The following is a 141926-nucleotide window of genomic DNA, read 5'->3' on the forward strand; positions in this document are numbered from 1 at the left end:
TATTGTAAAATATTTCCAAATATTCCTAGAAGTTATATATTATTTTTGTCCATTTTCCTAAGAGTAGAGGTGGGAAAAAAGAATGTTGTGCCAAACAATTCTGTATTACAAGGAGATAAATAAACAAGGAGAATTTTTTTTTTAGATTATTTTCCAGAGAACTACCTCTTAAAAACTAATGTTCTAATTTCTTTGAATCCATTACAAGTGTTCTTGGAAACTAAAGAAAAAGCACTGCAGCATATAACATTAAGCCTGTTTGTGATTTATAACACTGCATTAAACAATCCTGAGTGCTGTGTTGTTTTTTAAGAGAGAGATGTGTACAATGCCCCACAGTGGTTGAACGTAAATATTGTTTTCAAATGAAATAATTTGTACTATTAACAAAAGAAAAAATATTGTTCCACTGAGCACAACCCCCCATAACGTTACCTTAAAAAAACCAACTTCTAATAAAAGCAGTTTTTGCACAAGAAAGTGGTCTGCAAAAGAATGATTGCTATCACTTTGTTCTATAGTGAATAGGATGCATAGAAAAGGCAAACTAATTCCCAGTTGAATCAAGATATATTATCAGATCTGCAGGCAACTCGGAGGGAAAGTGATCAAGCATGCTGTACTCATCCTTCTAAAGTCGAACACTGTAGCTGAAAATGCAAGTTCAACATAACTTTCAGATATAAAATATCCAAAAATTATTCACATTTACATGTTTTTGGTGCAGTCACCCACATATCAAAGCCTCTTTGTGTACACAGATCATTCTTCTGAATACAGCCTTGCTCCTGCAAAAGGATGCCACGTGGGGGGGGCGGCAGGTGGGGTGGGGGAACTGTTTATCTAGCACTCAGGAGTGGATACAAATGTGTCCTTGCACGGCAAATACAGTGTGCAACAGAAGCTCAGAGGTGACTGGCACACAAACCCCTGACAGGAACTCTATACCGTCAAAGCTAGCAATGCCAATTGACTATCTGTATGGATCTCAATATGTAAAATAGTTTTAAGTCCATTCATTTTCTTAGAGTTACAGAATGTTACTTTGCACAAAACTCACACTTTGCTCTGTGTTGCTATCCTATGTCATCTGAAGTTTCACTCTATAATTGCGTGGATATTTCCAAACCTATAATTGACATTGCAGGACATTTTTTTTAAGGAAACAAGAAATCCTATGAGGCCCCTATTACTTCTCACTCTTGTCAAGAATCACTTGAAGGGTTTCCTCCTTTCCCAAGCAAGTCCTCCTGTTAGAAATGATTCGCTGTGGCAGTAACAAGGTGACTCTAATTGAACACAGCAAACCCCCGTCAATCTGTCTGCACTGGCTCAGATATTAATTTTTCTTTTTAGGCATAAACATCTTTTGATATGTATTGTGTAGAGCAAAAGAAATCCATCACATTTTGCAGATACTCTGTCACGCGGTAAAGTCTAGTGCCTCCTCCCTCACTCAGGGGTCATTTATTTTCTCCTGGAAAAATCCACAGCTCTTCTTCCATCTCTTGAAGTGTGTGGCTTCCAAACCAAACAAGATCTGAGTGCACAACTGGCATCTCTTGACCTCCATAATGATAGCAAAGGCTAAGACCACCATTCAGCTCCCACACTGGCCACCTCGAATGGGCTTCCTCCTGTGGCTGTTGGTAGTAGAAATCAATTTGTGCTTTGCAGCCTCAGTTCTTTGGCTTGAGATCCCAACTCAGGTTAAAAAGTCAGAGGGAATCTCTTCTTCTGAGTGAGCTGAAGCGTGCTGTAGGTGGACGTACTGATCCCAAACACGCCCAGTAGCAAGGCTGCACGTTGGATCAAGGTGTCTGTTGTGTTGATGACTATTTTCCCAGCAGCTTGGGTCTGCAAGAAACCACGGCAAAGTACAGGTTAAATCTTCTCAGTGCAACGTGAGAATTTAAAACTTGGCATGTACTGCAGTGTATCCACTCTCCTAACTGCTGTGCTGCTGTTCAGAGATCCACCAAGTACAAGCAGGGCGTTTCACCCTCACACACGTGTGTGCACGCGTGCCTGCGCACGCACACACACGCACACACACACACACACTGTTTTCCATTTACGCATTGGACTGCTTTTGGAAGGGGTTGTCCCCCCAAGGTTTCTCCAAGCATACTGATACCTCCCTCTTATTTCCCAGTGGCCCTGTTTAGGTCCATTACATCATCTAACAAAAACATTAAGGGCATGATCCTATGTGTGTTTAAACAGAAAAAAGTCCTACAGCTCCTAGCATTCCCCAGCCAGCCAGGGAATCCTGGGAGTTGTGGGCATTTTTTCTGTCTAAGCATCCCTAGGATCACACCCTAAACTTTATATGTTCAGCCTGCTATATGCAATAGATATTTGAATGTAATTTTTATATCTATCTATACACACACACATACACACATAGAGTGCTTGGGGTGGCTACCCTTTACTTCAGGGGTGGCCAACTTGTGGCCCTCCAATTGTGGTCTACAACTCCCATCATCCCTCACCATTGGCTATGCTGGCTAGGGCTGACAGGAGTTGTAGGCCAAAAACATCTGAAGGGTCACAGGTTGCCCAGCCCTGCTTTACTTTATATATTTTTTACGTTATGCTTTTCAGTGGAGCGGCACAAATAAATAGGCACTAGGGAGCTGTTTTCTTAACATTTATTTTCCAAAATGAAGCATGGTTGCTCTCTGGAACAGACATGTAGTATAGGACCCACCAAGCTGAAAGAAGCCTAGCAGCCAGATGTGGTGGCCTATTGGGAGCTCAGTAAACTTCCTGCTTTCGTTGTCTGACTGGAAATGTACAAACAGAGGGGGGATATCAAGCACTGGGCAAGCCACAAAACTTTGGGGTGGTGGTGGTGGGGAGGCTGCATTCTACTTGGTGGAAGGTCACAAATTGTGGAGATTTGTGCTAGTAGCACTACAGAAAATTATGTGTTGCTATTTCTCCTCCCACACAAATAAGCTGCCTGTTATTATTTATTTATTACATTCTGTAGGAGCAGAATGGACTGCTAGTGGCAACAGTCTGTCTCAGAGTTAGGTGCATTTAAGTATTTTGAAAAAAGAGTGCACTGTCAGAAGTTATGGCCAGTAGCCATTGTTCCTTTTGCAGGGCCATCAAGGGTAGGCATGGTTGGGTATCTGCTGAGGGCCCAGACCCCAGCAGGGGTCCAGTTACAAGAGTCCCATGGAGTTGCTCCTCCTCTTGACCATTGTAATCTCCTTGTTCACCTGCCTCTCGCTCTGGCCCAGACAATGGTGGAGGTGGTGTGAAGGAGAAGCAGTAGATAACATGGTCTATTTGTTCACTGGCAATCTGCCTGTCAAGCAACCAAGTGGTAGCAATAATGAGAAAAAGGATTGCAAGCATTAGCATCTGGTGACAACGATGCTGAGAAGGTAGAGACTCACTAAAGAAGGGGTCCCATTGAGGATGCCTTGCCAAAGGGCCCCCCAGAACCTGAAGCTGACACTGCCTTTGGCTATTGCTAGAAATAGGAGAAATTATGGGATGTTGGCTTTGCCCAGATTTTCCAAGTGGAAGCATTGCGTGAATTGCCATCTTCACCCAGATAATATGATTGTGTTGCTGGGCTCTTAAGCATTTATTCCTAAGAAGCTTCCATCACATATTAGCACCAGGTAGGGCTTTAAAAAAACTTTTTTTTTTTCTGAATGGCCATCATAGCTCCAGTTCATCATTATTCTATGTAAGAGTGAAGAATGAGAGTTTTATGGCTTTAGCCTTGGTGAATGCCACTAATGCTTTAATGCATTATAAACAGAGATTCATAAGGACATGTAGAACACAAGCTACAGTAGGAGAGTTCTAGTTAATAAGAGACAGAGGTGTACAAGGTGACAAGAAAGTCAATCTATATTGAATTGCCATAGAAACCATAACTCTGCCATTTTGCCTGTGTGATAAACTGTTCTGCCAACTTCAGCTTCACAACTTCAAATCTTTGAAGATCATGCCTGAATTAGAAAAAAAAACATCACGGAGAAGCCCTGATTCTGCAAAGATAACGCCTTAATTTTAAAAAAACATCCAGAGCAGGGGATAGGAGGGGGTAAAACTTAGTCTCATTTGAAGGGATAGAACAACCCCCTGCTCAGTGCAGGAAGCCTGATTTCCAGGTGGTCGCCCATCCAACTACTGACTGACGTTGACCCCGCTTAGGTTCCGAGATCAAACAAGCACGTGCACATCCAGCCCTTTGCTTGTTCCTGTGAAAACGGGGGCTGCTGAGGAAGCTATGCTATCCGTAGGTGGAAGAAGATGTGGGGCTGTCGAGAGCTGTGATTGGACTGGAGGGAAATACAAACACCGCCGTATATGGCAGGTGGGGGAGGGGACTACGACCGGATACAGTAGTGAAGGCGGAAAATCAGAGCACATTAAGGGGAAATACCGGGATATTAGGGTATTGAAAGCGGGAGCACGGAAGTGGGAAATTCTGGTTCCAATTTGAGGCGGCTACTGCGTAGTGTGAAAGGCGGGTGGTGAAACCTCATTGGAAGCAAAAAAAGGCTGTAAGTGTAGATCCAGCCTAAGACTGAAATATTTAACAGCTTGTGTGTTTAGTGGATTTGGGACCTTGGCATACTAATGTTATTCAAATTTTTCTTCATATATTAAATATATGTTTTTGAGAACTGCCACCTAAAGATATATTTTTGCAACTTAAAGCCTACAGTAAAATATAGGGCAATATCCAATGCCATACAAGTGGACTTCTGCTTGCGCAATGGGACTTCCCCTTTCTTTCCTCCCCAGCCCTTAAAGCCCCTGCATCCCTCCAAATCTGCTCCAGTGGACCCCCACAACCCTCCAGAGCATATCTGAAGAGCATGTAGGGATCTGCAAGGGGGAAAGGGAATCTGTTCCACCAGCAGTTTCTGTTCCACTAGCAGACTCACACCATTGGTTTCAACCCCATACTTATTGTTTAGATTCAGATAAAGTATAACGTGCCTGTCCTTGCATTGTGTGCCTAGAATGGTACCAATTATCAAGAATTTTAACAAATGCACTTCCCAGCAAAGGTTTCATTAGTCATCCATGAACGGCTGGGAATGTAGCTCTGCCAAATCTGATATTTTCCTTGGTGGGGGCAAATACTGTAAGCTCTCTAAGCAAAACAGAAGCATTTCAGAAGCATAAGTAAAATGCAGGGGTGGGGAGATGGAACAAACATCTTACCTGCAATAACCTTATATATCCTGGTGTGATCCTCCGCAGATGGATAACCATTTTATCCGAGTCTTTCGTGGACTTTCAATTTCTAAGAACTTAGAATTCCAGCTTCTTATAGTATTAGCTAGTAGATGATACCTTAACGAAATCAAGAATCTCACGTAGGTATATAACACAGATATATATTATTATGCCTCTGGAAACACTTTGACCAGCACTATCAGAGAGATCTACCGAACAGCTGGAGAAACATGCTTTTTTTTTTTCCAGACCTGGGTGCAGTTCTTCCCATTAAGCCTTTTACAGGTCAGTGTCCCACTAGTATATAAAGCCCAAACCAATTACATAAGCTGTCACATGTGATCCATCTGCAAAGCTTAAGTATTGGCAGAAGGCTTTAATTCTTCTGCCTGGAGCAAGGTATGTCCACAATATTGGAAAACTCTTGTTTGTATGTCCCAAGCTCATTAGGAAAGCAAATCAAGAGTTAGCCAGCTTTACAACAAAGGGGTTTAAGCCTTTGCCTTCTCTTCCTGAAGAACTGTGACAATACAAATTGGATTCTATTATATGTTAAGAAGTATGCTTTAATTTTATGTATTTATTACATTTCTATACCACCCAGTAGCCGAAGCTCTTTGGGCAGTTCACAAAAATTGAAAAATCCTTTATATGGATGTGCATATCACATACATGTAAACCAAATACATACATGAGGGATCTTTTGGCGTTGAACTCCGGCCACTTAGGAGAACCTGATACCCCCAAAACCTGAGAGCCAGAGACCACAGCAAGGCCTTTGAAAGCAATTCTTTATTTTATTAAATAATAATTTTAAATTAGTTAAAATCATACATCAGGGGAATTAGAACCATACATATATCAGGGGAGTTAGAACCATACATCAACACTGAAAAGTTAAAGATAACAAGCATTTAAAGTTAGTAGTGAAGCTGGGTGCACTTGGAAGCAGAGAAAATTGTGTGCATGCATGTGTGTTCCAAAGATAATAGTTTTCTAGCAAGGTGTGTGTGTTAAAAAAAGAGGGGGGAGATGGAAGTGGGCCCCCTCAAAAAGCACAGTTTTAACTCCTAGCGAAGTGTGAGTGTGAGTGGTTGATCATGGAGAAGGGGAAAAAGGGGCAGGGAGAAAGACGTTTCCACCTGGGATAATTTGAATGGTGGAGAAACAGACTGGGGGGATTGTCAGAGAGGTTTGGAGGAGGGGGTTACAGCAAATGTAGGGGTTTTGGGGAAAAACAGTGGATGGAGAGGCATAAAAAACCAAAAGGGAGCTCCAAAGCCAAGGGGGTTTGGAGTTTGGAATGGGGTGAACTATTAGGAAAAAGGGAAGAAAAGAGAATTGGAGTATGGACCACTTAGAAGAAAAATAGAAGATAATGCAAAGATTTACCTTTATGTATCCGCTGACTTGTGAAGTGATGAGAAGCTCTATTGAGCTCCTTCTCTGCAAAAGAGGGGGAGACAGAGGGAAGGAAAATAGGGGTTGGGTTGCTCTTCTGAGCAGAAAGTGTGAGGGTTCTCCTTGGATGGAAGGATTCTTCTCTCCCTGCCCCCCCCCCCCGAAAAATCTAGGTTGTTCTTTTTATCCCTCTTCTCAGGATTTAGTAATTAAAATAAAACCAGACAAATTGCTCACCTGATGTTGGAAAATGGATTTTTCCAGTGTCAGACACTTAGGGAAGAAAGAAGACAATGGGCTCCCTTTTCCTTTGTGATGGGTAGGAGTTGATGGGTGATATTTTTGCATAAATATCTCCCTGCTATCAGAGGTCCAGGTGAGCAAGACAGGCAGAGGGATTTTGGTGACTGTCTTAAACAAAGGTGACAAAAGAGCATCGTGGGCATGTTGGCTTATGCAATATTGGGTTTTCAGCGTCTCACAGCTTTAAAAAGATGTTGAATTCTCAAATTTTCCTTCCATTTGGCTTAAACAAGAAGATTAGCAATTAGCATAACATATTTCATGGTGGGGGCTTCTGTGGTTGTCCTCCTGAGGCAAGATCTGAAATTTGCAAATGTTCACATTGAGGAATTAAGGCAATCAGAGCACCACGGCTGTCCAGAAAGCTGTTTGCATGAAGTCTGCAGCTTCACTTGGGACATGCAAGGCCTTAATATCCTATGGAATGTGTTTTTCTGCTCTTCTCCTAGTCCAAAAGCCCCAGGTCCCCTCCCAGATACAGGCCCCTTCTCAAAACAGCAGAATTTGGGGTACTTTGTAACATCCATTTAATATAATTATTTAATATAACTGATGGGCATAATAGTTCTCTGTCTATTCCTGGAGTATCCAAGAGGATGGACTAAGATTAGTGCTGGACAAACTTGTGTAGGTGTGGAAAGTTAAACTGTTTCCATTTTGCTCCATTACACATATAGCTGGTGCCAGTTCTCATTACCTATTGCTAAAGCAGTAATCCACTGCTTTGGGGACTGCGGAGCACTCTGCTGCTGGGTAACTTACACAGCTCTCCCTAAAAAAGGAAATACCCACAAGGTTACCTCCACAAGACCCCAGCACCAGGTTGCACAGTCCGGTTGGTTGAGATGCTTGATTTCCAGTGGAGGCCCTCCAAGGCAGGTCCTATTACTGCACTGGTTAACCTGGCCAATGGGCTTCAGCTGCCCCTGCCCATGACTCAAATTCCAGCTAGGACATGAAACAGGAAGCTGCCAAGAAAGGCACCAGCACAAGCAACGTCAGGACCAGAAGCCTCTGCACAGGCTGAATCGGCCTACGGTGCAGTAAGCCATATGTTGTTGATTATCTTCCACCTACCTGCTGGTTCAGAGATCCTGCTCTCAGATAGGGCTGCCTTTGCCATTGTGGGGGGTTTCAAAAATTCTGGTATCTGAGTAGAGCACAATGTAGACAAGGGGGAGGCGACCCAGTGCCCTCCCAAAGTTTTGGACTATAACTCCCATAATCCCTGACCACTGGCCATGCTAGTTGGGGCTGCTGGGAGTTGTCATCTGGGGCGTAGTCAGTACTGAGCTGAATGGACCAATGCCTGACTCAGTAGAAACAGCATCCTATGTGTCCATGCCAAGTTGCTTTATTGCTCTATAGCCACCATCCTTTGGCTCAAGAGAACTTCTGGGGAGTGGCTACAGAGGAAGGTCACATGTGGCTTCTGCAGTCTCTTGCACAGCAACATGGAAAATGCTGAGCTGGAGCTTATCCCAACAACCAGGCTTTTTAGGATGAATGCACTTTTTAGGAGCCGGGGAAGGGGGCATGGCTATCTGGGAAATCCCAGAGGGCCAGATTTGGCCCCCGGACCTGAGGTTCTGCACCCCTGCTATACTGGTTTGTAACTGATTGTTTTGATATCTGACCAGAAACATATGCCTGTGGGTCAATGGAGGCTGGCCAACTATCTCCTCCCCCTTTGGATCTGGCTTTGATGTGGACTTTGATTCTCAAGAACCCTGAACACAAGCATGGACTCTACCCCAAGGGCTAGTCCAATTTTAAGAAAGATAAGATACAACTGCAATTCCAAATGACCTGACTTCCTAAGAATGCATTTATCAGTTACACTCAGTCTCTGGATCTGAACCTTTTGTAGGTACCTACATGTTTAAACACTCGTACTACCAACTACAGGTAAACAACTATTTTGATTCTATAGAAGAGAGTGAGGCAACTCAAAATGCCTGGATATTATTGTCTAGTAAAAGGCATGGACAGGCAGCATGAGTACAGCAACTTCACTTTGATGCTGAAATATATATCTTTATTTTGGAAATGAATCCCATTGATTTTAATGGAGGATTAAGGTTAATGATGCAACCCTTAGTGAGGGTTGCATCATTAACCTTAAGTACAGACATCAGCACATTTTTTGTCTTCTAATTGCAGATATGATGGCCAGCTTGGCTGAAATGATTATTCCATGTCAGTGTTCACCTATGAGAAGAACATGAGAGCTTTTCTGGTTCCAACGAAAGTTCAGTCCAATCTAGTGTTTTGTAAGCTTCTTGGAAACTTAGAAGCTGGGCACAAAGGCAACAGCTTTCTGCTGTCATTTATCCCCAGTGGTCTACTGCCTCTGTCTGAATGAGGAGGTTCCATTAAGCTATTGGGGCTAACAGTCACAGATAGAACCATCCTCCCTTAATTTGTCTAATCCTTTAAAAAAGCCAATGGAGTTCGTTGTTGTTTTCTTTTAGCCCCTGCATGTTTGCAGGGGGGGGGGCATTTAGGTGGTGGTGGGGAAGCAGCTGGGTGGGAAGGTTCCCCCCCACACACCTGCATGCAGTGGTCCTGATTTGGTTTAGGGCCATGTGTACTTAAATTAATGACAAAAAAAGGTTAGGATCAGCTACATGCTACACATAGCATACAGTTTAGCCCTAAGCTAGTTGACTGGCATCACATCTTATAGCTGTGGGTTCCATAGGTTAATTATGTATTGAGAAAGAACCTTATTCACCTTGAGGCATAATCAGCACAGACATGATCCAGCCAATGTTAAGAATGTTTAGTTCCAATTGAGTTCAATGGGAGAGATTTGAGCATAGCCTTAGTTTTCCCATATAAACCTAAAGGGACTTAAAGGTATTCAATGTTGGCTGGATCATATGCCTTGAAATTTGGCTGCTTGAATTTTCCCTTACCCTGTTATGAGCTGACTGGACTATTCTGAGGTGGTATAGGCAGCTATTCACAATACCTATGTGTAGTGTACACTGGGTGCACAATATTGCTAAATGAATAACACGAGGTCTTATGGGCAACTTTGAAATAGATTGGTATGAGAAGATGCTGTAGGAGAAACTCATATACAGAATGGTTGGGCCTAACCCCAGCACCATTCTGGGCCCTATGGCTTTAGAGCCAGAATCTGAGTCGGACTTCAAGTAGGACGACTGTGAACCCAGCAAAGTCATGGGAAACTCGGTGCCTGAGAGCCTGGCTGTGCCTTGCTCCCCATCTGAATGCAGGGCGAAAGGGTGGGGTGGGTGCAAGACAGGGCCTTGAATCAGTCCAGAGAAATCTTCCGAGGGAACCAAACAGGACTCTGCAGGGGAGGAGGTTTCGGAGGTGTCACCCAGTTGGAGATGTCAGCTGAAAAGGGCAGAACAGAGACGCCCTTTTCAACATAGTGGCCACTTGTGGGCCAGATTCCCCTGTCAGGATAGATCAACAGGACAGGAGGTACAGCAGGCCTTCCCCTGTATTTAAGCTGGTGCAGAGGCTACAGAGCTGGGAATATCATTGTTTATTTGCCCAAAATGGTTTCTTGCCTGGACTTTTTGTGAATTCTTGTCCGCCTTGAATTGCCTGGACTAATCATGAACTCTTGTTTATCTTGAATCGTGTGCTTTCATCTTTGTTTGGCTGGAATGATTTCTTGCTTGGACTTACTTATTGGACTTTTGTCTGCCTTGAAATCTATACCATAGAGATCCTGACTTAGAATGTAATATTGGACATGATCTCTCTGTATGGATTTTAGCCTTGAAACTTTCTCTTGAACTATGTCTTGAACAAACCTGGACTTACCTGAAGTTATCATTAATCTTGGACTCTTTTCTGTCTTAAATTCTGTACCATTGAGACCCTCCCTTGAAATATATTGCTGGACTTAAACTATTGTTTCTGACACTGTGTGAATTCTAGCCTTGGAACTTTCTCTTGAACAAAGCAATGTGCCAACAGCATCTGTCTAAGCTGTCTGATTTATTGGCTTGTAAATGTTATAAGTCCCAAGCTCTAGTAAGCAAGTCTATGTAACCGTATCTGCTACAATAAAGGGTTTGCTGCTATTTGTGTTTGAGTGTTGGCTTGCCAGAAGTGTGACAGAAAGTCGAGTCTTAAGAATATAGGTTTTATTATGAAATGAAGACTTAAATGCTTATTCAGACAGGCTTTTGGTTTTTAAGCTGACTTGTATGCTGAAGTAGGTTTTAATTGGTGTATGAATACTGTTTATTTCTTTTTTATATCGGTGTGTTTTCAGTTGTGTTTATAATTTATTTGTTTTATGTTTTAATTATAATTCAGCATTTTATCTTTATTAATAGGGTCTGAATATTCATGCCCTTTTTCCCCCTTTGAAATTACAAATGCACTCAAGGATATAAAAGCTGGCAAGGCACCTGGACATGATGGTATACATCCTGAATTCCTCCTGCATTGTGGAAAATATGCAAAAAGATAGTTGGCAGAATTCTTTTTGGATATTATGGAGACAGGTATAATACCACACAAGATGAAGGAAGCAAAAATCATCGCAATACTCAAACCGGGAAAAACAAATGACCAACCAAAGAATTATCGACCAATTGCACTGCTAAGCACTGTCTATAAGCTTCTCAAAAGGCTTCTGCATAATAGAATCAGCCAGAAGATACTTCAGATAATTTCAGTGGAACAAGCTGGATTTCGCCCCACATGAAGCTGCGCTGACCAAGTGCTTTCACTAACAACCTATATACAGTCAGGGCCAGAAATATTGGAACAAGGATAACTGTTTTGGCAGTTGGCCTCTGTACACCACCACATTGAAGTTGAAAGGAAACACACCCAGATCGGAGCGAAGTCAAGACTTTCAGCTGTAATTCAAGGGGTTTGGCAAAAGTGGGGCACTAACCATTCAGGAAGTGCAGCCAGTGGCATACACACACTCCCATCGTTGGGGGCTCATAAGTAATGGAACAAATGGCTGACAAGCAGCTGCATGGCCAGGGGTGGCCTGTTTCCTGGGTGCCCCATGACCAATCAAGCAGATAAAAGGCCTGGAGGTGGTTCTGAGTGTTACATTTGCATTTGGTAGCTGTTCACTCGAACTCCCAACATGAGGTCCAAAGAGACGTCCATGTGAGTGAAGGAGTCCATCATTAGACTGAAGAAACAAAATAAACCCATCAGAGAGATAGCAAAAACAGTGGGAGTGGTCAGCACAACAGTTTGGAACATCCTGAAAAAGAAGGAATTAACTGGCAAGCTCAGCAACAGCAAAAGGCCTGGCAGACCACGGAAGACAACTAAAGTGGATGACCGCAGAATGCTGCTCATGGTGAAGAGAAACCCTTTTACAACATCTAGCCAGGTCAAGAACGCTCTTGAGGAGGTAGGCAGGTCATTATCAACATCTACGGTCAATAGACGGCTTTATGAATGTAAATACAGAATGCAAATACATACAGTTGTGTTGCTTCACAACAAGGTGCAAACCACTGGTAATGCTCAAGAACTGAAAGGCAAGATTAGCCTTTGCCAACAAACATCTAAAAAATCCTGCCCAGTTCTGGAATAAGATTCTTTGGACTGATGAAACCAAGATTAACTTGTACCAGAATGATGGGAAGAGAAAAGTATGGAGAAGGAAAGGAACAGCTCATGTTCCAAAGCATACCACATCATCTGTCAAACATGGTAGAGGCAGTGTTATGGCATGGGCATGTATGGCTGCCAATGAAACCAAGTCACTGGTGTTTATTGATGACCTAACTGCTGGTAAAAGCAGCAGGGTGAATTCTGAAGTGTATAGGACTATACTTTCTGCTCAGATTTGGCCGAATGCTGCCAAACTGATAGGACGCTGCTTCATATTGCAGATGGATAATGACCCAAAACATACAGCAAAAGCTACCCAAGAGTTTCTCCAGGCAAAGAAGTGGGATGTTCTTCAATGGCCAAGTCAGTCACCTGATCTCCACCCAATAGGGCATGCTTTTCACTTACTGAAGACAAGACTGAAGGCAGAAAGACCCACAAACAAGCAGCAGCTGAAGGCAGCTGTAGTAAAGGCCTGGCAAAGCATTTCGAGGGAGGAAACTCAACATTTGGTCATGTCCATGGGCTCCAGACTTCAAGCAGCCATTGACTGCAAAGGATTTTCATCCAAGTATTAAAGGCGATCCTTAAGTGTGAAATGATGTTGGTTTGTTCCATTACTTATGAGCCACCAACGATGGGTGTGTATGTTGGCTGTCCTTCCTGAATGGTTAGTGCCCCACTTTTGTCAAACCCCTTGAATTACAGCTGAAAGTCCTGACTTCTCTCCCATCTTCCTTTCAACCAATGTGGTGGTGTACAGAGGCCAACTGCCAAAATAGTTATCCCTGTTCCAATATTTCTGGCCCTGACTGTAGAAGCAGGATATCAGGCGAAGCAAAAAACATCAGTTGCTTTTATAGATTTAAGTGCAGAATATGATACAGTGTGGAGACATGGACTACTTTATAAATTAATACAAGTAACCTCATGCTGAAAAACTACCTGACTTATTGATAATATGCTTGCTGGAAGAACTTTCTCTGTGACTATAGGAGAGGATACTAGCGTCCCTAAAATTTTAAACAACGGACTACCACAAGGCTCGGTTCTTGCACCTCTCGTTTTCAGTCTATACATAGCTGACATACCACACACAAAGTCGAGGAAGTTTGGCTACGCGGATGATTGGGCTATAGCCACACAACATAAATCCTTTAAGACAACTGAAGATGTTCTCACTTCTGATCTAGACATACTGGATAAATATTTCTGTAAGCGGAGGTTACAGCCCAATCCAACAAAGACAGAAGTAACATGCTTCCACCTTTGTAATAGATCAGCAGGCAGAGAGCTCAACGTTCAATTTAAGGGAAACCAGCTCAATCACAACATGCATCCCAAATATTTTGGGGTCACACTGGATAGGACACTTTCCTATAAAGAACACTTGATGAAAACTGCTGCCAAACTGAGAAGTAGAAATAACATTCTACACAAACTATGCGGCACTAGCTGGGGCTCAACAGCAGATACACTGAGAACGACCGTACTCAGTCTGGTTTACTCAGCAGCAGAGTACTGTGCCCCAGTGTGGCTTAATAGTCCACACACGAGAAAGATCAATACACAACTGCATGAGTCAATGTGTATTGTTAGTGGGATGATATGATCCACATACTGGCTGCCTGTTTTGAGCCATATACCACCTCTGGATGCAAGACGAAAGAGCCCCTTCTTCAAGAATATCGGAAGATTATTGACAATCTCCAATCTCCAATATTTAATACCAATATTAAATGACATAACCTACTTGGAGCGAAACAGGTTAAGATGGAGACATCCAGCCATTTCTACCACTAAAGCTCTTCTAGAAGATGATTTCAATATCCACAACACGTGGAAACAACATTGGCTAGGAAACTGCCCTCCACATTGCCGAAGCTTGCCCTGCGTCTTGGAAAAACCACCTGGATTTGACCGGCCCCGTGCGATATGGACAACCTTGAACCGAATTCGCACAGGTCATGGTAGATGTGCAGATGCCCTTTATAAATGGGACAAAACAACATCATCAAATTGTGATTGCGGGACTGAAAAACAAACTATCCAACATATAGTGACAGAGTGTCGAAACCGAGCCTACAATGGAGACTTTGCTGATTTCCTGGCTGTGACAACTGAAGTAAAAAACTATATCTGTAACCTAGACATATGTTTGTAATATTCCTGTCTATATTTTATATTTTACATTTCATATTTATTATGTTCTATGTTTTTATTGTAATGCGATGTAGATGTGCCATACGATAATTAATTAATTGATTAATTAATAGGGTGTGATATTACATTATTGTACAATATATATATACAATGTATTATATAATAATATAATTATTAATAGAGTCTTGGGCACTATCCTGGAAAGGCAGGATATAAATGTAATAAATAAAACAAATCAATAAATGCTGATCAGGTTATCCATCCAAATCTAGAGATATTCAACAGGGTACTTAAAAGTGCTCAGAGATCATGCCCTTATTCTTCCATTTACTATGGGAAAGGATTTTCTGTTCTTCTGAAAAGATTGTGGAGCACACATCCTGTGCTTTAAGCTTCAGTTTGAAAACTGGAGTTTGTGTGCTTTCTGTTGCTCTTTCCTGATGCATCTTGTAAGATTTATGGTGCGCAAAGGTAGCTTAGGTGATTCTTTTTTCCTTAAATGCTCTCTGATATAATGGCTACCTGGCTGCAGCCCAAATATGGTACTGGGTGTGGATACAAGCTAATGTAGGTCATTTGTTAAGTGCCTTTTGGAGTCTGAGTTCAAAGATGCCATGAGAATATAATTGCCAGAAATAGTGATGGGATGGCTAAAAATTAATGAGCTGATAGTCTTTTGGCTGTCGTTTTGCTTCTGTGTAGAGGATGAAGGTGGACTGGGCACTGTGCCTAGCATTTTAACAATGGCACTATATTTTAAGGTGCTCTGACAAAATCTGGCACAATCCAGCCAAGGCCAAGTATTTTTTAAGTCCCACTGATTTTGAAGGGCCAAGCATGTGTTTAAATCTCTGCCACTGCAATCAGTGGGACTTAAATGTACTTAGCTTTGGCTGGATATGTGCCCAAAGTGAGCACTCACCCTGCAGATTAACAAATTGGGGTAGAAGCCACAGTGGCACGAAGGAAGTCGCTCAGAAGCTCTCCCTGTCCGTACCGGCATTGCAAATCACTGACTGGAATTCCAAATGCACGGTTACAACGTTCTTTGTACTCAGCTGCCACTGTGTCAATGTTTCATATTGACAAGTATTTCATGCATTCTAAAAGATGTCTTAAAACAAATCTAGCCAGGAAACCTTGGACTGCATCTATGAAATATCTGTTCAGCTTTCCAGCCTCATTCTTGTTGTTGTGTTGTTCAGTCGTTCAGTCGTGTCCGACTCTTCGTGACCCCATGGACCATAACACGCTAGGCCTTCCTGTCCTGCGCTCTCTCCCGGAGCGTGCTCAAGTTCATATTCATTGCATCCGTGATGCTATCTAGCCATCTCATCCTCTGCCGTCCCCTTCTCCTTTTGCCTTCAGTCTTTCCCAGCATCAGGGTCTTTTCCAGAGAGTTTTCTCTTCGCATTAGGTGGCCAAAATATTGGAGCTTCAGCTTCATTATCTGTCCTTCCAATGAGCACTCAGGGTTGATTTCCTTTAGGATGGACTGATTTGACCTCCTTGCAGTCCAGGGGACTCATAAGAGTCTTCTCCAGCACCACAGTTCGAAAGCATCAATTCTTCGGCGCTCAGCCTTCCTTATAGTCCAGCTCTCACAGCCATACATTACTAAGCCTCATTCTACAGATATTTAGGGTATTTAGGCATATTTGGCCCCTCTCCAAGAGGGATATCATAATTCATATCTAGCCTCATTCTACAGATATGAATTATGATATCCCTCTTGGAGAGGGGCCAAATATGCCTAAATACCCTCAATGAGGATTCAAAATGATTTTTTGCTCTAGTCACCTTATCTGTGTTCACAGTGGGATTGCCATCCACATGTTGATTACTTATGTCTCTTTTTTGTTGGTTAATATTCTTATTTAAGGGATTAATATCCTAAACTGTTCCAGCAACGGCTCTTATTTGGGGAACAGCATTGTGCCAGCACAGTTGGTAGTGACTTAACTAGATCAGATAGGTATTCTTAGAGATGATTTGCAGGAAGAGGTACATTGTGTCGCACTTTGGCTGAACCCTGCTTTTTCTTAACTAATCTGAGAATCTTCCACTGTAGAAAATGCATTAATTGTAAAGCAGGCCTTTTAAATAGGCTTGAAAATTGATTTTGTGCAATGTTGTTTCTTAATATAGACAGATTTTAATTATGATTAACCTCTGGGGGCACGGGCAGGGAAAGTGGCGCTAACAGAATATAAAAAGACTAGCAGAGTGGAGGGGGGAGGGAACAGAACATAAGAAGAGAAAGAATTAAAATTTAAACTTCAGACAGTGCCATAGGAAAATGAGGATGCAGGGAATTTTGAGAGATTGTGCTATCTAGGATTTCATTGGAGATACTGTGAAAAAAAGTCCTTTTTAATGGAAAAATCAGATCCTATTTGTGAAGATGTACCACTGTCCTTTTGCCTCTACCTCCATCACATGATTTGGACATGATAAAAAATGGTGCTATACTTCAGTGCTTCTTCTAATATTGTTTTCTTGCATCCTGACAAACTTCAAGAGCCCAGATTTTTCTTCCTTGCCCTTCACACATATAATCTTTCTGCCCCCTTGCCTCCCCACCGCTGGCTCGAACCCATCTCCACATGCTTTTTAAAAAGTTGTGTTCAATGTACTTGAAGAGGTACTAGGCGTGAACTTTGTTTATCCGGTAAAGTACATTCAAATGATAGTATAGTTTTGGTTTAATCTTTGTGGAAACAGAGATCACAGAGGATATATTTTTTTTAAAAAATATTTTGTGGACTAACCCAAGACATTTTGCTGCCTGAGACAAAGGACAAGATGGTGCCCCCCCCCCCCCGCTCCTTCCATGTGGAGACTAGGCTGGTAATTGAATCTTACTTCAAACACCTCCAGTGCACCTGAAAGCAGCGTGTTGGTTGAGGACGAGCAGAGGAGGCCATATGGCTCAGACGATACTGTTCTCCAAAAGCCGGGGGACAGTCAGTGGGCTCAACAACACACACACCTTCTACAATCCTCTGAAGTGGCTGCCTCTGCCTAATAATAGGGCCAGGCTGGGACTAACTTCCTCTGTGAACAATTCCAGTTAATTTTGTGAATAACTCCTATCATTGTTGGTCCCGCCTTACATATTCCTGCTCCTGTACTCAAGCTACCTTTGGCAATTTAGGGCGCAATCCTATGCAGATAGGTGGCCACTGCCGAACACAGAGGCGACTGCCTATCCAATGCAGGGCAGGACAAGCACGGAGGGGATCGTTCCCTCCGTGCTTCTCCTGCTCTGCATTTTCGGCTAGACAGTCGACTGCGGCTGTCTAGCCATGGGAGGGTGGAGCAGGGGAGAAGGCTACCATATGACACATTGGATGTGTCGTGCAGGCATTTCCGCCCTCCCTGCCCCAGAGCACCCCCCAGGAGTGCCCCATTTTGGCCGCTCCGCACTCCTCTTCTGAACGCAGAGCATGGGGCTTTTCCACACCTGCAAGGCAGCGCGGAAGTGCGGGGAGGTCAGTTTCTGGAAAACCAGATACCCTATGGCCGACTAGCCACTGACTAGCAGCCATAGGATTGCTCCCTTAATTAGTGTTATCGTTTATATCTCTTTCCCATGGCTGCTAAGAGATTTGTAGGCCATGTAGCAGATAAGGTAGGGTTGCTGATTCTTTTTCGTCCTCCTGCCCAATCCCTTTTCCTTTTGAGTCATGCTTTTTTGATGCCTGAGGGAAGGGACTGCCTTGTTACTGATCCTTGTAAGCAGCTCTGGGAGCATTTTTTTGGCTGAAGAATGGGGTAAGAAATCCTTCAAACACACATACACTATCAGGTGTTTTCAAGTGTCCTGGCTGAGATATATGTGTGCATGACAGACATGCAACCTGAACTCACATGCAAGGGATCTTTTAACTTGGGTCACCGTGTGCCATTTGAAAGTAGGCACCCTGACATTAGAGAAATCAGAAGGTCTGAGACAAAGGGCTTGAAACAGAATATGCTGTTGAATAAGAATTAAAACATAAGGGAATGTTAAGCAGATTATTTTAAAAACATTTCAATTAGAATACAAACCCAAAATGTCATTAACAAATAGGAATGAAACAGTACAGTTTATTTCAGATGTTAAGTGAAAACTGGTATTTTAAAGGAGTAAAATACCTGCATAAAATACTATGGATGTTCATATTACAATGGATCAGATAATACAGAAAAATAAACACACAGTGTATGATACCAGTGTGTGTGTGTGTGTGTGTGTGTGTGTGTGACTGTGTGAGAGAGAGAGAGAGACAGAGGGAGAGGGAGAGGGAGAGGGAGAAGGAAAGTCTAACTATGGAAAGGGGGGAAGTAAAGAAAGGAAGATGGACACAATTGGAGGGTTTCAGGGTGGTGCTTTTTGTAAATGAAGGGGGTCCCTGGGGTGATATGATTATGGAAGGGAGCAGTTTTGAGGGGGCAGGAGAGAGCAGCAGTTTCAGCAAAGAGGTTCTCTTTGCTAGACTGAAGGGAGGGCAAGGAATGAGGCTTCTGCTTTGGGGGCAAAGAGTTCTAATTTCCAGGGCAACCAGCTGCAGCTAATGTGCCCTAGTCTGAGTTTAATCATTAAAGTAAAGAAAATTATGAAATGCCTGTTTCCTGATTGCCTGTGGCAGCTGTGAATGAAGTTTTAAAAAGGTTTAAAAGTGTCACCCTAAAGGTAAACTGGCAGATGGTTGTTTTTCCTCCTGGTTTAAGCAAGGGGACAAAATTAACATACTGCTGAATGTATTACTTGATGGTCACTTCCATGGCTGGTGCCTGGCTGGGACATGATTTGCAATTAGACTAGTATTCCCCAATGTGGTGCCCTCCAGATGTTTTAGACTAGAACTCTCATCGCCCTGACCATTGGCCATGCTGGCTGGGGCTCAACAGTAGTCCAATAGACTTATTTGCAAATGTCATGCAAACAACAATTCCTTGAATGTGCCCTGCTCAGAGGGCAGAGACTTTTCCTATACCTTTCCAAAGATAAGAATGGAGCCTCCCAATCCAGATGCAGGATACCATTCCCCAAAGACCAACATTTAGAGGTACTCTGTAACACAGGCTACCTCAGATGCACCTAACCTAAGCCAGACTTCGACTGCATCACAAACACAACACAAGAAAAAGTGCACAACTCAGCTAGGCGAGCTCAGCTACAGGCTACACACAAAGTCACTCTCTCTCACACACACACACAAACACACACACTCACATGCATCTATGTCTATATCTTTATCTATATATCTTACAGACACATGCAGGATGTTATTACAGTTTTAAGAATTTGGAAGACATTTTAGAAAACATCAATTTTACAAATGAGGAAGACTGAGACTAAGCATTCTCTCTTTCTTTGCTGTTATACACACACACGCGTGCGCGCGCCACATGCACAAATTTTCAGCATAATCTGACATATATTTGCACAGAGGTAAAATCAGTGGGGCTTTCTTCTAAGTAAGAGTGTGGTTTGTGTGTGTATGGAGGAGGAATTTGATAGGGCAGCTTTTCCCTCCCTTATCCAGCAGCAGGATAGTCCCGTTCCCAACAAGCCAATTCTGATTAAATTACGTTCTTTATATGTGGGACACAGCCCCGCCGCCTACAGCTAGATGTGAGTCATAACCCCCCTGCACTGATATGAGATGGCTGGTGCCTGACTGAACGAGTCCTCACTCCCTCTTGCCCAGCTTGGGCCTTGACACCGGTGCCTTGCTTTTTCCTCTCCCACATATCCTCTCTTTTTCCTTCTCCCATTTATCTTCTGCTGCTTGTCTTTGCAGTTGAGCAGTGAGCTGCAGACTAGGCCTGGTTGGCAGAGAGATGGGGCAGCAGCGTCCCTGGAGTGTGTGTGTGTGAAAGAGAATGAAACAGACATTTCCCCTCAGCCTTGCCAATTCACGATCTTGTTCAGAATGTGCTATCACTGTTTTTCACACCTTCACCCTCTTAGAAAGAACCTGTCAAGTCCTTCAGGACTCTTGAAATGTCTTAGAGAGCACTTTTGCTTGCCAACTTCTGTATGAGGGGAAATGTGTAGCTGGCCTAAGACATTTTTCAGGCTGAGAAGGAGGAGGGCAAGATGGTGCCCCCCTCACACATACCAGTTCCATATTAGGGTGTCCAGTCCACTTACGTATCTCCCAAAAGGAGGACCCGCAGCACCCAAAAAGAGAACAAAAGAGGACAGTGATTTGCATAACATCTGCATATGCTAATGCATATGTATAGATGCGAATTTATAAATAATTACTATAATTTAAATAGAAGTACAGTACATCTCACCATAGTGTGGAAGACTGCGACCAGGTGACCTGTGTGTCTGCCTGCTCACTCTGCTGTCCAGGTGCGAAGGGTTGATGGGCAACTTCAAGGCCCCTCCCTGCTGATGATTATTTATCTTTAAAATGGCCACGGGCAGGACACCTCTTCAAACGGAGGATGCCTTCAGACAGAGCACTGTCCTCTGGCAGCCCTTGAAATAGAGGACTGTCCTCTGTAAAGGAGGGCACATGGCCACCCTAAGTTGGATCTTGCTTCAGCGCTGGTGACGGGACAGCTTTCTCCACAGCATGTGGGAGCAGCAAGGAAGCTTTGGCGATTCAAGGCAGGCTGTGTAGCACACACACCTCTTCCCTCCAACGCAGGGAAATGGCTGGTGCGGGTTGGGGGAGAGGATCTCAGGAAGAAAAGCTGGGGGCACTGCCACTGATGCCCCCCTTCGCCTCCTAGCAGAAGAACATAAGAAGAGCCAAGCTGGTCAGACTGAAGGCCTATCAGGTCCAGCATTCTGTTGCTGAACCAGGTGCCCATGGGAAGTCCACAAGGGGTGGTGCAGCTAGGTCTGTTCCTTGGGGCCAAAATCCAGAGCCCCGCAACCCAGGGGCTCCCCAAATAACCATCCAGGGAGCTGCAGCTGATGAGAGTATCAGGGCAGCAGAAGCAAACGCCATGTATTCCTGTAGTCATGTTGCTTCTATGAGTTCAGCGAGTTTGAAATGCAAAATTACACATGTTCAGAATTTTGTTTTTTGCTCAGGGTTGGCAAACAGTTGTGTTGCTGTACTAACATATTAGGAATGTAGAAGCAGTTTTAAAGCATAGAATGGAGGTTTGAAAAGAGAGAAGAAATGTTAGTGGTGCACTTCACGACTGAGGTAATACACATGGCCATCTAAAGGACCCCTGCCCCCACCGTACCGTAAGACCATGAAGTCTAGGGTCTAAAATTATCTAGCTGCACCACTGACCACAAGCAGGACCTGAGCTCAATAGCATTCTCCTGGTCCCAGCTAGGATGCATAGGCATACTGCCTCTGGTCCTGGAGGTAGCATATACGTTGTCATGACAAGGAGCCACTGATAGCCTTATAATCCATGCATTTGTCTAACCCCCTTTTAAAGCCTTCCAAATTGGCAGCCATCTTGTAGTAGCAAATTCCACAGTTTAACTGTGTTCGTGTGAAGGCCTTCCTTTTATAGTATCCGCCTCCACTTTCTTGTTTTGACAGTCAGAGGTAGACCACCATTTCACCATGGGTGCTGTGCGCAAGGCAATTTCAGTCTTAGGTATTATATAATACTTCACTTTCTTTTATGACCTGAAGGTAACTGGGCCTTGGCCAGTTATCTTCTGGCCCAGTTATCCAACGTTTCATAATTTGCCTTTCAGCTATATGTTTTTGTCTTTTGGGTACAGAGTAAAATCTACTGGGGAAAGAATGAGATCTGAAGCCTTCAGTTGAGAGTGCCAAAACAACAATTCCCCAGGCTTTAACCAACATTTGCTCAAGGTCAGCCCAAAGAAACTTATATTTCGAACTGTATTGATGATAGACATTTAAGATATGGTGGGATTCACAGCACTATTGTTTAGCTCTCAAAGCTTTTCACAGCCAAGTTCAATTTGTAGCAATAACAATGCTGAAGCTGTCAAGGATGCTGAGATTATAGTCGTCTTTCAGTACTCTGGCAGGATCTTCTTCTTTTTTCCTTCCTTCCTTCCTTCCTTCCTTCCTTCCTTCCTTTCTCTTTCTTTCTCTTTCTCTTTTTTACAAATCACTTTCACTCCTTAGCCCTTTTAGGATATTGTGTACATATGTATTTATTTCTAACATCGTTTGAAGTGCAAAGGCCTTTGCCATATAGATTTAACTCAGTTTGTTGAGCTGAGGCAGAAGCAATTTATGCCCTGCTTATCTAAACATTTCAGAGTTTGCTTTGTCATGCTATAGTATGAAGCACAGTAGCCAGACAAAATGTAATTCTTCTGAGAGATTATTGTGTGTGTGTGCACGCGCGCTATAAACACACACAGAGAGAGAGAGAGAGAGAGAGAAGAGCTGTGGTTCTTCTAAATAAGCATGTTGGTGTAGAATAGGCTCTTTCCTTATTAAAGACTAGCCAATTGTCAAAGAAAGAGAGAAAGAGAGAGAAACCAACCATCCCAAAAGTAAAGCACAGTAATGGACATGTCAGGAGCAAAGGATCGATGGCACTGTTGTTTCATGGACTTCAGTTTAATTAGTTAGGATAAGCTAAGTGAAAGCTTGTGTTTATTTTATTTCTTTACCAGTTCCAGGGTTCTGCTGAATTAATGTGAACTGTATTCCTCAGATAAAGTCACCTGTGCTTGCGTAACTTGAGTTGTTCCCTGGGTTAGGGTTACAGCCCTTGTCTCGGAGTTATGGGGAACGTATCTGAGAGTGGTTCCTCCTGCTCCTCCTGCTCCAACTATATTTTACTTGCATGCATTGTTATTATTGTTGGAGTGGAATTTGAAGTCTTTGCTGGCAACTTAGGATGCACAGGTTCTACTGTGAATATGTTGTGTTGTGCACTGGGACAGTATACCATCCTAAATATTGTTTCCTGCAGTGAATCTGGTCGTTAGATATCTAGCTCAGTGGAATTTCAGATGGTCTGCTATTTCAAGGAAGTACTAGGATTTGAACCTGATGGTTCTGTAGATCATTACAGCCTTTATGTCTTCCCCCAAAGCATGTCTTTTAAAAAAAGGAAGACGGACAGTGCAATCCTATGCATGTCTACTGAGAGGTTAAACCCCACCGAGATTAATGGGCTTTACTCCCAGGTAAGTGTGTTAAGGACTGTAGCCTTAGGTTGCAATCTTATACACATTTCTGTAGGAGTAAGTCCTAGCAAACTCAATGGCATTTAACTTCTGAGTAGACGTGTTAGGATTGCACTGTAAGAGAGACCAGCTGACCTGCTTCTGGTTTTTAAATTCAAATTTCTTTCATGACTGGCGCTTCCAAGCAAAGGAAATGGAGGGGTATGCACAATGTATATGGTAAGCCAGACCAGGGGTCTATCTACTATCTATAGTACTAGATAGTACTATAGACAGTACTATCTAGTCTAGTACTGTCTTCTTCTATTGGCAGTGTCTCTCCAAGATGACATACAGTCCTGCTACCTAAGATCTTTTAAATGAGAGATTGATCCTTATGCATGGAAGACTCATGTTCTACCACTGAGGTAGCCCAGAAAAAACATTACTTAATTATCTTCATCAGAATTGATTTAGTCCATTCCAAGAATTCATCTGTGAGGATTGCACAGATGAACTAAGTTGAACAAATAGGAATTAAGCAGAAGATTTTTTAAAATTACAGAACTCCTTCTCTCTTCCTACTGGGCAACTGCCAAATCAAATCAGTTTTGATTTGAACAACTATCTAATCAAATAAATTTAGTGTGTAACAGTGCAGTCCTATATATGTCTACTCAGACATAAATCCAACTGAACTCAATGGGACTTACTTCCAGGTAAGGGAGAAGACTAAATTGAAGCCTAGATCAATTTATTTGAGGTGGATGTAGAGGTGACGTATACCACTATTAATGCAGGCTATTGACCTGCAATTCAGTTCAGTTCTACCTACCTACCTACCTACCTACCTATCTATAATTTCTTATGGACTAGAATGGGAAGAAGTTAACCATACTTTATCTTCTTTCTTGTGTCCCATCAAGTTTTCTTTGAGTCACCAAGAACTACCTTAATATTCTTAGTCTCTTCTTTAGGGTTACAGCTGCAGTTAATCCTGCAGGAAATCATCTTGTGGACACACTGGACACCAGACAGGTTTTACTAACTGAACATCCTGGAGCATAACAAATGCTAGAGATGTTGTAAAAACAGAGGGACCCTAACTCACATGTTATGGTCCTGCATAATTATTACCCCCTTCTGATATGAGCTAATGAAACATATTTTTTGTTGTTGTTAAACTAGATAGACTGAGCATTGGATTTCTCTGCTTATAATTTATTATTGTAATACTTACTTATGAAATGAAACACTGGAAAGGGGCCCAGACTTTCTGCAGGCAGCCATGGTGGCCAAGCATATTATCTTATAGAGGTGGAAGTCCCTGATCACACTACTCATAGAATTATGGCTAGAGGATCTGTTGGACTAGGCTGTGAAACAGGAAGTAATAGATGAGACACAAGTTACAAATACGTAAATATTTGATCCATTTACTTTCCTGGTACTCTTTGATAGTTAATCTAGATCTGCCAGGGCCAGGGGATATAAAAGCTGTTACTCAGAAGTCACCTTTCCTGTTTCCTCCCTTCCCCTTCTTCATTCTCTTCCTCCTACCCCTTATCATTTATGTCTTGTGTATTTTATTTGTTTGTTTTGTAAGCCTGCATGTGTGGCTGAACTATTAGACCAGGGGGAAGCAATCTGACACCCTCCAGATGTTTTGGACTACAACTCCCATCAGCCCCACTCAATGGCCAATGTAGGCACTGGGATGCCTACCTCTGTTATGGTTACTGTGCTGAAAAAAGGTTGGAGAGGTGTAATTCGAAGGTTATCTGGATGGGTTGTGAGTCTTGGTATTTAAACAAAACCTAATAAAACCTTTTTAACTTAAAGTTAAACTTAAAGAGGATATTATCTGTATAACAAGTTCAAACAGCAAGGACCTATAGAGAGGAACAAGGATCCACATAAGAGGCATTCTTAGTTGTTGCTTCCAGCTCTGCAGTGCTTACCCTGGTTGTTGTTCAGTCGTGTCCGACTCTTCGTGACCCCATGGACCATAGCACGCCAGGCCTTCCTGTCCTCTGCTCTCTCCCGGAGCGTGCTCAAGTTCATATTCATTGCATCCGTGATGCTATCTAGCCATCTCATCCTCTGCCGTCCCCTTCTCCTTTTGCCTTCAGTCTTTCCCAGCATCAGGGTCTTTTCCAGAGAGTTTTCTCTTTGCATTAGGTGGCCAAAATATTTGAGCTTCAGCTTCAGTATCTGTCCTTCCAATGAGCACTCAGGGTTGATTTCCTTTAGGATGGACTGATTTGACCTCCTTGCAGTCCAGGGGACTCGTAAGAGTCTTCTCCAGCACCACAGTTCGAAAGCATCAATTCTTCGGCGCTCAGCCTTCCTATAGTCCAGCTCTCACAGCCATACATTACTACTGGGAAAAACATAGCTTTGATTAGACGGACCTTTGTCGGCAAGGTGATGTCTCTGCTTCTTACTATGCTGTCTAGGTTTGCCATAGCTTTCCTCCCAAGGAGCAAGCGTCTTTTAATTTCATGGCTACAGTCACCGTCTGCGGAGATCTTGGAGCCCAAGAAAGTAAAATCTGTCACTGCTTCCATTTCTTCCCCTTCTATATGCCAGGAAGTGATAGGGCCAGATGCCATGATGTTAGTTTTTTTAATGTTGAGTTTCAAACCAGCTTTTGCACTCTCCTCTTTCACCCTCAACAACAGGCTCTTTAGATCCGCTTCGCTTTCTGCCATTAGGGTGGTATCGTCTGCATATCGGAGGTTGTTGATAATTCTCCCAGCAATCTTAATTCCAACCTGTGATTCATCCAACCCGACGTTTCTCATGATGTACTCTGCATATAAGTTAAATAAGCAGGGTGACAATATGCAGCCTTGTCGTACTCCTTTCCCAATTTTGAACCACTCGGTTGTGCCATGTCTGGTTCTTACTGTTACTTCTTGACCCTCGTACAGGTTTCTCAGGAGACAGGTAAGGTGGTCTGGTACTCCCATCTCTTTCAGAATTTGTCACAGTTTGTTGTGATCCACACAATCAAAGGCTTTAGCGTAGTCAATGAAGCAGAAATAGACGTTTTTCTGGAATTCTCTTGCTTTCTCCATGATGCAGCGAATGTTGGCGATTTGATCTCTAGTTCCTCTGCCTCTTCGAAACCCAGCTTGTACTTCTGGTAGTTCTCAGTTCGCATACTGCTGAAGCCTAGCTGGTAGGATTTTGAGCATCACCTTGCTGGCATGTGAAATGAGCGCAATTGTGCGGTAGTTTGAACACTCTTTGGCGTTGCCCTTCTTTGGAATTGGAATGTAAACTGACCTTTTCCAGCCTTGTGGCCATTGTTGAGTGTGCCAAATTTGTTGGCATATTGAATGCAGCACTTTAACAGCATCATCTTTTAGGATTTTAAATAGCTCAGCTGGAAGACTGTCATCTCCGCTAGCTTTGTTGTTAGTAATGCTTCCTAAGGCCCACTTGACTTCACTCTCGAGGATGTCCGGCTCAAGTTCAGTGACCGCACTATCATGGCTATCAGGGACATTCAGATCTTTCCTGTATAGTTCTTCTGTGTATTCTTTCCACCCCTTCTCAATCTCATCTGCATCTGTTAGGTCCCTGCCTTCTTTGTCCTTTATCATGCCCGTCTTTGCACAAAACGTTCCCTTGAGATCTCCGATTTTCTTGAAGAGATCAGATCTCTAGTCTTTCCCATTCTGTTGTTTTCCTCGATTTCTTTGCATTGTTCATTTAAGAAGGCCTTCTTGTCTCTCCTTGCTATTCTCTGGAACTCTGCATTCAGTTGGGTATATCTTCCTCTTTCTCCCTTGCTTTTCGCTTCCCTTCTTTCCTCAGCTACTTGTAAAGCCTCATCAGACAGTCACTTGGCTTTCTTGCATTTCTTTTTCTTTGGGATGGATTGAGTTGCTGCCTCCTGAACAATGTTACGGACCTCTGTCCATAGTTCCTCAGGCACTCTGTCTATCAGGTCTAATCCCTGAAATCTATTCCTCACCTCCACTGTATATTCATAAGGGATATGATTGAGGTCATACCTGAATGGTTTAGTGGTTTTCCCGACGTTCTTCAATTTAAGCCAAAATTTTGCAACAAGAAGCTCATGATCTGAGCCACAGTCAGCTCCAGGTCTTGTTTTGACTGACTGTATAGAGCTTCTCCATCTTTGGCTGCAAAGGACATAATCAATCTGATTTCGATATTGACCATCTGGTGATGTCCATGTGTAGAGTCGTCTCTTGTGCTGTTGGAAAAGAGTGTTTGCTATGATCAGCGTGTTCTCTTGGCAAAACTCTATTAGCTTTTGTCCTGCTTCATTTTGTAAACCAAGGCCATGCCTGCCTGACTTTAGCATTCCAATCCCCTATGATGAAGAGGACATCTTTTTTTGGTGTTAGTTCTAGAAGGTGTTGTAGGTCTTCATAGAACCGATCAACCTCAGCTTCTTCAGCCTCAGTGGTTGGGGCATAGACTTGAATTACTGTGATGTTGAATGGTTTGCCTTGGATTCGTACTGAGATCATTCTATCATTTTTAAGATTGTACCCCAGTACTGCTTTTCCCACCCTTTTGTTGTCTATGAGTGCTACTCCATTTCTTCTAAGGGATTCTTGCCCACAATAGTAGATATGATGGTCACCTGAATTAAATTTGCCCATGCCTGTCCATTTTAGTTCACTGATTCCCAAGATGTCAGTGTTCAATCTTGCCATCTCATGTTTGACCACCTCCAGCTTACCTTGATTCATTGATCTGACATTCCAGGTTCCTAAACAATATTGTTCTTTACAGCATCGGATTTTCTTGTCACCACCAGACACATGCACAGCTGAGTGTCCTTTCGGCTTTGGCCCAGCCGCTTCACTCTTTCTGGCGCTACTTGGAAATACCCTCTGCTCTTCCCCAGTAGTATATTGGACACCTTCCGACCTGAGGGGCTCATCTTCCAGCGTCATCTCTTTTAGCCTTGTGATACATTCCATGCGGTTTTCTTGGCAAGAATACTGGAGTGGGTTGCCATTTCCTTCTCCAGTGGACCACATTTTGTCAGAACTCTTTGCCATGACCTGTCCGTCTTGGGTGGCCCTGCACGGCATAGCTTATGGCTTCACTGAGTTACGCAAGCCCCTTCGCCACAACAAGGCAGTGATCCATGAAGGGGGCTTACCCTGGTAAGGTTCTACAAAACCTAGTCATAAGCATCTTCAGAATGCTCAGACCACTCTGACCCACTCTGACGAAGGCTTTCTTCTTGTCTGGCAAGCTGGTATTTAATGACTGGGAAAATGAAATGATTAAGTAAAATGTTAGAAAAAGTATGGTTTTACTATGACTGAGCCAAAACAGAGGGCATTTTTGCCATTTTTCTCATCTGTTGCAAAAAGTGCTCCCTTTTAACCTTCTCTTGCTATATCCGGCTGGTTGTTCTAGTAGTCTACTGCCCCCCCTTCCCCAGTCTTTCCCACTCTATTGTGTGGGCTAGTGTGGGGAAGAAGGGATAGGTGCCCCATTGGATCATGTCAATTGTTACTTGGCTGTCCATATTTTTTGATAAAACCCAATAAAAAATCTTAGTGAAAAAAATGGAATCTCTTGAGAATTCATCACTGATGTCTTTTTAACATGAAATCATCATAAAATAATTGTTATGCTCATCATCAGAAGAGAACACAGCAGATACTGTACATAATGTAATGTATCCATCTGAATATTTTGTTGGAACAGTGAGAATGTCAGAAACCTAAACAGCCCATCATCACATATAGTTGGCAGTAATAATGGGATGGAATCATAACCTGTTAGGGAAGAAAATGAACATAATGCTTTCTTTGATGTTGCGGGAGTATGAAACTTTTGGAATAAACAGTGTGCACTAACACAAACCATTTCCCAGCAGAGCTGTAAAGTTGAAAATAAATACCTGACATCTGCAGGAAAAGCTGTTCAGTGTAAAACACTCTGTTACTCTGTTTTTTCTCAGATCCATTGGCACAGTGACTTTGATACTACTGCACCATCGGCCTGATTCAAGTAGCAATTTTTGTGGAGAAAACACACACACAACACGATGACTTTTCCCTGCAAATCTGGATCAGTGAAAGTGTCCCAGGTGGACAGATGTCACATTAGCACTTTCATAGTGCTTGACTTTGAAATTTGCAGTTAGGCAGTAATGCAGGAAGGACTTTCTTTCTGGGGGCGGGGCAGAAGGTGGAAGGCCCGGTAGTTAGTGACTGTGAGAATTAAGAAGGATGAGAAAACAAGGGGGCAAAACTGTCGGTCACAAATTATTTTGAGAAAGTGATTCCTTGTCTATCTCAATGTAGACCAGGGGCTTTGAACCTTTCAGCCTGAGGGCTGAATTCCATTTTGGAGAAGCTCTCAGGGGCCACTTCCTGTGGTGGGTGGGGCCAAAGACAAAAGGGGCTGGGCCAAAAATATGCACATAGTTCAACTTAAAGCTCTTCCTGCCACTAACTAAGCCTTTGGAGAGGCATTTTGATCTTTCAGAATGGGGAAAAAAACTGCACAAAAGGAACGATTGGTAGTCGGAAGAAAGTGGCGTGGCCAGGGTAAGGGGGCATGGCTATCAGGGGGAAACCTGGAGGGCTGGATTGGGACTGCAGGTGGGCTGGATTTGGCTCCCAGGCCAGAGGTTCTGCACTCCTGGTGTAGGCCACCTATCTCATAGTGTAGTTTATGATGGAGAAGAGAAAATAAGGTCACAGTCCTGTGGATGATCCACGGTGGATGTTTGTGTGTATGAACGGATATATGTGTATGAATGAATGAATGAATGTGGCCCCACCCACTTTTCTCTTTGGCACCACCCCCAGCTACTTTCCCACAAAGGAAAGGCTGCCATCGCCAATCTGTCATACGAGGTGGCATGAGGGGAGGGGAGAGGGCTGCAAAGACAGGGAATTAATAGAAATTGGGGGGGGGGCTTCTGCTCATTCATTCACTATATATTTCTATACTGCCCCATAGCCGATGCTCTCTGGAAAGCATACAACTCTTGTTGAAATAATATAAAACTTAATTGTATGCAATTTGGACACCCTGCCCTCTTATCAAGTGATTCACTGGATCCGCACAAGTGACTCAAACTGAAATGTAAGACTTCTAGTGATAGAATTTTAAAAACACACACGCACCAAGCAATATATATTTTTACACTGTTAGATTAATTTAGGAAATACAATATTAAATTTGGGTAATGAATCTAATTTTGCACTTTATATTAGCAAAGTGTAAAAAGAGTTAAGCAGAAAAGCTAATGAAACTTTTTGCAGTGTACTTAGCTTAATGTAATTGAAAAAAATCAATGCACTTCAGTCTGTCAGTTAGCAATCTTGCATTTAATTGAATAACATGCCATGTATTTTAATCTGTTTACCAGTATAAATGGAATAATACAGTCTAGTAATTCTAACAAACAAAAATGCTTCTCCTGACTTATAATAGGATTCAGACATGACCTTCATTTTAAGCTTCTACCATAAATTAAACAAAAACACGATCAGTATAATTTTCCCCGTCCATGCATTTCCAAAAACCTAGCTAGAATTCAGTATTCCCATTGATTGTTATTTGTCACATGATTTATTTCTTGGGGGGGGGGTCTATGCATTGGAAGTAATTTAAAGCTGCAATCCTAAGCACACTTAACAGTGTAATCCTATACATGGATGCTTCAGCTCATATGTCAACTGTGCCTGTTCCTGGACAGGGATAGATTAACCACTGTGATCCATGCATTGGTAACTTCAAGACTGGACTACTGTAATGCTGTCTATGTGGTGCTGGCCTTGAGGGTCATTCGGAAGTTGCAGCTAGTGCAGAATGCCACAGCGAGGCTGTTGGGTGGAGTGCCTCACTGTGCACACATAGCGTCTGTGCTGAAAGAGCTGCACTGGCTGCCAGTTTGCTACAGAACCAGGTTCAAGATATTATTATTGATACATAAAGCCCTCAACAACTTGGGACCAGGTTACCTGAAAGATTGTCTCCCCCTATGTAGACTGGTTAGACCACTACGATCTTCAGGGAAGGCCTTGATGTCTGTGCCACAACTGCAGGGTCCTATCTGGCAGCAACATGGCAACAGACCTTCTCTGCGGTGGCCCCCTCCCTCTGGAATGCTCTGTGATACATCGATCACTGATGATCATGTGCTTTTGATGATTCTTTAAGACTTACTTGTTTACCCTGGCTTTTCTGGATCATTAACTTGTCTGAATGATGTTGTGCTTTTATTATGATGTATTGTTTTATAATTTGCTGTAAACTGCTTTGAGATTATTAAAAAAAGGGAAGCAGTATATAAATATTTTCAAATAAAGAAATAAATAAATTTCCCAGAAGTAAGTCCCATTGAGATCAATGGGACGTACTCCCAGGTAAGTGGGTGTAGGATTATAGCCTTACGAAGGAGTAAGCCCATTGAACGCAGCGGGCCTTATGAGTAAAGATGCCTAGGATAACACTTTCATAAATAAAAAATGGTGGTGTGCCAAATCCATCTGCCTATGGAAATGTTGCTGGAAGTTTAAGTAGAAAATCTGGTATGTTTCAACACTGAGAACTACCCAGCTACAAGTCAGTCCTCTCATCTGCACATCATACCGGTCTCCCTCCTGCCCTGCAAAACAAAGCAACCCCAAACAAATGACAGTATGCTTGATGTTCCCTGGAGGGTTGTAATGATAATGACATGACACTTTCCAACACAATCAGAACACTGCTAATTTGCATGCTGATTACTATCCTGGGATCAAAAATGTATAACCTGGACTTATTACCTTTAAAGCTATTTTAAAAAGCTTGTGTTTAAGCAGAAAATTGGAGGGGGCAGGCAGGAGAAGAGGGATTATTCTACTTATTATAAATGATGATATATTAGGAAAAATCCAACTTTGCCACTACTGCTAGAAACCGACATCCTGAAAAACATAGTAATTTGGGGGTAAATTAAACAGGCATTTGATAGCTGGGTGTTTCAAATCGAAACACTGATAAAGCACAGTGACATTGATCAACCCCTATTACATTCTTAACCAGCATTTAATTTTAATCAGTGTCCTGATATGCCCTTGCATTGGCGATGCCTTTTTGCATTGCTTCTCTTTCATCCATCCTGTGCTGCAGATCAGCATCACTGCTTGTGCTCCAGAAACTCTACATTTCTCTCCTTTAATTTGTTTCTCCTCACCAAAACCTCCACTTGTTTTTTTTTTAAGCAACAAGCAAACTGTTAGCAATTTTTATTCTGCACCAAGTTTTCAATTTCTTCTAATCTAGAGGCAACAACTTTGATTAGTGAACAATCTTATTTCATGTTACAGGTAATTTATAAAGCTATCAGGCAATATTGACCTCAATTGGCTTTCTCTCCTTGTTTCTAAAGGCTGCTTGGTTTTGTTCAGAGTTTGTCACAAACAAAAGCCAAACATTTTAGGGGAACGTCTGTACTGATGTGTTTTCCACTTCAGCATTTTAGTTAAGGATAGTGGAGAATTTAATTTGGTCTGCATTTTTAAGCAAACCAAACTTAAAATTTTTAAGTTGCACCTCCCCGACTAATCATGAGGATTGGAATGCCGTTATCTTTCGGGGTGCACACATCTTCGAATTTTGAGATGCAGTTCTTGGCTCAAAAAAGTCATGTGTTAGGGTAAATGTGTGCAATTTAAATGCAAATTTTTATGTATTTTTTTTTTTTCAAGGGGAAAAAAGAAAATGAAACAGAATGGACTGGAACACATGCAAACCTGTCATGGACTGGATACATGCTGATCTGTCCATCCCTAATTTTAGTACCAACCAACACATATGGAAGATGTTGATTAGAGCACAGTTCTGTTTAATCCAAGATCCTGTTTCTAACATCACTGGCCAGATGGTTCTGGGAAGATCCCTCCCATGTTGTTTGTCCCAGGTACTTAAGAGGTATTCTGCCTCTGAACATGAGGGTTCCATTTAGCTATTGTGGCTAATAGATGCTGATAGATGTATCCTCTGTGATTTTTTTTTTTTTAAATCAGTTCCCTGAAAATATAAGTACCGTGCCATGGAAGCCTCTGTCAATATCATAACCTTGTACCATAAAATTAAGTTATCTTTATCTTTGCTCAACATGACTTTGGAATTTGACTAATGCACCTCTTTTTATGTCTTGCTGTTGTGACAAAATTAAGGTCTAGTGAAGTGGTGCAATGACACAACAGCTCAAAGGTCTGAGCAGCAGAGTGCCTGCTCAAAGGCACAACTGTTCCCTTTGTATCTGCACTGGGACTTAACCTCCTGAGGATGACACTGATTGAGTAATCAATAGAACAAGATAGTCCTGCTAGATTAGATTTGGTTTTTGTCGTTTGTTAGGGCACAATTCTATGCATGTTTAGACAGAGAAAAGGCCTACAACTCCCAGCATGCCCCAGCCAGCATGTCTGGCTGGGGCATGCTGGGAGTTGTAGGCCTTTTCTTTGTCTAAACATGCATAGGATTGTGCCCTTAGCAAGTTTATTTCATTTGCATATAATGGTGACATCAGGGGGAACTTGGGTTCAAAGCTCTGTCCAGCTATGAACCCTTACATCGGCCTAATCTACTTCACATGACTGATATGAGGCTAAACACTGCTCTGGACTTTTCAGGGAAGGGGAGAATACAAACACCATAATAACACAGAATAATAAAGAACATAAACATGACAGCAGCATAGGAACATAAAGCTGGAGGGACCTTATAGGGCATCTAGTCCAGCCCCGTGCTCAATGTAGGACAACCAGAGGTAGAGAATTCTCAAGAAATGGCTGCCCACAGTGTACTTGAAGACCTCCTGTGAGGGAGAGCCCACAACCTGGCTAGGTAATTGGTTTGTTTAGAATATTTCTAGATTGCCCCTCCACTCAATGAGTGCTCAAGTCAAAAAATGTGGCTGAACTCCCCTTAAGAAGCTTTTCCTAACATTCAACCAAAACCTACCTTCCTGTATCTTAAGCCCTTTAGGTCTAGTCCTGCTGTTTGGGGGAGCAGAGATGTCTTTGCCCTCTTGGCCTATTACAGTTCTGTTCTGATATGAAAATAGACCGGTGTGGGGGAACCTTGGGGTACATATGGCTCTTAGGGATAAGAGGCACTGAACCCGCATATCCAATTCTTGAAAATGCTTCTACCCCCCAGAGAGGGTGCACAAAGACCACACTGTGACAACAAGCCTAAGTACATTTACTTTGAAGTACCTCCCCAAAATGTGAATGTAGGATTGCAGAGTGCCACAATAACATGTTGGAGTTCTACAGTTGAGCTCTACCACTGAAAACATATTTGCTGAGTACACTATGATGGTGTCCTTAGATTCAAATTACCCATGCGCATCTGTTAAACACTGGACAATATGGGGCTGCTTACATGCAACACATATGCACCAAAAACTGACATATATCATATGGCACATGTCAGAGTAGCCCTGTACAGACATTTGAAATGAGTACAATGTATGCATGGTGGTGCACGTGTTTGGGATCATAAACAATGGTCCTGCCTCCTCGCTGACCCTGACTTCCATGTGTTCTGAGGTCCCATCTGCACAGAGATGGATGGCACACACCTATGCTCCAACCATGTGATGTGTACCATACAAAAGAATGGGAAGGTACTGATTAAGTGTACAGAACCTATCCACATTGGGTTCTAGGTGCATACGATGCTGTTGCTGGCAGGTCCTCAGACAAAATGCCTGGCGGTTGGGTATGGAGTTGGGCTGGGCCAGCAGACATGCTTCCAGCCCTCTCGTGCATGTACAGTATGCCCATTTAGAACAAATGCAAGGGGCTAATATGTATCTTAATAAATAAATGATCGGTGTTGATTTGAAAACACAAATCCAAAACTGTACTTTTAAGAAATTATAAAAATACATTTGTGTTATAAAATATACTGCTCTTCAATTGGTTCCCCAGTCTTCCATCCAAGGGACTGATCAGAACATCTGCTTCGTTCCAGCAATGTTGAATGAAAGAGCACATCTGCTCCTAGAGTAGGGGTGGGCAACTTGTGGCCCCCAGATGTTGCCAGGCTGCAATTCCCATAATCCCTCACCAGTGGCTATACTGGCTAGGGCTGATGGAACAAGCAAACATCTGGAGAGCCACAAGTTGCCCACCCCTGCCCTAGAGCATTAATTGGACCTATTCTGTACTTCAGAAACTCTATTTTAGAACTGCACTGTTGCCTGAGATCACAGTTCCATTGCCTGTGTGTGTGTGTGTGTGTGTGTGTGTGTCCACAGGTGCCTTGGCTCAAAATGTTCCATTTTGCCTAGGCAGGTGAGGTACAGTAGTTTTGCAAACCAGGCAAATCAATCTTGAAAGTTTACCACCAAACTGCTTTGTTGATATGGACGAGGGAGTAGCATGGGACCTGCAGACACTACACTGTAAGTCCAGATGCCTCACTTTTCTTAGGCAAGAATCTCTTTTGAGTCCACCTGAAAATTGCCCTTCCAGGAGTGCCCTACTGCTCAACTAGCCTTTGTGCAACCCAAATGTTTAACGTCCCTGGAATGCCAGACTTCTCTTGAGTTCATGCTTGGCTTCCACAGAGTTCCCTATTCCTCGAAGCCTCTCCTTAGAATCTTATTTCACTTTCTTAAGCCTCTTCACTCCTCTGCCCAAAGAGGAATTGTGTCCTGACCTCCTGGTTGTAAATCTACCTTTGCACCCTTGGCTGATTGTTCCCTTTCTCCGGCTTTTTGGACAGAAACTAAAAGGAATGATAGGTAAATTTCTGTTCCTCTTTAACTTCTCTCTTTTCAAATTACAATCCCACTCTTCCCTCCACCTCTTCTGAAGCTTATGTCACACTGTGCAACTGCACAACTCACCTGAGCACTCCTCCTTCACTTCCTCTGTCTGCTGTTCAACTGCTATTTTCTTATACTTCTTCAATAACCCTCTATTTTCTGCAAAAGCTATGACCTTGTCTCTCTTGCTGCCTGAGTATCTTATGTGGGCACTCTGCTACCTTGATTAAATGATTCCAGCTATTCATGCTTGACATGCTTCTGTTTTGGTTTGAGTGCTGGTTTCTGGGCCAGCTTTACTGGGCATGCAGCAGCCCGTCCTCTGGCAGAACACAGCCACAGTCACACTGGGAAGTGGCTCCCCTAGAACATCTTTGAGCAATATCCACTCCTGCCCCCAGTCATTTGTGTTCCAGAAGGGCTTATTCCACAGACATGTTTGGAAATGTGTGTCCTAAGCAAGCAGGGAACCAGGACAGTATTGGCCAAGAACAATGATTTGACTTACCGAAGTTCTCAGATCTCTCTTGCTTTCTCTTAAATAAGAAAGGTTACTCTTCTATTATATGGCATTCATGCTAAATGCCAATAATGAAGAATGAGAGATTGGAATGGCAAAAATAAATCCTGCTATCCCCCAAAATAAAATAAACAGCATTTCCCCATCTTCTATGGACATCTTATCTTCAGATCTCAGCACAATGTATTAGAGCTCCAGGCTGTCTCCATTTATGCATATAATGATCACAGAATCCTTTGCAAAAATGATCAGCCGACTCTGGCTCAGTGGTGGGACAGTGGAATATAGAAGATTTAGCGCATGGGCGGTCCTCTTTTCTACTCACTGCCTAGCTGATTAATCTCAACACATTTTTAAAGTTTGTTGAACGGAAATGAAATACTCCTTTTGTCTGAAGTCTGTTATTCGTGTCTCTTTGAAAATTGTGATGCCTGAAAAAGACAACTGCAATGCACTGGGTGACGCTGCAGGAAATGGAGATTTTCTTCTAGCCTTTCATGACTGTATATGTGCACAATAAGCCAATTTCTTCTTTTAGTTACTTAGTTGCTCTGACTGAAGTGGCGAATCTATGTCTGGGCTGTACCACTTGGGTCTTCAGCTGGGGGCTCACATGTGACTTAATGCTCCTCCATACAAAGAATTGGAAGCAGGGCCTGCTGTTATTATCTAACATTTCCTCAATGTTAAAAATATGCCCATCTTGTTCCCTGTAGTGGGTATACTGAAATGCCATGCTAATCAGAAAATTGTGAACTCACATCCAGGAGACAGGGTATATAGAGGAAACAGGATATGGAGTGCAAACGGAATTTCCGGAACTTTAGAAGTAAATAACAATGTTTACTCTGCACAATTTCTATTCCACTGTTCTTCCCCTTAGATGCTGCTCCCTAGGGTAACCTTATGCCAGGGATGGGGTACCTCTAGTCTGTGGGCTGAAAACAGCCTGCCCAAATCCCCCATCCAGTCTGCCAGCTCTTTGTCAAAAGACAAAGCCTGCCGAGTTTTCCTCAATCAGTAATCGGAGATAAAGTCTGGGATTCAGCACTGGCAAGCAACTTTCCCCAGCTCTGCCTTTCTGCAGCAGCCTCGATCACTGATCAGCAGAAAGGCAGTCCCCTGCAGCAGCTGAGATAGGAATCCAAATGTGTGCTGGAAGTCCTCCTCTCCCCACCGTCCTTGTGTAAAAGGAAAACCAGAAAATGGCCAAAATGTGGCAGAATGTTGCTTCTGAGTAGACATGCAGAGCATGGAGCTGTTTATTTCTGAGTAGACATGCACAGTGCTGATTTTTTGGCCCTGTTCACTTTGCCCCACCCCACACTGGATTGTGCCACCTGAAAGCCTTTCCAGAATGGAATTTAATCCTCAGGCTGAAAAAGGTTTGGCACCCCAGCCTCATACGGAGGAGGGCAGGTTGCCTGAATCTTCAATAATTGTGTAAAAAAGGATATTTTGGCAGGTGCGGCTTTCATGCAGCATTTAGAAAAAAAAATCTTCAACACAGTTATGAATGTTACAGAAGGCTGGCATCTAGCCGCTTTATTGCTCTCTGCCAACAGTAAGTGAAGTGCTGTTTGGTGAAGGATTAGAACATAAGAATGTAAGAAGAGCCCTGCTGGATCAGACCAAGGGTCCATCTAGTCCAGCATTCTGTTTACACAGTGGCCAACCAGCTGTCAACCAGGAACCCACAAGCAGGACATGAGTGCAACAGCGCCCTCCCACCCATGTTCCCCAGCAACTGGTATACATAGGCTCACTGCTTCTGGTTCTGGAGGTAGCACATAGCCATCAAAACTAGTAGTCATTGATAGCCTTTTCCTCCAGGAATTTGTCCAACCTCCTTTTAAAGCCATCCAAATTGGGGGCCATCACTACATCCTGTGGTAGTGAGTTCCATAGTTTAACTATGTGCTGTGTGAAGAAGTGTTTCCTTTTATCTGTCCTGACTCTCGCACCAATCAGCTGCATAGGATGACCCCAGGGTTCCAGTATTTTGAGAGGAGAAAAATGTCTCCCGATCCACATTCTCCACACCATGCATAATTTTGTAGACCTCTATCATGTCTCCCCTTACCCTCCCTTTTTCTAAGCTAAACAATCCCATCTGTTGTAACCTTCTCTCATAGGGGAGATCCTCCAGGCCAATTACAAAATGATAAAGCGGGTGCTAACTGTTGATCTTGTCTAGAATGGTTGAAATCTTTGCATTATGTAAAGATTAGACTGTTAGAAACGGATTGCATTGTAACTCAACTCGAAGGGGATGCATTCCACCATAGAGTTAACTTGAATAATGAAATCGAGGAAAGATCTTTGGACTATCCACCCACTCCACCTTCTGTTTTGCTCCTAGTATAAGTGTTTCAAATGGGGATGTAGTAGGTCTGCCCAGATAAATGACTTCCCAAACTCCTCTTTCTTTCCCCTTTGTTGCCCAAATCACATAACAGCCTATAACAACTACATCTGGATAACATTAATAACTAGCTAGCATGCTTTCCATTCATTTCTTGTAAGTTGTTTTACAAAGGCATGTGTTAGGTTCGCAGGTTGTAGATGGAACAATTGATTGACAGAGCAGCTGAGATATTTTTCAGTGTAAGTCAGGGTTAGAATACTGAACATCTCTATCCAAAAGCATAGTCTTTACAGGCTAGTATTGTACTCAGCAATGCTGGAGCTGGCTGGCCTCTAATATGATATCTCCAAACCTGTTGGGAGATAGGTAAGTGAATCATACCAAAATATAGCAGAATGTTTTGATGCCTGTATTGTCCAAATATATGAAAGGGATGGAACTGCTTAAAGAGTAATGTGCAACATATAAGACCTGTTTTCCTCTTCATTTTATGTATAAAAACATAGATTTTGACAGGACATAAACAACAATAACAGCACTACTTGGAAGTGTAATTTTCACTAAGCTCTGACAACAACGCTATTTTGGTAACTATGAAGCATCTCATGAAGGATACTTCCTTGTATGAATTGAACTGCTAAAGAAGAGCCTGCATTAAAGGAGTAAACGGGTGCTTACATGTTCCCCTCTCAACTTAGCATACTTAAAATAAAAGTAGCTTCTAAGATTGTACATTAACTTGTGGACGCTGTCAATTGTAAAAATAAAAACAGTAAAGTTGCAATCTGTTCAATGACATTGCCATGTCTGAATATCCTCGGATTCAACTCCGAATGTTATGTATTACAGTTTAACTTTGTACAGATGGATGTGTGCATTTAGCTTATTTCCTGTTCTTTCCAGGAAGGATATCTGTAATCCAGTAGAGAAACAGAGAAGAGATTGCCTTGGCATGATCTGCAAAGGAGAAAATGAATTCTTCATGAAATGTCAACAAGATAGTTTTCAGTAAACAAATTCCTCATGATAAAACTAAAAATCCCAAATTTACATCTGTTTCCATTTTGCTGTTGAATATGATGGTGGGAAAAACACTTATGTCCTTGAGCTGTGGACACTACAGAAACCCTCTAAATCATAAACAAATAATTGCAGCTATGACATGAATTACTTCTAGCAGGGAAGACTCCAGACTTGTATTGTGAAGCACGGTCACTTTATATTAAGGGTGAAAGGTAGGTAATGAAACAAGCAGCTTTAGATAAGAGCCTACTTCAGGGATGGGCAACCTATTGCCCTCTTGATGTTTTGAACTGTAATTCCCTAACCATTGGCCATGCTGGCTGCGGCTTATGGGAGTTGCAGTCCAAAACATTTGCAGGGCATCAGGTTGTCTACCCTTCACCCTAGTTCAAATTTTAGTTATTTCTTGTCTTGATTATGATAATATTCTTCTTATTGGCCTTCCTGCTTCTCATCTTTCTCCTCTTAATTTAATCCTAAATTCTGTTGCCCATCTTGTCTTCTTATCTTGTTGTTTGGATCATGCACCATCTGTCTATTTTCCTCTTCACTGACTATCTTTTCCAGTCTGTATTTTATATAGATGTCTCCTTAAAAAAAAACTTTTAAGACTCTTCATGTTCTCATCCTTTCTTTCCTCTCCTCCTCGATTGTTGTTATGTACCTTTTCATTCTTCATGCCTAGGGCCACATGATGCCATCAGCCTCATTGCAAAAGGCCTCTGCAAGAGATCATTTCAGACCTCTGGGAAGGGTGATTTCTCCCTCCTCTGGCAGTCTACTATGTGGGAGGGAGACAAAGAAAAGTGGAGTGCCAGAAAGAGGCAGAGGAAAAGAGATAGCTCTGTCCTTGCCCAGTGCCAGCATGCAGCCCGACACATTGCCCCTGAGGGAATGAAGCCCTCGGCAGAGAAAAGGTTCTCCACTCTTGCTTTTCACCCTGCTCAATCTAACCTTCTGGCTGGGCCGCCTGGTTCCTCAACACTCTCTCAACTTCAGACATTTGTTCTCATTACATGGATAAATGTCTGTCTCTTAATATTTGACTTCTCTGTTCTCTTTCTTCATTCGCTAGTTCTGTGAATATCTTAGGCTCAAAATCCAGTCTTTTGCACTTCCCGTTTGGTTCCTTCCTTCCCCCACCATCCCCATCCATTCCCCTACCCTTTCTATCAATCTATGTTAGACTGTGAGCCGGGGCCTTGCCTTTTTATTGAAAACTGCCCAGTAATTGTAGGCACTTTACAAATGAAATAGGATGATGATGATGATGATACCATTTACCATAAAGACCACAGGTGGCAGTGGTGGTTTTGTTTTTTAAAAAGCATGCTGCTTTCCACTACATATACAAGTGCATATACAAACTGCTTATTTCTGGTTAAAAGGGCAAAGAGAAACAGCCACATGGTTTCTTTTCGTGAAGAAAGGTGTCCTACATAAAGCACGTTGCTGGAAATAACCCCACATGATGCCATTAATTAAACATTACCAGAGCATTGTAGAATTCAGCCAAAGAGAGAAGCAACTGTCCCATTCCAGCAACATAGGAATTGGTCCTGATCAAAGAAGGTTTGTTGAAGAAGCAGCAGCAGCAGCAGCAGCAGCAGCAGGCACTACTAACTGGACTAGGGGGTGGGTTGATTTGTAGCACACAACACAGAACCCATCCTCAATCATGGGATTTTAAGGGCATGCACTTCAGACCGTGTACACCCCCCCCCCCCAAATGTGGTCTTGCACCATGTTAACTGCACAATCCTATGTATTCATATTCAGAAGTAAGCCCTACTATGTTTTAATGTGGTTTTCTTCCAGGTAAGTGTGCATCTGAAGCCATAAGGGTAAATGGCATGTCAATTTTTTTTTCAGTCCTCACAAGCAAGAAACATCTCTCATCCCTCCTTGTAACTTTCCACCTCTGTTCTGCCTTCTGTCCTGCAGTACCACCACACAAAGGTTTTCTTGGATGAAATGTCGTGCTTCCAAACCAGCAGCCTTCATGGCCCAACAGCCATCACAACTGTTCTATCCATCACATGTCAGGTGTTGCTGCAGTCCACATGGGGAGACCACATTCACATGTCTGAAGTATTTTGGCTTATTACGAATGAGCCAGCATGCTAGCGCATGCTGCTTGATCGTTCCCACTACAAGCAGGAGCAGCTAAACAAACCACAAACCTTCTGTCCATGGTTTATTTATTGTGATGTGCAAACTAGAAACTTTGGCTTGTCTCTTGCAGACAAGCCAGAGCCATAACCCAAAAACAAACCATGGCTTATGACTCTGGATTGTCTGGGGAAAGACAAGAGTTCCTTGTTCACATGTCACAATAAACAAATCACAAACAAAAGGTTTGCCATTTGTTTAGCCGCTCCCACTTGCAGAAAAATCCAAGTGGGAGGTATTGAGTAGTATGCATCAGCACCCTGGCTCACTCACAATACCCCAGAATTCTTTAGAATCCAGACTAATTGTGATGTGCAAAATGGCAACTTCCTTTTATTGCCCACCCAATAGGGGCACTTTAAATCCCCGTTAAGAGTGGTAGTTGCCAAGTTTGAGATCCCAAGTATCCAAAGCTAATATTTAACAACAGTATATAGCCACTGCTTCTTCTCTATCTAATATTATATATTTTTAAAATGCTAGGCATTTTCTACAGTGCTCACCACTGTTGCATAATTACACCTTGCTACCTCCTGTTTAATTCTCTTTTCTTTAAATACTGCTTCTTTTTATTAATTGCACTGCATGTGGAGAATCCAGACTGTGCATGGCAGGTGAAAGGTAAATATAATATCTGCTGGCCCGCAGAATTCACAGATATATGGAAGGGAAATTAGTAGAGGACAGTTCTGAAAAATTTTTTAAGCCTGTCAGAAGACAATTTTAGCTCTTTAGTGGGTGATAATTTCCTAGGCAACAAGAGAGAAGCCTATTTTTGACTTGATGCTTGCCAACAAGAAATAAAATGTGAACAGGCAGACTTTAGAGAAGGGGGAACCCCTGGAGTTCACAGCCTAGAAAGAGGAATTACTTATTAAAAATCTCTTCTGCTCTTGAGACTATGGATGTCTAATTCTAAGAGTTTCCATTGTCCTTCAATATATGTGGCTCTACCACTCTTCTGCTCAGCTCTCCTCAAAATCACGTGGGACATTCTGTTCTCCTCATTGGCCTCACATTTCCTGTTTTCCAGATGTTCTGAAAGTCCCATGAAGTACCTGCCAGAAGGGTCTCCTTTACATCCAGCTCATTATCCCCAAGTCGCAGACAGTCTGCTTTGTTTCATTTGAATATGAATGGAAGCAGCTGGTTAAAAAATGGTTTTTTACAGCAACAAAACCCTCAACATTGAAAGCAAGGACATTTTTCTTTTCTTTTTGAGAACAGGTCTTCCAACAAAATATTGTGATTATGAAAGATTTTAGTCTATTCAGCTTTGGTATAAACAGCTTTGGTATAAGAGGATGACACCGCCCCACCACCCCATCCTGCTTTAAGGCCTTCACAGGGACTCAGATAAAGTGATAGCAGTGAAACTTTCTAGCTTCCATTTCTGACAGCTCTCGAAAGCGACATCAATTCTTCGTGACATCAGCCCAAGTGAAACATTAAATATCTATAATTTAACATTATGTGAATGGCTTTCAATCTCGGGGCTGTGGTGTGTTGCTATTGCTAGCCTGTCAAAGGAGCTGGTAAGCGACAATTCTCCCTCCCTCCCTCATTCTCTCTGAAGCTGCTGAGAGTAGGAAGCACAATTCTTTCCTTATTGCAGCAGCAAACAGAACACTATTGCACAATGCTGAAACTTTCTTGGGAGGAGGACTCTGGGACTAACAATATACCTTTTCACACACAAGAACGTTGTTTGCTTGGCTCTCACTACAATGGGATTGATGATGCTGGAGATGCTGATCCCCAGCACTGACCCTAACAACAGGCCTCAGAACAGAATCTTTGCCCAAACAGAATCTGCTAGCAAGCCCTGCCATGGACTGCCTTCCTTGCAGATGTGTCTCTGCAAGGAAACTTGACAGCCACAAAGACGTTGAAGGGATTTAATTTCAGTGCCAGTGACTTGTGAAAATGATTGGGCACCAGCACTATTATGGACAGCGTGTTGAATATGGGGCAGGGAGGCTCCAGTTTAAAATCCTGTCAGCTATGAAGCTCACTGGGGAAATCACTACCTCTTAAGCTGACCTAGCTCACAGGCCAGCATTGAGAGTACAACTGGATGTCCCAGACACATTGTCCTGAGATCCTTGGAGAAGAGTGAGTTTGACAATTCTAGGCAATAGAATTGTTCTAGTTCCAGCCCCTTCCAATGAGTTCTTCAGATCCTGACTAGAGTTTTTCTACGTTTTCCTTTTATTGGAACTTCCCTAATTAATTTTTTAAAATCTGGATTTTTTCCAAAAGCCTCTCTCATTTTCTCATTTTGTTTGGCTGTTCTCCCCCCTCCCCCTCCCCGGTGAATCACTTTCAGAGTGATGTGATGTGAGTGGTGATGAGAATTCCAGATTACTCCTTTAAACGATTGTGAATTCTATAAGGAGTGAGGAATGTTAACAGCTGAACTAGGTTTAAAGTGAAAACCTTATCAGAAATGAAAGGAAGTAGATTATAACCATTGTTGTTGTTGTTGTTGTTCAGTCGTTCAGTCGTGTCCGACTCTTCGTGACCCCATGGACCATAGCACGCCAGGCCTTCCTGTCCTGCGCTCTCTCCCGGAGCGTGCTCAAGTTCATTATAAGATTATAACCATGCCCTATCTCTTTTATATAGTCAAATAAAAATAAAATGCACACTCTGTAAGTGCTATCTCCCCACCCCTGCTCCTCCCCACCCCACTTAAAAAGGTAACTACAAGATTGGCGTGAAGTTAGAATACAGCAAAACAAACAAGTAGGAAAGAATATTACTTTGCAGAGTAAAACACTTTGCTATTGTGCTTCACCTAAATGAGCAAAAGCATAAGGCAACAATCCTATACACACTTACCTGGGAGTAAGTCCTACTGAACTCAACAGGATTTACGTCTGAGTAGACATGCATAGGATTGCACTGTCAGTGCCATTATTTTTGTTAATAAACCTACACATGAGTGTGTAATAGGCAGAGGAAAGGTAACAGCAAAATCAGGGCAACCACTATCACATTTTCCTCTAGGTGGCGCTGTCCCTAGAGGCAATTTATTTATGCTGTTAACCTACTCCTTTTAGAAACGCAGTTGAATTTGGCTCTTGGGCTGAAAGTGGTTCCCCAGCCCTGTTCTTTAGGACTTTAATTATTGTTTTAGTTGATTTTCAAAGTTATGGGGTTTCTGTGTCATCCAGCCACCAGGTTGGTCCATGCCCCCTTCATTCCACACACGCAACTGACATAGCACACACTTTGCATGCAAAAGAGCCTAGGTTCAATCCCTGGCTTCTCTGGTAGAGCTGGCAAATACTTGTGTTGGAAACCCTGGAGAACCACTGCCAGTCAGTGTAGGCACTACTGAACTAGACAGACCAGTGTTCTGACTCAGCACAAGGAAGCTTTCTGCATTCCTAATAACAGTGTGGTAGTTTCTGTTCAGGATAGAAAAACAACCCAATGCACATAGAGTCTACTACAGAATTGCCCACACAGAGAATGCAATCAAATAAACTTCTAGAATGAAGGTATATTCATACCATCCAGCATTTCACAGATGACAACAGGGACACTAGGAATGTCCATCACCAGGAAATCCGTCCCTTTTTGGGCTTGCTGGATTTCCACAGGGCCCCTGCCCCAGCTTGAGCTGACCTGCAGGCTTTCCCCGAAATCTGGGAATTTTTTCCAGGGTTATGATTTTTTATATATAAATAGAATTTTGCGCAAACTGCAGCTGCAATTTGTATGGATTACAGCCCCAATTTGTGCAAATTTCTATTTACGAAAATTTTTTAAAGCCTGGAAAATCTGTGAGCTGGCCCAACTCAATGCAGACTTGGGCCAGCTCACAGGGAAACAAACTAAAGTCTGGAGGGCCCAAGGTGATGAAAGCTTGGTGAGCTGCACCCTGTGGACAGATTCCTCCAACATCCCTAAGGGACGTTTGTGCCTTTAACTCACACTCTCCCACCATGGATCACTGCCTGAGTGCCATTTTCCCTACTATGACACATTGCTGTATACAATATTCATTTGTTTTGCAATAAGCCTGTTCTGCACTGGTTTCTGAATCACAGTATACCATGAGACTGGCCATCTTGATTTTTTTAAAAGACAAAACCAGAAGCAGATTGTTAATCTCAAAATCTCATTGAGCAGAATTTAGCTTTTTCAGTGTAGAGTGTCAAGCTTGATGGATTTTTGCTTCTTTCCAATGCTATGAATGAAGCATATAATGGGTTGGATCAAGAGCTGTGCTAGCAGTAGAAACAGTGGTGCTGTTCCATGTGCAAGAGTCAGCAGAAGACATTATGAAATATTGTGCAATGCCTCATGCGCGCACACATCGAGAGACCTTATGCAAATAGCCTGTGCAATGCACAATGGAAATACACCTCTGGACTTCAGTTCTTTTTTCTCATGTAAGAATCTCGTGCTAAATTAGAAAAAGCCCTTTGACACATCCGAGGGTCTTCTGCTCATGGATGGTCATTTCTGGATTGAACCCGATATATAACCTATACTGAAAAAATATTTGGAAAGAATAATTCTGCTGTTCCTGTATAGGAAAAATCTGCATCCTAGTTCACAAGTAGAACATTACCAGCACACCTGTGTGTACTGAGCATACCAGGAGGCATCACTGACTGCACGTGGAACTCTTCTACAGCATCCTTTAGTCTTTCAATATCCTGCAGAAGTATGAGGGATTTCATCTGATGCAGAAGAATGACATCTGACGAAGACATGCTGTGAGATTCAAGTCTCTGTAAAACCTCATGAATGCTTTCTGAACTCACAGGTGACTCTGCACACTTTGATCGCCCTAAAGAAAGAAAAACAGACAGGTTTATTTAGGAAGATTCCTCTTCTTTAAAGCGTACTTATTAACTATGCTCACTTTTTGACATTGGCTTCTTATTTTGATTTCCAGATTTACAACAGATGCCATGCAACACTCACAGGTGATCCATTTATAGTTAAAACAAATGATACATAGAAGAATTTACCAAATTTGAGAAGTAAGAAAAAAGATTGTGATGTGGTCACAGAAATATGCCCTTGAATCCTGTCATCTTGAATTTGCCTGATCCGTCTTGGCCTGCTAGATCTGCATCCTGACACAAGGTCACATGTGATTACTGTACTCTGGATCATACTTCCCCACCCTGATGCCCTACTGATGTTTTGGACTACAATTCCCAACATTTCTGACCACTGGCCATACTGGCTGGGGGTGATGGAAATCGAAGTCCAAAACATCTGGAGGAGGGCACCAGATTGGTGAAGGCTGCTCTGAGTGGACACAGACTGAGTACACATTGGGAAGATGTAGACAACTGTGGCTTCTATGAATATGCAACAGAAAACCTGTCATTATTTACTTGAAGGTTGAAGCACTTTGGAAAAATTCTGTATAACTTCTAAAGGCTGGTTCTCACCTTCACAAATACAGCAGCAGATCACTTGGATGACTGGAAAGTGAATGTGTAAACTCGCTCAGTTTAAAAGGATTACAGAGTGAGATGACATGGAAGTTATCTCTATTTGATCTAGGATGGCTCATTTATATATGCCAACTTATCACTTGGTGCTGCAGTCATCAAGTGGTGAACAAACATTTGTAAACCAGCCCATAATAGTAGCATATAATGGTAGTAATTGCAAATAAGACCCCAAAATATGGATGGCAAATAATAATTATATACATAGGTATGAGGATGCAGAAGGAGAGCCTGCCTGGAAATCTGTGGGAAGCTTTGGAAAGAAAGTTAATAAAAAGCATTAAGATGGTGGCTGTGCTAATATTGGTAATACTGCTCATTGAGCATTCCTGGTGACACTAAAACCACAGCAGAAGCTGAGGAGAGGCTGACCTTAACTTAGCCATAGTTGGTTATCTTGTTTCTATTGATATTTTTGAGAATGCCTGTTGTAGCAGGGATGGAAACGCACATGAAAGTAAAATTTCCTTGCTGTATTTATAGTTTCATCACTTTTTGGTAGTGTTCACCCCTATCTTTCAATGTATTAAAGTTCCCACCCTCAGCAGCCATTCCAGCCATTTAACAAAATGAAGAAATCAGTATTCAGTACAGCCATCTTAAAACCTGCAAATGCATCATATTTTATTATTATTATTATTATTGTGTGGTCAAGGGAGAGAACTTCCACCCCAGTCTTAGGGCCAATTCAAACAAATTTCAGTGTGGTGGTCACTTTGAATCCAAAGTACATAGAGGCTATTCCACCTAGAAGGTTGAGTGGGCAATAGATCACAATGAAGGTTGGGAGATATAGCACTGCAAGTACCAAAGATAATGACTTGCAATAGGGCAGTGAAATCTTCAGACCTGCCTGATGACCCAAGGCTCCTGAATAGTTTGCCATACAAAACAGTCTCCATGTGGTTTGGAGTCCAAGTGGCCACCCTACTCCAATGTCTGTGAACTGGGCCTTGGGGATTTGTGCCAGCGTGTCTGTCTGAAATTGTAACATGAAGTTATATTCTAGTGCTTTGAGTCTTTACTTGAGCCTTTCTTGCTACAAAGAAAAACTGCAAACTTCTATCTCTACTATAGTCGTTTATACAGAAGAGACACCTCAGCCTTTAAAACATGTACTTAGAAGAATATTCCACTGAAATCAATGAAGCAGTTATTCAAGTATGCTTCGGACTTTATTTTGGTAGCATGATCCACTAAGGCTGCAATTCTATGTTTACTTGTCTGGTTGTAAGTACCACTGAACATAGTAGTGACTTACTTCCAAGTAAACATCCACAAGGCTGTAAATAACAATTTTGGGGAGAAAATGCTCTGAAAATATTTGTGTGCAGAAGTCATCTGTCCGTTGAAACACATCCTTGTCCAACAGCAGGAAAAGTACCATACAGTTCATTTCCCACTTGCTATTATCTTGTTACCAAGAAACAACGGGGCAGTATTTTTGGCCTTACTTATAGGAGCTATTCTTTCTCAAATTCAGGCCGTAAAGGAGATCTATTTTTTTCTCCTTTTCTTTCTTTTTTGAAGTTGACAAAGGATAAGCTGCCTTGGGTTCCTTGCAAGAGGAAAAAAGGCGGGGTATAAATGCAATAAATAAATACATAAATAAGCAAGCAAGCACATATTTATTTTCCCTACTACAAGTTACTAATGAAAGGGGAAAATGTACCTACTCTCAGAGAAATAGATTTCTTGTGTTGCTTGCAAAAAATCCAGAATATCTTCTACTTTTTTATCTCCATCTTCGAAGTCTGTTCCTCCCTCCTTCTCAGGTTTATACGTGAAATTTATACCAGTTGGTTTTGTTAGCAAGCCAGCTGCTCTCATCTTTTCTTTTTGTCGCTTCTTTTTCATTTTCCTCTTTTTGTTTCGACTTAGGTTTGGGCTGTCTGTGTGCAGAAGCTGTAAGTTATCTTCAATCAGATTTTCATGCTTCCCACACTCTGCTTGGCCTCCATGTAAATTATCAGGGTTTTGCAAAACGTTTTTCCGTTTCTTCCTTCTAATACGTTTTCTCTGGGGTTGTCCTTGATCATTCTCCTCTGGAGGTTTAAAAGAAACACGTTGGGATGTAAATAAAATGGGAGGTAAAAAGCAGTTTTGGCTGTGCTTGACATGAATATCCTTATCTCCCATTACTGGGATGTTTAGGTATCTCTGATAAGTTATAGAGGCAGAGACATTTGGTGTGGCTATAAGATCAAAATCAAAGTAGATGATGCTTTACAGAGCAACTTAAGCAAAAAAGACAAGTCACCAACACAAGGAGCTTGCAGTCTTTGTTTCAATAGCAGAGAGACACTAAAGGGCGGGGAGGCAGGCAGGCAAAGGAAACAGAGTTGTGAGCATACGTAGGATCAGGTTCATTACACTGGGATCTAGGTGGAGACTAATGGGTAAAGCCATAGCCTTCACAGAAAAGGTGAAGGAAGCAAGCATCTGAAAGGAGAAGGCTGGCATTATGACGCACCACCAATGTCATGCTCCCTCATCTTAATAAGCCAGCAAGCGGAGAGACCTTAGCTCAGCAGAGGAGCACAAAGTTTGCATGCAGAAAGTCCCAGGTTCAATCCCTGGCATCTCCAGTTAAAAAGGATCAGGTAGCAACCTCTGCACAACCCTAAGACAGACCATGGGTTATGTGAGGGTCTGCATGACATGACAACCCCTGAACGGGGGTTGCATATTCAAACTGGTGGCTGCACACACTGCAGCCTCACCTTGGGCTAAATACCCCATGGTGGACTGTCATGCTGTGCAAACAGCCCCACTGTCTCCTTCCCACCATCACCGCATACTTACTAGGTAGAAAAGGGGATGAGAGAGGATTACACAGCAATGCGGGGAGAGGGAGGGCACACTGCCAAAATTCAATTCAACCTTGGTTAGTCTCTTTAGTGGGCATCACATTCTAGTGCAAGTTCTGGTTTTGAACACAAAAAGAGCCCTGCTGGATTAGAGTGGTCCATCTGAGTGCAATATAATCCTTCCCACAGTGGCAACAAGCACCCACTAGGATGCCCACAAGCAGCCTTGAAGGCACTAGCCTGCTTCCACTGCTGCTCCTAGCAGCTGGAATTGAGGGACATACTGCCTCTGTATCTGGAAGGTCCACAGAGCCGTCACAACTGACAGTCATTGATAAACCTTAAACTTGATATACGTCTGTAATGACGAAAGCGTTACTTGCATTCTTTGATTGGAGCTAGTTGCTCATGAAGACTCTCAGTATCATTCCAGTTAGGGCATTGCTTTCTTATTTGCCTAATCATCCAGTAAGATTTGAGAACACGTCATCCACCCCTGACTCAGCATTCGGTCCATTTGGCTTACCAACCTTTGCTCCCAAGGCCTGAACTCTGAAGAAATCCCTGACCCTTAACTTCATCTCAGATATGCTACTTCAGAGAATACGTCTTCCTGTCAAAGCCAGAGAACCTCTGTCAGATTTACATGCTAATACACTAATGCTTTGATTTATGCCTTAAACTACTTCCTATCTTAATTAATAGCCATTCTTTTTCTGGCCTAGCTAAATACACCACCTCTCATAAATCTCGGGGACTCCTGTATCACTCTTTCACTTCATAAATCAAAATTACTTATCACACAGCCTTTGCAAGACTGATTTAAACATTAAAGCAAAAAAATGTGGAGGCCACCAAAGTGCAGCTCTCTGTGGTGGAACTCCATGTAAACACTGAAAGGCCTCTAAAATGTGCTGCACCCCAAAGAGGAACAAGTTCATGTTGGCGGCATACAAGAGAGTTGGGGTTTTGAGCTCTGGCTCCTCTGTGTCTCAGTATCAAACTTCAAGCATTCAGGGTACGTGCAGGCTTGTCAGGGGCCTCTGACAATTGTTACCGGAGTTGATTCTTACCTGAATGGGTATGGTTGTCCCCTAAGGCTTCGTCCCTCTGATTTATAAAAGTATTTGTCTAAAAACACAGAGACCATTTTCTATTCAACTGCATTGTAAAACAGTAAGTCAGCACCCAGGTCCTGGTGTTCTAGCCATATGAGTGTAAAGGCTAGGCTGAGCTCTAACGTTAAGCAGAGTGAGGCAGCCACCTCAGGGAATAAATGCTGTGGGGCAGGAAACAGCAATGAGCTGCTGGAAGATAATACTGTATGTGCCACACAACCTCCCCTGTATTGCCATAAACCTGCTGTCCTCAGGCATGCTATCCCATTGCCAACGTTGAAGTAAGATTCAGCTTCTAGTCTGGTCAGCTTCTGTATGTGGAATAAGGGAGGAGCACCATCTTTTCCTTTGCTAAAGGCAGCAAAATGTCTTGGAGCAACTGTGGTAAAGGCACTGGAAGGACTGATAAACAATGTGCTTCCAAGGACTCTCTCTCTCTCTCTCTCACACACACACACACACACACGGGGTTATTTATCATTTTACACTGATTTATCTTCCCTAGAGACTTGGAATGGAGACCCAGCAATAATTAGAGCAAGGATGGCCAGCTCCTAGAGGTTTGGGGGACAGATCCTGCTTGGCCAAGCTGCTCAGGAGCCAGAATTTATGAGGCCTCTCGCCCAGAGAGATGAACTCCCTGTCCTTGCCTTCATCCCCTTATGCACTTGGATTTACCCTGATGTTGGCTGTAGTACAGATATCCCAGGCCCCTATCCAACAGCATTATAAATACAGTTTGGACAATGACAGGGGGAGTGTTAATGCATAGCACCTCTGGGGTGGAAATCAGCTCTATACTAAGGGTAATGAGAAACAACTGGGTGGCTGGAAGCATTCTGCAGGCCACCAGTTGGCCATTGTTGGTTAAAAAGCCTGCGATGACTGCAGTACAATGTGCACTATCTATCCTGGGATAGAAGAACAGGACTGCGCTACAGAAGAGCCACAGGTTTGGGATAGGACTGAGTTCAAGTCCCAATTAGTCATGAAGCTCACTGGGTGACCTTGAGCTAGTCATGGTCTCTCGGTCCAACCTACTCCACCATAGGGGGATGGTTACCATGTACGCCACCCTGTGCTCCTTGGAAAAATCAACAAACAAACATACAATGCCATCCCATGCTCTTGCACCCCCACTCACCTATCATGATTACATGATAAATCTTGTTTGTAGCCAATGGATATGATAAGGCTGTTCCTGCAACCTGTTAAGCCAGCACCGAGAGAACAGAATAATGTGCTTTTAAAATGCTTTATTTTCACTAGCTCGGCCTTTAGCATCCAGTATTTGTCTGGTGCCTTCCCTGTAACCCGTTCCCAGTTTTTATAATAATACATTTGCTCTAAAGATGAGGACTGCAATTTTATTTTTGCTACTTCTTTCTAGAGCTCCGTTATCTCTGAAACACTCCCTCTCCTTTAATGCCAGCATCAGACCTTCAGTTCCTCCTTAGCTGACAGATGAGTGACTCACTGCAGAGCAGTTGTGATACTTTCTATAAAGGTGGAGGAGGAGAAGGAATAAAAATACATTTGCAATTCAACATTGCAGCACAGCAAAGACCAAAATAATTTGCACTATGTAGCTACATTCAAGAGCGTTTCACATGCATGACATTTCAAATAACCATCTTTCAGGAGGGTACAGGCAGATGGGAGGAAGAATGAATGCTTGTAAAGTATCAGCATTGTAAAATGCAAAATAAAATAATCAGGAGGAAAATACTGAAAAATCGCTGGACTTAAAAGGAGACAAATGTTACAATGCCATTGTTTTGGCTAATTTCTTTTAAAAGTTAGTATAATATCAATTTCTCAAAATAAGGAAGCTGCCCATGTGCAGCATCTCACCATATGGATCAGGCAATTTTCTGCATGCTGCCACAGGCCACGGTTTTGGCCTTTTTGAGTGGCGGGGGGTAAAACAGAAATGTCACAAGGAATCCAATGGGGGCACTTGCAAGATTCATCGCTTATTAGATTTCTCGTCGCACAGGGCTTTCCTCATAGCCTGCTTCCCTTTCCCCTGTCCCACCCTGCCAATGGCCCACGTGAAACTGGAGAAGAGGGTGATGGCTGCTCCAGCATTTTTCCTGCCAAAAATGGGACTGGGACTACAAGTCCTAGTGTAGCCTTCCCCAAGGTACCCTCCAGATGTTTGGGCGTACAACTCCCAGGATTCCTGACTATTGCCTGTGCTGGCTGGGGCTGATGGTAAGTTGAAGTCCAAAACATCTGGAGAGCACCACGGTGGGGAAGGCTGTTCTCGTTTCCTCCAGCAGGAAAATGATGCTATTTGTGTCAATTTCCGCTAGGGAGAATGTCCTCCGACACTGGGAACTCTCCAAAACTTTCAAGCACCTTCAGAATGAGCCCAGAGATGCTCATGCATTCCTAGAGAAAACTGCCCCATCATTGTGTTGCCCTTCATATTGTGATTGTCACCATATGGAGTGATTTAAAGCAGCCTCCATATGGTAATGCTTAATGTGCAGACCACTCTTCAGATACAGGCTTTATTTTAAGGATCTGTGGCATCAAGAGAATTTGGGCTTACTATTAAGGAATTAAATTAACTTCTTAAAGCAAAGATGTTGGTTAGTAACTATGTCTAATCTACCAAACATAAACACATAAAGGGCATTTTTGCCTTTTCTTAGACTATTCCCTCATCTGTACCAACTTCCTAGGCTTTGTCAACAAACTGCCTCAACACAATGATCGCACTTGCGCAATGTCCTTTGCTCCTTCCTTTGTGAGAGTGGGTAAATAAACCAGGAAGGGATAACTCAGTGTGCTGTCCAAATTCAGGATTATGGTGAAGCGCACCCAAACAACCCAGGATTTGTAAGCCAACGAGAAACCCTGATTTAATGTTGGTTTACAATCCTGGCTTATATGAGCAGTCTTAACTATAATCCCAGGTTTGGATATAAGGCAAAGTTATCTGTCTGGGGTTTTTTACCCACTTTTATGAAGAGTAAGGCAGGAGTGAATGGACTACATGTACCAGAACACTTCTTGTTCACATTGTGGCTTATTAAATCAGGATTCCGGTCTTAAAAGTGATGTGTGAACATGACTAACAGAGAGCTAGCATGGATTCCAGAATATTGAATGTGTATCAGGGAGACACACTGGGTTCAAAATTATGGAACTATGAAGATTATTGGATGACTTTCGGCCAGCCACCATCTTTTAGGTTTACCTACCCCACAAAGCTGTTGATAAAATGGGATTCCGCCCACCTCCCCCATGTATGCCATTGTGAGCTCTTTGCACAAAGGATGATAGAAATGTTATCCATAAACAGAGCAGACTGAAATGTACATGTCATAGTATTCACTGTTATGTGTAAACTCTGTGTGGGAAGGCTTAAGACACATCAACCATCAGAAGTGATACAGCAGAGAATGTTAAAGATAACTTGTCTGATAAATTACTTGTGCTATTGCTGTTTTTTGGAGGAAGGATATACTCAACATTGCTGTAAGAGTACTTAACACTGGATGCTTAGAGATTTTTCAGTTTAACACCTGCAGGAACTAATTGCTACTAAAACAACTCTGTGGTTTGAAATCAAAAGTGGCAGCTGGTTTTATTGCAGCAATTGATATTCATAAGATCATTATTTTTTCCTTAAAAAAATTAAACTACATAAATATGGATTTATTTATTTGGCTAAAACTTTTTAGGTTTCAGATTTACACTTCAAAGTGTTTCCTTTAAAATTATTTCCCCCCACAATGCTTAAAACAACTGGAAAAACACTCCCTTTGCTGCAGAGACAAAAACTTCACAGACAAAATAACAGCACCTCTGCAAGCTGGATGGGGAACCACAATTGTGTGGGTTGAGAGGTATCCTGGGAGCACCCAACCCCTTCTTATTCCCCCATTTTTCCCATTTCCCCCATTTTATTTTATTAACCTGGCATGCTGGGGGTATAGGAGCAATTGTGGGATGTGTGTGGGGTGTCCAGGGAGCTCCCAATCTCTTGCTAATTTGTCCCGATTTCAAATTGTTTTCTGTTTTTTCAATTTTCCTACTTTTTCTAATGTGATGTGCTGGGGATGCAGGAGCTATCTAAAGAGCCCTCTATCCCTTTCTATTTTTTAATGAATTCTTTAAAATGAATTGATTTTTTTTTAAATTAAAATTTAATCTCAATTTGCCTTTTCTGTGCAATGAGTTATAGCTGGAGAAGAAAACTGTAGGTTCAAATACGTGCTTTTGTGTTGTTCTATGGGTCCAGATTCTGCTGCTCTGCTTTGTGCTCATGATCGTTGAGTTACTTGCCTTTTGAAATTACTCTGCCTATTGCGAACCCTAGCTCTGTCTGCAGTTAGTTGCCTTGTCCTGTACTCCACCAGCTGCCACAGCACCATGTTCTAGTCTAGCATCATTCTGCCAAGTTATCTTTCCTTTTGCCGGGCAGAAACAGAGCTAGCCGCCTGCAGTCCTGTAAAGACAATCTGACTGTAGCAGTGAGAGTTGCTTTAATTCATTGTTTCATCCGTGGATAGCCTGGAAATGGTATACTGTGAAACCTAGGATACAGCTTGGCAAAGAGCACCTTGAATCCAATCAGTAGTTGTCATCCGGCGCCACTCAGCATGCGCTTAGTGAAACTGACATTGGCTAGAGAAGTGAGCAGGAGCATTAGGGAGGGAGGGGAGAGGAGATTCTGATTTATTTTTAGGCTGACTATTTTTTAGTCTTAAAAACAAAAAAAGAAAGAAGTGGAGGGGATATGTTTGAATATATGTAACTGAGTGATGACAATCTCAATGAGCTGAGACAGCAGGGCTAGAGTGTTTTTCCAAGCAGTTATATCCATCAACCCTTTCAGATTATGGTGGTGGATTAGAGAGTCATTGGCCAGCAACAAGATTGCCAAAGTCCATTATTTTGAAGAAATAAAGCATTTGCTTTCAGTATCGAGCAGAAAACCTGCTTATATGGTACAAGGCCATATTCAACAATAAAGAAGAGAAAGAGCAAAACTAGGCAGGGGTTTCAAGGTATTAACTGTACACCTACCCTAGGCCTAGATCCCACTCCATATATTCATTTAAAAATCACTCCAGTCCTCCATTTTACCTGTCTAGCACATCACTGGCTAGAGAGAGTTTACATGAGCAAGAATGACAATCCCCACCCAATATATTCATTTAAAAACTACCACAGAATTCCATTTTACACAGAAGCCTAGTTAGCACATCATTGGCTAGAGAGAGTTTATGTTAGCAAGACTGCCTTACAACAGCCTGCAATTATGTTAAGCAGGGTTTTTTTAAAAAAAATTCAGCCATATTATATGCTTAGAAAGGTCTTACAAAGTAGTTATAATCTGACATCCACCTATTTTATCTGCTAACAGATTTCAATGTGTATTCTGTATCTGATCTGTGATTAAATTCAGGGTGCTTCTTGGCCAGATTTTCATGGGATCTCCTTGTGAAGGTTTGAGGCCTACGGAGGCAAGAAAAAGAAAAAGGTCAGGCCTAGAGGCCTGGAGTTTTTTTGTTGGGAGGGGGAATCACTGAGAGGAGAAGTTTCATTTCCCCAAGTTTCACTTTCATTTCCCCAGTTAAGTTTCATTTCTTCAGGTTTGAAGCAGTACTTTCAGTTTTGAGGGAGGAAGGTATATAAAGAGAGTGACAGAGCCAGTAAGAGCAGAGTCAAGAAGAGCAGAGCCAGAAGAGGGAGCAGGAAGAAGCAGCCTGGAGAAGTCTAGGTACAGCTAGGGTAAACGAACTTGCGTTTTGCAACTGTTATTTTCTCTTAATGTCTTTTGTTTCACTCAGCTCTATTGTGTAAATACCTTTAGTTGTGATTTGCTTGCTTTAATTTACCAGTGAACTGTTGTGGTTAAACCCCGTGTCTAGAGTGTCAATCACCCCACGTCTACAGCCTAAACCCCACATTATTGGGAAGGGGAGGTTTAAAAGAAGGAAGGTGGGACTCTTAAGGAGGAAAGAGATCCTTAAGGAGTTGCTCAGGGGGCCCAGGTCATAAGGGGAACCCTGACACTCCTACAGAAAAATCACACAGAAACAGGTGAAGACTTGCACCTCATTAAAGATCCCCCATTACGAAGCCTCTGACAATTGGTCTAGCCATTGTCCCCCTGCCCCCAAATTATTAAAAACTTTATCTGCAGAAATGGACTGTGGCACACATTTTATTTTAAACATAAGTGTAAATGCTAATTTCTGGAATGGTGCAAAATAGTGGAGCTCAAAGAATGGAGTGCCACTGGCCAATTCCATTCTGAAAATGAGTGTTTCTGCTCATTTTCAGGCTGCCTTTAGGAAGCGTTAGTTCCTGTTGCACTCATGGTGGGTCCTAAGAGCACAACCAAATCTGCAGAGGCAGAGAAGCACTACTGGATACTGCACAACTGAAGTACCAGTTTTGTGTGCTATCTATGAAAATCACACAAAAGATTATCACCAAGCCAGTAAGGGACAAAACTGAAGTGCTGACACAATTTATGCTATCAGCCTTTATAGATTATTTTAGTATAGGATTATTTTACTATTTAGTAATACATTATCTTTTATTTTGACAACAGCAAGGATGATCAATGGTCCTTTACAGAGTATAATAGAAAGATGCAAAAAGCAGAGGAAGCTGTGCTGATCCATCAGAAAAAGTTTCAAAATATAAGGACCAATCAAAATGTCAAAAATAGTGAACAAGCAATACTGGTGGATTTGGGGACAACTTTTCTCTTCCCCTCTTGAACTCAAAGTTTTGCTCACTATATTGTGACATTTTGGCTAGCCCTAATAAACGTATTGCCTGACTGCGGATAACAGAAACATGTGATCACTTAGCAAGGCTATAAGTATGTTTGAATTCAAAATTCCACATCACCTCTTCTCTAGGAAGCCTCTCCCTCACAATACAAAGGTTTTACCTCTTCCTTTACTTCAGTTTTAGGTAAAGCAAGTTACCTCTAAAGCCTTACCCTGGCCTTTATGGATAGGACAGGAAATTATATCTCCACAGTGAAATATTTTGCAAGCTCTTTAAATGAAAATGTGAACATCCTTAAAGCAGTGGTGGCTGGTGCAGACTGGAACTGGTGGGGGGAAAGGCAGGTTCACCAGAGGCAAAGCAGTCTTTTGAATCTCCAGGAACCTATGCCAGAGAAGGGTAAACTGAGACACATAAATTTTAAGATTAGGAGTGCAAAGTAGGGGGAGCAGGGAGAATCTAGAAAGCCATAGAAAAGTCTTCCTTCGGACCCACATTTTCCTGTTCCAGCAACTCCTGTTGCACAGAGAATGTAAGATCATGAGTGCAAAACAGCAGAGGCCACACAAAATGATGATCTTTTGCAATCCGTTGCAAAACGGGACACAGAGAGTGTGCAGAGCTGAGTGAATGAGGATGGGAAGATGATGATGAATAACAACAACAATGTAGGCATCCTCAGAGTGATGCAGAAGAGCAGTCCTTTGTAACAAAGCGACAAGTTCTGAGAGCATCCAAAACCCACTTGGGAAAATCATCATCATCACCATCATCATCTACATAGCCACACTTCTCTGTTCTAGGAACAACCTAGATTATACAAAGAAGAAAACTAAATCAAGACTTTAAGTTCATAAGTATACAGCAGCAGGGAGAGGGAGTCTACTTACTGCAGGCAGAAATCCACTCAAATCACAATCACCCCAGGCAGAAATCCGTCCACCCCACACTCACACATAGCAAAGATGCATGCATGCACGCACCCCCAAAACCACATCCATGCTAAGCCCCCACCCCCAATTGCTACTGCCAGCCAGCTCCTGCACAATCTCTCTCATTGTCTCACTGTTGTTGCTCAAAAAGAGAAAAAGATCAAGAGCAGAGGGTTTGAGTCTGAGATCTAGCCATGCTGCTTTCTCCGACCAGTTTCTGGAGGACTAGGAGAGATATAGCTAGGGATGTACGGAACCCCTACCTTTCATTCCGGGGGGGGGGGGTTCCCGCGGGGGGGGAGGTGATCCGTTCCTCCCCCCGGAATCCTCCGGAGCGGCGCCATGTCCGCTGGATTCTGCGAAGCTGCACTCCAGCTCCGTATTGCTAAGGATCTGGAGCAGGAGTGCCAGTCCACGGGGGATCCTCAGGAGGCGGAGCTGAGTGGTGCCATTCAGCTGCGGATTCTGGAGGCCGGATTCCAAAGAATCCAGCCTCATCTGAGTCTGCGGCAGAATTCTCCGCCATCCCTAAACACAGCATCTTTACTTCCACTCCTCCCCACCAAAAAGCAAACTCAGAAGAGCACACTCTGCTAACCCCATTCCCATTCCTCCAGCCAGCCAGCCAGCCAGCTCCAGCACAATCTCTCTTTCTGTAACTGCTCTTGCTATAATGGAGAAAGAGATCAAGACAAGAGGCTGCGAGGCTGCAGTCCTGTAGACATTTACTTGAAATCCTGCACCCTTACCAGAGCTTCTGCTTCAAGATTCTTTGCGGGATTACAGTCGGCTCTTTTACATGGGCTGACACATGCTGTTTTGTGGGGATTTTCTTTATATATAGTTTCATTATAGAGCCATTAGATGTTGCCATAGTTTAGCGGAATTGTGCATTTTCATGAGGCTTCTATGGAAGGATACAGTGGTATTGAGAGAAAATACTAGACTTTCCTCGTCATGAAAAAAACTGCGATAATTGTTATAAAGAGCAGGAGATGCCCTGGAGGATGACAACGTCATGTAAAGGACCCACAAACGTCTGTGAGTAACCAATCTTGATCGCAGGATAAAAGCCCTGTATGGAGAAGCCCTAAGACACATTGAATGCAACGGGGCTTACTTCCGAGTAGATGAGTATAGGTCTGCACTGTGAGTCAGGTCTGGCGATGCTGCATTTTCTCCCCAACCACATTCTGGAGGACCAGGAGAAAAATAGTATGTGGTTGTCCCACACCATCATTTTTTTTATTTTCTCCCTCCCTCCTGATGCATGCAAAGAACGTTCTCTCCTGCTGCAGCAGCAGCGTGCCTTCCTCCTTCTCTCCTTCCAAGCCCACCAAGATTACTTAGAACCTATTTGCCTGTTCATGCCCAACTAGCACCTATTCCAACACCTGTATAGGGAAGGCTGGCTTGAACAGTGATTGGCTCAGCCTGAATAATTGGCTCATTTAAAAAATACCCAGTTTTGCAGTCCTCCAAGGAAAGCCTTTCCAAGGTGTGCGTGATGAGCGAGCTGCGGCTGACTCCTGACCCCTCTGCTGCTTTTTGATTATTCTGAACTGCTGCTGGGGGACCATTCTGGGCATGCCCAATATTCCCCCAAGCTGGCAGGGAAGAAGAAGTGAAGGAATGAAGTGCCAAGCAGCTGCCCCTGCCAGGATCTGCTTCATTTTTACAGATGTGGGGTGGGGTAGTGTGGTGGAAGAGGGAATTAGGAAGCAGTTCAACGCCTTGCTTGCCCCTGCCCACAGGCTGTGCCTGCCTTAACGGTTGCCACTTCAGCAATGGAACTTAAAACAAAAAAGCCAAGAAAAGTACTTCCTCATTTCTAGGCATCAGCATCCCCCTCCTTAAGGGAAGGAGCATCACAGGGTAGATATATGTCAGTGCTTCATTACACCTTGCGCAAGGCATCTCTAACTTAATTTTCAGTGAAGCTCCACATGTCCTGAGTTGTGCTAGGGTTACAAATCACATTATTGAAGTACTATGTTATCTGTACTGGATTGCTGCCAAGCTATTAATCTGAAAGCCTCCAGAGCATGGGGCCCCCACACTTCTCTGATTCGAGTCTCAGCTGCACCCTTATCACTCTCTGATGTGACTGGCACCTGTTGTTGAGGCTACATTTATTCACATGGCACTTCAAGATGCAAGTTCACTTCTGAAATCTTGCACAGGGAAGCCAAGACCAAGAGAGATTTAACATAATAATAAAAGAGGTTTAAAATAAAAAAGCAGCCAGCCAATGAGAAACTGCTTTTACATGTAATAGTCAAAACACTCACAGAAAGCCATCCTCTGGGATTTTCATGCAATTCCATCTATTTTGTTGCCATCCATCCTCCCTTTAGCTGTAACTGAAGCTATCAACTAATGTTATTTCCCTGTGTTCTATTTATTGCCCCTTTCGTCATTTTTCAATAGAGGTGCAGAGGTGTCCCCAACCAGTCGTGTCCGACTCTAGGGTGCGGTGCTCATCCCCATTTCTAAGCCGAAGAGCCAGTGCTGTCCGAAGACGCTTCCGTGGTCATGTGGCTGGCATGACTGAACACCGAGGTGCACGGAACGCTGTTACCTTTCCCGCCGAAGCGGTACCTATTTATCTACTTGCAATTTCTTGTTTTTGAACTGCTAGGTTGGCAGGAGCTGGGACTGAAGACGGGAGCTCACTCCATTACGTGGCACTCGGGTCTCGAACTGCTGTCCTGCCGACCTTCCGGTCTGCAGTTCAGCGTCTTAACCACTAAGCCACCGCTGTCCTTTTTCAATTTTTCATTTTTCAATACCATGCCACAAATTGAAATCTTCAAGATATACAGAGGGTTCCCTTGTTTGGTTTTTTCCATTCATTTCAGTGGAAAGGACACCTGCAGCTACGCAAAAAAGTCATGCAAAACAGCCACCTCTATGGAATCATGCAGGGAGGTCCATATGCATGCTTGAGTTCTTGCGTGTGCAAGAAAGTACTCTGTGAGAACACACATGTCTGGTATGCTCTGGCCTTGATACCAATGCATCATCTAATGCAACCAACCTCAGTGCCACAGTGGTTTTATGATAAGGAGTACAGTACAGGCTACTTGACACGTTCCATAAAGAAAGCCAATACAATACAATTGCAATGCAATGCTTATAACAAATTGAATGAAGAGCATGGGTGAATCACTGAGTGGTCTTGTTCAGATGTAACATTAAACTATGGTTTTGTGTTATATGCATGAGCTTCAGGCTTTGCACTCCCCTCCCCTACTGGTACAGCCATGAGGAGATATAAAGCTTTTACCTCTGTTTTTAACTAACTGCAGTTTAGCATTACGCATGAATGTATGAACCCAGGAGAACTGTGGTTAGTCTTAACTACGGTTTAGGACAGGGGTAGGCAGTGTGCCCTCAGATACCTTCCTTGGTGTCCACTGAGGTGCCCTACTCCATCTACCTTTCTTTCTTTCCTTTTTCTTTTTAATAACAAAATGTCTTACTGGCAGCTAGGATTGTTTCAAAGCAAAGTAAGGGTCTTGAGCTGCTGCCATCTCCGTTTCCATGAATGCCTCTGGGCCACACATGGGGCTCAGAGACATTCTTAGGAAATGAGGATGGCAGGTGGCTGCAGGCCAGTGCTTTCATCTGCAGCACAGGTTGCCTACTCCTGGTTTAGGAAAACATGACAACTTCATAAACTGTTGACTGAGCATGCTCAATGGGCATGGAATCCTAACAATGCTTGGCGGAGGGGAGAATGGAATAGCGTATCCAGGAGAAAGGCATAGCTGAGTGGCACAAAGCCTGAACAGGACCACTCTATACTGCACTATTTTGTTGTAGGCCCCATGTGTTGCACCCAAATGGGGTGCTTGCAAGCACTTCGAGGTATGGTCTTCTCAGGAAAGCAGCTTTACCATAACTTACCTTATAACAAAATACCTGGTACTAGGTGACTGGGGCATCTAAATTGCACAGGTTCCAAATGGAACCAGATAGGTGAACAGAAGCTTTAACATGTTCTGTTTATTCACAGATGCACAGACTCAAGTAAAATGTCAAATAAATTAGAAATCTGAAGGAACAGGAACATTGTGTTTGAGCCACTCAGTTTTGAGGTTATATGAAGAACACACTGTGAATTCAGATGAGGATATTTAGATAAGTAACATTGGCATGAGGTAAGTTCTACTCTAATCTTAAGAAAACAATGAGTACGAATTACATGTATGGGTTTCCATCTCCCCACCCCCACCCCACACCCTTTAATTCAAATTCTGGTTGAAACTGAAATTCCTGAATAGTCTAGTGAACACTTTAAAAAAATTGTGATAGAAATGTTTAGCGCCAATAAAGCACACATGCATATAACTGTGGAGCAACTAGATGAAAGCATTACACTGTGAAATGAAGTGGGAGGAGTAAAATGCAAATCTGGACTGCGCTGTAGATGTCCACTCCTGCCATATTTTGTGATTGCTTCATGATCGTCATAAAAAGAACACTAAATACAGCAGAAACACACCTTTTCACTTGGAATTAGATGATGCATAAGGAATAGCCCTTAAAACCAGCACGGTCAGAAGTGGTTACACTTTTCCTTAAAATTACTGAAGACCACCTCGTTTTTGTATTAGACAGCATTATCACCTACATCTGCAGCCCGTAAGGGGCTTCCACCTAGCCCCCACCCTGGGTTTTCACACTGTATTACTAGATCACACATCACAGACAATTGGCTTGTGCAGAATTATCGACCTAAATCAGTACATCTGATCCATGTCACCCAGGAGAAGATCACAGGACAATGTGACTTACATGCAGAGTTTTAAAGAAACAGGGGAACTGCCTGAGCAGCACAGGAGCCCATGTGCCTATGCCCTCTGTAGGGAGAAAATTGAAGTCCAGTGCCATCTTGTGGCTGAGGGAAATAGGTATGCTTTTTTAAACCTCTGGCTTTGTAGTACATTGAAGATGGGGGAGCTATTAATTTCCTTCACTTGCTGCAGGACAAAAAAATACAGAAGATACTCTTTAGATAAACTACAAGCTCCTTTGCCTCACATGCCCAGAGTAACAAATGATATTGTAACAAAAACGAATGATCTCTTTGCAAGAAGCAAAAATCAAAGCAAGAAGAGCTCAGTGAGAAATTAAATCATGTGTTGTCATTAAAAACAACATCCACCGAGCCTTTAGGTGAGTTTTCATACCTTGAAAGTTTCACACCAAAATTTTGTTTTTAAAAAATGAGAAGACAGAAAAATAATAATCCTGAGGAGCCCAGTTCATATTTGTTTAGCCTCATCATCCATTTTAAATGTCAGGGCCCAGCTTTGGAACATGTGAAATACTAAAGAGTATGCCTCAGAACAAAGTGTCCCTCCTATCATAACTAGGTAATGACAACAAGCCACATCTGAGATTAGGGAAAAGGACTGTTGTCCCAGATGGGCAAGACCTCAAGGTAAGCTGGAGAAAAACATAAGTAAAGGGTACTTTAATACAAGTGATTACATTTTGAATTGTAGCAACCAAGACTAGAATTCAACAAGGTCAGTGTCAGATGGTTTTACACAGAGCATTGCGAGCACATCAGAGCACTGTTTTCAATAACAGTATCTGAACCAGCTGTATTCTATGTTGCAGCATGACCCAGAGGAGAGCTCTTGGGAAAACAGTTACATAGCTCTTACAGTGTACTGGTGCACTGGTTGCATGCAACATACATGCTCTTGCACAGATTCTATTCATTTCAATAGGGTTCATTCAGGAGAATTTCCTAGTTGGATTGTGCCTATTGTCTGGCACCTGCAGAGATGTGAAGATCTTTTTAAAAGCAGAAAGATGCTTTGTGTTACAAGTTTTACCCAGTTTTCCTATGCACACTGCACAAACAAGACTGCATTAAAGCTTTGATTAAATCAACATCTTCATATAGTTGCTAGAGTAAAACATAAAGGTTTGGAATTTAGCTGTGCAAATGCCTTGGAGTCAACAAATGGCTGCATGATTGAAAGGGCTGTTGCCCAAAATGAAGAGGGAGGGGGAAAAAAAAGAAGACTGCTTTTTGCTGAATCATTCACTGAATTATAGGTTTTCCTCATTACATATCACAGCAAATACACACACACACACACACACACACACACACACTCCCCTACCCCAGTGAATGGAGTAGGTCTGGTTCCATAAAGATCACTGGAATAGTTTTAATTATGAGAAAATGAGATTCCTATAACACACATTTATTGTCTGGGGGTAGAGCCAGAGATGTGAAAGCCTAGAAAAAAAAAATCCGGAAAAAAACTGTTTTTTCCCATTTTCTGTTTCCAAGGGCCATTTTTGTTCCCGCCCCCCCCCCCAAAAAAAAACCTGGAAAAATTGAACAGCTTTGGATTATGAAATATTTTATTTTAGGATTTAAGACAAGGTGTTTATATATTGTTACCAAGCCTTTACTCACCCCCACCCCATGATTTCTAAAAACTATGTAATAAAAAGACTTTTATAGAAAGACTAGAGATATAAAATGTCTGGAAATAATGAAGATATAATGGAAAAAATGTTTTCAAATCCTCTCTGTAAGATTCTCAGCATAGTTATTTCTTCCATTTCTTATTAAAAGTATTGACCCAATGTATCTTTTCGACATTTTGGGATGCTCAAAGTCATGCTCAGTTTCCCAACATGTGAGTAGCATCATGATATCATAATATGGAAGAAAATCTACATTCTTGACAGTTTGGATTTTGTTCTATCGGGTCCTGTGTTTCTGGACTTGTCTTCTGCCTCCAGTTTGTCTTGCCTCTACGATGATTCAGATGTTTCAGGGACTACTTGCTGAAGTTCCCTCTGGTCAGAAATAAACTAGAATCTAAAATATGTTACATATAACTTGGTTTGTTCATAAAATTAATAATGTTTGGTATATAAATGTTAAAAGCATAGTTTATTCAGACAATAATTACAAATTTACTGAGTTCACTTTTTAAAATTTTCAAAAATAATGATAATTTTATGAGCAAACTATGTTATACATAATATAACTTTAGGAACATGAAGGTTGCTTTACGTTCCTAAAGTAGCTTTCCTCAACCTGTTACCATACAGAAGTTTTGGACTACAATAACCAGCATTCCTGACCATCGGCCATCTGCCTGAGGCTTATAGGTGTTGAAGTCCAAAACATCTGGAGGGCACCAAGTTGGGGAAGGCTGTCCAAAAGCAACAAAGGGCGCAATCCTATTCAGATAGGTGGCTGCCTCCAAACTTGGAGGCGACCACCTATCCAGTGCAGGGCAGGAGAAGCACGGAGGGGATCGTTCCCTCTGCACTTCTCCTGCCCTGCATTTTCAGCTAGACAGCCTATTGCGGATCTCCTCCTCGCTCCCTCCACCCAGCTTTTGTGGCTAGACTGCCAATTTCGGCTGTATAGCCGTGGGACCTCGAAGCGTGGGAAGCAGCAGCCGGATGACAGATAGGATGTGTTGTACCAGCATTTTCGACTTCCCCGCCCTAGCATGCCCCCAGGAACCCCCTGTTTTTGCTGTTCCATGCTCCTCTTCCAAGTGCGGAGCCATTCCATGCTGCCTACTAGGTGGCGCGGGAGTGGTTGGAGGTCAGTTCTCAGGGAACCGACTTTGGAGTGTGGGCTCTGAGGTCGGTTCCCAGAAACCAATCTATCTTATGGCCGTCTAGCTGCTGACTAGCGGCCATAGGATTGCTCCCTTAAAGACTAAAATATTAAGACCCCAAGGAACTATGCAATTCCGATGCTTGGGAACCAGGAAACTCTGAGGTCCTAGAACTTGAACAAATATATATGAAGTTTCAAGGGGGAAGTTAAAAGCACACACAGAAAGCAGAAAGATGGGGGGGGGGTCTGACAACAACAATAAACAAAAACAAATATTAAACAGTGTTTCACCTCAGCTCTAATTAACTCCCAAGGGTTCCATTTAAAAAGGAATGCAATGTTAACAGAGTCAGAATCCCCAACCTTTTGGGGCCTTTGGCCCAAATTTGAGAAAATGCTATGGGCACCACCATGAAATGGGTCCCATGGAGAATGTAGCTAGTCACAAAATGGCTACTCTGGGGGCTTGGCTAGTCACAGAGTAAGCATAACTTGCCAAAGAAACTGTGTACAAGCAGAGGCTGGGCCTGAACCCCAAAGCGAAACCATATATTTGACCCCACAAAGCACAATAAAGTACAGATTTCATTGAAGCCAAATTCGTAAGGCTGAGGGACAATCCACCTCTTGTCAGAGATACATCCACCCCCTCTCTCACTCACCCTTCACCCAATTCCTGTCCTAATCTGATCTTTCCAGCCTTACTTTCTAAGGTTGCACTCCTATGCATGCTTACATGAACTCTGTGGGACTTGTTTCAGAGTAGACCTACATAAGATTGTTCTGTCCATTTCATCTATCCCCCTCTCTCTATCCCTGTAAACAAAGGGAAAATGCCTCCAGCCCCAAAGGAAAGAAAATATCTCCTCCCCTCCCTCCAAATTCACCCTCTAGATCAGCCACTCAGATCCTTGATCCCCACCTGGTCCTAGTGCCTCTGTCAAGAGCGCCCTAGCTGCCTCTTGCAGTTCCCTCCAATAGTCAACTCAGGATACAGACGATGAGGATTCTTTCCAAGGCTTTATTCCTTTATTACTTTATGACTCTTTCAGATAGTAAACACTAGCAATTAAGCAAGGAACAGCACTGGGGAAAGATAGCACAGTAGCCTAAGTTCCAGGTAAGGCAGTTGGTCCCTGTTTGAAGGGGAACCACAGGAAGACTCTGAACTTATGGGCTATGGAGAGATCCTCCCCTCTTTCCCTTGGGTCCTTGGGACGCGACCGTTGTTTGAGCGCCAAACGAGTGGAGCACCTCCTTTTGGTGCCCTCCATCTGTCGTCGCTCCTTGCGTCTGCGCTGAGCATCCAGCAAGCCCCCCTCCAGCGCTCCCTCACTGCCAGGGTCACTATCTATCCCAGGAATGCTGGCAGGAGGAAACTCTCCCTGCCGCTGTGCTTGTGAGAGATGAGCTCCCATGGATTGCTGTTCCTCCTCAGAATCAGAACTGCTCTGGGGCTCTATGGGCTCAGTTTCCACCCTGACAGCCTCCTCCTCTGTCATCAGAGCCTGGCACTGGTCCAATTTTTTAATCTTTTTTTAAAATATATTTTTATTTATTTTATCTTTATAAACAGTACCAAACTTACCAACAACCTACTCAATACTTCAATTTTTTAATCTTGAAAAAAAATTCCCAGTGCCAAGCTCTGATGAGCAGAGGGTTGGACTTGATGGTCTTATAGGCCCTTTCCAAATCTATGATATGATTCTGTGACAGAGGAGAAAATAGAGAGCCTCAGAGATGCAATTGGAGGTCTCCAAGGGCACCAGAGACCCAGAACTAATAACCTAACCTTCACTCTGAAATATTCAAGTGCAAACTTTCAGAATAAGCAAGTGCCTCTTACTTGCTATAAGTCCCTGGGATAAGGTGGGCTAGAAAAAATAAATATATGGATGACAGTCCAAAGCATACTTACTCGAAAGTACATGCAAAATCAACTGGACTAACTTGCAAGGAGAAATGAATAGGACTGGGCTACAGGTCATTAACTCTAACTGCCACTCCAAAATGCTTTTATATAACGTTTCCCTTTTAAAAAAATATTCAGAGCACATAAACATAGAAATATTAAGTGCCCAGTATTTATTTATTAATCACTTGTCTTCCTAAAAGTCAGCCAAGGTGATGTACAATTACTGGAACCACTATGCCATAATTCTTCCTATATTTCTCAGATTTATCTCAAGGTATTTTAAAACCATTAAAAACTAAATTTTAAAATGAGAACTTGATAGCCTTCAGAAAGGTAAGGCAGTTTCTATTTCAAGTCTACCGGTGACATTGATAGGAGCTAATAAAGAAAAAAGAATTGCCAGCACCTGATAAATGGATGGATGGAGATATATCTATTTCAGCCATGCAGTCTCAGCTCCTGCAGTAATAAGCAATGATTCTAAGTTATAAAACACTTCTATATACAAAAATATTACATTGTATATATTAATATTTTGTATCTTGATGTTCAGTAAGTCTTCTGCCATAGTAGTAGTAGTAAGCATCATCTTACGCATATTTCAACTTCTCTTAATAACTACAGCTTATTGTTGTTGTAGCCTGGAAGGTCACAGTGCCTTTCAGCAAGCATTCCTCTACAGCGACAATGCAAAGAAAGAAGACGTGGCAAGTACACAACCTAGCATGAAGTCTTGAAAGCACAGCAGAGCGAATCAACAGGGCTTCAAAGGATCCAGTGGTAGGGCCCGGCCCAGAATTGCAGATCTAAACATGGCAGCCATTGGGAAGATATATCTGTAGTGAGAAACAAACTGAAAAATACTGAAAATATTCAGTTCTGACAACCAACAAGCACTTTTATTTTCAGATACTATGATAGTAATAGAGTCTGGGATGCAATGCCCCCCCCCCAACTAGGCCAGTATGTTGTTATTGTTGTTGTTCAGTTGTTAAGTCGTGTCCGACTCTTTGTGACCCCATGGACCATAGCATGCCAGGCCTTCCTGTCCTCTGCTTCCTGTCCTCCCAGAGTGTGCTCAAGTTCCTATTCATTGCATCAGTGATGCTATCTAGCCATCTTATCCCCTGCTGTCTCCTTCTCCTTTTGCCTTCAATCTTTCCCAGCATCAGGGTCTTTTCCAATGAGTTTTCTCTTTGCATTAGGTGGCCAAAATATTTGAGCTTCAGTTTCAGTATCTGTCCTTCCAATGAGCACTCAGGGTTGATTTCCTTTAGGATTGATTGATTTGACCTCCTTGCAGTCCAGGGGACTCGTAAGAGTCTTCTCCAGCACCAAAGTTCGAAAGCATCCATTCTTCGGCGCTCAGCCTTCCTTATAGTCCAGCTCTCACAGCCATACATTACTATTGGGAAAACCATAGCTTTGATTAGATGGACCTTTGTCAGCAAGGTGATGTCTCTGCTTCTTACTATGCTGTCTAGGTTTGCCATAGCTTTCCTCCCAAGGAGCAAGCGTCTTTTAATTTCATGGCTACAGTCACCGTCTGCGGAGATCTTGGAGCCCAAGAAAATAAAAGCTGTCACTGCTTCCATTTCTTCCCCTTCTATATGCCAGGAAGTGATGGGTCCAGATGCCATGATCTTAGTTTTTTTAATGTTGAGTTTCAAACCAGCTTTTGCACTCTCCTCTTTCACCCTCAACAACAGGCTCTTTAGATCCGCTTCGCTTTCTGCCATTAGGGTGGTATCGTCTGCGTATCTGAGTTTGTTGATAATTCTCCCGGCAATCTTAATTCTGACCTGTGATTCATCCAACCTGGCGTTTCTCATGATGTACTCTGCATATAAGTTAAATAAGCAGGGCGACAATATGCAACCTTGTTGTACTCCTTTCCCAATTTTGAACCACTCGGTTGTTCCATGTCTGGTTCTTACTGTTGCTTCTTGACCCTCGCACAGGTTTCTCAGGAGACAGGTAAGGTGGTCTGGTACTCCCATCTCTTTCAGAATTTGCCACAGTTTGTTGTGATCCACACTATCAAAGGCTTTAGCGTAGTCAATGAAGCAGAAATAGACGTTTTTCTGGAATTCTCTTGCTTTCTCCATGATCCAGCGAATGTTGTTGATTTGATCTCTAGTTCCTCTGCCTCTTTGAAACCCAGCTTTTACTTCCGGTAGTTATTGGTTCACATCTGCTGAAGCCTAGCTTGTAGGATTTTGAGCATCACCTTGCTGGCATGTGAAATGAGCGCAATTGTACGGTAGTTTGAGCACTCTTTGGCATTGCCCTTCTTTGGAATTGGAATGTAAACTGACCTTTTCCAGTCTTATGGCCACTGCTGAGTGTTCCAAATGTGTTGGCATATTGAGTGCAGCACTTTAACAGCATCATCTTTTAGGATTTTAAATAGCTCAGTTGGAATACTGTCATCTCCGCTAGCTTTGTTGTTAGTAATGCTTCCTAAGGCCCACTTGACTTCACTCTCTAGGATGTCCAGCTCAAGTTCAGTGACTGCACTATCATGGCTATCCCCAGTAGTATATTGGACACCTTCTGACCTGAGGGGCTCATCCTCTCTAGGATGTCCGGCTCAAGTACAGTGAGTGCACTATCATGGCTATCAGGAACATTAAGATCTTTCCTGTATAGTTCTTCTGTGTATTCTTTCCACCTCTTCTTAATGTCATCTGCTTCTGTTAGGTCCCTGCCTTCTTTGTCCTTTATCATGCCCGTCTTTGCACAAAACGTTCCCTTGATGTATCCGATTTTCTTGAAAAGATCTCTAGTCTTTCCCATTCTATTGTTTTCCTCGATTTCTTTGGATTGTTCATTTAAGAAGGCCTTCTTGTCTCTCCTTGCTATTCTCTGGAACTCTGCATTCAGTTGGATATATCTTCCCCTTTCTCCCTTGCTTTTCGCTTCCCTGTTCGCATGTTTGTAGGGTTATAAATCAAGATTGATTAATCCAATCATAACCTAACTTCAGGGTACCTCCTGCTTACACCAAGCAAGTTTTTTGTCTAAAAATTCTGTGCGGGGGGGGGGGGGGATTTTGAAACAGGAGGCACCTTCTTGTGAAATCACAGGAAAACCAGCTAGCAAGTCATAACTCAATCCTGGCAAAGACAATATGCAAAGTCTGGTCATGCTACCCATCCAAGGCCATGCATTGAACCATTTTAGCTTTGTTTATTAATAAAAGAGTGTAGATAAGAGTGCAAATGTTATGTAAACATCTTCTACATTCGCATAATTACACATTTACTGCATGTGTGCAAGTAATTAGATATAGTACACACAGAAGGGAATATTATGTACTTAAGCATAATAAGCAGTAAGAGCATTAACAAATGTATGAATAAGTAATAATAAACAAAATGGATCACAATTCACATTTTTTCAGAAAAGCACCAAATTAATCTGATCATAACAATCCATTTCAGATACTGGGGCGTGTGATATTGGACAGATGTGGGCATGCACCACTCTCTTGTAGCTGCATGTAAGGGTGTCGAAAGCACTACGAATACAAAATGGTTAACCTTTCATGTTGATCTCTTGCGAGAGAGAATGCTCCATTACATACATCTGATAATGTTAAACAATCTTGTGCAGCACAGATCTTCGCTGAATTAAAAACTAATATTACTTTTTAACATACAGCCAAATTTCTGCTTGATTTCTATGAAACTGTGCAGTACTATTTATGACTTACATAGGTATATTATTGTAAATATTTGTGTATGTGCACATGTATATTATGCCAAGCTTTATACAAATTACAATTGTATGACTGTTCAGAGATATCCTCACATGTTTAATGATTAGATATGGTCATCATCATCTTGTTTCTTAAGTCACTGCGTGTTATACCATGCGTAAATAGAAACATTACAAGTACATGCACATACGTGTGCAATACCACATACCCTAATATCTGAAAATGATAACTAAATCCGCAAATGAGGTAAATTGAGAGAGAGAGAGAGAGAGAGTGTGTGTGTGTGTGTTTGTGTGTGTGTGTGTGTGTGTGTGTGTGTGTATATATATATATATATATAATCTTGGTTCATTAAATAATAAATTTTTCCAGGATTGACTTGCTAGCTGGTTTCTCTGTGATTTCACCACGGAGTGCTCCCCCCTTTCAAAACCCCCCCCAGTGTGCAGTTTGGGGGCAGGAACCTTCCTTAGTGTAAGCTGGATATACTGTGAAAGTTAAGTTAGAATTGGATTAACCAATCCTGATTTATAAGCGTACAAAATTCAAACACATCTTTGTACCTATATAAATTTGATATGACCCATACTGACCCTGGGGGACTTGGGAAACTTGCACCACGAACTCTATGACTATCATAGCACCTGAAAATAAAAGAACATGTTGGTTTCCAGAAGTGAACGATTTCTTGGATTTTTTTTTACTAATGTCCTACCTTACTACTAATGACTTTCATGATCCCATTCCACAAGCCATCTTAATAATACATCCAAATGCATCTCTCTGACACCAATGCGTTGCAAATAGAAGTTAATAAATTACTGTTAACCAGTGTACAATTTCAACTGTCTTTGGCACATTTGATAAAGATGAATAGTGTCATCGTATTCAGTACCAGTGGGTGGTGGGGCAGTTAATCAAGTTGTTTACCAGCTGGAGAAGGGAAGAGAGATGTGAACAAAATACTTATTTCTATTTGTAAATATGCTTTGAAGATCCTTAAGAGTACTATAGAATTAAATTGGCAAGAATATGCAATTGTATGAAGACATCCAAATAAAGACAAGTTAACAAAAAGGCTGAATGCATAAATCTTTTTCCACCATGAAGATGAAATTGGAGGCTGGTATGCAGGTCTGCAAGATCGGCACAACACACTAATGCTTCATTTTAAAAATGTGACTAATGCAACAGAACAAGTTAGAGATGAGATGGTAAAAACTCGGAGTGGTAGAATGGACTGTACCATTTGAGGCAGCATATGGAGGGGGGACCACATTTTGTATGTTCTACTACATTAAAAAAAACCCTCTGCAAGTACAAACCTAGTATAGCAGAGAATGGGATGCCCTAAAACCTTTATTCTGATGTGCAAGGGTTCTGTTTTATTTAGAGAGTTGTTGACATAAGGGAACATTCAAGTATGCCATAGCTCCATCTGCAACCTCACATGATGTAATCCACTCTACCACTTCACTTCCCTGTATGTGCATACGAGGCCCAAGTCTGTTGCCTATGGATGTTTTCCAGTCAATTCCATATTCACATTTCAAGATGAAAAGAATTTTTCAAGATAGGATTGGTCAGGCTTGGCAATTTTCTGCTTTGCATTATTTTAGTTCCAGCAGTACCTTGCCCTCTGAAATGTGCAAACATAAAATGTTACAAAATTAAGATGGAACATTTGCCTAATAACTTTGCTAAGCGTCTCTAGTAGCTTTGACAGGTTTGTAGCCTTCTTGTCAACTTTCTTCATATTACTAGCAAACTCTGTGAGTTGAAATAAGCTGACCTTTGGGTTACCCAGTTTGGATGTGTTAAATTTATGGACAGGTTAGCTGACAGAAGCAGAAAAGCATAGGCAGGGCTGAAAAACAATGGGCTGAGAAAACATGGATTTGAAGAAATATGGGGCCAGGAGAAAGCAGGCCTGGGAAAACTTCACATGGGGATAGGATGGGTTTGTGGGGAAGGTAATGAACACATGAATGCACTTTGGGATCTGGAGACCTATATTATTATAATCCATTGGAACAAGATACGTGACTACGAAGGCTAAAGCTGAGAATGAGCTGAGGTTAGCGAGGGATGCTAAAAACGACAAAAAGGCTTTCTTCAGCTATGTGCATAGTAAAAGGCAGAGGAAAGAAACGGTTATTCAGCTATTAAATAAGGATGGCAAAACGATAACAGATGACAAAGAAAAGGCAGAGGTGCTCAATTCTTACTTTGGCTCAGTCTTCTCCCAAAAGAGGGTCTATGACCCCCCTGGCAAAGGCGAAGTGCAGGCTGAAGGGGCAGGATTGCAGCTTGAGATTGACAGGCATATGGTCAAGGAACACCTAATTACTCTGAATGAGTTCAAATCTCCAGGGCCAGATGAACTGCATCCTAGAGTCATAAAGGAACTGGCAGAAGAACTCTCAGAACCGCTGTCTATTCTCTTTGAGAAATCATGGAGGACGGGGGAAGTGCCAGATGACTGGAGGAGGGCTAATGTTGTCCCTATCTTCAAAAAGGGCAAAAAGGAGGAACCTGGGAACTACAGACCAGTCTGACATCAATCCCAGGGAAAATTCTGGAGCAGATGATAAAGCAATCCATCTGGAAGCACCTTGAAAACAATGCCATGATTACTCGAAGCCAATATGGATTTGTCAAAAATAAGTCCTGCCAGACGAATCTGATCTCATTTTTTGATCAAGTAACCTCCCTTGTGGACCGTGGGAATGCTGTAGACATCATATACCTCGACTTCAGCAAAGCTTTCGACAAAGTGCCCCATGATATCCTGATGAGCAAACTAGCTCAAAGTGGGCTAGATGAAACAACGATCCGGTGGATCCACAGTTGGCTACAGAATCGGACTCAAAGAGTGCTTATCAATGGGACCTTCTCCAACTGGGGAGAGGTAACGAGTGGGGTACCGCAGGGCTCAGTCCTGGGCCCAGTGCTCTTCAACATTTTTATTAATGACTTGGAGGAAGAGGTGCAGGGAATGCTGATCAAATTTGCAGATGACACAAAATGGGGTGGGATAGCTAATACTTTGGAAGCCAGAAACAAAATTCAAAGTGATCTGGATAGACTGGAGCGCTGGGCAGAAAACAACAGAATGACATTTAATAGGGATAAATGCCAAGTTCTGCACCTAGGAAAAAGAAACCAAATGCACAGTTACAAGATGGGGGATACGTGGCTCAACAACACTACAAGCGAGAAAGATCTTGGAATTGTTGTCGATCACAAGCTGAATATGAGCCAACAATGGGATGTGGCTGCAAAAAAGGCAAATGCTCTTTTGGGCTGCATTAATGGAAGCATAGCTTCCAAATCCCGGGAAGTACTAGTTCCCCTCTACTCAGCACTGGTTAGGCCTCATCTTGAGGACTGTGTCCAGTTCTGGGCACCACACTTTAAGAAGGATGCAGACAAACTAGAGAGGGTTCAGAGGAGGGCAACAAAGATGATCAGAGGACTGGAAACAAAGCCCTATGAAGAGAGACTGAAAGAACTGGGCATGTTTAGCCTTGAGAAGAGAAGACTGAGGGGAGATATGATAGCACTCTTCAACTACTTGAAAGGTTGTCACAGAGAAGAAGGCCAGGATCTCTTCTTGATCATCCCAGAGTGCAGGACACGGAATAATGGGCTCAAGTTACAGGAAGCCAGATTCCAGCTGAACATCAGGAAAAACTTCCTGACTGTAAGAGCAATACGACAATGGAACCAATTACCTAGGGAGGTGGTGGGCTCTCCCACACTGGAGGCGTTCAAGACAAGGCTGGACAGCCATCTGTCAGGAATGCTCTGAATTGGATTCCTGCATTGAGCAGGGGGTTGGACTCGATGGCCTTGCGGGCCCCTTCCAACCCTACTATTCTATGATTCTATGACTAATTGCATAATATTAATAATAGTAACAGTAACAACAACAGCCTCCAATAGTTTCATTAAAGTTTCCGAACAGCATGAAGAATCTCAGCAGATGTAACATGGATAATGCAAGACATGAGTGCAGAGTTACACCCATTTTCTCGGCTGTTTGTGGGCCCCTGCAGAGAACTAGCTGGGTATTGGCTGCAACGTCTCATCCTTGCATTCCCACAAGTGACCTGCTGTCACTATGACAACAGGAAGCCTGCAGCAAATCTGCAGGGGGATAAAGAGAACACGAGGTAGAATAGAAGAAGGTGACTTGTGTGTGGAAGGTCAGAGAAGGGCAGGGAGAGGAGAAAGTGAGGGGAGAAAAAGATTTTTGAGGGGAAAGGCGCACGCAGAACATGTTCCTCACAGCAGCACAATAGGATGCTGTAGAAATTTGAGATGGACTAAAATCAGTTTGGATTTCTAAGAATCCGACCTGCAGAATCCGCTGAGGACTGACCTCCTCAGGCTGCGTGGAGTCTGTGGCCTTTCGGATTTTTAAAAAAAAGTTCCAGAAATTTATGCAAATTTAGTCATAGGAAAATATGCAAATTTATTCGTAAGAAAATATGCAAGTTTCTGCTGAGACATATGCCATGCTGGAAAATATACACAAGGAAAAGAATGGAATGGGGGACAATACGCTAAATGTTACATATAATATAAATTACATAAATTGTTGTGAACCCAGGCCTGCAGGAGAAGCCACCACCACCACCGGGGAAGAGGCATGCTTGCCGCCGCTGGGCCTGCTGCTGCCACCGCTGGGCCTGCTGCTGCCGCCGCTGCCACCACCACCAGGCCTTCCTTGTGGACTTCTGCCTGGCAGACCGCCAGTCCCTGCAGGACCAGTCCCCCAGGTACCGAGCCAGCTGTGCTGCTCCACCTGCCCCTCCCTGGAGGGGCTACATAAGCTGGCTGGCTGAGGTGGCCTGGGAGAGCCAGGGCCTGCAGGAGAAGCCACCACCACCACCACCACCGGGGAAGAGGCGTGCTTGCAGCCGCTGGGCCTGCTGCCGCCGTCGCCGCTACCACCGCCACCAGGCCTTCCCTGTGGACTCCTGCCTGGCATTTTTAAGGGGATTTTAATTGTTTTGTTTGTTTGTTTTATTTTGTTGGGGGGGATTTTGTTGTGTTTTTAGGGGTGGGTAGCCTGCCTGATAGGCGGGAGCGAGGGGGCATGTGTCCACCTGATGGAGGCAGTGGGGAGAGTGTTGGGGGCCAGAACATACCGAGGCTGGGCGGCAGGCGCTGGCGGAGCGCTAGGGGCAGGCCATGCCAGCTAAGGGGAACGAGGGAGAGATGTGTAGCATCTGTCCCCTGCTCCGGGCCTGTCCAGAGCCAAAGGATGGCTGGGGGAGGCGTGACCCCATCTTCTGGCCTTCGTTTGCTGCTCTGCAATGCCAGGTCTGTTACCCAGAAAACCTCCCTCATCCATGACATGATCCTGGATGAGGGTGCAGACCTGGCATGTATTACGGAGACCTGGCTGGCCGAGGCTGCTGCTCCAACCCTTGCAGCCATGTGTCCAGCTGGATTTTCGTATGCACAGCAGCCGAGGGCTGGGGATCGGGGAGGGGGAATGGCTGTTATCTACCGAGAGTCCTTGGTCTTCACCAGACCCCCTCTCCGGGAGACCAAGGTTGTTGAGTGCATGTACTGGAGGTTGGGCCCGAAGGGCAGTCTGGGGATTCTGCTCGTGTACCGTCCACCCCGCTGCACGACTGACTCCCTGGCCGAGGTGCTTGAGGTGGTCTCTGATGTGCGTGTACAGTCCCCTAACTTACTGGTGTTGGGGGACTTCAACGTACATTCGGAGGCCATCCTCACAGGAGCACCTCGGGACTTCATGGAGACCATGGCCTCCTGGGAGCTGCACCATATTCTAACTGGGCCCACCCATGTAGCCGGTCATGCACTAGACCTTGTGTTTGTTTCTGGAGAAGTGGGGAGTGATCTGGAAGTCGGGGGTATATCCACCACCCCCTTGTCATGGTCAGATCACTATCTGGTGATGTTGGACTTCTCGGTTCCACAACCCCTCTGCAGGGGTGGAGGACCCATTAAAATGGTCCGCCCCAGGCGTCTTATGGATCCAAATGGATTCCTGAACGCGCTTCGGGATTCTCTGGGGCATGCCAACGGCCACTCGGTCGAGACCCTGGTGGGTGGCTGGAATGCCGCAATCACTGGGGCATTAGATCAGGTGGCTCCGAAACGCCCTCTCCCCCTGAACAGGGCTCGGACTGCACCATGGTTCAATCCGCGGTTACGAGCTCTGAAACAGGAGGTGAGACGGCTAGAGCGCCGGTGGCGGAAGTCTCGCTCCAAAGACGATCAGACATGGGCTAGAGCTATATCTTCAGCCTATCACGTGGCGGTGAAGGCAGCAAAAAAGGAATATTATGCTGCCTCCATCGTGTCTGCAGAGTGCTGCCCCAGGAGGCTGTTCCAAGTGGTCCGGAGCCTGGTCGGTCCTGTGGCTCCGGAACCACTGGAGCATTCTAAGGCCTCCTGTGAGGCTTTGGCAAGGCACTTTGCAGATAAAATTGATCAGATTAGGTGTGTTACTCTGCACACTGTGGATACAGTTAGTGAGCAAGAGGCGGCCTGTGGCAAACCGGTTTTGTGGGATCAGTTCCAGCTTCTTCCTCCTGATGAAGTGGACAAGGTGCTTTCATCTGTAAGGCCAACCACCTGCTTACTTGATCCTTGCCCATCTTGGCTCATTATGAGATGCAGAGAGAGACTGGGTGAGGGGATCAAGGCGGTGGTGAACGCCTCCCTTGAGGAGGGAGTGATGCCATCAGCCCTCAAGGAGGCAGTGATAAGACCGCTCTTAAAGAAGCCCTCCTTGGATCCTCAAGTTCTGAACAACTTTCGCCCAGTCTCAAATCTGCCATTTTTGGGCAAGGTGATTGAGCGGGTGGTGGCGGTGCAGTTGAAGGCACACTTGGAAGAAACTGATTATCTAGACCCATTTCAGTCGGGCTTCAGGCCTGGGCATGGGACAGAAACGGCCTTGGTCGCCTTGGTGGATGATATGAGGAGGGCTCTGGATAGGGGTGAATGCTCCTTCCTTGTTCTCCTCAACCTCTCAGCGGCTTTTGATACCGTTGACCACGGTATCCTCCTGGACCGCCTGGAGGGGTTGGGCATTGGAAACACTGTATTGCGGTGGTTCCAGTCCTTCCTCTCTGGCAGGTACCAGAGGGTAGCACTGGGAGAGGAGGTTTTGGACCCGTGGCCACTTACTTGTGGGGTGCCACAGGGTTCCATCCTCTCCCCGATGCTATTTAACATCTATGTGAAGCCACTGGGGGCTATCATCAGGAGGTTTGGGGTGCAGTGTCATCAATATGCGGATGACACTCAGCTCTACCTCTCATTCAAATCTTCACCAAGGTTGGCCGTAGAATCCCTGTCCAAATGTCTGGAGACGGTGAGTGGCTGCATGGGGAGGAATAAGCTGAAGCTCAACCCTGACAAGACCGAGGTACTTTTGGTGGGAGACAAGAGGAAGCTGGGGGATGTTGACCTGGTGTTGAATGGGGTACAGCTACCCTTGAAAGACCAGGTCCGCAGCCTGGGGGTCATTTTGGACTCCCAGCTGTCCATGGAGGCTCAGGTGTCAGCTGTGAGCCGGACAGCGCTGTATCAACTCCATCTGATACGGCGGCTGCGCCCCTACCTTCCCGACCATCTGCTCCCATCGGTAGTACATGCCCTGGTCTCCTCTCGTTTAGACTACTGTAATGCGCTCTACGTGGGGTTACCCTTGAAGACGGTTCGGAAGCTGCAGCTGGTACAGAACGCGGCGGCTCGCCTGATTAAAGGCAGCCGCCGGCGAGATCACATCACTCCAGTGCTGAAGGAGTTGCACTGGTTACCAGTTGTTTTCTGGGCCAAATTCAAGGTGTTGGTTTTGACCTTTAAAACCCTATATGGTTCCGGCCCAGCCTATCTTAAGGAGCGCCTCCAGCAACACCAGACAGGCCGCTTAACAAGATCAGCCTCGGATGGCCTTCTCTCTGTCCCATCAGCCAGGACAGCTAGACTGGTGGGGACGAGGGAGAGGGCCTTCTCTGTGGTGGCCCCCACTCTGTGGAACTCCCTCCCTAGGGAACTCCGTCATGCCCCCTCTTTAATGAGCTTCCGTCGTGCATTAAAAACGTGGTTGTTCAGGCAGGCATTTGGGGTGGGTTAGGGTATTTTTTTTAAAAAAAATTTATGGTAAAATTTTATTGTTTTAAATTGTTATGGTGGGTTGTACATCGCCCAGAGTGGCTGGGTGACCAGTCAGATGGGCGATTAATAAATTTAATAAATAAATAAATAAATAAACCCTCTTACAGAATTATTTGTGTGTTTTTCCACATAACGGTAAAAAAAATGAATTTGTCTGTGAACAGATGCTGGAATGAACAACACTGCACAATCCACGAAATGCAGATGGGACAGATTTCACAAGATCCCTAGGGTTTTGGCCATCCCTAGTTGCAGGTGGCTAAAACACAAACAACAAACAACACCAAATAGCAACAACCAGGAATCCTGCACTGCTCTAAGAAAGCTGGAGTGAAAAACTTACGTTAAATATTTTGGGAGGAAGCAGTGAAGGAAGACAATATTGATTAGCTGCTAGGAATGTATTTACTGCAAGGCCTATACTGTTCTTCATTTGTTTATGTCCAGCACAAACAAAATCTACTTAGTATTTTAGTGGAGCTACACAGAGTGAAGTAGCCAATGAATCTTCTCCTAAAAATCATCTCCTGGTATAGTTATGAGAAAACATATCGTGGCCTCCCCAATACTACTGTTTATTTATTCTGGGGAGCCTTTTAGTGATGAATGTTTTGACTGAAACTGGAAAAAAACAAGTTATCCATACATAATTTCTTGGATAGCTTTCCAAGATGTGTTCTGCATCCCCTTATTCTTTAGAGAAGACAAGAAGTCAGAGGTAGCTGCTTTTGGCAAATCAGTTTGGGCAGGTTTCTTAAATCATGCAAGAGTAACACAAATGGGAAGAGAGATTTAAAAATGAATAAACTTTTCTGAATGTATATGCCACTGACGATTACCACACATTTGGGGTGATTCACACATGCATATATATCACTCAGTGTCCCTCATCACTTGCACCTGAATGGATGTGAATGACATCCACTGACAGATGCTTGCACTGGAGTGATATCAGGCAACATGAAAGGTATCCCTGTAGTATCTCACTTGTGATGCTGGGTCCAGACTTTCAAATGAATAAAAATGTCAATTTCCAGGGCAAGAACTGAAATAGGTCCCAAATGAAGGGAAAGAATATAAATTTGTTGTTCCCTTCATTAAAAGGTTAAGGGGGAGCATTGTATACTCTCTCTTCATAATATACACAATTGTAATGAGCATGGATTCTTATTCCCATGAGGTACTTGTGATGTAGTACTACAATTCAAAGTCAGGATAAGAGTTCCAATAAGGTTCCATACATATACATATGTGTGCACACACACACATGGTCTGCTGTTTTTGCACTCTACCACAGCTCCAAAATAAGGGTTTTTTACCTTCACCAGTACAGTGCTATATTTTCCAGTAGCCCCTTGCTATCGTAACATTTTGCACTAGGACTACACCCTTTGAAATAACCAAATATACGTATAATAAATTGTCTTTTAAATAGCTTCATGCTGTCTACTAATCCATCAAGATCTGATCGCTCCCATGCTGCACTGACACCCATTTGTAGTTCCGGTGATCTTTGCCTTTCCTCGCCATGCTTTGAATGCCCTTTAATTGTCACATTTAACCTAAATTTCAGTGTATAACTACAAACATTTTTCTACTTTTTCCAGAAACATTAAACATGTATATATGAGATGGTGCAGCAATAACAATAGCTTTACAACTATTATAATTCATCTAGGAGTTTCAGAATCTTTATGTCATGGATGAATATACAACAATTAGTGCCTTACATAAATGCCATATAGTTGCAAACACACAAGCATAGGGCGACATCCAAGAGAGCAGACTCCTGCTCATGCAACAGGACTTTCTTTTCGTCTTTTCCCCTGTACGCCTCTGCACCCTCTGGAGCAGATTTGGGGGCCCTGGGGGCTGCAGCAAACGGGGGAATCTGTTCTGCTGGCAGATGGGCAAAGTTGGAAACGTGTAGGTTTTTTCAACAGTCAAAAAAGATCAATTAACCAGTTAAATAATGTGCAAGACCATCAAGAAAGATAGTTCAAATTATCAACAAGTATGATATTTATGCTAATGACAAAACAAATTAATTAACTTATTCTGAAACAATGAAATTAGCTTTTTAAAGAATTGCAATAAATTGTTATAAACTTTTAACAGTATTAGATAAAGGTTTCCATAAATGTGAATGAATCACAGAACAGCGCTTTGATTTGTAGGGTCTGCCTACAGCTACAGAATTCAGAAAAAAATGAAAACAAAACAGAAAGAAAGCAAAACATCAACAGCAACAACAACTGTGTATTAAAAATGAAAGCCAGTTTTTAAAGGCAATAGTAGTGCTATGTAGGCAGCAGGTCAATTCCTGCAGCATCAACATCAAGGCTTCATGTAATATTTCACTAGTAAATTCACTGTCATATCAACCCTATATTAACATTTAAACAGAAATCAGGTTTTATTCATTGTTAATACGTAATATAAAAATTTAAACACAATTTGTTCCATAGCCTAGTATCTGGGGTATAAAACCACCAGTAACTGTATTACACATAGTTCCTACATTTACGGTGCAATCCTATGCATGTTTAAACAGAAAAGAAGTCCTACAACCAGCTAGCAACTCCCAGCATTCCCCAGCCAGTATGGCTGGCTGGGACATGCTGGGAATTGTAGGACTTTTTTTTTGTCTAAACATGCATAGGATTGTGCCCTTAGAGAATAACATTTTTTTAAAAGAAAGATTTCATTCACAAATTCACAAATATTCACATATATTTCCTGTGTTAGTCTGTTGCAGCAAAAACAAGGAAGACTCTCGTAGAAACGTAAAGGCTAACAAATTTATTCTGGCATAAGCTTCCATGGACACTGTTCGCTTCATCAGTGCCAGAATAAATCTGTTAATCTTTAAGATGCTGCAAGGCTCTTTGTAGTTTTTGGATAAAAACTGGTTTTAAGACTTCAGAGTATAATTCTACTTTCCAGCAGTTTTTATAATCCTCTGCGAGAGGCTTTTAGGCCTTTAACACTGAAGTGGTGGATGGCATATACAGAAACCCCTTCCTTTGAGAGCAGAAGTACCTTGCTTAGATTTTGCCTAATGTCTATTTCCATGTAAATATAACTGGTCACTAGAAATGAATCAAATTAATTATGTTACACATAACTTGTCTTATATTTTTGCTGCTGTTTTACTTTTGTTTTGCTATAATACTGTATGACTTTTGTATAATGTGTTATTGTTCATTTTTTGTATTGATAGCCACCTCAAGTATGTGTGTGTGTGTGTGAGTATAATGAAATGAAGGGTATAAGTTGGTTAAATAATTTTTAGGGGCATAAGTGTTCATAAACCACAGTTCATCTACTAAAAACAAACAAACCAGTAAGCAGGGAGGTTGTTTGAATTTTAAAAAGGAAAACACCTCAATCTTCATCTTAGAAGTCATCTTCTTCTTTAATTGCTTCCATAAGGCTAAATACTGAGAAAGGAATCCATAATCCCTGTTGAGACCTTGGTTTACACAATTAAATATTATTAGCTTTTGTTCTGCCATCTCACATTCCATCTGTCCACCTGAATTAATTTGTTTGAGAATAGCACTCTGGGGTCTTTGATGTAATGGCTAGGAAGATTAAAGGGCTCACCCATGGAACGGTTGGCATTCTGTTATTTGTGTTAGATTTGTGACCACAAGAATTGTGGTCTAAGCAGAGTGCATTTGGGGGACTTGTTTTATTCTCTCCAGTGTTAATAAAAGTGTATTAATTGGCACTTTGGTTTGTTCCAAGGCCTTGTGCACTGATGTTTGTGGTTGCCAATGAACTGTAGTTTCGAGATGAGCATTTTTCTGTATGGTTTCATAGATCTTCCACAGGCTACTTCTCTTAGGGAAAGATCACCCAGTGATGGACTACAAGTCATTTATGACCAACAGGGGCCTGTCTGTCTCATACACTAAATTCCATAAGAATGATCTTGTACTCCTTTTGCACACCTGAGCTTTATAATGTTTTCAGTTCTCAGTTTAGTGAAAAAAATATTCATACTGACCAACCAGCACAGACATTTAACCTTCCATCTGATTGAGAAAAACCTTTACCCAATAGCTATCAGCCCTTATGTCTAGAAAGTTCTGGACCATTTTTACAGCATGATCCTCTGCATGCCTACTCAGAAGTTGGTTCACTTTGTTCAGTGGTACTTACTTAAAGTAAGTATGTAGAGGGTAGTGGCCTAAGGGCACAATCCTATGCATGTTTAAACAGAGAAAAGGCCTACAACTCCCAGGAATGCTGGCTTGGGCTTGCTGGGAGTTGTAGGTCTTTTCTCTGTCTAAACATGCATAGGATTGCACCCTAAGCCTCAGAATTAAGCCTTTGTTATCTTTTCAAATGTACAGAGAGAACTAAACAGGGATCTGCCTTTAGTCTTTAATAGATATAATTCTGCAGTGCGAAAGGCATGTAGGTTATATAACTAAAGATTTTGAATCATGCTCCTGGGTTGAACAGGGCTTTTTAAACAAGCCACTTTAACAAGTAGTTTCTCTTTCAGAATGACAAATGAAATACTTCAGGGAGTTTCTCCATTTTCCTCAAAATTTTAGTTTCCCCCTCCCCATTTCACGAAAAACCACCATTTCATTCTGGACCTTCACAAAACAATTATGACGGATCAGTAAGATTAAACTTCATGCTTCATTGATGGAAATGGACTTAAAAATTAATGCAGTGTTTTTTAATTAGTTATTGCTGCAAGTCTCTCTCTCTCTCTCTCTGTGTGTGTGTTTAAACAAATTGCAAATAGTAAGGTCTACAATCCCTCTGGTACTATTCTTGCCACTCCTTGGCTTCTCTGAACTATTCTACCATCAACCCTACTGTCAAGAGAATAACTATAACATTCATATTATTACACCCTCCATACTTCAATTCCAACATGCTAGTCAAAATCCCTAGGATGAGATGGTACCACTTCCACCCTACATGCATAACCGAGCACTCTGCTGCTATATAAATGTTATATGTTAGGAGAAATGGCAGCAGTCACTATATATAACTGGCTCAGTCTTATTTTAATGTCCGAAGGATACATATTCAACATTGTAGGGATGACATCAGAAAAGCATAAATCAAACTTCTAGCAAGAAGAAAATAGCAATGCACTGAAATAATTAGGTGCTTTTAAGATACACATTTTTTCAAACTATATGTGAGAAAGGTGGAGAAGGAGGCATTGCTAAATAATGATGATTTAAGAATGGAGGAAAATAACAAAGTGTTAATGAATGGAAAGAATAAGAAAAAACATTTTGAGGAGACATTTACAATTTACAATTGATTACATTTACATTACAGAACTCTTAATAATAAAATATCAAGTGACAGCAAGAGTCCAGAGATCATATTTGATAAGGAAAATATTCCAGATGAAGAAATTTTACTCAGCCCAATGACTTAATGAATAATATTACGTTAAATTAGGCCACTGTCACCAGCAAAGTTACTGAGTGCACTTCTAAGGGGTCTAAATATAAACCAGAGTCTGTTAATGAGGAACAGAGATTTAGGCGGGGGCGGGGGACGACGACGGGACTATTAAGTGGAAGCAGAGTAACAGAAGAAGAAAGTTACTAATCAAAACAGTCTCATATTAGGCTAGAAAAGGTTGATTTTGCACACTGTGTTTTTCAACAGAGATTTCAGAACAACTTAGTATATTATACTGGATTTGCATGCCAATACATTACTTAGAATGCCACTGACACTATGGCTGAAAACCACTGGCATTTGCAAACCTCCTGTATCCCAGCTGTGTTTTCTGGATTTCTCTTTAAATCCAGAACAGTATTCAGCTCAGTTGGGGGAGTTGCTAGAAAAGAAACAACCAGAACAACAATAATCCAGGGAATGGGAAAATGTAACTAGGCTCAATTACTTAACAACAAAAGCAAAGAAGTATGAATACAAGATATTTCAGTGCCAATAAAGGCAAAATATGCAGTTTCACCCATGGAATTCAGTCAGTAGTTCACACCAACATGGGATATATGGGGTTGTATCCAATGGTGAAGCACCTGATTTTTCACCAATCCCCCAACCCACTTAAGCTGCCCCAAAACTGCTGCTGTGGATGGGGGTGGGGTTCCAGAACAGAATGGGATATGGCATGGAAGGCTGCAGTACAAAGGACTTGCAAGCAGAAGCACTTTCCATAAGGCAAAGCCACCAACCCATAGTCTATGCTTGCAAGTTATGGATTCGTTTTATTTTTTTAAAGTCATTAGGGAAACTTTTGCTCCCAAACAGCACCTGGCATACTTTACAGAATTAAACTGAATATAGTTTAGCACGAGGAAGACAAGTTCTGTAGTAACTCCAGTTGGCTGCTCAAAAGTATACTGAAATTATTATAATTTTGGATTATTTATTAGCACAATTATATCCTGGTTTCTTCCATTATGGAGCTCAAGGTGGTTTATGTGCCATTGGTCTCCCCTCCAGGCACTGATCAAGCCCAGACCTGCCTGCTTTGCTTCAGCAAGGTAGCTGTGTCAAGTACCATCACACCATGACCTGGGGCTTTGCCATACTGCCCACTGCAGTCCATAACTAAGTACACCAAATGCCAACATCCACCACAGGAAAGAAAGACAAGGAAGCCTTTTATTGAACTGCACAGTAGTGATCACTGTATCATTAGTTTAACAATTAAACATGAATGCTGCTTTAGATTATAATCTCTAGTATAGATTAAGACTTTAAAATACTGGGCTGTATCCTATGGGTTGTAATCAATGTTAGTCATTCATTTCAATGGGTGTACTCCAAGTAGGACTAACATTGGATACAACCCATTGTTATTATTAAGCAGCTGTGTTGTGTCATCACAACAATGTGAGAACATGATTAATGCTACTTCCATGTCAAAGTTCTCACTCTTTGTTCCTTCATAAAATAGGTGGTGGGCCTTAAAGGAACCTATCCTACAGAAGTGTGTTTAAGTAAATAGATAAAAACAGAAATACACTGGAACAGCCAGAGTTCAAAATTAAACAGCTTGAAGTGATGAAGTCATTGATTTAGCTACCAGCATTTGATGGATGATAGCTTCTTTGTGGCCCAAACACGAAATACCAAGTTAAAGCCCTCATCAAAAAGCATCCACTTACTTACCACAAACTTACTTAAAATGTTTGAAAAGGATGCTATCAAAGATGTTGATTCTGACTTTTCTTTTACAAGAAAAAAAAGACCTTCTATCAATGTTTCCTGCAGCCCTATATTTTAATTTACTTCACTGAGAACCCTATATTTGTCAAGTACCTAATACAATATCACCATTTCCACAGTTTGCTGAGTGTTTTCCTAGGTTTTAGTTACTGCTGTTCTTTCACTGCAGTGCTTGAAGATTTTGTAAACTGCAGTTTTCATAAAACAGGTTCTAGCTTCATAATATGTATAAAGTGCTCAAATCTAACATCTTGTTCATCCTGCCCCTGATTAAACTATCATCCATGTGCTCTAGTAATGGGCATGCTAATTTAGACCCCTACTGCAAAATGGGCATGATCGTGGATTTGAATAAGATGTTAAGGGGTAGAGGCAGGTGATGTGGTTCGAGAGAAAGTGTAAATGGTTCACGCGTCTTGTAATTGTCCAAAATAGAACTTTACACATGAACACACACAGCCCCTAAAAGATTCCTAAGCCCTGATGTAGGGACACCACATTCTAGAAAAACATTCTAGAGGCTACTCTAGTAAATGCAGCAGGTGGTGCAGGTGGGTAAATTGAGAAGTGAGCCTCAGCAGAATGGAATTAGAAATTTGATTGAATGGCTACTCAGCTACTCTATATATAGTTCAGTCTTCCCCAAGCTGGTGCCCTCCAACTGCTTTAGACTACAACTCCATTCTGCCCTGGCCAACATGGTCAGGGCTGATAGGGAGTTGTAGTCTAAAACATCTGGATGGCACCAAGTTATTCTTCAAGTTTATTCCCCTTTATTCACTATGTAACAAATAGGTGGTGGAAGTAAAACAGAAAGCATCTCAGAAAGGGAAGAGTAAAAATGAGTTTGCAGGGAGAGTATACCACTACCACAGATATGGCACTGTATCAGGTAGGCATGATAGCCATGTGTCACTGAAAGACTGTCACCCAATCTGACCAGAATCACAGATACTGCTGCAGATAGAATGTTGTGATAGTAAAAAGGGAAGAAGTACAGTTCTGGGCTTTTAGACTTTGTTTACACAGCTTGGTAGAAGAAAAAGCAGTACAGCAAAGAAGCAGCTGTAGGATATGAATTCATTGCCAAACAAGATTCAATGCCAAGATTTAAATAACACTTTTTAAACTTATGGCTTTTTATCTCGAAGTACCTTTAATTATAATGTTGCCCACCCATAAGGATATTTATTTAATAAAGCTACAGTTAAATAGAAGAATGAAATAATATATTACTTATTCTAGAGGAAGTGGAGAAGTTTGAAAGAAGCCCTTAGAAAAATGTGCAGACAGATCAAGATCTACACTGAATATATTCACCTAGCTATACTTTTATTGTTCCTTTTCTTCTTTCGTCTCCAGCTACACCAGCTTGTAATAAATCAGACCTTTTCATTCTGCCTAGACTATAAAACATCTGCCCAGGTAAAATGGAAAAGGAATAATGGATACAGAGATGTGTAGCATCCACAATCTAATCCTGCCATAGTTTGCCACTGACAGATTGGTTTTTACCTGTACTTCTTAAATACTTCAATAATTTTTGAAAACCATGGTTTTGTCACTGTGGCTTAAGTTTATGGACTGAGTATTTGCTTCCCTCAAAAGTATTTCTCTTAAGAATATCTGCCCCTTGTAGCAGCCCCAGTGCTATGTGATTTGCCCAGTGTGAGCATTCCTCTCACACTAAGATTCTATGGTGTACTGAACTGTATGCTGAACTTCTCACCACATGGGTAGCCCCCCTTCATTTCAACAGAGGGACATGCATTCCTTTTCACACTCCGATTGTGTCCCTCCATTGAAATGAATGGAGCTACTCTTGCGGGGAGAAGAGCTCTATGTAGACTTGCTTGCCCACACAAGCAATATTTAACCTGGGGGAGTTATCCTAAAAGGCATAAATCCTTTGAATAAATAAACAAATAAGAGTAGGAATGTAAAAAATGTCACACCTATTTTGAAAATTCCTATCCTAGAAATAAACCATATTCTCACATTTGCATCCACATTCTCTAGCACTTTAGAGACCCTGAAACCCAGTTCTTCCATCATTATCCATACAATTCTCTAGCTCAGTAGATCTAATTTCTCACATATTTATATATGTTTGTGGTTTGATCCACAATTTAATAAGATCCATAGTAAGTTCACCCTTTAACATTTATAAAAGCACGAAGAATAAGATCAACAGTAGGCTTCATTCAACTGAGAAAAGTTAGGAGTTCTGGTTGGTAGACTTGTGCAAATAAATTTACTAGATCAAACTGTCATTACAATGGAGACACTGAAGAGGACTTAGAGGCCACTGACAAATTAAGTTCACTGTGCACCAAGAATAACCTATCAGCAAAAACAGTTTAAGGATTCAAAAAATGTAACATCTATGGGCAGTATCCAATGCTGCACTACCACTAACATAAATGCGCTGGTGTAAACTATTGGCAATGCCAATAGTGCTTGCCGGAGTGGTCAATTTTCCGGTGAAACCCACCCCAACAGCAAGTGCTATTGGCATTGAGCTACAGATAGTTTACACTAATGCAACATCCTTTACGTTAGCGGTACTGCAGTGCTGGATACTACCCTATGTATTTGGTATATAAAATATTCTATAAAACTGGTTCTATGAAATTCTGTCTTGAGATTCTAGAAGCCATACAAGACACCTGTAGGACATCAGGCCCACACAACATCTGACTCATCATGCCAAACACAGACCACTAGCACATACTGTGGCCTGCCAGCTATGACTATTTGTCACCCGTTAAAAGCACTACGGTATCAAGGTCTTCCTGCATATGAGGAAGAATGCTATAGTAGAGAGCATATCTCTTTGCAAGCTAGCTTTGCACTCTCTCCCCCCCCCCCATATATATATATATATATATATATATATATATATATGTATGTATGTATGTATGTTGATGTGAGGCACCTTCAGACATTCAGACCCTTTCTTGCATTTCTGAGGTTGTACAGACCTGTGAGAACTGTAGCAAGCGCCCTACTCATTGCCTGAACTGGCTCCAAGTTCCATTGATGTAAGCAATACAGACTTCCAAATAACTGCAGTTATGACACTCACATCAGTACATAGGCAACCTGGAGGCATTTCTACAAATGTGTCCCCCAAATTTCACCCACTTTGGCAGGAAGCAAAAGATGGCAACATCTTAGCAGATGTACTACATGGCTCAGAGTTGCAAGTGAATATAACTTCCCAAATAACCCAGCCATCTGTAGTTCATACCTTTAAACGTTGACTTCTGAAAACACCATGGAGCATCATGTCTCACCTGGAGCATCATCGTCACTGACGTTATCACATTCAGAGTTTTTATTATTGATTTCCTCATTAGTGGCTGGTACATAATCATCAGGAGGTGGATTCACTGTGTACATTTTTCTTGGAGGCAGCATCACACTCTTTTTACCTAGAAGATAATAACCAAAGCTGCATTGTTTTTGGATGGTACCTGCATGCTTATCCAAGTTGCCTGACTTGTCTTCGCATTGTCCAAATAGGGAAAAATTGTCTTTTTCTGCCAGCACCTGCAACAAAGCAGGATGGACAGAAGCAGGTGAATTTGCAAATTCTGCTTTGTCAGTGGCATTGATGGCATCCAGTTACAAGAACGCCAAAAGCTCAACTAAAGCTCTCCTTTTATCTTAAAGTGAAAGAAGTAAGGGTACTCAACTAAACGTATGACACATAGGCACTGCTATGATTTACGTGGTGCAAATTCATACAAACAGCGATCCTCTTATAATCGCTTTGTGGAGACAAAGGAAGAACATTACTCATAAGCAGTTATGGTGCACTTCTGGAAGGCCTTTTGAGGGGCCTTAATATAACTTGGCTACACTTGCCAAAATGCAGTCATACCACTATATAGTGCACTTTAAATCTGCAGCTATTGAGACATTTATCATAGCTAAAGGAATGCCTACTCCCACAATTATTGCTTTGATGAAGATGTCACACAATTTGCCTGTCAGCCTTCTAGGCCCATAAAGAAGATTGCTAAATGTGGCTCCTATAGATATTGATGGGAAATCCAACATTTTAGCATGCTTTATTTTTCTCAGAAGAAATTAGGTCATTTCATAGGGCTGAAGAGGCTAAATATCTGATGTTCCTCCCCTCTTTATTTTTAAAATCATGTAAAAAATACAATTTGCCCCCCACTCCAGATAGTTTTAGACACTAATGAAAAGTCTTCACTTTTAGAGGTCAACAAAGGAAACAGAAATAATGCAGTAAGATAAAAACTGATTAATCATGCAATCTGAAAAAACAGACATCAAGCTAAAAATTAATTGAAACTATTTGGTAAATTAGTTACCTAAATTCATGCTAAACCCCTCAAACTGCCAAGTCTTGGGACTGATTTCTCCTACTACTGTTGATTAATAATGAAGTGTTAATCAGTGCTGGAATTAATGAGAAGCAAATGTAAACGTTCTTCGGGGTGTTAGAATCTTTTGGACAATATCAGGCTTGAATTTGGGGTCGGGGGCTGGGAATCAATTCTTAGAGATGCCTTCTTAGTTTCCTGCAGAATTTCTCATGCATGAACTAAAGATAATTTATAAAAGCTTTGGGGAGATACTGGTCTGGCATTTGCAAAGTTCCAATTGCCTAGGCACACTGTTCATGAACTAAAGCAGAGGCTCTTATGAGTGAAGAAGTTTACTTCCACAATCTCAAGGACCCCGTCCTCTGCATTTCTGAAGGAATCACCATTCTTCATATGCCTTTTCTGAGGGCAGCTAATGTTGCTGTGTTTCTTTCAACACGAGTGGCTGAATGATCCAATGCAGAAATGCAGCTATGTTCACGCTTTGACTATGGGAGCCATGAGCCCTACTTTACAAAGGAAAGCCTTCAATTTGAAGGGCTGCTCATTCTGAATCTGGTTTAAAGATAAAGAATCATAATATCAGAGAGCAGAGGCCTTAAAGTTGCCCATCAACAGTTAGCAACTGGACAGCAGGCACACAGGTCACAGTTTTCCCTTCTATGGTGAGATCATTGTGCATCTATATAAATGAGAACACATGAAAATCTGTTCCCTTGTTTGTCCTCTTTTTTGGTAATCCTCAAGTACCCATCCGAGCTTTGACTCACAAGCCCACTTGTGAGCTTTGTGGAACCCACTTTGTGGAGCCCACTTTGTGGTCTGTGTCAGGGTGGCAGCATGAGGAAGGAGAAACAGTGCAGCCAGCTAGAAGCAGCTCATCGGCATGCCTCACTCTGCCTAGACCAAAGAATGAACCTCTTCCCTGCAGTCTGCTCCTAGCCTATTTATCTCAAGGCCCAGCCAGTGCCTCCCTGGCCCACATCCCTCCCACCCATCACCAATATCTTCTTTGATCACATTCTACTACATCCTGCAGTTTGGTTGCTACATATTGTTATGGACATTGTGTTAGTCACTGGGAAAGAATTTTAACCAGGTTCATTTTCATCATCCTTCGACTAGTCTTTTATTTTTTGCACTTGTGTTATGTCATAACTACTTATGTTGCCTGTCTGGTGCACGGGCTTCAGACAGGATCTGTAGCCGAGAGGTGAGTGGTGGTGGTTTCTCCAGTCATCCTACCAAAGGGAAGGGGGCTTAAAGGGCTCTAGGGTATGGGTCAATCCATTCTAGGACCCATGCCACAAGGCCGATGGCAGCGGTCATGGAAATAGATCAAGCTGTTTGTGACCTATGCTATCTTTTCTCCCAGTGCTCATCCCAGTAGGTGAGCTGGAGCTGCGCCATTCTGCTGACAGGTAGGTTGTCAGAAAGTGGATTGTTGCCTACACGCCACAGCAAAATTTCTGTAAAGCTCTTCCCAATAAAGTTGTGGCCTGCTTTATTCTTGTGTGGTTCCTTCTCTCCCCTGCCTGGCAAAATTGCCTGACCCTAGCAGGGACCTGATTGGAAGGAGGAGGCATGGCCAAGAATAATGATTCACGCCGGGAAGCAATGGGCAGACTCCAGACAATGGGTACTCTGGGTTAAAAGGAGGCTTAGGTTGCAATCCTATGGACATTGCGTAGGAGTAACCCCTACTTAACACAGAAATACTTACTTCCAAGTCAGTCATGCATAGGATTGCACTGCTAATTATTTCTCAGTTTAGGAATTACTGTCCTAAACCAGTGATGTGGGTTTTCCAGAAAATTTTGAATGGGAAATTTTTCTGGAAAATTTTCCAATGCAAATTAGTTTAATTTGCATAGGGTCATTGCAAAGCAAAATTGTCAGTTTGCATTAGAAAATGTTCTGATGCCCTAGAGAGATCTAATTTAGCATCTTTTACCCCATATTAATGATTTGCCCCAATATGACACAAGTATCTGACCTGAAATAATTGAATAAATATTTGAGGAAAAAAATTAAAGCAATGATGGGCACAATCCTATGCAGATATCCTATCCAATGCAGGGCAGGAGAAGCATGGAGGGGATCATTCCCTCTGCAATTCTCCTGCCCTGCATTTGTGGCTAGACAGGGCAGAGCAGGGGAGGAGGCTACTGTACGACACATAGGATGTTTCGTACAGGCACTTCCACCCTCCCTGCACCCCAGAACACCCTGTTTTGGCCGCTCTGCATTGTGAGCGCAGAGCATGGGGCTGTTCCGTGCTACCTACGAGGCAGCGCAGAAGCAGGGGAAGGTTGGGCGGGGAGAAGGTCGGTTTCCAAAAACCAGATATCCTATGGCTGTCTACCCGCTGACTAACGGCCATAGGATTGCTCCCTCCATGAGATTTAAATGTTATATTATGTAGACATTTTCGCTGGAATACTTATAACAAATTAAAGACAATTGCATGTACTTCCCTTACATTGATTAAATTTAAGAAAAAACAAAGGTGCCGAAAACTGTTGACACACTAATTTCAGCAACTCAAAGAAATGTATAGGGATGTACGAAAGTGACTTACCTTTCGCGGATTATGTTGATGGTGGGGGGGAGGCGTTCCGTCCCTCCCCGCGGAATCCTCAAACGGCCGGCTGTGCTCCGCGGCAGCTCCGCGGAGCAACCGGCCAGGCCCCGCCCGGCCAGGCCAGAGCCATCCACAGCCGGATTTCCGGCCACAGAGGGCTCTGGGTCAAAAAACCAAAAACACACACAAATGCGTACGCAAATGGCGGCGGCTACGGCCGCCGCCATTTGAGTTCCTTCTTTTTGGCCATCTTAATCTACGTAAATATTTACGTAGACTATGACGGCGAAAATCAAGGGGAACGTAAATAGCGTAGCGGGCGCTATTTGCGTCCCTTTTTCATTCACCGCTTTAGCCTACGTAAATCTTTACGTAGGCTAAAATGGAGAATCAAAAGGGGACGCAAATAGCGCCCGCTACGCTATTTGCATTCCCCTTGATTTTCGCCATCATAGTCTACGTAAATATTTACGTAGATTAAGACGGTAAAAAGAAGGAATGCAAATGGCGGTGGCCGTAGCCGCCGCCATTTGCGTACATGTTTTTTTTTTTAAACCCACCCCCAACCATGATAGGCTACGTAAAGATTTACGTAGCCTATCACGTCTTTTTTTTCTTTTTTTTTAAACCTAGCCATGATAGGCTACGTAAATCTTTACGTAGCCTATCATGTCTTTTTTTTTTTTCACAAGCCTGGAAATGGCGGCGGCGGCAGCTGGTCAGAAGACCACCCGCCGCCGCCGGAGCTGCCGCCGCCCGGAAGATCCGCCCCAGGTAAGTCTTGTCCTGGGGGGGATCCGCGGGGGGGCGGGGGGCAGGCTGTTCCGCCACAGATTTCGGGGGGGCAAATGCACTGGCATTCGGCCTCACCGAGATCCGTGGCGGAATTCTCTGACATCCCTAGAAATGTACATGATATGCTGACAACCACTCATCTATTTCACCAGAGTTCAACTCCCTTCCACTAAGATTGTTGGGTACCTTCAGTTTTGCCATCACTATTTATTAGTTCCATTTCACTCTGAGACATATTGGATTTCAATGATGTATATGTATGCTAGGGATAGTCACCTGAAAAATATGAATTACAACTTTGAAACTGCCAAGCTTGCCTAATATTGTACCTGCAGTTGGCATACATTCATTTTTATTAATGAACTTATGAAATGGAAAATGTTCTGCAGAAAAATAAAGCCTTGGAAAATTTTCCACCCTATATCACTGTCCTGAACTGTTAATGAACAACAAATGCCTCTCACTAAAGGAGTTTTTTCCAAGAACCCAGAGAATGCAATTGTTTTTAAATTTGGAAAAGATTGTTTCTAGCACTTATGCTTGTACAGGAGAGCTTGAATACATAAAGGCACAGTACTGAAAAGGCATTCAGATTGTTATAAGCATCCTTTGTCTTTCCTATATGTGGTTGCTTGCAGTTGGCTGCACTTATACTCACAGATAGCTAGTAACTTCTTATCCTATTAAGCAAGGGGTTTCTACTGTTATGTGAACCACTTCTGATAACAAACCAGAAGCCAAACCTCTGTCTTAGGAATGTTTTATTTGACAAGTTCTACTGATGTGCTTATATCTTCAGCAAATGCAATATTGCTTTATCCGTCTAATTCTGGGACTCCTGGAGACCTGAAGAAGAAAAGATGGCAACAAGCTATTCCATCCCCTTACATACTAAATGAAAGGAGAGATCAACTGCTGTGGTCTTTTTGGACCTTTCTAAAGCAAGGGTAGGCAGACAGGAGAGCTCCAAGTGTTTTATACTTCAACTCCCAACATTCCTGACAATTGGCCATGCTGGCAGGGGCTTCTGGGAGTTGAATTCCAAATAATCTGGAGATCTACCTTCTCCACACCCCTGCTCTAGAGAAGACTGTTCAATAACATTTGGGTAGAGCAAAAGGCCCAACAGAAACTGAGAGTTAAAAGCAGCAGATCATTGATCTAAAGAAGAAACCATGGCTTCAGAACATTATGAATAACCAACTACCATATTGACAGTTATGTCATGTTAACATTATCTGACAACAGAGCACCAGTTCTTGATGGAAAAGCATTTAAAATATCATATTCTACTCTACAATGTAATAATTATAGTCTGTTGCTGCTTCTTGCCACAGTAATTAACTGCTAAAATGAATTGTTTAATCAGTCTGCAAAAGTTGTTTATTCCATTATTGCACTGCCAAAGATTTTCTTATGAATATGTATAGACAATATTTGCCTTGCTTGCCAGTGTATCACTGATAACACAGTCCTCAGAATCAGAGCAGGGTTTAAAAAAAAAAAAATTCTCATATAGACAGGCAAAATTTTGCCAAGACTGTGTTTGCAAATGTTATTTAGGTCTAAGACAACAGCAGTGTCGAAGTAGTAAAAGATACTTCTGCACTTGCATACCAACTTGCATACTGTAAAGGCAAGTTAGGAAGAAGTGCTGATACTAAATCTGAAGGAACATGTTAAAAAAAATATCAGGACTTATTGCAACATCAGGTTATGGTTCCAGCAATAAATATGCCACTCTAGAGACATATATAATTTGTTATACTGGTATAACAAGAAGACATCCAATGATAAATTAAGGTTCTTCCTGCTAGAAATACATTGTGGGAAATACTTCCAAATCATATAGAAAAGGAGAGTACCACCTTCACTGCCAATTGAACATGCAGATTTATAATCTTCAGGCACTGCCCTCCAACCAGTATTTGCTGTGGTAATGTAAATGTACATACCACTGATAGGAGAGAACTGATGGGCAGACTAAGGGGGAAAGCTTAATCCTTCCGTGCCCTCCAGTCCTCTCCTGAGAATGTCTCTTTTCCTTCAGAGGCAGTTTCCCCCAACTAGGCATATATCTGCTCTGTGAATCCAGCTGGAGGAAAACTGTAACAGGGGAGAGGCATGTTTGCAGGGGCACTCAGGAAAGATTAAACTTTCCTCTCTTGTCCACTGGATTCTTCCCTGCAAATGCCTCCCGCCCTGCCCAACATGAGTGTTATGATGAAACACTATATTACAATCCTGGTTTTACAGATCTGCCTTTAAAAGTCCCATCTTTTCTTTGCTCCCCTCCTCCCCGGTCTCTAAAGGAACGCTGCTAGGAACTTTACAGTGGAGTGGATACCTATGGAGACTTTCGTATTTCCTGCCTGAAGAGAGCATTCTTTTCCATATGCCTTCTGGGTTGAGGTGCCAAGTAAACATTTTGTTTAAACAGGCTTCTGATACCATATGTATTTCTTTGATAAAGACAGAGTAGCTCTGGATGTAAATAATAAATGCAAATAGAAGAGGGACTAAGGCTGCAGCTCCAAATATACTTACTAGGAAGTAAACCCCTTTGAACACAACGGGGCAAACTTCTGAGTAAACATGTACAGGATTTCCTTGTCAGTTATGTTTTCTATATTCATATTAGTTAACATCTGAAAACAAGTATTGTGGCTTGTGAACATTTTTAAGAGGCATCTTTTAGGGCATGTTGTGGTATTTTATTGGGTACCTGAGCAACTTGTTTGGAAAAAATAACTGAGCAAATGTTTTAATACACAAGACAAAATTCTAGCATTGCGGGTAGACTTGCAATGGAACAGAATCCATGCTAATTCTCTCCGTAAGATGAAACATGAGTCCATGTGAAAGCTAAAGTTTGTCTGTCACTCAACATTGGGTTACTCTGACAGTTTAGCAAATAGTTAGGCATGATGCAGCCCATGGGGTCAGGTTCACTTAACTTTGTTATTAGATTGATACATCAAGTAAGAAAAACAAAACAATAAAAAACCACCACAGACAGTATTCTGTTTCATTAGAATTTACCAAATCTACAAGTAGTGAGAAGAGGAAGTATACTATTTATTAGCAACTAAGATTTTATACCTTGGAGGGCCAAATAAAAGAACACAAGAACTCCAATTCCACTTGTTACTTGGACTCAGGACCTGTACTGTGTAATTATTATATCTTTGGAAAATGCTAGCAAGAGTGAATAAGATACTACTGTATTTCACATATACACATATTTGAATGGACTTAGAATACCTGATCAAACTGATTGTACCAATGCTTCCCACATTATGCTTCCAGGATTACAATAGCAGGCATTGCCCAGATGATACCTCAGGCCAATAGAATACATGTTTTTTTTTCTAGTGAATGGGCTGCAAATGGAGGGTAAGCTCATCCAAGAAGCACCTTTATTCAGAGCATGGCTGGCTTGGATGTGAAATCAGTTAACTTGCATTAACTGCCTGTTTTTCTTGGCTTAATTTTAAAACGAGTAATTTCTGAGTGTCTATTCATCAGCAGTTTAAGATTGCATTTTGCAACTGACAGATGTGTTATTGTTTTAGTGGCAGATTATCAAATGTGACTTTTGCTTCGCAATTAGGTAGATGCTGGCTGAATGTTTAAGACAATATGCTTTCATATTTTCAACATAATTTCTGTACTTGCTAGCAGTTACTATATTTATATTTGTTGGTCTCCTCGTAATATGTGTTCTCTAGGTGCTGTACAACAAACAAAATTAAAACATAACAAATTCGACACTAAAATCAAGCACAAAGAATGAAGCCACCATCAACCACAGACTTTGTACTATTGTACTTTTAACCCTTTCCTTGAACTCTTCTGAAAATAAATGGTCTTATTGTGCCAATATATTTTGTTTAATTGCATCCTTACAATAAAGGTGAACACAAATTACACCATTTTCTTTCATTTTATGCAACATTCTAATCAAAATAGTGGTCATCCACCAAGCTTTGTAAGAGAAGTCATAGGTTCTCTCAATCTGCAGAGTCAACTTTACCTGGTAAACTGGAGTAAGCTGCAGCACTCTCAGGATCTTCCTGCTCTGAAACTGGACCGCTCAGAACAATGCTGCTCTGTGTATTTGGAGAAACCACATCAGGAGGAACAGGAGCAGGAAAGAGTTTCTCCAACACCTTCTTTCTGAACACTAAAAAGATGGCAATAAAATAAGTTTAGTAATTACAGTTGATGGTATTTATAACTTGAAATAAAGCCTTGATGTTCTTGCTCCCATTCCCATTCAAAGAGAACTCATCTTAAAAGAGAAGGGGATGGTTGCAAGAGAGTGAAAGCTTGGAGATCAGGATGCTTTTTTGGGAGCCAGTTCACAACTGGCAGAAACAAGTGTGTACAAGATACCTGCTGATCACAAGAGGCTTTATGGTGCACCATCAGGCCCTACACAGAATTGCAGCTTTACTTTAATGGAGTTTGACCTTCACAAAAATAGGCTGCCTTTGCACACAGGCTGATTTAATGCAAGGATGAACTCATCCTTAAGAGCGAGCTATGTGCATCTCTCTCAGTCTATAAACTGCATGAAGGGATACCACCACCAATGTTAAACAGCCCCATCTCTTTCCATAGCTTGGTTTTTGAAGCAAAAGACACTGGGTGCTCCTCCCATATGGACTGTGCCCACTGAGGATAAGGATGAGATCAGCTTACCAAGTAGTACTTTGTCCTGGGGAAAAAAAATTACAAAGGAGCTACTAGCAAGGCATGACATTTTAAGAGAGCTCTACTACTAGACCCAGGCAAAGAAAATGAGCAATTATCCCAATGAAGCAAACCACTAACAGTAACAGGAATATGCTGCAAGGCATACAGATAAACAATGCCAGCTTTATGCCAGAGGTGGTTCTGTTTGAACAGTAACAAACATTCCCACTGCGCCACATATTTTAATTATATTTTTTTATATATGACAAATTACAGATCTGATACCAGGATCAGCATCTACCTCAGATATTTTGCATGAGAGCCAGTGTGGTGTATGAGAGCCAGGAGTCGGGAGATCCAGGTTCTAGTCCCCACTCAGCTAGGGAAGCTCACTGAGTGACTTTGGGCCAGTCACAGTCTCTCAGGCCAACCCACCTCACAGGGTTGTTGTTGTGAGGATAAAATGGAGGAGGAGGATTGTGTAAGCCGCCTTGGGTTCCTTAAGGAGGAAAAATGGCGGGATATAAATGCAATAAAATAAATAAATAAATAAATAATTGTGAACTGAAAAGTAAAAGTGAACTACCCCACCCACACCACAACTGGAGTTTAAAAAAATAATCCCAAAAAGGACAAAGAAAAGTGTAACTTAGGAGGAGGACAAGCAGAATCTACTTTCTGAAGAAAATGCTTTCTATTGTATCAGACTTAGGCTGGCCCTGATGAGGATGCTGTGAAACTTTTTGGGTATCTTTGTGTTTTCAAAGAAAATGAGAACTGGATTGCATCTAGCACCCTGGACAAAACAGTGCAAAATCAATGTCAGTGCCTCTTAAGACCTCTCATCATCCTGTCCTTTTATCACTACCACTTTGTTCCTGCAAAACACAAGTTGCTACTAGTCATTTCTATAAAATTATAATTAGAGTAAGAGTCAAGACAAAGTAAAACAAAACAAAACACCATGCTCTTAATGAGAACACTGGATATTTTTGCCACTTTGCCCCCCTCCCCCCCAGCTGCCTGAAGTTGTTACTGTAGGAGTGCTCTTTCATTATACGTTCATGCAGAGAATTCACAGCTCTGAGAAGAAGGCTTCAATAATGTTACCCTTTACATTGGCGGGAATGAGAGATTGCGACAAACAGAGAAAGAGAAATAAAAGTGAGCAGGAAAATGACATCTGTGCCTTAAGGCAGCCTATTCTAAATCCCTAGCAAAATAATTATAATACTGCCTAGGGACAAAAATGCTTCTCAGGGATTTTTAAGAATTCCCAACTTGGGAAAAAAAAGTATCTAGAAGATGCAGTTTTGCTCTCTTTCACATCATACACCATATTCAGACCAATGTAACTCAAGGAACAATATTCACTGTGAACAGAAACAGTGTATAAACTGCTTTAGTAGGGAAAAATTACTCTCATGTGTGCATGGGGGAATCTTTGCCTTTTAACAATGATCTAGATATGCCTGTAGGCAAACTTCTGCAAATTTCAATTTAAAGAAGATACATCATTGTAGACATGGAAAGCAGCTTTCAACAGAGAGAGGAAGAGAATTTTCCACATCAACTACTATGTCTTTACTAAAGAAATAGCTGTATTTTCTATTTTGAGAGTGGTGATATAATGGCCATGATAAGCAAAAGTCTGTCACATACATAGGAGAATACAGTGATGTGATGTTGCAACTAAAAATGGGGTGGCATTATCTCTGCAAAATGAGGCCACCTCATAACTGACCAGGTCCACAGATGCAGTGTCCAGGTCCCCAATGGTAACATAAAGATCTTCCTAGCTACTGCCTGTCCCCATGCGCCTAGCACAATACCATATCAGGGAACACCAGGCACCAGGTTGGGGAAGCTGATGTACCCCAAAAAGACTTGGAAGGAACAAGGATCTCTGTCACACCTGCCCAGTTCAGACAGAATCCTTGCCAAGTTGAAAGCAGGACCCATTTTCATAGTTGTGGAATGCATGCCAACAGCAACATCCATGTCAGGATTGATTCTGAGTGCAGGGAGATAGTTAGCAGATCAGATTCAGAAGAGGAGCAGCTGGGGCGGGGGGGCATTTTCAAAAGACAGTTCAGATATGGGTAGGCGTGCTTCTCAGGTTACCAACTCCCAGATGGCTGGACATGAAGCTTCCTCCTTACCCACGTCTGTGAGAAGCAGCGAGCAGGAGGAGGAGGGGCTTGAGGACTGTGACCTAAGAGATGTGAGGCGGAGACGCGGAGCTAAGAGGGAAATGTCAGGGGCAGAGCTTAGACATTCGAACCGGTTAGCGATGCGTGAGAGCCTACGCAGGGGAGCATCACGCGAGGGGCGGGGCATCCCTCCCTAGGTTAGCCTAGCCAGATAGCTTCCCTTTCAAACTGCAGGCAACTTTCGGTGATCCCAGTTGAATCCCCTGGAGGCATTCCTCTGTAGCCAGACAGTCTTTGAGGATTTGCATCTGTAATGAACCTGCAAATAATGAATTAAAGGCATGAGACTGAAGCCTCTCATTTTGTGTGTGTGTGAGTGCTTAAGGAAAGAGGAGCCCAAGGGGTTTTGTGACAGTCACCAAGGCTACATCAAACCTGGAGAAGTGGTACCTTACAGCTAGGTTTCCTAGCTCCCTAGCCACTAACATACTGGCTTGGAGTCAGTGTGGTACTTTCCTTGCCATCCACCAAGTATGGGAGGGAAGTTCAAATTACTTTAGGGTGTAATTCTATGCATGTTTAGACAGCAAAAGGTCCTACAACTCACAGCATACCACAGCCAGCATGGCTTTCTGGAAGGATGCTGTGAGTTGTAGGACTTTTATCTGTTGAAACATACATAGGATTGTGCCCTTAGAGGCACTGGAAAAGATCCTTCAGGTACTTAAGAAGTGGGGCTACCCTTTACCAGAGGGTAAAGGGTAGCCCCACTGCCACACACTTTTTGTAAGCAGGATTTGTAAAATCTGGGCTTTCCAATTAAGACTCAAAATATCTCAATATTCAAGTACTCTTTCTTCAAAAGGTTCCCCCACCCCAGTAACTTTTGTTTCAATTACTGCACAACCTGCCATATTTATGTGGAGCAGGGGAGGGAGAAGAAACACAATGGCAATGTTCAGGGCTACTCTTTGAGGTGAAATTGTAGTGCTGGCCTCTGCTCCAGCCTAGGCTATAACCAGAACCTGTTCACAAACAATGTGACATGATCATAGGAGGTGCAGAATGTGTGAAGAGAAAATTAGCCCCCTGTTTTGCATTTTCACTAGAACCAATTACATAGTGCATTAAATTGAAGACTAAGTGAAAAATGCAGTAACATCTGTTTGCTTCTTTCCTTTCTCTATGCAAGAAGCTCTAACTAAAGAAAAAATGTAGCAACAACTTTTTCAGTGCTAAATACTTTATACTTTTCTCATTTATTATGGTATATATATATAGCTGCCCCATAGCAGAACTTCTCTGGGCGGCTCACAAAAAATAATTACATAGTATAAAACAAAAGAAACTTATTAAAACTGAAAACACAATTAAAACACAGTTTTAAACTGATAGGCTCAAGTAAAAAAAAAAAAATAGAAGAAAGAAAAAAGCCTGGGTGTATGTGTCACAAAGATGGCTCCCTCCAGGTAAGAGTCTTTGGGAATGCTGTTCCATAGCTGGAACACCAAAAAGGCCACCAAAAAGGCCCTCTCCCTAGTGATCATCTGCCTCATCTTGGAGCAGGATCCTAAGGTTTGGGTGGGTACATATGGGAGATGATGGTCTTTCATATAACCTTGTCCCATGCCATTTAGGGCTTTAAGTACCTGGTCCCCATCCTCACATTCCAATAACTAAAAGTCATCAAACTAAGTTGGACTAGACGGTGCTCTGAATACCTCCACTAATTGTACTGCATTGAATTATGGAATCTGAGTCATAACAGATACTTTATTTTATTCATTAAAATATTTGTGAACTCTCCTTTCTGCTCAAGGACCCCCAGGGCAAATACAACTTTAAAAACAATCTCATATCAAAGCAACCAAACTGAGAACATCTTTAAATCTCTACAGCAGTGGTCTCCAAAGTGGGGTGCACGCATGATCCACTAGGGTGCACGAGCTGCCTCCCGCTGTTCCTACGAGCTGCTGTTGTGTGCAAGGAGGGTGGCAGCAGTGGTGGCAGCAGCTGAAGGAAAGTGGGAAGAAGATTAACCCTTCCCACTCTCCTTCTGTAGAATGAAGCCAAGAAGGAAGCGGGCACTTCCCTCTTAACTGCCCAGGAGGAGGTTAATCCTCTCTACTCTCCTTTGGCAGATTGAAGCCAACAAGAAAGCCCAAGAAGAGAGGAAAGCCCGGGTACTTTCCTTTCAGCTGCCAACCTGTCAAAGGATAGCAGGAAGGAGATTAACTCTTCCCACTCTCCTTTTGAAGCTGAGAAGGAAGCAGGCACTTTCCTCTCAGTTTCCATCTTGCCAAAGGAGAGTGGTCAACAGCCCAGGCCAAAGGCACCTGTTGGCCAAGGAGTGGGGACTCTGTGCAGGGTGCAGGGCTGACGACCAGGACTCCTGGCTCTGGCACAGGCAGGAGCCCGGCCAAGCACGCCTTTCCCCTCCTTGCAAGTTGACAGTGGTGCCTTCAGTCGATCATCGACGTGTGCACAGTTAAGTGGATTTACAGATTATAGTAATAATAATTTTTTTAAGTGACAGCAAAAAGATTTTTTGTAGCATTAATAAATAAAATTTAAGAAGTATTTTATAAATATTTAATTCATCTTTATTTCATCCTGTTTAATTTTTATTTTTGTGTATGTTTTATAATGTACATAATATATTAGTATAGTAGTACATGTATATAATTTATAAATAAATATACATATATTGGGGGTGCGTGCTCAACATTTTTTCACTGATAGGGATGCGCAATCAAAATAATTTGGAGCCTACTTCTCTAGAGAGTTCAGTAAAACTATTTAAAACCCATCAAAAGCCAGTCTAAAGAAAACAGTATTTAGAGTCTTCCTAAAGCTACCTTCTTTGTGGCAGGGAATTTCATAATTGGGGTGCTGCCACAGAAAAGGCCATTTACAGGGAACTTTATGGGTAACTTCCTCCTCAAAGTGTCTTGCAAACACATCACAGCATGATAGTGAGGGTTCTACCACACCTCTGCGCAGGCAAGATTTCAAAATGCCTCACACCACTCAGAAAAGTTCTACTGGATGACAATGAGAGTTGAACTACATACTACATTAATCACGTAGCATATAGTTGAGGCTTGCCTTTTTTTGCTCTAATGTAAGCACGGCCCTGATTTGGATTGGGACCAACATACTCCAGGAGGGGAATGGTAAACCTCTCCCCCTCACACACACTGGGTTTCCTGAAATCCCCCCCCCCCGGGGGCGGGGTTAAAAAAAGAAAAAAAAAGTCTCAGTTTACACAAATGGATTATTTTTTCTTTTTGTTCTTTTGTGTTTTTTGTTCTTTTAGATTGGAAGGTAATGGTGGGGCATTCAGTTTAACTCCCCCCTCCTGGAGTATGTAGTCCCAATCTGAACTGAGGCCACACATGCTTATACTGCAGTAAAAAAGAAAAAAGAGGTGGTGGTAGGGAGACAAGCCACAGCTAAAAGCTACGCAATTAGCATAACGTGTTGTTTGGCTCTGAGAGGATGCAATGCTAGCGAAGAAATGTTTCTTTGTTTCCATCACCACCACAGAGTAGACCTGAAAATAAGGTCCCACTCATGTTCAGCACAACTCATCATGAGTTCTAGTCATCTTCCTGCTTCAGCCTGCCTTCAGCCTGAGTGTATATCAAGGGGCCACACGGGCCCTACTCAGTGAAAGAGGGCTTACTCAAGTCTCCATTTTGGAAGGCAGCTAAGTCTTTGACAGGACTGCCAACCATACCAGGTGGGAAATCCCCCAGAACCCTCAGGGACCCATCAGAATCCATTAGTCTCTTGGGGGGTGGGGTGGACTATTTCAATAGTTCTGAGGGACACCACAGGGCCACGGCATCAAAGAGAAATCACCAAGTACCACCTTCTGAAACTGTCGCTACGAGAAGGACCCAAGCCACTGTAAAACAGTGCCTCTCAATTCCATCTCATACAGGCACCTCAGAAAGATACTGTGGTTGATGGTATCAAAAGCTGCCGAAGGTCCAGCATAACCAACAGGAACACACTCCCCCTGTCCAGTTCCTGGAGCAGATCATCCACCAAGGCAACCAAAGTGTCAGGGTGGACACTGAGCCCGTAGAACCTCAGAGCAGTTCTGATTCTGAGGAGGAACAGCCGTCCGTGGGAGAGGAGCGCGATCTTCCCTCCGAGGCCCTGCAGCTGGCAGAGATTCCTCCTGCCGGCATTCCAGACATAGATAGTTGTCCTGGGAGTGAAAGAGCGCGGGAGGAGGCCTGGCTGGTGTCAAGGGCTCCTTGGCGGCCTCTCTCAGTCTAATCCAGTAGCCAAGTCCAGACACAGACAAAGGGATTCTTTTCAAAGCTTTATTCCTCTTTTACAACTTAACAACTCTACTGTTAGCAACTAGATATGAGCAGCAGAGTACCTATGCCCTAAGTTGGAACAGTTGGTCCCCGTTTGAAAGGGAATTACTGGCAGACCCCTGAACTTAAGGACTAGGGAGAGTCCCTCCCCCTTTCCCTTGGATCCTCTGGGCGCAGCCGTTGTTTGTGCGCCAACCGGGCACTACGCCTCCTTTCTGCACCCTCCATTTGGCACCACTCTGCGTCGGCGTCGCGCGTCCATCAAGTCTGCTTCCCGCGCTCTGTCCCTCCCTGGACTGCTATCTAAGCTAGGAATTCTGGTGGGAGGAATCTCCGTCAGCTGTTGGCCCTGGGAAAGAGGAGCGCGCTCCTCTCCCAGGAGCAACTGCTCTTCCTCAGTATCAGAACTACTCTGGGATTCTATGGGCTCAGTGTCCACCCTGACAGCTGGATGCTCGACGCAGATGCAGAGAGCAACGAGCTATGGATGGCGCGGAAAGGAGGTGTAGCGCCCGTTTGGCGTGCAAGCAACGCGTCCAGAGGACCCAAGGGAAAAGGGGAGGGACTCTCCCTAGCCCATAAGTTCAGGGTCTGCAAGTGATTCTCGTTCAAACGGGGACCAACTGTTTCCAACCCGGGGCCTAGGTTACTCTGCTGTTCATAGCTTAGTCGCTGGTGATAGAGTTATTAAGTTGTAAAAGGAATAAAGCCTTGAAAAGAATCCTTTGTCTGTGTCTGGAGTTGGCTACTGGAGTAGACTGAAAGAGGCCGGCTAGGGCCGCCTGACACAAAGCAGTCTCTGTTTCATAACCAGGCCTGAAGACAGATTGAAATGGACCTAGGTAATCTGCTTCATAAAGAAAACCCTGGAGCTGAGAAGCCAGCACACCTTGCTCAGGAAAGGAATATTGGAGGTTGGCCTCCAATATGGTGGGGTTCAGGGAGGGTGTTTTGAGCAGAGGTCTTACCATCGCCTTCTGCAGGCAAGATGGAATCACACCTGACCGTATAAAGGTGTTCACCATTAGCCTTACCCCCCCCAGACCCCCCCCCCCACTGCCTGGCTGCGTTTATTGGACAGGAAGGATGTCTCTAACTATTTGGGCAGCACCATGGTAATGACTAGCTCACTACATGACTGGAGTCTACAGACAAACAACTGTCTACAAAGTTACAGGCATCATGAAGGATTGTTTTCAGTAACCACATCTCAGTAAATTGTTTGCACCCTTAATGCAGGTAAGTATAGTTGTCTCTGCCAAATTTATGCTTAGAGTACAAAATCCTGTTCATGTTTGAAGCAGAGATGCCTCTGTCATTTAGTTTAATGAAAAATGAAGTTACAGTCATTTGGACCTTAAAGTCTATCCCAGCTGAAATGCATTTCTTAATAAAAAGGCTAGAGGTAGCACAATAGAATCTGAGACCAAGTCTGCCCAACGCAGATTCACTAAAGCCTCGGTCCTCACTAGCTATCGAAGTGAATAACTTTACAATTATGAAACAGTAGAACTCCTTATTCAGTATTTTGAAAATGAGGGAAAATTGTGAAAAAAATAGTCCTGGTGGTGACACAAGACCATAATTTGCCCTCATGACTTAACATACCTATGCTGAACTAAATGCATGTAGTATCTTACTTGACATTTCATCTTTAGTTCTTACCTGCTGCAAAGTTAGCATATTATCTCCCATTTAGAGGTTGCAGGAAGGACTCATAGGATGGCCAGAATCCTTAGACACACCTATGTCAAAGCATTCCCTTTGGAATATTCCCTGTTTTAAAAAATGCATAGGCTCCTTTGTGCTTGTGTATTTAAATATTTTACATGCGCCAAGGGAAGGGAGTCAAGGGAAGACTTTAGACAATTCATACTGAATGATGGCTTGTGTATAGTGCTCAAAGTACTAAAATCACTTGAATGCTAGTGAACATCTAAATTGTTGATCAATATGTACTCGACACCTTGAAAATCAGATGGTAAAGAACCTGCTAATAGCAATGACTATTCTGTCCCGTACCAAGCACAGCTTCAGGATCAGACATGCATTAGCAAGCAGCAACAAACTATGCAGCTTGCATTTCAGTGCTGCATTGTCCATATGGTCCAGAAGCTGCCACAGACCCACCCCCCACATTTAAAAAGAAAAAAAAAAGATGTGCAGAGAGTCTTAAGGCTTGTATGATTTTCAGGCTCATGCCAACTTGGTTAGACATGCCCATTCTGTTACATTAATTCTCTAGCTGCCCTTTTCCAAGCAGACTGATATGCAAATGGGGATATGCGATAACTCCTGAATGAGTACATGCAGAAACCTCATTTTGGTTGCCAAAATATAGGTTTAAGTCAAGATGGGTAGAAAAAAATATTACTACCCACTATTACCACCAGTAATGGTCTATGGATGGGATCCCAAACTAGATACAGGAAGAAATGGGTTCAAATCTCTGCTCAGCTATGAAGCTCAGTGGGTGCCCTTTAGCCAGTCACCATCTCTTTCTCCAGCCTACTTCAGTAGGGTTATTGTGAGGATAAGAGGAAAGGGATGAGTTCCTTGGAGGAAGGGTGGCATAAAAATGAAGTAAACAGATACTTACTGAAATCAGAAACAGCATTCAAACAGCACACGTTTTTGACAAGTAAATTTTTGAACATAGGTTTGTTATTTACGATGCACTATGACACTTTCACACCTGAATAAAGGACAGCATTTATCAGTCCATTGGACTATACTGATGGTAGTAGAGACTAGTAATAGTTCTTCTAACTATCTTGACTTTAAAAGCCTATATTTTGCCATCAAACTGAGCTTTCTACAGGCACTTGTCTCTGAGTTATAGCACGTCCCTATTTGCATGTCAGACATCTTGGAAAATGGCAGCTACAGAAAAGGCAAGTCTACTCAAGTTAAACGTGTTCCTACATGGGCCTGAAACCCATACCAACGTCAAGATTCTCTGCACATCGTTTTTTTTTTTTTTTAAAAAAGCAAAAGTCTATGACAGATCCTGGACTATTAAACATGCTGCCAGAAATAGCTAGAAATGCACAATCTGAGGTGTGCATTTGTAAACATCATAAGGAGCACAATGCCAACACCGAAAGCAGACGTGAGCATTCTGAAAACAAATCTACATCCACCCTTAGGCACAAGGAGTTGAAAGGAGAGATGAAACATAAAATAAAACTGAATTTCAGTGTGACCACATCAGCTGGTATTCTCCTAATCGATATTTTGAAAGTAGCTGCGATCTCACTCAAACAAGAAAAGAAACACCTCTGTTGTTGGCCTCAGTGGCTTCAAGACTGATGATCTTTACATGAAGAGCAAAAGATATACATGGAAGAGAGAGCACCTATTTTATTTGAAAGCCAAGTAGTAGTATTGTATTGGGGAAATCACAATTGCTGGAATTCTGGATGTTCTACACTAGGGGTAGGTAGGGTAGACAGCTTGTGGCCATCCAGATGTTGGATTGCAATTCCCTCCAGCCCTAGCCAGCACAGCCAATGGTGAGGGATGTTGGGAGTTGCAGTCCAACATCTGGAGGGCCACAAGCTGCCCTCTATATAGAACATCCTGTTCTGCAAAAATACTCTTGAAGGGAATCCTACAGCCTGCTATGCCAGCACTGCTATAGCGTGCCTATCACCAGCATCATGTACTTGAAACAACAGTCTCGTGGCACCTTAAAGACTAACAATTTTTATTCTAATGCATCTGATGAAGTGGGCAGCATGCATGAAAGCTTATGCCAGAATAAAATGTTTTAATCTTTAAGGCACCACAAGACTCTTCTTGTTCTTGCTGCAACAGACTAACACGGTTACCCCTTTGGAAATCGTTATAATGTACTTGCAATGCTATGGACTCTAAGCAGCAATACAGAAAGCAAAATAGCTGTAGAAACAAGCCACACTGACAGCCATTCATTGCATCCCTGGCAACTACACTGCCACTTCAATGTCCTATGCCAATAACACCCCACATTACCCATAAATAGAAGGCACTAATCAACATGCAGTGACAGCTGGAACATCACAGTGACATCATGCTGCCATCCACACAAACAAAGCACAAGCACACTCCCAAGGGAAGTCTATGGTCCCTCCCTTGTCAGAGCTTGGCCCAGTGAACAGGAGGGCAGCAAGTAGGGATGGTGGAGAATTCCGCCACGGATTTCAGTGAGGCCCCCCGAAATCCATCGTGGAACGGCCTCCCCCCCCCCCGCCCCCCTGCAGATTCCCCCTGGGACGAAACTTACCTGGGGCGGATGTTCCGGAGAGCGGCGGCTCTGGCTGGTCTTTTGACAGGCTGCCACGGCCACCATTTGCATCCTGGTCTTTCCCGTGATAGGCTACGTAAATATTTACGTAGGCTAAAACGGTGAAAAATAGGGAACACAAATGGCGGCCGCCATAGCCACCACCATTTGCGTACACCGTTCTTGTTGTTTTTTTGCCTGCCGTGATAGGCTATGCAAATACTTACGTAGCCTATCACGGCAGCCGGGCTGGATGCTTTTGTGTCTGCACCAGCCAGTCTGCGGCCGGAACTCCAGCTGCAGATGGCCCTGGCCGGCTGCTCTGCAAAGCCACCGCAGAGCGGAGCAGGCTGGGCAGGATTCCGGGGGGGGGGGGGAGGACCGGATCACCTCCCCCCCATCGAGGATTCCGGGGGGAGGGATAGAGCGCCTCCCCCCCCCACCGCGAATCAATCCGCGAAAAGGTAAGTGACTTTCGTACATCCCTAGCAGCAAGGGCTTCACAACAACCTAGGCTTCTTTTAAACCTTGGGTTGTTTTGACCACTGCAGCCTGCTGGTGCACACTGCCCAAGCACTCCCGTTATGGTACGCTCCATCCTTGGGTTGTTTGCCATGACATTCGAACCAGGAACTCTGACTTGCCTCTCTCCCCAACAAGCCAGAGTTGAAATCCAGTTTAGGTGCTCCCGCTCACAGCAGGAGCAATCAGGCAGGATGTACCAGCACTCCGGCAGGTTCACAACCTGAACTGGGCCTTTGTCACAAGCTGCAGGAGCTGTAGCTCAGGAGAATAGTACTGAGCTTCATCCAGATTGTGGAATTCTCTCCTTGGGGAAAATCTGTGAAGCCCCCACACTTTGTGCTTTTAAGCATGCCTGGAGAGGCTTCTTACAAATATTTTCTGTGTATACCAACTTGCTTAGTTTGCTTTCAGGCTGTGCTGTTCTTACATTTTTGAACTTATTGTTGATGTTGCTGTTTTTATGGTGATATCTGTGATTCACCTTGTGATGGAGATGAAGACCCTCCCCTTGGAGAAATCCAGGTAGGCTGCACAGGCTGGTGAGCTCTCTGGGCTGGATTAGGCCTGGGGGCCACAGGTTTCCCCTCCCCATCATAAGGGATAGGAAAAAGTTAAATGAATCTACTCTGAGAAAAGAGAAAAACCCCAAAATGACTTCAGCAGTTTAATGTAAATACACCAACAAGATGGTTACACGTATGCATAAGCTGTTCACAGTGCATTATAGAAAAAATTAAGCTATACAAGAGAAATCTGATCTTAAAAAAAGGAAAGGCATTTTATGTCAATATCTGCAGAGATACTAACCCCCCTCCCCCCGTAAAGGTTCTCCTCCTGGTGTTAGTAAAGAATTGTGGAAATGAAACACAACATAGGATAGCTTCTTTTTTCTATTATGTAGGAGGACAAGGTTTCCTCCCCACAAATGCTTTTACATCAGAGACACACAAATATTAGTACTGAATGTAAGCACCTCCACCACTGTGCTTTTCAAATGTTTATCCACTGCCTATTCATATGCATGTTTGTGAGCAAGGCTCTACAAGTTATGTAGTGCTTAAAACAGAAGCTAGACTAGGAAAGCAAGCTTCTGCCTACCAAGATTTCCTCTCTTAGAGACAGAAATATTTTTCAGCTCAACGACAACAAAGGAAAAGAACAATTTTAAAAATATAATTAGAGTCTGACAATATAAGTATAAGGGATGCATTTTAAAGGGAAGTAGTCAGCACAGGAAAGAAAGTCATGAAACAGGAAGGTTTCAAAAAGAAAAGAATTTGGAAAGGGGATGAGAACAAGGAGCAGTGTAGTTGACAGAGGGAGACATTTGAAGGATGTGCAAAATATGGAAAACATACAGAAGGCAGAAAAGCAGAAATGAGAGCAGCTAAAGGAAACCAACCCCTTCATGGATCACTGCCTTGCTGTGGCGAAGGGGCTTGCATAACTCAGTGAAGCCATAAGCTATGCCGTACAGGGCCACCCAAGACAGACAGGTCATGGCGGAGAGTTCTGACAAAACGTGGTCCACTGGAGAAGGAAATGGCAACCCACTCCAGTATTCTTGCCAAGAAAACCCCATGGAACGTATCACAAGGCTAAAAGATATGACGCCGGAAGATGAGCCCCTCAGGTCGGAAGGTGTCCAATATACTACTGGGGGATAGCCATGATAGTGCGGTCACTGAACTTGAGCCGGACATCCTAGAGAGTGAAGTCAAGTGGGCCTTAGGAAGCATTACTAACAACAAAGCTAGCAGAGATGACAGTATTCCAGCTGAGCTATTTAAAATCCTAAAAGATGATGCTGTTAAAGTGCTGCATTCAATATGCCAACACATTTGGAACACTCAACAGTGGCCACAAGACTGGAAACTGTCAGTTTACATTCCACTTCCAAAGAAGGAATGCCAAAGAGTGTTCAAACTACCGTACAATTGCGCTCATTTCACATGCCAGCAAGGTGATGCTCAAAATCCTACAAGCTAGGCTTCAGCAGTATGCGAACCGAGAACTACCGGAAGTACAAGCTGGGTTTCGAAGAGGCAGAAGAACTAGAGATCAAATCAACAACATTCGCTGCATCATGGAGAAAGCAAGAGAATTCCAGAAAAACATCTATTTCTGCTTCACTGACTACTCTAAAGCCTTTGATTGTGTGGATCACAGCAAACTGTGGCAAATTCTGAAAGAGATGGGAGTACCAGACCACCTTACCTGTCCCATGAGAAACCTGTACGAGGGTCAAGAAGCAACAGTGAGAACCAGACATGGAACAACCGAGTGGTTCAAAATTGGGAAAGGAGTACGACAAGGCTGCATATTGTCACCCTGCTTATTTAACTTATATGCAGAGTACATCATGAGAAACGCCAGCTTGGATGAATCACAGGTCAGAATTATCAACAACCTCAGATACACAGAAGATACCACCCTAATGGCAGAGAGCGAAGAGGATCTAAAGAGCCTCTTGTTGAGGGTGAAAGAGGAGAGTGCAAAAGCTGGTTTGAAACTCAACCTTAAAAAAACTAAGATCATGGCATCTGGCCCCATCACTTCCTGGCATATAGAAGGGGAAGAAATGGAAGCAGTGACAGATTTTATTTTCTTGGGCTCCAAGATCACTGCAGACGGTGACTGTAGCCATGAAATTAAAAGACGCTTGCTCCTTGGGAGGAAAGCTATGGCAAACCTAGACAGCATAGTAAGAAGCAGAGACGTCACCTTGCCGACAAATGTCCATCTAATCAAAGCTATGGTTTTCCCAGTAGTAATGTATGGCTGTGAGAGCTGGACTATAAGGAAGGCTGAGCGCCGAAGAATGGATGCTTTCGAACTGTGGTGCTGGAGAAGACTCTTACGAGTCCCCTGGACTGCAAGGAGGTCAAATCAGTCAATCCTAAAGGAAATCAACCCTGACTGCTCATTGGAAGGACAGATAATGAAGCTCAAATATTTTGGCCACCTAATGCGAAGAGAAAAGTCACTGGAAAAGGCCCTGATGCTGGGAAAGATTGAAGGCAAAAGGAGAAGGGGACGGCAGAGGATGAGATGGCTAGATAGTATCACCGATGCAATGAATATGGACTTGAGCACACTCCGGGAGAGAGCGGAGGACAGGAAGGCCTAGCATGCTATGGTCCATGGGGTCACGAAGAGTCGGACACGACTTAACGACTGAACAACAACAACAACAACAACAAAGGAAACCAAAGGCAGGTATCTGTATTTCCCTCTCCACTTAAGGGACAAATAGCAGCTGGGGGTGGGGGGAATTTGATCAGGAAAATGGTGCATGGAGGTTTGGTGCAGGAAGGGAAAGACCTCCCCCACCTCAAGCAAATTTGCAGCCATCCCCAACCACATTTCTGTTTAAAATAAAAATACAGGGAGATCCAACTCACAAAACTCCCATATAGCATGCTTTTTTGGCCCTGTTCAATGGAACAGTCAAGCCTGACACAGGAAGCTTTTTAAGCAACCGAACCAGTGCACATTGGAGTCTTCTGACAAATGCAGGCCAAAGTTATGCAACAATGGCTGTGCCTGCATGCAACAGTGAACCAACATCCTGGAGAACCTTGGCTTGTCGTTCATGCCCGATTGCTCCTGCTAGGCTCCTCCAGCAGCGGGAGTGGCTAAATATACCGGAAGCTTGCCAAAAGGCAAAAACATAGTGTACGTCTGAACCGAGGCTCATGGTCTGTCGCTCTCTTAACAAGATGGAGTCTGAAGCCAGGGTGCATTGTCAGTTTCCAATTCCTGGTTTGTTTGGGAGTGACAAGTCAGATTCAGAAATAATGATAAACTTTTCCTCCCTGGCAAGTTCTTGATTTGTTTAGCTTCTCCCCACTTGCAGGAGGAGATGATCAGGCAGTGTTCACCAGCATACTACTTGATGAACAGTAAGCCAGGATTCTCAGCCACTCTGGTGTACATGCGAAAGCCACCATTGTTGCATAACCTTGCAGAAGCCGACCTCAAGTCTTCCGCCAAATTCAGGCCTGAAAGTTGCTTCCCCATTCTTAATCATTTTAATATGCACCAGGATAACATCTTCATTCAGCCTGCAGGAAGGATCCTTGCCATGCTCCTGCACCTTCAGCATATTCTGGCTGCACCTCAAATGCTCACATTCTGTAGCTCCTACTGCTGGAGCCATCTCTTTGTTTCCTCAGGAATGTAAGACACTTCTATTCCTATGCCACTTCCCTGGTTTAGGGATAATCTTGTAATCAAATTGCCCAAGCATTCCAACCACCTAGATTGCTTCAAATAATCAGGATAGCCATTTTAATGAGTTATGAGCTGTCCATAGGGTAAACAGTATAGCAAATAAATAGTAGCTAAGAGCACAATCCTATGCATGTTTAGACAAAAAAAAGTCCTACAACTTTTGGTGGTTGAGGAATGCTGGAAGTGGTAGGACTTTTTTCTGTCTAAACATGCATAGGATTGCGCTCTAAGTTGATGCGTTAAAGTAACTATAGCTAATAATTCCATGTGTGCTGCAGAATATGTATGCTCCTCTTTAAAACCTATAATAATTCCATGTGTGCTGTAGAATATTTATGCTCCTCTTTAAAACCACTATATTAGCACAAGCTATTATACTCCCACTCTTCAAGTATCTCTGAAATGTTACCACATGTCCTCAATCACACATGTATGTAAACACACATCTGTACATAAGTACTCAAATGACACAAAAATATTAGGATCTTTTACAGAGGCACGACATACCAGACTTATACAAAGTGGGGAAATTAGCTCAAGACCAGTAACAGAGCTTAAGGATTATATATATATATATATATATATATATATATATATATATATATTTTACCGCAAATATTTACAGAAAGAAAAGACTGGGCAATACACAACTCCACACATGGGACTAGCAGACTATTCCCTTATGCTTTCTAATAGCAAAGATCCAGCAAGAAAAGACAGAGGTGGGGTGTGGCATAAGCATGTCGGTTTCCCTTTTCAAATACTTTGAGACTTGGGTCTATAGAACCCCCTGCCACAAAGACATCTCAAGTATAAAACTCTTAGGGAGCAATCCTAATGCTGCTGGTCAGTGGCTAGATGGCCATAGGATATGTTGGTTTCCAGGAACCGACCTCGGAGCCCACGCTCCAAGGTCAGTTCCCTGAGAACCAACCTTCCCACCCTCCTGCGCTGCCTCGCAGACAGCTCGGAACAGCCCTGCGCTTTGTGCTCGGAATAGGAGTGCGGAGCGGTGAAAATGGGGTGTTCCTGGGGGCATTCCGGGGTGGGGAAGGTGGAAATGCCGGTATGACACATCCAATGTGTCGTCCAGTAGCCACTTCCCCGCTCTGCCCTCCTGCAGCTGGACAGACAATATCAGCTGTCTAGCCACAAATGCAGGGCAGGAGAAGCGCAGAGGGAATGATCCCCTCCACGCTTCTCCTGCCCTGCATTGGATAGGCCTCTGAGTTCGGAGGCAGCTGCCTATCCCGGTAGGATTGCTACCTCCATCATAAAACTGCTGCCACCCAAATAAACCCTTGGTATCTTATATACCTCAGTAGCCTGATAACAAAGGCACAGGCATGGGACTGACAACACCACTAGAGACAAGAGAAACAAAACTAAAAGGGCTATTAAGGGATTTTATACACAAAGTGTTGTTCAAATTATAGGATGGGAATGCTTACACATACTTAAATTACCTATCTTTGGTTACCATAACTAATAGAACAGTCTTTTCTCCTAATAAACTCTCAATAGCTTTTCCCCCAGATCCAATTCCCCTAAACTCCACCCAACCAATCTCTCACTACCAGGAACAGTAATCCAAGACAGCAAGGTAGCAGAAGTGGAAAAGAAAGCTCTGGGCATAGAAACATGGTTTCAGCTCCAGAGGGAACGATAGTGCTAGCAGCAGATGACAAAGTAAGGGCAGCATGCCAGGCAAATCCTGGAAGAGTTACAGGTCAATGCAACAGCACGTCAGTGTGTATTGGATCCTGAGATCAGCTTCTCAATGAGGGCTTGGACTGAAGGGTAACTACAGAGTTCAGCCAAGAACACTAAGGAGGTGACTTGGGTGTACTCAGGATGGGTTTAAACAAAATATTTAATGAATCTCCTGGAATGAACAGAAGCCTTCCAGAGGTTCCTGGCCACATGGTTGAATTTGGGTTGGCTAGTTAAGCATTACAAAGCCATGCTTCCGAGGAACAATTTAATTGGTGGTTCTTACAACAAAAGAGATCACAAGGGTCATAGCCCAGTGGTAGATCACATACTTTGCATATAAAAGATTCCAGGTTCAATCTTCAGCATCTCTAGGTAGAGCTAGAAAAAATCCTGCCTGAAATCCTGGAGAGCTGCTGCCAGTCAGTGTTGACAGGACTGAGTTAGATGCACCAATGGTCTGAATCAGTATAAGGCAGCTTCCTATGGTCCTATGAAATAATCTGGTGGTGCTTTAACACAATAGTCTATCTGGATATGGGGACATTTCAGGATTGGAGGATATTTCACACCAGGGCCAATTTTAGGTTATCTTGTGGGCTGCCTAACTAGGATGTTGATTCAACTATGAGGAAGGCATCTACATATATCTGGAGTCCCATGATTTGTATACTGGCAGAAAGATAACTCCTGTTAATCCAAACAGGATAGAAAACCCACAGGTTATTAACTTTAAGCACATCAGGTACTAGTAGCTTACACATTACCATCTGCATCCTTTAGCTCCTAGCTGCCCTGTGCAGCTTTCCAGAACAATAAAACATATTAGACAAGTATGCCCTAACCACATCATTATTTCTTAGTCCTCACTTGTGCAGGAATAAATATTTCAGCCCAAGGAGAAGCTATTACATCTTCTGCTGCTATTATCCTATGCACATTAGCATTTCCATTTTGTCAGATTATAGGAATGCATTATGGTGGATGTCAACCAGGCTAACCCTGAATACAAATAGAAAGCCAATATCCAACCACAGTTCTTGGGCCACACTAGGCTAACCGTGCAGTTCTAGTCATGTCACTGAGTTCAATGGGACTTACTTCCAGGTAAGTCTGTACAGGATTGCACTGTAAGGGTGTGAACTTTATGGCTGTGTGCCAATTTCCTATTAATCTAGCTTGTGGCCATTTGCAATCTTAAGAAGTCCAATGCAAGATTTTAAGGTTCTGAAAACTACCTCATGACACTTCTACCTTCAGTTTCAGGCACTACTTTAACATGTTCTTCAGACTCAACTAGGATCTCATATGGAACATCTCAGGGAAACATCATCTCTCAGGGAAACAGATACCCCAACACAGAAACACCTCCATATTGAAAGGTTAGCGGGTACAGCAGTGCTCTGGACACTGTCACAATCCTCTCAGGTTTAGTAAGTAGACAGGGCTGGCCCAACACATTTTGCTAGCAGAAGTGAAGGACAAGTCCCCCCTCCCCCCAATTCCAAGTACAAAAGCTGACCAAACTGGCAACTGAATCCTACTTCAACACTGGTGACACGACACCCAAGGGCAGCAGGTTAGCTTAGGGGGTGCAGGGTAGGTCATGTGACACATACACAGCTCTGTCCTCCAAAACCTTGCTGCTGCTTGTTCACAGCCCCCTCATCCCCCAGCATCCACCACCTGAGGTTGCCTTCTCATTGTGTCTAATGGTAGGGCCGGCCCTGTAAGTAGACAAACACATTTATGAAACTCTGGTTCACTGCATTTCCAGCAAACTTGTTCTTCAGCTATACAGGCCGATTCACCCCCAAATCCCACCCATCTCTGCCTGGAATACCAACTTAGTCTTATGTTTTTATCAAGACTTGATACATCATTAGGGAAATACGGTTATAGTGCAGAGATTTCCATCTACCATTGTCATTCGCTCATATGTTTTCCAGCACCCAGCACCCACTCTTTGCTAAGATTTCCCAATGCTCCTTTGGGTTCCTTCCTTCAACAACCACAGGAGCAGTTTCCAGCCAATTTCTTGAGTCTTACAGCTATATGGAACAGAAGGGGCATTCTGCGTTGCATGTTATTTTTGACACCCAGGAGCTTAGTACAACTTCATAATGCAGACAAAGCAAATCCTTGGCAGCCCTTATTTATGCTCTTTCCCCCTGTCTACTTCAGTGCCACTGGACAGCTTCCTTCCTACACCAATCGAAGGGTAAGCATCGTTCAAGCACCCCGCCAGCTACACAAATTCTCTCTCACCCCGCCCCCCCCCCAACAGCTACTTCACACTCCCCCTCTCCATAGGCTTCTGCAGAATTCCCCCCCACCCAATATTGGGCCTTTCGCTAACTGGTCCCTTGCCTAGCAGTCACTCCCATCTGTACATTCGCCATACTCACTAACAAGATCAGCAAAGGCTCAAGTTACACTACCGCTCCGTAAGCTGCTTTCTTCTCTACCCTTCCGCTTGCAAGAAGCCCGCAAAACCTCGCGATTTGGGAGCCCCACAGCCTAACCCTGTTGCTATGTTTTTTTCCACTGAGCGAGTTCCCCCTCTGTTGCCCCTTCCCCGTCCGTCGCCTCACCTTCCGCCCTCCTGCTCAGGGCCATCTCTCCCGGAGGCGCCCCCGAAAGCAGCAAGCGCAGCAGCGAGAAATCACCCTCGTCGCCTGCACGGCATCGCTGCTCTCCGGCGAGGAGGCAGCCGCGCGCGCTCTCCTCCAGCTCCAGCTCCGGCCCACTCCTCGCTTCCTCCTTCCACCCAGGCGTGTCTATCAGCAGGGGAGCCGGCGCCTCATTGGTTCGAGAGGCGAAGGGGGCGCGGTCCCAACGCCCAAGCGTTCGAATGGCGGCGCAGACCCGTCCCCTCTATGGCCGCTCCGTCGGGGCCGGAACCATGCCGCGCCTCCCGAGCTCGGGAGCGGAGGAGGAGGAAAGGGAGGGGGGAAGAGTGCGGCTGCGCAGAGCGTGAGAATTCTGCCTCGAGGGTGGTTTTGGCAGCAGCGGGAGCAGCCAGCGAGCTCAGCGCACAGTTGCTTAAGCAGCAGCAGCAGTAGCAGCACCGGCGCACGGACGGCAAGAGGGGACGAGCAAGCGGTGCAGTTACCTCAGTGTGTGGTGCGCGCGCGCGAGCGAGTGTGTGAGATACATTATAATATACAAGGGAGATAATGTTATTATACATACGCCTCTGCCTTTCTTCTTCTTCATCTTCCACCACTAGTACTACTACTGCCACCACCAGCTACCACTGTCTCCTCCTCCTCCTCCTCCTCCTCCTGCCCCGGCTTCTCCTCCACCTGACTCGCTGAGCCCAGCATGCAGCCCACTATCTGCTAAATGAATAATGCACTAGAATGTCCGCGCTGAAAAAGGTAAGGGGCTTCAAAGACATGGGCAGCCAATGGAATCAAACAGCACAAGTCCCGGGGGGGGGGGGGATATGTGTATGTGTGTGTGTGTGGCGGGAGTGGGGGCAGTCGATCCTGCCCACCCCCCAGTGCAGCCTGCCCTGAGGGTTTAAAACCACCACCGCCAAGCCCCCCAAACCGGCAGCCTTGGCCAGGGCTGGCTCAGTGCTGCAAACTCTCTCAGTGGATGTGGAGTTGGGGGTGTGGGGGGGGGAGCACTGAGGAGATGGAAAGGGCTGGTAGGATTCCAGCTGCTCCTGGGATTGAGTCACGGGCGGGGGACTAAATGGAGAGTTGTGTAACTGCTGTTGCTGCTGGGATTTGTCTGGGTGTGAATTTTCTGTGCTGGGTTTGTTGTTGCAGTTCTTGGGCGAGGGGTCCGCCTGGGGTTGTTTCAGTCAAACAGCTGGGGAGTGGGGGGGTGGCGGCGGCGGCTTGCACCTGCTTTAGCTCGGTTTCTCTGGAGGTTCTGCGCGGCAGTCAGTCTTAAGAGGGCTGCCGCGGGTTGGGGATGCACATCTGCTGCGGGGGCTGTTTCCCTCTCCTGGCGTGGGGTATATATTTCGGGGGAGGGGAGTGGAAGAGGTGGGGGGACGGGCGTTTCAGCGGCGGCGGCGGTTATTTCAGTCATGGAGGGGAGGATGTGCGTGGCGTGGGAGAGGATCAACTACTGGGACTGTTCCTGCTGCTGGGCGGCGGGGTACAGCTGCTGCAACTGGGAACTGGCCCGGGGTCCTTGGCTGTGTGGGCACAACTCCTGCAAGCGGTTTGCAGGCGGGGGGGGGGGGACGTGCTTCTTTTAGGGATGTTCCAGGGGTGCTTCAGACAGCAACGTGTGAACCAGCTCCTGTGGCTGTAGGGACTGCATTGGGCGGGGGGGGGGGTGTCTGTTATGTCTCTGGTGGGCAAGGCCGGCGGGGGGACCACCACAAGAGGAGGAGGTAGGGAGCAGTGGTGAGGAACCCACAACTAGTACTGGAGATGGATGGAACGAAGGAGGGTCTTGGAAATGAAAGTATGAGGGGAAAGAGAGCTCTGGTTCGCCTTAATGAATACTGGGGGACGCCTAGGCAATTGTGGCAAATTGTGGGTGGCGGTTGAGGTCTGGAGGGGGGAGGCTTCAAGCAACCGCAATTAATATTGGGAGACGACTGGGAAGTCTTGGGGCGACAGCACGGCAGTGGCGGGAGCGGGGCCTGGAGTCACTCGGATGGGCTTGGTGGATGTGAAGTGACAGGCTGTGCCTGTGGCGCGCGCGCGCGCGTACATGGGTGTGAAGCCATCAAGAATTAATAGCAGGGGGGCTGTTTCGGGGAGCGTTAAGGTGTACGTGTGGAGTCTCTAATGTTAGGGGACGATTCGGGATGTTGAAGGAGCTCGTGGGGGATCGGGGGTCTTTATCGATGAATGAGTGGAAGTACTGAGATGGCAGCGTATGGGGAGCGGACGGGAGTGGGGTGTCTAATCGCCCAGAATCAATTCTGGGAAATGTGGGTCCTGAGTGACAATTTCTCTGTGTGCTTCCCAGTGTGTGTGTGTGCGTGTGCGTGGGGGGGGGGGTGTCTGTGTGCGTGTGTGTATTTGTCGGCGGGAGGGGCTAGCTGAGATGGATGTTGAGATGTTTGTGGGGTGATCTCCATTCACTCAGATTTAACACTAGGGGTTATTGGAGTTGAGGTATATTTGGGGTGTTCTCTGGTCTCTACGGATTAATACGTCGGAAGAACAGACTGAGGATGGGGGGGGGGACTCAGGGTAGATGTGTGAGGCGGCTTCTGGAAACACCAAACGAATACGAGGTGAAGGTGTTGGGGCGAGAGGGACGTGCGTGCGTGCGCGGTCTATGTTCCCGCCGCGGCGGCTGCCGTCCAACGGCCCCTCGTTGGAGCTGCGCGCCGGATTGCTGCTCCGATGAGTGACCACAGCGGAGCGCCCTCCAGTGCTGCTAGGCTGCGGGCTGGCGCTCGCTCCCTCGCTCTTTCCCAGGCGCGGACGTCGCGGAGAATAATTTGAGCGGCAAAACGAGGGGTCCGCTGCCCGGCGAGCTTCAGCACCGCGGCCAGCGGAGCAGAATAAAGAGCTTGAGGAACTCGAGGGCTGCGCATGTCCCGGTTCACAAGGCACGACAGGGTGGTTTTTGGACACCTTTTACTAAATTGAGAATGGTGCAGTTCAATGGAACCAGCCCGAAGCTCAGGATAAGGAGGAGGAGAGTTACGATGTATGAGGTGGTGGAGTCATTCCTCCTGGATTCACATATCCTGTGTGTGAATGACTCCACCACTTCAAACGTGCGCGCGCGCACACGTGTATTAATCTGCGACTTGATTTTCGATTATTTGGGTGCGGGGATAAGCAAAAGAAGAAAAACGGCCACTCCTAGGCCCTTTAAATAAATACATACATAAATCTCGAAACGCTATTACAATCCGGTTTGCAGGGGGAAGGATTGCTTGGGGGCGGGGGGACCACTGTCAATTGGGGCGGGCGGGCGAGGGAAGCTATTAGCCGCCTCTTTCTTCTCCTCCTCCCACCTCCTCCTCTGCTCCCTCTAACAGAATACAGGCTTCTGCGCCTGCTGTTCCCCTAGCGATGGGCATGAATCCTCGGAGAGAAGAAAGACTTTAAGTGGGGTGGGGGCAACAGCATGAGTTTGAGGGATGCAAACTGGGAGCGTGATAGACTATTTTTTTGGAGAGCCTCAAACGGAATAAACTATCCTGCATTCTTTCCCCGGGCATCGTTACCCAAGAAATGCCCAAACAGATCATTCTCCATCTATCCCTGCCGTGCCTAAGAGCGCACCCCTATACATGTCTACTCAGAAGTAAGCCCCACTGAGTTCAATGGGGCCTACTCCCAGGTAAGTATGTGTAGAATTGCAGCCATGTGGATCTGTGCTTCCCTTCCTAACTGCTAACGGACAGAGGCTCCGCTTCTGAGGCTTAGTTTGATCTCTCTGCGAATGGCTGCACCCTGCGCGGAAAGCAATTTCCAGCCAACACAACGGATTAACGCGTCTGTGATTAATGGGAAAGGTGAAGCACCAGCGCCTTCATCATTGGCAGAACAGGGGGACGGAGCAAGATTTGCAATCCCACGTGGTCATGCTTGGCAAACTTTGTAAGGTTCTTTCCCTCAGGATTTAAGCAATGAGCAGAACCGAAATCTCTTCCTTGTTGATTATGCCCGTATGGAATTGGGTGATATGAATAATAAGCACTTGTAATTACATTCACAAGTACTTTAGTCATCCCTTGTGGCGATAAATCAGTTACCAGCTGGCTAACTTGGTCTGCAAGGGTATAAATAAGCCAAATGGACATCTTTCCTTTGTAAGCAGGGACCAGCCTCTTTTGACTCAGCCCCACGAGGAAGTAAAAACTAATAACCAGTGTTCTCTCTCCAACAACTGGGAGGTCACGGAGAACTTCTTCTACAAGTTTAATTATGCTCTGTTTCCATAGGTATTTTGGTAAGGCTTATAAATAAGTTGGAAGAGCCAAGAGTGCTGGCAATTCGGGAAGAAGTTGTTAATCGGGATGATGTAGCTGCAGCAGCCACATTGTCTTGTGGTGATTTTGAGTGGCTCACAATAAAGCTTTGGTAATAGAGCAGTATTCTACACTGTGGGATTTCAAGTGCTGAGGCTCAAATTAGAAAGCGATTCTAAAAAAAACCAAAGGCTTACAGTGCAATCCTATACATATCTAGTTTGAGGTAAGCCCCATTATGTTCAGTGGGACTTGTGTGTATAGGATTGCAGCCTTAATGAATAAAACATTTGTTGTATCTCTGATTTCAAAATGCCTGGCTATAATGAAGATGTGGAATTTTACTAAGGAGTTGTCTGGTTCACTCCTCACATACATGCTTGTAGCTCCTGGATCTCGGCTAATGCAATTACAGTGAGTTCTAATATTTCAGAGCATCAGAAATCACATAAGTGGTTGTTCCTGAGACCCTTGAACTGCCACCTCATTTTAGATTGCTTAGGCAAATGAACAGCTCTTGTGAATGAGTGTCCAAGAATCCAAGAATGAGTGTCCAAGAATGATAACTATAGATGTTTTCAATACCACACTTATATGTAATAAATATTATTAATATGCCATATGTAATATGTTTCTATTCACAAATAATTGTCCCACTCACTACAACAGCAGCAATCCCTTTTCTTTTGACACTTGTCTTTTCTTTAAAGACTTGGCTTTAAAATTGGATTTTGTTCAAGAATCTTCTTGCATTCTGTTCAAAATAACTAGCATATCATGACTCATTTATTTTAAGGTATATAATGGATTGGTCAGTACTGACCCAGCTTATACATAATGATTTTGTGGCATATATAGTTAGTTATTCACTGAAGAACTACTTCAGAGTACTACTGGGCCTTTTGCACACTGGAAGCCCTACTCCCAGAGAAAAAAGAATGCTTTCCCAATGTTTCCATTGCTTAACTAAACACATAAAGCACAATCCAACCAAAATTAACAGTGCAATCCTTTGTATGTCTACTCAGAAGTTAGTGCGATTGAGTTCAATGAGGATTGCAACCTAAGTTTATTTAAGTCCCACTGATTTCAATGACACAGAGTTAAGCACATACTTAAGTCGAGGAAATCAGTGGGATGGAAACATGCTTAACCTTCGATAGATTGTGCCCATTACTTGAAATCATGACCCCAAAGTAGTCTTGGGATTATTGCCATTCGGTTTAAGGTTAGCAGGAATAATTTAACCTAAAATAGTTGTACAATTGGGATACAAATTAGCCAAAGGGGTATAATTGTGGTACAATTTAGCTAAAGTTCAGTACATTTAGGATGCACTGATGTCAACTTCCCACTGACGTAAATATCACTTAATATTTCTTGATTCTGTTCTGTAATCCTTTATACTATCATCTTTACTAGTTTTAGGCTTGCATAGGGATCAAAAACTCCCCCAATTTTTAAAAAAAATGTCTGGAGGGGGGCAAAGTGCACCCCCCAACAAGGACCCTTGGGGCAACCGGATCTTTGGCAGGGGCTGACTTCACTCTCCCTACAGCCAATTTCAGCAGGGGGGCTTTTTCTCACCCCATGCTAATTAATGGAGAAATTGCTCCATTCAGTGGCATGGGGATGGGGCCAGGGAGAAAGAAAGAAGAGCCAGAGAAAGTGGGATGGGAGAAAGAAGAACCAGAGAGAGAGAGAGAAGCTGGAGGGGGGCGGAAGGGGGTGGAGGAGAAAGAAGGGGAGTTGGGGGGAGAGAGAAGGGAAGAAAGAGGGGAGACAGAAAGCAAGAAAAAGGAGTCAGAGAAAGAGAGAAGGAAATAGCCAGAGAAAGAGAGAAGGAAATAGCCAGAGAAAGGGAGAGAGAGAGAGGAACGGGGGGGGGGGGAGGAAGGAAGGAAAAAAGAAAGAGGAGCCAGAGAGAGAGAAAGAAAAGGGGAGCCAGAGTAAGAGAGAGAAGCCAGAGTGGGTAGCACACATGCAGGATGCACAATCATGCACACACTCGGGGGGGGGGCACTCCTAACATTTTTGTGATTGGCTGCTGTAAAAGGGTTGAGAGCCAACTTGTGGTGGTGCCCAGGGCACTTTTTCAAAATGCCAAATGTGCCCACAGGCCCAAAAATGTTGGAGACCCCTGCTCTGGAGAATCACTGCCAGTCAGTGTGGACCAGGGATGGGGAATGCCTGAAGTTGTTGGACTGCAACTCCCATCATCCCTCACCATTGGATATGCTGGCTACAGGTGATGGGAGTTGCAGTCCACCAACAGCTGGAGGGCTACACATTCCACATCCCTGGGGTAGACCAAAGGTCTAATGGTATAAGACAGCTTCTTATGTTCCTATGATACTTGGCGTAAACTGAAAAGTGCTTCGTGCTTCTGGGTGCTCAGGGATTGAGTACCTCTGGGCAACCTAAGTAATACTGGAGGTGCTTCTGAGATTCTTACCTTTTTCTTTGCATTGTCTAATAACAAGACTAAGTGTGAGCACTGATAGCCGTTGAGCAATCTGTTTTGCTTTACAGCCCAATTCAAATCATATTCACTTGAAAATTAGGCCCACTCAATTTAGTGGATCATAGTTCCTAGCAGGTATGCTTAGCATTGCAGTCTTGGCGACACCTGGGGAGTTCAGAATGTCTGTTTGTGAAGTGAGTTAACATAGATTACTCAAGCAGGAGAACCCCTGAGAGGTGGTGTAGGGTAGTGGCAAAGAATGTAAGCCAGCCTTCCCCAACCTTGTGCCCTCCAGATACTTTAGACTACAGTTCCCAGCATTCCTGACCATTGGCTATGCTGTCTGGGGCTTATGGAAGTGGAAGCCCAAAATGTCGGGAGGGTACCAGGTTGATGTAAGCAGTGAGAGGCATTATTTAGGGAGACTGAGGAGGAATATGCCCCTATGTTTGTCTATAAATGACAATTCTTACACACACTTATATCATTGGTTATTATGACATATAATACCTCCCCACCACCACCCCCATACACAAATGTTATTGAGGTGCTTTTAGACAAGGCTTTTATTCTGCAATCACCCTCCCCCAAACATGGAATTTCAGGGGATGAGGGTATTTCCAGGCATCATTGTCTTCCATTTGTAACCCTCCCATGCCTTACCAGAAATGTATAGGATTGCATTATAAGTGATACAATGAGATCCTGTGTGTATTTATTCAGAAGGAAGTTCCAATGTGTTCAGGAGAGCTTATTTGAAGGGTTCCCGCTATCTCCCCTGGAGCTAGGTTCCTGCAGCAGCAGACTGCTTCCATAATGATTTCTAGGGGAAACTCTCTCTGCTAAGGTGTAACAATATGTGTATGTATGCATGTGCAAGTGTGAGAGAAAGACAGAGCTAACACAAGGGGAAGAGGTGGGTAGAGGCACTGCCTGGTTATAAATCCCCTCTCCCCTTCTAGTCTCTGGGAACTTCGCCCGGGATAGAGTTGTAGGTCTCTTCTAGAAGCTACAGTAAAGAAAGGGATTGTGCTCTGCAGTGCCCTTATCCTTAATTCTTTAGAGCCTGTAACCTCCTACCAATAAAAGGGATGGGAGAGAAAGGGACGGGGAATACTATCCCCAAATTGCACAGGTTTCCCTAGAACCTTTACATAAGAAAGTGTAGACTCATAACTAAAACATATCCCCGCCCCTGGCCATTAAGTCCAAATCTATATTCTGTTCCCCAACTATGAGAAAGAGGTAAACATTATATGGGCTAGATTTTCAAGCACCTACAGCTTTAGCCTATGAATATTTTACCTAGAAATAAGTCCTATTGAGTTTGGTGGCACTTGTTCCCAAGCAGGAACACATAGGATTACAAGCCGCGTTTTCAAGACACAAGACTGCACTGCAGGGAGAAGACACCAAGTGGAATGGAAATCTCTGCCCACCCCTCTGCATAACGTGGCGGGGGGAAGAGACTCCTTGTGGGGTGGAGCAAAGGGAGGCTGACTGTCCAACACAAAAGAAACCACCCAAAATTTATCATATGTCATCCACACGCTGCTTGGTCGTGTAGGGCATGGAGGAGGGGGATTCATTTGCTCTTGTCCTGCTGCTGCTCAGGGTGCGATCTTTCTTTATTCACCCCTTCTCTTTGCTCTCTCTCCTTCCTGCTTCCTTCACTTTCTCCTCCACTCCCCCCTGCTCTCCCCACTGTTCTCCCCTGCTCTCTCGCTCAGACTCTCCCTCCACCTAACTAGGGTCGCAGCAGCACCTTTCTCTCTCTCCCCGCCCCCCTCTTTAACTTTTCGAAGAGTTCACACGCGTCGCGCGCCCGACGCGTTGATTCCGCCAACGTGGCCCTCTAGAGGTTATACGGAGACACCAACTATCCGGCGGAACTGCTGCTTTGCCGGTAGCGCGTCCAGACTGTTCTAAATGTTTACAGATAAAAAGAAAGAAAAGGTGCTGCTGGCTGTGGGGAGAAGGAGAAGAGCAAAGGGAGTGTTGGAGACGCGCTGCGCGGTCCCGGACCTCCGCCGAAAGTCCGGCTCCTGTCACGCCACTGTTTTTTCCATCTTTTTCTTTACAGAAAACATCTGTTCAGTATGAACAAACGGAATAGCTGCACAATGCCTTTTGATTGGTAGCGCTAGGAGCCCCCTGCCTGGAAGCACTCAAGATGCAGTGAGCCCATCTCTGCCCCATTTCAATCTTATATATCCACAACTTTGAACTCTGTTACGAACCTTCACACCTATCCCAAACATATGCACAGGAATATCTCTGCTCCCACCAAAACTTTAAATTTGAACCTTGGTTCCATGGTTCAGATCATGACCTCACTAGGTGGCTTCGGGCAAGCCTCTTTCTTCACTTCAGCTCCAGTAGGGGGTTAAGAATGCTGACCTACTTTACAGGTGTGTTGTAAGGATTACTGAGATTATGTGGAGTGCAATGAGTTACTAAATGCTATATAAATGCATGATGATGATGATGATGTTTTACTTAAATTCCCCTAAAGAATCATCTTTGTACTGTGGTCTTAACACCTTTATTAAGTGTTAAGTTACAATGAAATTAGTGAGACTTGCAGCAGAATCCTATACAAGTCTACATAGAAGTAAGTCCCATTGAGTTCAGTGGAGCTTACTCCTAGCTTAGTGTCTTGGATTGCAGTCTTACTTCCAAAGCTATGGTTTTCCCAGTAGTAACGTATGGCTGTGAGAGCTGGACTATAAGGAAGGCTGAGCGCCGAAGAATGGATGCTTTCGAACTGTGGTGCTGGAGAAGACTCTTACGAGTCCCCTGGACTGCAAGGAGGTCAAATCAGTCCATCCTAAAGGAAATCAACCCTGGCTGCTCATTGGAAGGACAGATACTGAAACTGAAGCTCAGATATTTTGGCCACCTAATGCGAAGAGAAAACTCCCTGGAAAAGACCCTGATGCTGGGAAAGATTGAAGGCAAAAGGAGAAGGGGACGGCAGAGGATGAGATGGCTAGATAGCATCACCGATGCAATGAATATGGCCTGGCGTGCTATGGTCCAGACACGACTTAACGACTGAACAACAGCAATGGTTTGGGAGTAAATAATTGGGATTAAATAATCTGTGAATGTGGAGTAAATCTGCAATCCTAAAAACATTTACCTGGGAATAAATGTCATTGAACTCAGTGGGAATTACTTCTGAAGAGACATACATTAGATTCTGTTGCATGTGCTCTGGATCATGATAATCAAAACTATTTAATCACCTATCTTTTTCCATTTACACAGTATCTAGGGAAATGCGTATCATTATTACAGATGGAGGGGAGCAGGGGAGCAGAAGATGAAAATATTGCAAGGACTACCCCGATTGTGCACAATCCATTTCTGAATCATATCCTCCTTCCCCGTGGGCTTCCTATCAACAAAGTGGATTGCCAAGTTTCAGAAACAGGTCTAGAGAACCTGTTGCCCCTGCCCATCTGCATACTCTTCTTGATCATATTGGTGTGTAAAAGACACATTGTTTTTTTTAGTCTCTGTGTATACACCAGGTTAAGAAATCTTAATCTACGCCATGTTCAGGAATCATAGAATTGGAAGGGGCCTACAAGACCATTGAGTCCAACCCCCAGCTTAGTGCAGGAAGCCTGATTCCCAGGCAGTCTCCCATCCAAGTACTAACCAGAGCTGGCCCTGCTTGGATTCTGAGATCAGACGAGATCGGGCACATCCAGCTCTTTGCTCGTTCCTTAATCTAGCTGCTAGATTCTAGCAGATTTTTCCTCTGACAATTGATGTTCACAAGTGCATGCATATATCTTTTGGGGGCAAATAATAAATAATACTTCACATTTTCTAGCTTTCAGTTCGGCTACCTTTATTAGACTATTAGAGTGGAACTTGGACTAATCAATACAATAACTGTGTAGATTTGAAAGGTAACAGACACACTGCATTGGACACTTATTTTTAATAGTCAGGAGCAATTAAAATACAATTACATCCAGTCAAATCAATTTTCTTTTACAACTCCTATAATTCTGTAAGCAATTTTGGCAATAGAACACTAAAAACACATTTTTTAAATTCTAGAATATGTCACTGGAGACTTTTCAAACTACATGAGTCAAAGGAGAACAGCTGCTACAATTCTATTTTATTAACCGGACAATACTTGCTAGCTGCTCAGTAGTGAATTCCTTCATTTAAACAGGATGGTAAAACTGAGGGCACAGGCCCTATGTTAATCCCATTTTGTCAAATAGCATAGTACTTAAAGTTATCGTTTACAGCAGTTACAATGTAGTACTATTACATCAGGTAGATTTATGTGAACTCCTTTCCCCTTGGTGTGTTATTATAAGTGATATCTTTATTCTGGAGAGTGCACTTTTCTCCAGTATAAGCAAATGACCTAGTATGAACAACATAATCAATGTGTATAGTATTATGGATATTTTTGGAGGTTGGGGGGAATACCTCCCTTGAATATTTAGATTTCTATCACTAACCTGGATGAACCTTACTTATAATTTTCTCCATGATTGGTTGACTTGTATAGTCAAACCAATTTTCTTCTACAATTCTTACAATCCTGTAATCAGTGTAAACAACAGGCTACTAAAATGGCCTTTTTTTCCTAGAAAATGTTACTGGTTTGTACATCCATGGGCATCTTGGTTTTATGAATGATTCAACATACATTCACATTTTGGTACAAACCCCCCCTTTTTTTTTTTTTTTACAGAATTCATGTCTAAAACTTGTCATTTAAGTTTTGGGCATAGCCTGCAGTCTGGATACACATCATCACACCATTTTACAGTGAGATGACTATAAAAGGACCTGCACTGTAATGCCAGACTAGTATTACACCACCTAGCCCTGCACTGTTTACTCAGCCTGGCAGCAGCAGTTCCATAGTCTCAAGCAGAGGTCTTTCCATGTCCTGCTCCTTCACATACTAAAGCCAACCTGTGGTTGACCTTTCGGAGGCATAACATGCAAGACTTTATCCATAAAAGACATGTGCTCCGAGATTGGGGGCAGGGGGAAGGTACCAGATCACAGTGGTGAGGAAAATCCTGCAAGAGATATTCTACACAGATGTTAATCCCATTAATAAAAGTGGTTAATACATAACCCCTGAAATATTTTCTGTTCTCTATTAGTAAAATAATGTATGTGCAACATAGAACAACTGCTATAAAACCTAAGTGCAACTAAACATGGGTAAATCAGAGCCTCCTTTTATAGCTCACTGAAATTTTATAGCAGACCTGCCTGGAATGAAAATATTCCATGCTGTTTGATACATAGCAAGTGGAGCATGTGCCATCCCCCTTTGCTCAACATGATTGCAGACTACTGAAGTTACAGAATATATGTTTATTAATGTTAGTTATTATCCATATTTATTAATTTGATTATATGTTGCAGACATAGGTGGCACTTTGTACTGCATGTAATCACATTAATAAACAGTAACTAAAACACAAACTTCTTTTGAGTGTTTGCCCAAGGCCTGGTTGGAGCGACCAGTGGTGTATTATAACCTATAGATGTCAGGGAAAGTTATAGCTCAATCCTACTCAAGTTACAACAACTACAGGCCTATAGGATTTGGCAGAAGCCCTGCTACACTGGTAGAACTTGAAATATGCCAGTGGCATGAAAGATACGCAAGTCGAATTCCTAAGGTCCATTGGTGGAACACAATGCCAATGGAGCCATTCCACTGGCGGAATAGCTGGAATGCAGTGGAGTCGCAAGCAGGACAAAGGTTGCACAAGGCAAGAGAACACTTATGCCATATCTTATGCTCCTTCAAGTCATGGCCATGCCCCCATTGATACTGCAAATTTAACAACATAAGAAGAGCCATGCTGGATCAGACTAAGGATCCATTTGGTCCAGCATTCTGTTCACACGGTGGCCAATCAACTGCCTGTGTGTCATGCCCCTGCTGGAGGAATCCTCCTCTAAGGAGTAGCTAGAGCTCCCAGAGGCAGACAATGCCAAGGAGCTACCCATGTCAGGAGATCTGGGAGAGCCTGGGCCCTCAGAGGAGATCACCACTGGTCCATCCTTGCGAGAGGAGGGAAGTTCCACCTCTGAGGCAGAGGCTGGGCAACCACCTAGACCCCGAGAGTGTCACCACCTCAGGAGGCAGGCCAATAGGGCCCCTATGAGAAGGAGTGCTTGGTTACAAAATTCCTTCTTGGAAATGCTGAGATTTATAAAGGGGTTTTGTTTGTTTTAAATTAAGCCCATTCTTATGTAAATGATACTGAAAATGCATTAATATTTCAGATTGTGTGTGGTCAAGTTTAGTCTGATGGTACCTTTTCTACTGCACATTCTTGAGATTTACATCAGACACATCTTTTTTTCATGATGACTTGTGAAATGCATAACATTTTGCATTTTCTCTTTGGGATAGTTTTTAATGGCCTGGGTTAGGTTACTGATGGGCATCTAATTGGATTTGGATTTCATTTGGAATTTGTCATGTGTTCATTTGTTGTTTTTATGCTATCGGCATTTGGTTTCAAATGTGTTCATCTTGAGCCTTCTTAATATAGCAGAATAAAAAATCTAAATACATTCTTCTGTGAAAGACTTCTTGGCATCTCATCCTTTAAAACAGGAGTGGGTAGAAGCTAGATTGGGATCTACCTATGATGAGGTAAGCCAGAATGTTGCATCTGGCTCCATCCCACTCACCCAAGCCTCTATTTTGGACCTGACTCCAGTTGGTGGTAAAGTTCAGGATTCTAATTTTTTAAAAAACCGAAGTAGATTCCACAAGCCTGAAGTCTGCCTGCTCCTGCTTTAAAACTATAGGTTTATTTTAAAAATATTAGATGGACCCAAACTACTAGAATGAATAGTATGTACTTACTTTGGGTTGAGTAAGCTTGCTTCATATTGGAAAGTGTTATAACGAGTTTCCAGGCAATTCCCCTCTCTACACGCCCCTCCATATTTACAGTATAACTATTCAGTTAGGGAACAATCCTAAGGCCACTAGACACTGTCTAGAGGGCCACAGAATATGCTCTTTTCCGGGAACCGACCTCGGAGTACATGTTCCGAGGTCAATTCCCAGAAAACTAACTTCCCCCCTTGTCCACGCTGCCTTAGAGGCAGCGCGGAGAAGCCCTGTCCTCTGCACTCGCAAGAGGAGCACGGAGCAACTGGGTGGGGCTGGCGGGTATTCCGGGGTGGGGAGAGCGGAGCTGCGCGTTCGGCACATCCAATGTGTCATACGGCAGCTTCCTTTCCTGGTTGGGCCCCCCACCGCCGAAAACGGCTATCTAGCAAAAAACAGCAAAGCAGGAGAGGTGCGGAGGGAACAATCCCCCCATGCCTCTCCTGCCTTGCTTTGGATAGGCGGTCGCCTCCGAGGTTGGAGGCAGTCACCTATCTAGTTAGGACTGCGCCCTTAAAGTATTTGTTTTTCTTTAATTCATTCCATATTATGATGTAGTCTGTTTTTTCCCTTCTTTCATTTAAGGCAGAATTGATATTATCCATGTCCATGTGATCCAAATGAATGAAGTGAGAGCAATAAAATAACCCCTTTGAGAAGAACCACTGTGCAAATTTGAAGAGAGAATTTTCTCTCATTAATCTCGTAGAGAAGCTTTCCTATTAGAGCAAGCTGCTGAGACTGGAACAAGTACTCTGTCATTTATTTTTTATTTTTTTTGCAGTAATAACCTCTGGCTAGAGCTCTTTCTGGGCATTCAGATAGTTTCTATCTGTAGATATCTTGATATTAGTCATTAAATCAGGCAGTAAAACACAGTCTTGCAAACCAGTGTGTGTATTCAGTGCTAGGGAATAGTATGGTTCCAGGAAACATTGTTTGCTCTGAAATGGTATATTCTGTATATTCGTGTATTTGTGTAACACAGTAAAACTATATATATTTAATATTGTTGGTATCTTATCAGACCTCCTGTGGTTGAAGATTATATGTTTAAGAAGGGTTAAGAAGAAACGTTAATTTCTTCTAATATCAAACTTGGATGGTCCAATGCTTATTTGTTTGGTAGTGAAATGGGGCCAGCCACAATAATAGAATCTGTGTACTCGGAAGACTGTCTGAGTATGCAGAAGTATTTTAGTCTGCAAATTTAAAGAACATTTTTAAAAGCAGTCAGGCTGGTTTGGGGGAAGGAAAATAGAAGAGAAGGAATTAGTTTGGCTGAGCCCCTGACAACTTGGAGGAGGGCATTAGGGTCAAGTTAATGTGTTCCATAAAATTAAAAAAAACAAAGAAGCATCCTGTTCTTGCACTACATAGGGAGGTTTCAGGAGGGAGGAAAGGAACCCCCCCACACACAACTTTCCCATTTTACATTCTCCGGAAACTTTCCCCACCCAGATATATAGTAATTAAGTGCCCAGGCTTGGTAGTTTCTTCAAGATGGAAAATTCAGTAGTTTACATTAGAAACTCAATTTTTAAAAGTAAATTCCATTCTTGGAGCAAGAAGAGATGATGAAAATATATGTGAGTCCTAATGTTTTGTTAGTTCACAGATAGCAATTGCGCAGTGAGTAGCAAACTATTGTGTAGCATGTGTGGAAAGCAGGCCTCAGTTAAATACTCTAGCCATAGCATTCTTCACCAGCTGCAGTGTCTGTACATTTTCAAAGGTAGACCCATCTAGGGTGTGCTAACCTGGATGTGTGGTGAAAGCAGGGGTGACAGTAGCCAAATCTTCCTTCTCCAGAAGAGGGTACAGCTGGCATACTAGCTTCTCAGGGGAGGTCATGGTGGAACACTAGTTGAAGATTTGCAAAGCGTTCCTGGCCAAGCCAGCACCTCCCTGTCCAGGAGAAAAGCTGGATTTCCAAGCTGCAGGGCTGATTCCTCGGGGAGAGAGCAACATAATCCCAAACAGGTTGTACATTTAGACCAAAATGCACCTCTGTCTTGTCTGGTTTATGTCTCAGCTTGTCAATACACATCCAGACCATCACTAACATTAGATACTAGTTCAGAACTTCCACTGCCTCCCATCTGATGGAAAGGAGAGAGAGAGCTGGAAATCAGCAGCATCTAGATGACGCTGTATCCCAAAATCTCTGGACAACCACCTGCAGTGGTTTCATGTGGTGAATGGTAAATAGCATGGGGAATAAAATTAAACCCTGTGAGACCCCATAAACCAATGGCCAAGGAATTGAACTATAGTGCCCAGCCTCTGCTTCTGGGAACTGCCCTCCAAGCAGGTCTAGAACTCACACAAAACTGTGCCCACCAACCCAGCCAGGATAGTATCAAAAGCCCACTGAGAGTTCCAGCAGAACCAACAGGGATGCATGTCCCAGGTCCAGTTCTCAGCATAGGTTGGCCACCAGGGTGACCAAGGCTGTTTTAGTTCCGAAACCAGGGCTGTTTTTGGAACCCAAATAATCAATAACCTCTCGGAATGCCAGCAGCTGGTCCGCTATACACTTGAGCACCTTCCCCCCAAACTGAATGTTCAATACAGGCTGGTAGATGTCTAAAATAGTAGAGCTGAAAGAGGGCTTCTTCTTACCCCTGTTTTACCAAAACTGTAGGTATCTTGCCCTTTCCCACAGGAATGTTGATAATAATCATGTGGCTAGTCCACCTCTAGCTGTGTTAATCAGCCAGGATGGGCAAGGGTTGAGACATGCAAGTGGTCAGTCTCACACTTCCAATAACCCTGTTCACGTCATCAGGCTCAACAAGCTGAAAAGTAACCATAAGAACAGGACAGGTCACAGACATATCCACAGATTCTGTAATCAAAGTGGAGCCTGCATCAGAATGGATGTATACATAAAACTATATATAAATAACTATTTGGTGCAAAATAGTCGGAAGGGGGAGATTTAAATAATCATTAGCATGAGAAAATACTTATAAACTGGGAAACACTCTTGCATTGTAATAGGAAACATCCTTTTGTTTCTCAGTGTAAACATAGTGAGTTGTCTAAGTTTTAAAGAAATATTTCTGAGTGTTTTGTGCTCCATTATCATAATTCTATTGATTTCAGAATGGAATATGCTTTCAACTTTCAGTTTCGTTTGCTTTATATCATATCCTAACTACAAACAACCCTGACTACAGTAATATTTAAAGCAAGACGAGGACTCTGTTTATCCACTCAACAAACAACAAGCTTAACAAAGACAAAATCTATTTTTTTCCCTGCGTGCAGAAAATTATATGGGAATGTTTAGCTCAAAAGGTGACTATCTGAGAGAATTATGTGAGGTGGCTGCCAAATACCTCTATGGTATTTATTGCTAGACAGTGTATATTTATTGTACCAGCAGTGCACCATAGGAAAAAGGATCAACAGCCCTTTCCTACGGGGCAAAGGAATGCAATAAAGGGAAAATATGCCTTTATTTCTCATCTTGTCTGAAAGGAGCACATCCCTTAGTGCAGTAAGCTCTAAACTCAGGTATTTCAGCAAAGGCTGATAGCAGACTATCTTAACAGGGCTGATTCTTGCATCATATTTATAGGGTAGGTGTATGTAAGTGGATACTTTAAAGCCCATGCTGGATCTCACTTGACAACAATATCAGCAACATATGACTTTTAAAAACCCAGACTTTAGTAATGTGAAAAGCCCTTGAAGATATTTGAGTGGATGTTCAATTCTCTCTGAACCGCCTCACCTCCTAAAATGTATATAGAGATGTTTCTGATGCTACCAGAGCCCCAATTATTTCTTGAATAGCTATTATTTATGGCTGTATTTACAGTATCATACTCCTAGGTGATAATTTGGCCCACCTTATCAATTGTTAGGCAGGGACCAGTTTCTTTCCCAACAAGCTGCAAAGGTTGCAGAAATAAAATCACGGTTCATTAAGAAGTAGCCTGGGCTATGATACTTGGGATTATTAAAACAGCGCACAGAAATTGGTTACCATGTAGACATAATACCTTTGTCATCAAGAAAATAATCGCAAATTTTATATCCCCAAATCTGAATTTCATTAAGAGAGAGAAACTGAGATTGAGCAATAACTTAAGGTTCCTTAAAGTACACTGTGTATAAATGCTCACGTTAACTAAGTGTTCCTATAGATAAGGGACAGAATGTGTGTACTAAAGTGAACATGTGTCATTTTGCAGGAAACCCTACATAGGGTTCCAACTTCTTGGGTGTTCAATCACAAAAGGGTTTTGGTGCCCTCTACTGCCTACATTTGTTCCTTCTGAGGCTGATATTTACTGCTGTTGGCTACTACTTCATTTTTATTAATCTCCTGTGTCAGTCCTTAAAGTTTTCTTTGCTCTAGGAAAACTACAGATAGCAGATTCTTTTGATGGTGCAGACTATGGTGTTTTTTATTCAGTTCCAAAATAGGGAATGTAATTTCAACGTAACTTTTGGGAATAGAAAGTTCTCCTGTTTAAATTTCAGATGGGATTGATTTTTGAAGATATAAAATCAATCAGTTTCTTGCATGGGGCTATTATCAGTTGTTGGCTTTACCTATATTAAACGTATGCGTATAGGCACACGCACTATTACCTGCCATCCATATAATTACAAAATAGAATTTTGCTTCTTTCCCAACATTGTGCACTGCATCTACCATTTTCTCCCTCTTTTATATATTTTATGACTATGTATTTAATTCCATAGAATGACTAATATAATTATACTTTCAGAATGTAAAATTTTATCATATTTATGCTATTATTTATGACCAATAAGTTATATGGAAGCAATATTTGTGACATCTTCTAAATTATTATATTTCATTATTATACAGTTCTTTCTAAATGGAAAGGCACCTGTGTTCACACTGAGTTAATGAGAGAGGTTCTGCCACAGCTGAACAGAATACTTTGACAAATGCATGTGCAAAATGGATGTATAACAATTTAACCCAAATCAAACAAATCTATTCCCACTTCCTCAATCTCCTTCTTTATTTTGCTGCTCTTTTGATTTTGCACCTTTCCTTGGCATTTCTTCTATAGTTCGAATGCTATACAATTCATATATGGAATAATGTACACTTCATACCAGGAGTTCTAAGCCCCATCTTCGGAACAATTACAGTATCACACTCTACACAACTTAACAACCTGTTTACCTTACAGCTGGAAAGCGGGGAGGCCTGTGCTTGCTTACATGTAGCCACCCCTCTAATCTGAAATATTCACCAGTAACAATGGAACTCAATGGAGATACAAACCCCTGCAATGACCCCCAGTGTCAAGTCTTGTCTTCATACCTACTTGAGCACTGTCATGGGACCAAACCACATCAAAGGCTCATTCACCTGCACATCTTCTAGTGTCATACATGCTGTCATACACTAGCAAGATCCTTCTACCATTTACATTGGCTAAATGAGACTGTCTCCATTGCAAGAAAATAAATGCTTAACATGGCAGTGGTTAGAAACCACCGGGGGATCATTTCAAGCTCCCTAGATATGCATTCAGAGTTGAAAGTTGCCATACACCAGCACACATGTTTCCAGTGGAAACTCTGCAGCATGAAACTGCTGAACTGGATTTGATATGCATATTTGATACCATCAGACTTGAACTGAATCGATTCGAGACTGAGAGTAGCTGGCTCACCACAAGGAAGTATAACCAGTATTTCCCAAATTTGGGTGCCCAGATGTTGTTGGACTACAACTCCCATCACCCTCAGAAGGATTATGGTAGTTGTAGTCCAATAATATCTGGGCACCCAACATTGGGAAGGGCTGAACTGTATACCATTCATCATGCTTTGCCAGATATTTCCACATTCTATCTATACTCATGCATGTCTGCCAATTGGGAATAGCGCTTCATGTCTCTGATGAGATGGGCTCTGGACCATGGAAGTTTATGGCCAATGATGGAGAGAATTCAACTAGACAGGCTGGGACTTAGGCTCAGACAAACAGAACTACCTTGTCCAAATTCAGAAAAATGTATTCCAAGCTCAATTCCAAGCCCACTCTGAAATTCTTGCTGTCATCAGGAATGTAACAAGGTCCAGTTCCTCCTTCCCCCTGTTCCAGCTACGTATCTTTGTTGCTGCTCCAGCAGCAGCAGCAGCAGCAGCAGCAGCAGCAGCAGGAGGGGGGGAATGGAGGAAAGTCTCTCTTTCTCCATCCCCTTGTTAGCACCAAGAACTCTGCTACAGCAGTGTGCCAGGCATCTACAGAACTGGCAAGTACGGCTCCCCCAGCCTGATGCCAGGCATCAGATTGAGGAGGAAGAAACAGACCTGCCTTCCTGTTTCTACTATCAGCACCACAAGAAAAGTAAGTGGGGATGGGAGTGAGGGAAACTGGGATAACAGGTGTAAAGTCCTCTCTGATTCAGATTTTAATCTGAACTGGAGAAGAAGTTCTGGGCCTGTAATGCTTGTCTTGTATTACAAGCCCACAGAGGTCTATATTTCTGAGCCTGGGAATACGAATTTCAGGTGGATTACTATTTATGTCATAATACATTGGTTAATTTTTAAAGTGTTGCAGGAGTTTTTGTTGTTTTTCCTGCAACAAACTCAGGGTTACCCCTTTGCCATCAATTACATTCAGCTAGGTTTATCAGCTTTTGATTTAGGTAATGCTCACCCTTTGAGCAGCGTAACCAGGGCAGGCATAGCTGGGGAGATCGGAGATTAACCCAGCGCAGAGCCTAATGGAGCAGAGGCAGAGCCTGATGAAATCTGGCAAGTCATAAGAACCATCATGCTGGATCAGACCAGAGGCCTATCTAGTCCAGTGTTCTGCTCCCACAGTGGCCAACCAGCTGCCCATGGGAAACCTACAAGCAGGACATGAGCCCAATAACACCCATCTGCTTGTGTTCCCCAGCAACTGGTATTGAGAAGCATAGTGCTTCTGATACTGGAAATAATATATATATATATATATATATATATATATAACCTCTAGTTAGGTGGAGCCAGGACAGAAACTGGCAAATTAAAATCTGGTAAATCCTGACAAATTCCCCCTTCTCAGAATGCCCCTGGATGGAATGGTGCCTTGTAGACTGTAAAACCATATCTCCACCTCAGAAGAGTAGGTATAATGAAAAGAGAGCAAGGAGCCCCCCTCCACCGCCACTTCACTTGCTGCCCTCTGTATCACGGGTAGTCCCCTGCAGCTCCAAAACAAAGTGATTTTGCACCCATCTCCAGGAAATAGATAAAAGGGTCTCCCCCAATTCTTTGCTTGAAAATGAGGTGGTGAATTTGAGGAAGTCATTTTGCAATGGTCCTACTTTGGCCTTACAGTATGCTTTTTTTTAAAAAAAGCATTTTATACAGGTTTGGAATGGCAAGTTATGTAGAGTATTTAACTTTTTGTATTTTAATGTTGTAATTATGTGTGTGTGTGCGGGGGGTTGTGTGAATTGCTCTTGGCCTTCATTGTACAAATAAAAAGACATTGTGGTGTAAAAAATAAATAACAACCTTCTTTGACAGAAGAGAGAATCCTAACTA

General features: G+C 43.1%; 1 protein-coding gene across 4 annotated transcripts; it reads right to left on the reverse strand.

Moving 5' to 3' along the window:
• Positions 1-38591: 38591 nt before the first annotated feature.
• Positions 38592-120858, reverse strand: ERICH1 (glutamate rich 1). 4 transcript variants are annotated; one of them, XM_084826761.1, is made up of 6 exons: positions 120671-120858; positions 100178-100327; positions 91698-91835; positions 49806-50174; positions 47256-47450; positions 38592-40402 (listed from the first exon to the last, which is right to left on the reverse strand). In XM_084826761.1, exons 1-6 carry the CDS (start codon positions 120693-120695, stop codon positions 40329-40331), a joined length of 951 nt encoding a protein of 316 aa, XP_084682887.1. In that variant the 5' UTR covers positions 120696-120858; the 3' UTR covers positions 38592-40328. The 4 variants fall into 4 exon arrangements, with proteins under 4 accessions (XP_084682887.1, XP_084682889.1, XP_084682886.1 ...); XM_084826763.1 differs by having other exon boundaries at positions 91652-91835; XM_084826760.1 differs by having other exon boundaries at positions 39915-40402; positions 47237-47450.
• Between the last annotated feature and the right edge of the window lie 21068 nt (positions 120859-141926).

Source organism: Heloderma suspectum, chromosome 1, assembly GCF_057233095.1.
Source record: "Heloderma suspectum isolate Gila_16-S chromosome 1, 16-S_ref, whole genome shotgun sequence".
In the NCBI taxonomy this organism is placed as follows: domain Eukaryota; kingdom Metazoa; phylum Chordata; class Lepidosauria; order Squamata; family Helodermatidae; genus Heloderma; species Heloderma suspectum.

Excerpts from the sequence above, each read along its gene's own strand:
- ERICH1 (XM_084826760.1), bottom strand. The coding sequence starts at position 120,695 with ATGGCCCTGAGCAGGAGGGCGGAAG. Across the intron at positions 100,328-120,670 it reads CCTGAGCAGGAGGGCGGAAG|TGTTCAGAAAGAAGGTGTTG; the intron begins GTGAGGCGACGG and ends CCATCTTTTTAG. Across the intron at positions 50,175-91,697 it reads CAGTGACGATGATGCTCCAG|AGGAGAATGATCAAGGACAA; the intron begins GTGAGACATGAT and ends TTAAACCTCCAG.